The sequence below is a fragment of the Lytechinus pictus genome, chromosome 5, assembly GCF_037042905.1.
Source record: "Lytechinus pictus isolate F3 Inbred chromosome 5, Lp3.0, whole genome shotgun sequence".
In the NCBI taxonomy this organism is placed as follows: domain Eukaryota; kingdom Metazoa; phylum Echinodermata; class Echinoidea; order Temnopleuroida; family Toxopneustidae; genus Lytechinus; species Lytechinus pictus.
In genome coordinates this window covers 37,905,086-38,049,264 of record NC_087249.1, presented here as the reverse complement: position 1 = coordinate 38,049,264, position 144,179 = coordinate 37,905,086, and the positions used below count along the sequence as shown (strand labels likewise).

At 36.2% G+C, this 144,179-nt stretch overlaps 2 protein-coding genes across 2 annotated transcripts; both read left to right on the top strand.

The window, feature by feature from the left end:
- The first annotated feature begins 26,325 nt into the window (after positions 1-26,325).
- LOC129283949 (uncharacterized) lies at positions 26,326-48,178 on the top strand. Its single transcript, XM_064100328.1, has 5 exons — positions 26,326-26,561; positions 27,162-27,251; positions 29,188-29,286; positions 35,765-35,821; positions 45,706-48,178. Exons 1-5 carry the CDS (start codon positions 26,457-26,459, stop codon positions 45,778-45,780), a joined length of 426 nt encoding a protein of 141 aa, XP_063956398.1. The 5' UTR covers positions 26,326-26,456; the 3' UTR covers positions 45,781-48,178.
- Positions 48,179-56,894: 8,716 nt separating this feature from the next.
- On the top strand, positions 56,895-95,464 carry LOC135154187 (phosphatidylinositol 3-kinase regulatory subunit beta-like). The gene is made up of 4 exons (XM_064099497.1): positions 56,895-57,056; positions 59,655-59,873; positions 90,286-90,543; positions 91,361-95,464. The coding sequence occupies exons 1-4, from the start codon at positions 56,895-56,897 to the stop codon at positions 91,505-91,507; spliced, it is 786 nt and encodes a 261-aa protein (XP_063955567.1). The 3' UTR covers positions 91,508-95,464.
- Positions 95,465-144,179: the final 48,715 nt, after the last annotated feature.

Here is a 144,179-nt window from a genome sequence, read left to right as displayed (position 1 = left end):
ATATATTTAGAATAGAAATAGAATGTTTTAGAAATGAGGGGGGGGGTCGGGTGTCCGGACACTTTATATTTTGGAAGCCTTCTTTTTTTTCTTTAGATTAAACTAAAAATATGAATTCAATAGTTGTAATCATCTTTTATTTTGTTCTCTATAATATTTTTAAAATCATAATTATTTTTTGTACTAAAAATTGTAAAACTTTGCTTGTAAATTTTTCCAAATGACTTTGTAACTTAAAATGATTCGTCCTCACACAGAACTGGGTATACTTCTTTGTGGTCCCAAACATGTTATTTTTAAGTTCTTTATTATGTAGAATAACAATTTTTTGTACTTTGTTCTCCTTTTTGCTGGTTTGTAAATTATATTTCTTCGCTCCGCGGCCCCTGCTATTTTCCAAAAACGATCCAGAGACAAGAGCTGAGCGAGCACGGAGCTCCCTTCATTCATTACACTCACTTACTTACACGAATAGGAGTACGATATGTGGGGCACCGGAGGGTACTCCACGATGCGATAATCGCCAGAGAAATGCCCCGCAGATTCGTCGTTATATTATCAAGACCATTGTGAACACGCAAATGATTTTTGCATAAAAATAAAGCTCAAAGTATGCTTTTTCACCTTATTATAATTTCTAAAACATGTACGAGCAGGAAAAGATTTAACTACGTAAGAAAGACCGACATACCTAAAATGACCAATCTCCAACTTCCTCCGTTTGTAATTTTGTTGAGTCAAATCAGATTGTGACGTATTTGGTATGTATGCAAAGGGGATCATCTCAGAAGTTCAACCATACATAAAAGACGTACATCAGGAATCCGTACGAAGAGATATGGATGTTAGAAGAACAGCAAGTCGTGTTTCAATTTTGAAAAAAAAACTGAGCTCGGAGAGAAGTTATGTGGGAGAACGTCGTTTACGGCGGTGCCTCGCAGGGTCCTTCAAAAAGTCTCTGACCTCAGATTTTACGAGGGGGCTTATCGCATTATGTAAGCGGGCTCTAACTTTCGCCTGGCGGCTCGCCGATTGATGTTAGATATCGTTCCTTCGCCCGAAGGAAGCGATTACAAAGGATTAACAGAGGAGTTGGAAGATGGTTCTCCTTCTCTTAATAGCTCCATGATATGATTGTAGGACATATTTTTGTTTCTCCCTGGAATTGTGATGTTGAGCTTAGCGAGGTGATTATGGATCCCTCGGAACCCTAGATATAGTTCTATGAATTCATCCTCCAGATAGGAAGTTTTTGTCTATGGAGGAACCAATAGGTCTAGAATAGCAGGTGGGTGAATCTGACTTATGGGAGAAGTCAATTTGAATTCAACTTATCACATTGATAGTGTAATTTGTTGACCTTTGCGGCACTGCTGACAGTTGACTTTTTGTTGGGTTCATTTTCAAAGTACACTGTGATCTGACAGGATTCTCTTGATCTTTGATATAAATGGGTACTCCAGACTGAAAACTGTATGATTTGAAGATATTAGAAAAAACAGAACAAAAACAAAACACTGAAAATTTGATCAAAATCGGACAACGAATAACAAAGTTATCACATTTTAAAGATTTGCATTATTTCAGTGAAACAGTTCTGTGCATGTCTTCATGAATACTCAATGAGCAAACAAAATAATTACACCTCAAAACATAATGCAACAACTAGCGTCTAACACAGCTTGCATGCTGATTTGAATTACGAAGACTATACTGGTAATCGTCAAATTACATATTCTGTTGTTGCTCTCGTGTATAAAATGTATAATGCTTGCATAATCATGAAACATCACTATTTGAGATCTTGGTCGTAGGTCAATTACACTGACCGATTACGTGTGAATTTCCTTCATATTTAGAATTAAGAAAAAATCATGACAATAATCAGAATATTGAATTATCGAATTTTAGAAATTGAGTTATCGTTCAACTTGATAACTGTACTAAGATTTTGCTTGCATAAACAAGCAAAATCATGGACCCTGAGATAGGCGAAAACAGAGCTAAACCTAATAAGGAAAATTCTCTGAAATTCCTATCCGACCCCATTAAGGCGATCGAGCAGACAAAGAAATTGGCTCCAAGGTCAACCTACGTTTTTATTAACCACTTCCGTAATTTGAACGGAAATTAATTGTTTAACCTGCTAAAATATAGTTTTATAAATCTCTGTGATTTAAGAATTCTTGGGGGAAAAATATGCTACTGCCCTGTATGGTGTGATGACCGCGAATGAAAGCTAACCCGAAATCTCCTTCCACCTAACATAGCAACAATAACATGTTGCGTAATCACATACAATCCAACATTCCCCCTCAAATGAGATAGCAATTCTCTTTCTATACAATGCTAAGAGAATTTCACATTCTTGGGAGTGTAGTTCGAGATTTTGTCTCTTAACTGTATCCTTTGATTAAAAATAAGAATGGAAGTTTTTAGGGGATTTGAATTTCCGCCATCTTCTTTCTGCTCTACGACGCTCACGCCGGGCAGAGGACACATTCTCATTGTACCACTGAGGATGACGACTTCACTTGAACTGGGGCATATTGATCAAGTGCATTCTCCACTGCTGAATTAAATAAAGGAAGTAACAATCTTGTCAACACCAGTACAGTCATCAAGAGATAGCCTACACCCTCATTAAGAAATATCTCAAGATCCTCCGAAAAACTCTCATGATTAATAGTATCCTTGTACTTTCTGAAAGTGAGAGTTTGACATGATGCTTGTGGCTTTGGTATGGTAAGACGAAGGAAGATAATAAAGTGATCAGATTCACGGTTGCATACCTTAATATCATCAGGGGAGCGTTTCTTCAAAGTTGTCAGCACTCACAAGTTGGCTTTCTCCGACAGTTACCATAGTAACAGTCAGAGGCAAGTGCCTCACAGCCTATCACAGTTTTCGAGTGAGCATGTGAAAGGTCTGATGATTCTTAAGACGAATTGCAATCATCATAAGAATTACTAAGACAAGTGCTACCCTTTTAGATATATTTTTCTGACAAATCAATTTGACTAAGGGCCTTTTCACACGTGAATCTTGAATCATTGTAATGATGATTGCAATTTGTCTTTAAACACGTAGCCGTTTGTCAGGACTTCTTTGTTAAATCAGTTGACTAAATAATACATCTTCGACTTGTCCGCCCGAAATGAAAACAGTCCCACAAGTTCCTACCATCATCACTCTCTACTCATGAATATTTATGATCTTTGCGGGCGCAGGGGTTTGTCTTGGCATGATGTCAGAATAATTATTGTTAACTTTTGAACGCTTCTCCTGGCAGAGCTATCTAGACGATGGTCAGGAACGTGAAAGAGAGGATATCCCAATCAGTGGGGATAGCGTGCTGGCGGAGAATGAAGAAAGAGGAGACCATGGTAAGGCCTGCAGAGTATAAACTACTGCGCTGACTGACCTACTTTTTTTTAAGCCTCCATGCTCAGTGATTTCGATTATTGTCTGTACCATTGCGTCATGGGACTTGCCTGGTGGACTGGAAGAGACAACCTGCTTTTTGGGGCACCTTGAGAGATTCTCATGAAGCAGAACCGTCATTGGAGAAGACAAACCCCGATTACGAACCATGGAAAAACCTCAATCACCCCAGGCCAGTTATTTAAGTATCTAAACATGTGTTTCTTGACCTCGATGGGTCTAAAAAAACACTTAACCGCAATTACATATGAAGCGCGCCGATTCAAGCAAACTCGCTCGCCATCGCATGCAGTCATTGTTATTTCTCTTTAATACTTTCCTTATTTCGGGGCCGATTTTCCTTTGTTTTAAACTGAAAACAGAATATCGTTGGATTTCAAAATAGAATATGCCTATGAAAACTTGATTAATTATCAAATAAAATAATTTAATTCCGAAAGGTCTACTACAGGCAGAGCTGCTCTTACGTAATATCAGCTGTTGTTTACCTCTGCTTGCCTGATAAGAGGGATTATCAGTGATACAGGGTTGATAGCGCTTGGAAATGAAATATTATGGATCCTCTCTCTTTCTGTCTCTCTCCCTATTTCCTATACGTTTCTGTGTTTCCTCTTACTTTTCCTTCTTTACTTATACATTTGTTTCTTTAAATGTTATTCTTTCTTTCTTCTTTCCTTCCTCGGCTTCTTTCTTTCATTCTTTCTTCCTTCCTTCCTTCGGCTTCTATCTTTCTTTAATGCTTTCTCTTTTAAGTTTTTCCTTTTCTTTATTTTTTTAATTTTTATTGCATACGCAGCTTGACGATTCAATCAAACTCTGTGCATGCAATCATTTTTATTCTCTGTAACAGTTTCTTTTTTTCATGGCCGATTTTCTTCGTTTGAAATTGAAAACATATTAACAATGAATTTCAAAATACAATATGCCTTCGATCACTTGATTAAATATCAAATACAACAATTTAATTCCGAAAGGCTTACTACAGGCAGAGCTGCTCTTATATAATATCACAGCTGTTGTTTATGGTGTAACCCGGGCTTGCGCCTGCGGAGGAGAAGCATTACATAAGAGGGATTATCATGCAATTCAGGGTTGATAGCGCTTGGGAATGAAATATCTTGGTTCCTCCAATGAGGATTTTGTTATCAGGGTATAGGACCATAGCAAAACCATTAGCTGGTGCGGCGAATTCTGCAACAAGGGTTTGACATAACATGTAGTTTTCCCATCAACAACAACACAACGTTAAATCGTGATCAACATGTATGGTAACAGCGACATGTATAGATCACGGCATGACATAAGAAATTCCTGTGCTTTCACCTACGACTGCTCACTCCACAGTATCCCCCTGACCTCGGGACTCTACTGGGCTAGACATGTCATGAGAAGTGCTAGTTAGGCCTACATGGTGTATCATGGCATGTATAAGAAAGTGGTTCTTGAAACAAATCGAGTATATATTAAGGGAGAAAAAACTTACTGAATTAATAGTTACACTGTACGTATATATATCATTACAATCCATCGAATCGATATTGCATCTAAGAGCCTGTTCAGACCGGCAGAGATAGCGCGATCTAGCGCGCGCTAGATCGCGCTATCTCTGCGGTGTGGAAGGTACAACGTCGTTTCGGTCCGCCCAACAGCGAGCCACGGCAAGCCAAAACGGCGTGCCACTGGAGCACCTCTTGGGGGTGGTCCACGAGAGATAGCGCGGTCTAGCGCGCGCTAGATCGCGCTATCTCTGCCGGTGTGAACCCGAGCTACGATAGCACGCCGGAAGTCATCGTTCTACAACGCCATGAAATAAACCTAGGCCGGCTAGCATAATAGGCACAGCGATATCGAGCTCTCAACAAACTAGTACGGGTTCGTAATAGCGCGCGAAATCTTTGACCGCTCTGACCTCATGACGTCACGCGTCATGGCAACAGGACCTCTCAAAAAAGGGGGTGCTACGATAGACCGCGCTATCTCACTGCGGTGTGAATCCGGCGAATGCCAATGGGCGGACCGTGGATCGCGCTACGATAGCGCGATCCACGGTCCGCCCACGGTCCCCCCTTGCGGTGTGAACAGCCTCTAACATGGAATATTGGTGCATTGCTGGCAATTAAATCTGTGGGTCATATTCACCTCTCTAGCTAAACCATTTTGCATGCGTTGATATCTGCCCAGCAAAATCTGTCTCAAAATCCATCTGGATTTTTTTTCTATTGCTGGCTCCTCCAAACACAAACGTCAAGATATGTCGTTCACTATGTGAAAGACATATGCCCCATGGGCATTATATTTTACTTTCCCCCGAAATGGGGGATTAGATTTCAAATTATTTCTACATTGTTAGGAAATTTTACCTGGAGGTGGTGATGATTATCAGATTATATTTATTTTCAAAACCTGAATCCATTTTAGATTTTTGTTTTGATGAAAATCTTGTTTTAATGGGGAAAATCAATTTATTTTTGGGCATAGCTTCCCTGTGCAATAATATAAGAATCTATCTAGAGGGGCTGATCGACTGTTGCTTCCACATTACAGAGGCACTCTCAAGCTCCACGACGACTATCATGTGAGTGATGTGACAAAATCGTCTCAAATCGGAGATGTCTTTGTTACCATAGTAGCAACTAGAATTTTGCACATGAACTGCAGATTTAATGTCCCCTGTTGTGGTTGCAAAAGTCAAAGTTTTTACCTGTCATACAAATTGCGTTGCAGGACATTTTTTACGACGGGGCTAAAAGCCTCTTCCAAAATCAACTACATGTAGCATATTAGAAGTATGTTTTGGTCGTCAAGAGAAAAGTGTCTATTGCGTGATCAGTGTACTATTTCATTGTACTGCATTGCTTCATGGGCTGTTTGTTTTTCATGTCATAGTTGGAATGTCTTTGGTCACATGCTGCTCTTTGAACCAATCACTATACAGGATTTAGTATATATAAAAGGATCAAGTAAATTCTGACAAGTTAACATGACCAAATCATGATCTAATATTATGGAATCTAGACTGAAACCAAACAACATACATGTAAAAATTGCCGACACAGATAAGCTTACACAAGCACGTGTACTGCTATCACTTGAAAAAAAATATTGGTCAACCTGATTGATATGACAGAATGCCATGCTTGTGTTACTTTATGATTATTCTGCAAATACTAATTTTCTTCCAGAATTGTTTTACTTTGAAATACTGTCCTACAATTATCCTATGTATCAAGCAAATGACTCAGTCAAGAAGTAAACTTGTCGATGTATGGTGGAAATCATGGCTTGTATGTTTAACTAGATTTATCCAATCTTAATAGTTTGGATTATGCCTTTTCATAAAACTTTACTTCCAAGTTCTTGTGAACCCAGAAATCCATTGCCAATTGAAGAGGAAAAAACTTAATCTTCACTGACCTGTGGAATAATTAGCCTTTTTCCAATAGAAGGCTTAAAAATGGTAGAGAAATAGTATTAAATACAAGGTCATTATACATGTCTGCAGCTAATATACACATGTACAAACTGTTAAGTAGTGGTCTTGAATAGACTACAGTTCACTATGCATGAGTATGACTATTCTGTGATATACAATGTTGGCCTATATTTATACCGTAGTACCATTATGAGATATGAAACTAAAGATAAAGTGTGGTTTCAATCTATGAGAAGCTTGTTAATCTGAATTAATTGATGGATTTGCCAAACTGTCAATTGAATCACTTGTTTGTCATAGCATTGTGATCCATCTTTTCATTTCTTTAAAATGAAGCTTTAAAATATCCCAATTAATTTTTTATTGGGGTGGACTTGCTCTTTTAAAGGACAAGTCCACCCCAACAAAAACTTGATTTGAATAAAAAGATAAAAATTCAACAAGCATAACACTGAAAATTTCATCAAAATCGGATGTAAAATAAGAAAGTTATGACATTTTAAAGTTTCGCTTCATTTCACAAAACAGTTATATGCACATCTCGGTCGGTATGCAAATGAGGGAACTGATGACATCACTCACTCACTATTTCTTTTGTATTTTATTATATGAAATATGAAATATTTTGATTTTCTCATCATTGTCATGTGAAATGAAGTTTCATTCCTCCCTGAACACGTGGAATTCCATTATTTTAATATTTTGTGCTTCAGGCAGGGAGGTCCTAATCATCAAATTCGTAAAAATTGAATATTGTATAATTCAAACAATAAAAAACAAAAGAAATAGTGAGTGAATGACATCACTGACTCTCTCATTTGGATGTAACTGGCTCGTTCATATAACTATTTTGTTAAAAATAAGCGAAACTTTGAAATGTCATAACTTTCTTATTTTACATCTGATTTTGATGAAATTTTCAGCATTGTGCTTGTCTGATTTTTCTCTATTGATTCAAATCAACATTTTTCAGAGGTGGACTTGACCTTTAATAATAACAATTTAAAAGAATTGAAATGTAGACCGATTGATAATAAATTCAGCTGGAAAAATTCATTGCTTTTACTAACACACATTTCATGAACATGCATGAGTTAATAGATTGATACAACTCATACACAGATTCTTTTAATTTGACTGGTTGAAAGCCATTCAATATTTGATCCATTTTGTACTGCATGCAAATTTTATTTTCTATTGCACAGCGACCATGGATTTTTGTCTCGCCTGCATACAATGTAGCAGAACGAGACTATATGCGCCGCTTTTCCGACGACGGCGGTGTCATCAAGCAAGTTAGGTTTTTTAAATGTCATCATAACTAAACGTATATGGACCTAGTTCTTTAAACTTGGACATAAAGGTAATCACATGTTACTGAACATGTATCCTGCCTGAGTTTCAGGTTACATGACCAGCAAAGGTCATTTAGGGTCAATGAACTTTGACCATGTTGGGGGAATCAATATCGAAATCTTAACTAAGAATAAGTTTTTGAAATGTTGTCATTACTTAAAAATTATTTGGACTTTAATGAAACTTAGAGGTAAGGGTAATAGTATATCACTGAAGATCCTGCCCGAGTTTCAGGCCACAAGACCAAGGTCAAAGGTTACTAAGGGTCAATGAACTTTTGCCATGTCGTGTGTATTTGTTGAATTGCCATAACTTTTAAAGTTTATGGATCTAGTTCATGAAACTTGGCCATAAGAGCAATCAAGTATCAGTTAACATCCTGTGCGAGTTTCAAGTTACATGACCCAGGTCAAAGGTCTTGTAGGGTCAATGAACTTTGGCCATATCGGGGGTACTTTGTTAATTTCCGTCATACAGGGTGTATTAACTTTGAAAGTATATGGATCTAGTTTATGTAACTTAGATTTAAGAGTAATCAAGTATCACTGAATATTTTGCGTGAGTTTCAGGTCACATGACCAAGTTCAAATGTCATTTAGAGTCAATGAACTTTGGCCTTAACGGGAGTATACATGTATGTTTCATTGCCATCATAACTTGTTTATTGATCTAGTTTATGAAACGTGGACATAAGGGTAATCATATATCACTGATTGTTTTGCATGAGACTTAAGTGTTATGATCAAGGTCAAAGGTCATTTATGGTCAATGATCATAGTATTTTATTATCATATGAATGGTGTTTTTTGTGAATTATTATTCAAGAGTTGTTTTCAAAGTCAGCACTGCTGCTATAGAATCACTTATTATGCAGGCTAGACTGTCAGAGGCGTTTCACTTGTATTTTTATTTCTAATTGTTCTCCTTCCCTTTTTCATTCACTTTTCTTCCTCTTCTTTCTTATCCTCCTCTCCCTCCTTTTCGTCTTCTTATTTTCTTTTTTTTTATGCCGCCAAAAGAGGGCGGGGCTTTCGCAACCCGGATCCGCTTGTGTAGTGTATAAAACTCAGGGTGCGACATAAGCGATTGCCCGGGGCAAGTAAAAGTTAGAGTCTGGCAAGTGTTTTGAAGCAAAGACAAAAACTGATTGCCCGAATCGGGCAAGCAAAATTCTCCTATGGAAATTATGTTTTAGAAAGATTCCCCATATTTCACCATCAAAATATAGAAAAGAAAAAGAGACAAAAAAAGCAATATCATTAATTTCTTCTTTCAAAAAAGTTTATAAGACATGATTCGAATTGCAAAATTTGCGCCATTTTCTGCAATAAACACACAGCTCAGAGACGTACACACACACACACACAACCTGCACACACACAGAATCAATGGCAGTCTAGCATACCTTCTTCTTCTGTATCCTTCCTCCGCTGTATCGGAGATCCGCAGTTTAATACTGCATTAATATTAGCGTTACATATTTTGACGTGAGAGTAAGGTAGACCGAGAGAGGTGAATCTTATGCAAGAAATTTAAGACAAGTAGGTTGAGGTCGTTTTTGGAGGAGTCTGCTAATTCGACGTCAGGAAGAAACAGGACGGAAGCGGTAAATTGTTGAGGTTCTTGATCATTGAAATGCACAGAAAAATACTGCAGTTCCTCGTCTTCTTTTATTAAGTTTAGAAGTGTTTTCCTATGTGTGCTAAACGCTGGGCATTCTCCAACAAAATGTACAACACTTTCCAGTTCGGAGTGGCAGAACTTGCAGGACTTTGTGGTACTTTGATTCAGAGAGAATATAACCTTCTATTCGTTTTGTATGTACTGCAGGATAATTGAGCTCTGATGGACATTTGGATGGAGATTTGCTTTGGGTAATAATTCTTTTTATCACGTTGGGTCATGCCTGACCATAGACTTAGAGAAGATTTTTTAGCAATTGCAATTTCAAGGGCAGCATAGTGTTGTTTATAAATTTTTCCCAGTGCTAGCTTCTTCCATACTTTATATGGAATGTGATCTCTGAGGATGTTAGTGAGACTTGGAAGCTCATAACTATTGAGGATTTTTATCCAGCGTCTTACCAAGGGTGTATTGTATGCTATACCATTCAACAGGATTCTTCTCTCGGTGCGCTCGTCTGAAAGGCTTGCATATTGCCCAAGTAAGAGAAGAATTTCATAGTCGATTCGCTTATCCATTGGGAGGATATCGAGCAATAAATAAACAATTTCGTCCGCCGCACTCCTTGGCAAACCAAGCACTCTTTTAAAAAGAAATGTTTGAGCCTTGTTCAGACGGGACAGCATGTAGTTGGTAAGTTGAATAATCTGAATCCCATATAGCATTCTTGGTATGCAGAACATTTTCCAAAGATGAGTACATATTGGTGGCAGCAGGCGTAGAGTTCCTTGCTTGGTTCCAGTGAGAGAGAAGAAGGTGTTATATCCCTTTGAAATGATGTTATTGGTATGGTCAATATTACAATTGCTTTTTACTATGCCAAGGTGTGGGTGCTCTCTGCTTTCCTTGATCGTCAATCCTCCCATTTTCCACTCGACTGAACTTACATTGGTTGATGCTTTTTTGTTTATTACTACTACGGTACTTTTTTGTGGATTAATTTTATATCTCCAAGCAGAGGAATAAGAGAAGGTGAGGTCCAGCATTGATTGGAGTTCTCGGGGGGCATGTACCGATTAGAGCAACATCATCTGCTAGTACTATCACTCCCATGTAGCAACCATTAATAGAGCATCCAAGACAAGCGTTCCTTAGTGATTTGATCAGGCCATCGATGAAGACTGTATATAAGGTGGGAGAGAGCACACTCCCCTGTTTTACACCTTGGAGGATTTGAAAAGGAGAGCTGACTTTTCCTTCCCACATGACTCTACTGGTACTACCGTTGTAGAACTCTTCCAGTGTAGATAACAGGGATTCATGGAGGCCTAGGTTTTGAAGCTTAGAAAATAGGCCTTTATGCCAAACGATGTCAAATGCTTTCTGTGCGTCGAGAAGAGCAAGGTATGTTGTACATTTCTTGGCAGAGTTCAGTTGGATTATTAATTCCAGTGAAGATGCAGTAAGGAGGCAAGATTTGCCTTTCTGGAATCCAAATTGTAACTGGTCTGGTACATCATTTATTGCGAGTGGAATTTCTAGTTGAGATTTGATGAGCATTTCCAAAACTTTACCAATTGTTGAAGAAACTGTTATGCCTCGGTAGTTAGAAGGATCTTTTACATCTTTTCCCTTTCCTTTGTGAACTGGGACTATAAGGCCGGACTTCAAAGGTTCAGGAATATACTTTAGGGATATACATCGATTGAAGAGGGCGAGAAGTAATTTCCGAGCTATTGGGCCAAGATATATAAGATGCTCAGGAGATATATTATCAGGTCCTGCAGCTTTTTGTTTCTTGAGAGAGTTAATAGCTTCATCTAGATCTTTTGAAGTAGAGGGTTGAAGTGGTTGATTCAAATTGTCCTGGAACGGGCGAGTGGGAATAGCTTCATCCAATTCAGGCGGAGAAGAGGCACTCATATAATCCGGTTGAGCAAGATCTGAGAAATGTGAGTTGAAGCCATCTAAAACTGCCTCTCCTTCATATGTTGTACCCCTATAAGACAGTGTATCAGTGGACCGAGATCCTTTAGTGCTTTTGACAAGCCTATAGAAGAGTTTATCATTGCTACCTTTAGCATCCTCAATTTCTGAAAGGAGATTATTGTGATACATCCGCCGTGCTTGCCTGATGCTACTTCTAAATAGACGTTTTGTATATACATGCTTGATCCAGAGAGGGTCCTTGCCTTTTGGTTTTCCGCTGGCCCTCCAGAGACGCCAATAATATTGAGATTGTTTATAACATGCCTCTACCTTTTTGGTCCACTCTCTTTTCCCTTTCCTTTTTCTTTTCTGACGGCCCTTCGAGTGTGGTAGAGTTAGTGATACCTTCAACATTTCTTCGCTAAGTTGATCAAGCATCAAGTCGATTTGAGTCGGATCCAAGCACATTGCAGGAAGATTATAGAAAAGGTTCTTTGATATTTGTTCCATAGGAAGAGTATAGAGAAGGTGCAGCTGGTCAGCACTGCACTGATGCCAAGATATCTTAGGACGAAGTATAGACTTTCCAGATCCTTCAGCTTTGCGATCAGGTATATCATGATCTACTTGGTAATTGGCTAAAAGTGGTAGTGAAAATGTCACTTTAACCGGTGTGTGGTCAGAGGTGTTTAAAGGATCATCATGCTGAATAAGAAGGTCAGAGAAGCAGTTTTCGAGTTTTGCAGGAATTATGAAATCATCAATGTATGATTGTCGTAAACCATCATCTGATTGGAAGGTGTATAGCTCCTTTTTATTTTGGAGAGATGATAAGTTAATCATGTTCTCACTAATCAGAAATTCCTTCAGAATACGCTTTGTAGGTTTCTTACACGATGCATTTGTTAGATCAGCATTCAGATCTCCACCAAGTATAATCAGGGCCTCTTTATGGGTTGCTTCGACGTGGGATATGGTAGAGAGCATATGATGATACTCAGAAATACTATTGGCATCAACATCACACGGAAAGTATCCATTGCAGATAATTAAATGCGAGTTTGATGGCTCATGGAGTAGATCTGTAATGACTAATCTTTGCGATTGAGATTCTATCTTTGTTGCTTCCCAGTCCACGCAACCGATGCTTGTAGTTAAGTTTCTACGGAGTAATACGGTGCTGCACGAACGAAGTTTTCTCTGGAATGAATCTCCCACAGAACTGTCAAAATTCACATTTCTTACCAATGAAAATTCTTGTAATGTCCATATTTCCTAAAAATTGGGGCAGCTCTGTCATTTGTAAGCAGTAAAAGGAGAAATTTTCACTTCTGTTATGCTTCAAAAGATCAGGTTTCGAATGATCGTCTGTATTGCACACACTGAAATACATTGTTTGACAGTCCCACATATGCATTTGTGTGTATGTTGATAAACGTGGTTTCTTTCGTAACAATTTTTTTTTAGCCAAGGAAATTTATACATTTTCTTTTTTATTTATGACTGGATAGTTTGAGCTTTCTTCTTCTCTATTTTCTTTCTTTCTGCCTATCTTTCCTTCTTTTCTTTTCATTTACTTCTTTTGAATCTCTTTTTATTTCTTTAAATTTCCTTCCTTCTTTTGTTCATTTTTTCTGTTACTATACTATAGCTGTCTTTCTTTTTGTCATTCTTTTCTTTCTATCTTTTTTTTCTATCTTTTTTCTTTCATCGTTCCATCCAACCTTTGTTTACCTCTTTCTTTAATCCTTCTTTCTTTTTCCCCTTCCTTTCATTCTTTCTTATTGTCTTCCTTCCGTCCATCCATTCTTTAGCTTGTCTTCCTGTCTTTTTTTCTTCCTTACTTTCTTCATCACTTTCATTCTTTCTTTATTTCTTTCCTTCATTCCTTCCTTTCTTTTTGTCTTTCATTCTTTCTTTCTCCTTCCTTTCTTTCCTTCAGATTTTCTTTATTTCTGTCTTTCGTTCTTTTGATCTTTCTTTTTTCCATCCACCCTTTCTTTTCTTCCTTAGTTTTTCTTTCTGCCTTCCTTCATCTCTTTCCTTCCTTCATTTCTTTCTTTCTTTTTTTCCTCCCTTCCATCTATCATACCTTTTCTTTCTTCCTTCTTTCCTTTCTCTCGTTTTCTTTCTTTTCCTTCCTTCCATCAATCCTTTACCTTTTCTATTTCTCTTTTCTTTCTTCCTTTCTCTTCTTTTTAACTTTTTTCTTTTTTATTTGTTCCTTTCTTTCTCTTCCCCTAAGTTTTTTTTGCTTTCTTTTTTCTTTCCATCCTTTTTTCCCTTCTTTCTTCCTTTCTTTCTTTCCATCTTTCTCTTCCCCGCAGCAATTCTCTCTCTCTCTCTTTCTTTATTTTTTCTTTCTTCCTTCCTTTATTTCTTCGTCCTTTCTGTCTTTCTTCTTATTTTTTCTTTCATTCTCTCCACCTCTCTTAATTTCTTTTTTTTTTCTCTGGTTATTTTCAGTGATTTCCCCCTTTTTTATTGTGTGTCCTAGTCCCCTCCAAAATATATGGAAAATATATGAGATTAGGAAATAAATTAAAGAGCATATTGACCATATATTTTGTCATGATGTTCAAGATAAAATTCATTAAAAAAAAAAAGAAATACAACTACAAGGTACATCAGTAGTCATGTTGAAAAATGCATTTTTAAAGCCGTCAATGGTATGGTATGTACCATAAGGCTATAACTTGTTTTGAAGCAATAAAACTTTGTTTTGAAGGATTTTTTCGGGCAAGTGAAATCTATATTCAGGCAAGTATTTTCCAACTATTTGAAAATTTACTTGCCCGACTGGGCAAGTGCTTCAAAAAAGTTATGTAGCACCCTGAAACTTTCCTTGATAGCTTGCATAAACATGTGATATAGCCTTATAGGCCTAAAACATTACCAAACAGGCTGCTCCTAGTTTTTATGTACTGGTATATACATGTAGCTTATGGTGTGTTTATGCTTCCATTGCGAAGACAGAATCAGTGTTTTCGAATGTTTCAGAACGCAGATTGCAAACTTGGTTCTTGTGCTGTTTAGGCTTAAATTTTCAGAGGGGAAATCGCAATCTGCGCCTGGCTTCGCATCATAATTTTCTTTGAGCAGGAAAGCGAGGTTGGCGGCCCTTTTTTGAGAAGTTTTTGTTTTCCGAGTGTTGTTATAAGTCGACTGTTATTTTAACTTCGAACAATTTCTGATCTTTTAATGATCGCATGGAGCTAATTGACATAGCCATAGAATTTCTACCATGGTGAGGATAATAATAAGACAATATAAAGTATAGGCTGTATGTATACATAAGAAAATAATAAGACATAATTTTTTTTATGCTACTGCAGGGTTTCTGGCTCAGCGATGTCTCCTCATCATGCATGTAACTAATGTTCCTTTTTCCCCCTCAACATTCATTGTGATAGTGATTTATTATTCACACGTGCAAATATAAATTGGTCACGATTAATACCAGGGAGTTGAGAGGTAATTCCGTGGAGGTAACTCCTCGTAATAGAATCATGCAACTGCATTTGCAAGTGGATTTTCACATCACCGGAAGCATGTACCAAATGATGTCATTTAAATACATTTACTATCTTGGTCCTGTTTATACTTCCCCAGAAACACTGATTCTAGTCAAACAATGTTTAGAAAGGCACCTTTTTGTCTCACCTGCATAGCAGAGTGAGACTACAGGCGCCGCTTTTGCAGACGGCATCAACATCAAATCTTAACCGAAGGTTAAGTTTTTGAAATGACAGTATAACTTTGAAAGGATATGGACCTAGTTCATGAAACTTGAACATAAGGTTAGTCATGTATTACTGAACATTCTGCTTGAGTTTCAGGTCACATGACCAAGGTCAAAGGTCATTTAGGGTCAATGAACATTGACCAAGTTGGGGGTATTTGTTGAATTACCATCATAACTTTGAAAGTTTATGGATTTATGGATCTTATTCAGATAACTAGGACATAAGAGTAATCAAGTATCACTGAACATCCTGTGTTTCAGGTCACATGACCAAGGTCAAAGATCATTTAAGATCAATGAACTTGGCCAAGTTGGGGTTATTTGTTGAATTACCATCATAACTTCTAAAGTTCATGGATCTGATTCATAAAACTTGGACATAAGAGTAACCAAGTATCACTGAACAACCTGTGCAAGTTTCAGGTCACACGACCAAGGTCAAATGCCATTTAAGGTCAATGAACTTTGGCCATGTTGGAGTATTTGTTGAATTACCATAATCAGTCCAGAATAGAAGAGGCATAACCTTGTTTTTGAAACCCTATGGTTTCTTGTCAATTCGAGGGTGCTGATTACGAATCTGAACGATGTCACTCGTGTAACCTTGAGCATTTTCCGGAAATTGGCGAAATCCAATATGGCCGCCAAAATATGCAAATTACCCATGAAAATCATAAAATTGCCCGCACATTGGCTATTAGATGCATGAAATTGTGTGGCAGGAGTGAAATATTCCCTGAAAAAATAGTTTTTGACAAAATATTAATTTTCTGGATATTCAAAATGGACGCCATAGTCCCCTGTATCCTCATTATGTATAATAAGAATAGGGAAAACTAATTTTCACAAAAATGAGCATTAAGCTGCAAGAAATTGTGATCTATGATCGAAGTACTGTATGCAAATCATCATTTTTAACGAGATATATCATTTATTATGTCATGTATGGGAACATAGCTTTATTTTGATATTTGAAATAGCCGCCACTGGCCCAAACAGTATTATTTACAATGACAATGGAGGCCAAAAAATTCACAAGAGTGAGCACTAAAATGCATATTATTACGATAAACGAATGGAATACTGACTGAAAACATAATTGTTAACAAAATGTATTATTTAATATGCCATGTATGTGATAAATGTTGTATTTTGATATTCAAAATGGCTGTCAAAGACCCTAACAGTATTATGTACAATGAGAAAGATGACAAAAGAAATCATTTCATGCTTTTTATAGCCAACGTGAGGGCAATTTTTTGATTTTTATGGGTAATTTGCATATTTTGGCGGCCATATTGGATTTTGCCAATTTGCAAAAAATGCTCAAAGTTACACGAGTGGCATCATTCAGATTCGTAATCAGCACCCTCGAACTGACAAGAAACCAAAAATTTATTTGAAAAAACATGGTTTTGTCAATTTTCTATGGGGCCTATCCTGGACTACATGTAAATAACTCTGTAAGTGTATTGGTCAAGTTCATAAAACTTGGACATAAGAGCAGGGACGTGAGAGGGGAGTATCACCGAACATCCTGTGCGAGTTTCAGGTCACATGACTGTCACATGACCAAGGGTAAAGGTCAATGAACTTTGGCCATATTGGGGGTATTTGTTGAATTACCGTCATAACTTTGAAAGTTTATGGATCTGATTCATAAAACTTGGACATGAAAGTAATCAAGTATCACTGAACATCCTGTGCGAGTTTCAGGTTAGGTCAAAGCTCGTTTAAGCTCAATGAACTTTGGCCATGTTGGGGGTATTTGTTGAATTACCATCAAGTGTATTGGTCTAGTTCATAAAACTTGGATATAAGAGTAATCAAGTATCACTGAACATCCTATGCAAGTTTGAAGGTCACATGACCAAGGTCAAAGGTCAATGAACTTTGCCCATGTTTGGGGGAATTGTTGAATAACCATCATAACTCCGAGAGTGTATGGATCTATTTCATAAAAATTGGACATATAAAGAGTAATCAAGTATCACTGAACATCTCATGCGAGTTTCAGGTCACATGACCAAAGTCAAAGGTCATTTAAGGTCAATGAACTTTGGCCATTTTGGAGGTAATTATTAGATTGCTGTCATAACTTTAAAAAAATTATCTAGTTTATAAAATGTTGATATAGGGGTAATTAAGAATCACTGACAAGTCTTAGGTCGCATGATCAAGGTCAAATGTCATTCATTGTCAATGAACATAGTATTGTATCATTATATGAGTTGTGTTTTTTGTGAATAATTATGTTATAGTAGTTTTCAAAGTTAGCCCTGATTGGATGCAACCATGTTTTTGACTAATCACGTAGGAAAACGCTGATTCTGGCCTGAAAAGTGGAAGCATAAACACGCCTTAGTCTTGTTATATTTAACCAAGGTTGATGCAACAAGACCATTATAGTTTAATGAGTTGATAAACACACTCTTCCATAGTTTATCCCTTTTAGTATCACTTTCTCCTTGAACTTGAGGTAGTCATAATTTAATTATTAATGTTATGACATTTTCTTCTATCCTTGAATTTTTTTACCTCTGTCCCCTCAGCACAAGTAGGTCTATACTCTATAGGTCTGTTGATTAATGGATATTTTTTATCAATTGATTAATTAATTGATGCTGATCAATAAAACCAAGCAATACATTGATTCATTACATTTTCTATAAATTGATGATATCATACTTATACATTTGGAGGGGGGGGGGGTGGAGGAAAGGGATGTCCTCTGTGAGATATTGAGCACTTTTAGAAATGTACGTCCACATAGTGGACTGGTACGAGATGACGTCATTTTTTGGCGTTCCATATGCCTCAGGTCCTCACACACGTCCACTATCAGAATCGAGAACCTCGCCACATCTATTTTGCGGTCCTCCTAAATCATGGTGGACGTGTACGTGAGTGACGTCATTTTGACCGTTCAAGCCGAGCATGAAGATCAATCTTTCCCTTTTAAAACACAGTTTACAGTGACTTTTCACAAAATTAATGTAAGTTGTACGATGCATTATGTTTATCATATTTGGAATTGCTATCTGACCTGTAAAATTTATATTGATATATATCCTAACTCGAGTAAAAAGGAATCAAAGCAAGTGAAAAGGCACGTGTGCACAAGTTGCACTTTCGCATCACCCGACCGGGTCGCCAGGCGATGGTACGCCAGATCTTCCGGGACGGGCAGCGTTTTATGACCCGCTGGTTATCAAGCTTTTTCACGTGGACGTACGTACACGTATAAGTCGAGTGAAATCTAAAGTATTCGCAATTGTAGTGAACAACGGCAGACGACGACGTTGACTCAAACGATCAGAGGACTGCTACGTCGTTCACGTTCACTGCTCCTAAAAGTCTCTATTGGCATCTATTGCTAACAGGGCTACTTATCTGGAGACCCACATTTGAATTGAAAATCCCTATATGAATGTTGGTAGGAATAAAAAGGGAAGCATTGAGTACAAAGTCTCATTATTTTTCATGATTGAAACTTCACCTTCAGGAAAGGTTGCAAGTATTCTTGTCAGAAGTTTAGTGATATCATGTTTTCATCACATTTTTATGCATCACATGATGGATGAGAGTATGATGTTACATAGTTCATGTACTGTAGGAGGATATCATATAGCAACAACACGCTCAAACCCTGGGTAGAATGATGTTAGTAGAATCCCCATTTTATTAGGCATATTCAGACCGACTTGATCATCAGAATACCTGTCAAATTTTAAGAACATTTCAGGCTTGAAAATGCTTAATAATTATTTTTCCGCATTCACACCAACTAGGAGTGGATCCTTTCATTCTCAACAGGCCCAGTGGACGGGTGCAATTAACTCGGCCAAAATGCCCGATATGTTTTGAATTTTTAACCGTCAAAGCACGTGGAGACAGAGTTCATTTTCCCTGAAAAATTCTCTTGCTTATTTCCTCAATTTTTAAGGACTTATCCAAAATGATGATTATATCATTTTATCCTGAAAAATGATATCAACAATCAAATAGTTTTAATCTCTTGATTACTTTCATTTTTGTTGTCTCCAAAACTTACTCTCGAACTTTTTCCAGACATATCTATACCCCGCATTGAATATTCATGAGATTCGTTGTGCATATTCATTAGATATGTACGGATTTGCATGCCAAGTTTTCGCTGTGCTGAAGACTTCTTTTTTGAAAAATCACTGTTTGAAAATGGGGATGTGACACAAAATAACAAGGAGTTTTTGATACCAGCGAACACATGTCCAGCGTGCACCATGAGGCGGGCCCTATTACACATAACATTGGAATTGATTGTATCGCTAATCATACATAATAACCGGTGCAATCAGCTATGGGACTCAGCCCTGCAATCAATCACTAGCCTTTTTGTCACGGTACATCCGGGTCCAAGTGTTTACATGCATTCGAACTGTACTAACCGAGCAGAGGAAAGTACAAGGTAGGCATAGAAATTTCCCATTTTCTCTATTCTGTCTGTCTTACTTTTTCGACATTTGATGATCATGATCAAATGAAGCTACATTTCACTGGTCAACTTGCTTGTGATGCAAAACCAAATTCTTGTCAATTTGTCTGATACATGAATAGGGATTTCGCTTTCGCACGCTACGGCATGGCAGCTTCACTGCACTGTACTAGCAATGCCAGTGAATGCTTGACCGTCTTCAAAACAAACAAAAAAGTGAGTATACTGGACTGAAGTTTGGTGATGACGTCATAGTTTTCAGTGGGCTGACTCGGCGTGAAAACAATTTTCTCGGGTTGAAAATCGCAAGGAGTTGGATTATTTCCAGTCATATCTGTACCCCGTGATTACAAGAACTGATTTTTCACACAAAGTTACCTTAATAGTTACTGTATGACATATCTCAGTTTCGTTCATGCTGAAGGCCTAAAAATTTGAAATTTAAGCGATTTTTTTTTTTACTACATATTGGAGTATTTTTGACATATTTTTCGTATTGTTACTCCACAAACGACAAAACTAATGAAATAAACAGTCGAAGTAATCATTCTTCTTTCCCAAAATATAAACATCACTCAGATACATGGTCATTTACAAAAGTCATGGCAGTTTTACTGCGACACTTTCTCAGCGGTTTTGAGGAAACCAAAGTCAACTCAAAACAAAATCAGCTGATAATTGCACCTCTTCATGCCGAAGGCCTAAAAATTTGAAATTTAAGCGAATTTTTTTACTACATATTGGAGTATTTTTGACATATTTTTCGTATTGTTACTCCACAAACGACAAAACTAACGAAATAAACAGTCGAAGTAATCATTCTTCTTTCCCAAAATATAAACATCACTCAGATACATGGTCATTTACAAAAGTCATGGCAGTTTTACTGCGACACTTTCTCAGCGGTTTCAGGAAACCAAAGTCAACTCGAAACAAAATCAGCTGATAATTGCACCTCTTCACTATGCCTGTCAAAGTTAGACACATTCTTTGGATGGTCTGATTATCGGGAGAGGCTTGTGATTCACATAATCACTAGCTCAGCAGCCCAATGCGCTCATGCCCAACTAATGAGTAAGTACTTGTAATTTGCTTTCATGCTGCAAGGGATACCTGCGACCATGGAATAATCCCTTAAAAAGTTCTGGTAATTTTGACCAGTACCTATTGGGTACTCTGTTTCGGGAATATTGCATTTAATTTGCTTTCACACTGCCAAAAATATCTGGACTTTTCTGATTGAGGTAAATCAGGGCAAATTCCTGAATAGAAAATATGTGGTATTCTTGAACTTAGAGGTGGTTTGAATACTCCCTATTAAGACCCCAGCATGTTCAGGATGCAAGCATCCACGCTGAATATCACTAATCCTCCCTACTTCCTGTTTCAAAATTCTCCTAACTTCAATGAGAGGATGCAATTAATAACATGTAAAACATTTTGTGTTTCTCAGTACAATGTATACAGCCAAGCCAAACATGTTTATAATACTATTTGATAAATTTTGCTCTAGCTTTAAATTTGTATATTGCATCCTCCAACAATAGATATAGCAACATTATTTTTGTATGCTTGAATCAGACACCAGTACGAACTCCAATGATTAATGTTTATAATTGGACAATGATTTGAATAATTTTTAATCATATGTATGAGAGGAAATGAAAAGTGATGTATCTTTGCTTTGTCATAGTCACTTATTTGTCAAAGACCTTTGGAATAGTTGATGTGCTGTGATGGATATGATATCATGAAGTTTCTTGTTATTAGGCCTATACCATTAGAATATAGATTTCAAAAGAATGTAAAGTTAGTCATATAAGTTATTGTTATTTTGTTACCCTTGTACAGTATTGTCAGTTTCACTATAATAGATGTGATTTCGCCTGATTTTTTTGAGAAATTGAAAATTATACATTTTTGGGAAGGTTATTGTATAAGGAATCAGAATAAATGGTTTTTCATCTGCACCGATACCTATGGCCGCCAAAAACAGGGTTTTCGACAATATCTCGGCTTCTAAGTAACCTAAAACCATGACTCTGGCACCTAAACCACCATTTATGGGGTCAAGGAATCTGTTACCATTAAAATAATCAAATTTTATAAAAAAAATCATTTTGTTTATATTTGTATGTATTTTGATATTTTTTGTCTTTTCCTATGTATTTCCAGACTCAAACACACATTAAAGTCCAAATTAAGTGTTGCAAATTAAGCGACCTGAACACACTTTTCAGTAAGGGAAATGTTAAACCAATGGGTCAAACATGCTTTTCATAATCATTTATCACGTGTTTCAGGTCACATGAGAAAGTTTAAAGGTCACTTAGGGTCAATGAACTTTGACCATGTTTGGATATCAACTTGAAATCTTAACCAATGTTAAGTACATGGAAAGGTCACCTTAACTTAGAGAGGATTAAGGGTAATAAAGACAGTATCAATGATTATGTCGCATCAGTTCGAGGTCACATGATCAAGGTCAAAGGTCACTTAGCGTTAACGCAATTTCACCATGTTGTTTCACTAATTACCAAAATGCAGGGTTAATATTTAACTTTCATATAATGGTAATCAAGTAGGCCATCAGGAAATCGATGAATGGATTTTGGGTTACTAGGCAAAGGTCAAAGATCAATGGGGGTCAACTCAATTAAAATATTCAAAAAAGGGTTAGGATTTTATTTCTTTTTTTAGACCAATTTTTGAAATTATCAGTCAGGATAAACATGCATATAACGGTTATAAGATATCAGAAATGAGATGAGAATAGATGAGAATAATTTCATGTTACTGGTACAAGGTCAAAGGTCATATCAGATCAATTAACTTGGATAAGTATTAAAATTTTGTTAATAGCCTGAAAAATACTTAACAATAAATGAAACCTGTTTGCATTAACCAATATATTGGATATCACAAATGATATGAATTGGAAAGAATGTTGTAAGTGTAAGGTCAAAGGTAATTTGAAGTCAATAAACTTTGTTATCAAATAAATTGGGTTTTTTTCTTTTCTTAAAAGAAAATAAATATTCATCTTACAAGTTGGGTAGTTCTTTTCAAAGTCATTGCTGCTGCTACATGTTTATTGGATTGTGTAGTGCAGGCGATCTGTCAGAATTTAACTTAGTTTAAATTGACAATTTATTGTCACCAAACGACCATTGATCTCCTCTAAGTAGCCTAAGTGGCCAGAAAAGCCAGTCGATTTGGTGACATGCCTACTTGATAACTATTGTATATGTGATATTCAGGAAATATGTCCTTGTACTTACAGAGATTTGATGACCATCAAAAACTAATCCTTGGTTAAGATTGAAATGCTGATACCACAACATGATATGGACCCGTAATGAATTATCTATCACTGATCTACTTCCATGAGTTTCAGGCTGTCACATGATCAAGGCCAAAGATCATTTAGTGTTAATGAACTTTGACCATGTTCGTGGTATCAACATTAAAGTCTTAACCAATGTGAGGTTTTAAAGTGTCAACATAATTTTGAAAGTGGAAGGACATATTTCATGAAAAAAAGTTATCAAGTAAATTGATGAATGAAATTTCAGGTCAGTAGGAGGTTTTTTTTATTTTGGGGAATATTGTTTTCAACTTAAACAAAGTGGAATGCTTCTGGAAGCATCACCTGCACTAAATAATTCAATATAGCACCAGTGCTGACTTAAAAAAACAAATACCATTCATGTAAAGATGAATGATTTTCAAAAAGAGAAAAGGAACTTCATCTTACATCCAAAGTTCATTGACCTCAAGTGACCTTTTACCTTGACTGAAAAATTTCTGTTCATTTGATAAAATTTGTGATCCAAAAAAGAACTTATAAAAGTTTCATTGACTGTGATGAAGTATTTAAAGATTATGAGCAAAAAAAGCATTCTTATCCAAATTAGTAGATCTGAAGTGACTCTTGACCTTGACCCAGTAACCTGAAATCATAGTAATTGAATTACAGATACCTGTTAATCATTATATACATGTACATCTTTAACTCGATTCTGATTAATAATTTCAAACTTGTTGAAAATCTACAATTTAATCTAATCTCTTTTTAATTTCTTCAATTTTGACCCCCTATTTACCACTGACATTCACATGGAGAACTGAAAATCATTTATCAATTTGCTAATACTTGATGAACATTATATGGAAGTTTTATGGAAAAGGGACTTGCAAAAACTAGGCCTAGCTGTTTGGATAGAGAAATCACAACATGGCCAAAGTGCATTAACCCTACATGACCCTTGACCTTGATCATGTGACTTGAAACTCATGCAAGATGATCTATGATACTTTATTACCAATATCCTCTCTAGGTTATTATGACCTTTAAAAAATGTAACCTTGTTTAAGATTTACCTAAACATGGTCTTTAGTGACCCTTAGTGACCTTTGACCTTGATCACGTAACCTGAAACACATGATAAATGATTAGAAAAAGCATGTATGACACACTGGTTTAACATCTCCCTTATTGACAGGTATGTTCAGGTTGCATAAATACTTAATTTGGACTTAAATATGAGTTTGAGTCTGGAAATAGGTAGAAAAAGACACAAAATATCATGAAAATGATTTTATTTCTTGAATAAAGTTGATTATTTTGATAATGTTCAATAGATTCCTTGACCTCAGAAATGGTGGTTTAGGTGTCAAAATCATGATTCTATGTTAATACTTGGAAGCTTAGATATTGTCGAATACCCTGGTTTTGGCGGCCATTTTGAAAAATCCAAGATGGCAGCCATATAGGTCACGGTGCAAATGGAAACATTGTTATTCTGAATCCTCATATAACAACCTTTCCAAAAATGTATAGATTTCAATTTCTCCAAAAAAATCTGGCGGAAGCCCAAATTTGAACATAGTGAACCTGACTAGTATGGTTGGAACTACCCCTTATCGACCACCTAATTTTCTAAGCATCTTATTTGCGAAAATATTTATCAGTTTTACTTAGTTTTCGTCTCATTTGTGCAGAAAATTGAGCAGATTAGATTCCCATGTTTCGATCGGCGACTCCGATTCAATTTGCGTATATATCGGCGAACAACGAATACAACGATTTTACATTTGCTCATTTGCACCCTTCTTTTGAAACCGACCACCCGCGATACACTAAGTTTACGGCCGATTCTTGTCGCGGTGGCGAAATATTTTGACTCTTCCAAATCACTTCCATTATGTCAACATGCTAAATGATTGTCTCACTACTTCCACTGCGAGCTCCGGCACATGATTCGACGATTGACGAGGGATATTTGTTCTAAAGCCGTTTCCTATCGTATTTCTTGGTACATGAACAACTGTTTTTCGGCGGGGTTCGGGTCTAGTAAAAACAATTTTGATAAATTCTACAAAATTTTTACCTTTTTCTCTCGTGAAATCGATTCTTACCGTTCCTATGGACACTGCACCTACTCTCCCGCGTGTATCGTTTGTTATACGAAATAATTTTAATGCGCGCAAGGTGGTCGATTTCAAAAGAGGTGGTCGATATGTGGTGGACTCACTATACTCAGAGTATGATTAAACATTAGGACGATTGCTGAATTTGGGGGGGGGGTGCTATTTCTTTCATTACATTACTATCATTACATTTCTTTCACTTCATTTCATTATTCTACTGTATGTAGGAATGTTCTGGAATATTGTTTGTGGCCCCCCTTAAGTTAAAGCTATCCATTTCACAAATTTTTTTTGGTTGATTTCAGCTACAATGATGCTGAAATTGCTCTTAGCCCTCATCTATTTTCTATGCTGTACTGGGTTATTAATTTGTTTATCAAATTGAAGAGGAATTTTTTAAATAATTTACATTAATATAATGGGTTGGGGCATGGTTTGATTTATACTTGTTTCATTTCATTATTGAGAGCTCTTTTTGCGCTATTTGTTAAAGTGCACTGCCTCACTTTACGATCATGCATTACGCTTCACCAGTGAAGAATAAAGTTTACTCTGTCATAATACGTTCTCTTTGCTGATGACTGTGAAGCAAATAACAGAGCTCTGCGGAATTCATACTTTTCTTTTCAGACGTACAAGAGATTCCATGTATTATACATTGTCATTGATTGTTTCACAACTTCAGGTCAGGCTCCATAAATTTTACTGTCTGAAAACCTATACCTGTCAGTCAAATAACTGAAATTTGATATTTAGGTATACCCATACATGTATGACTATTTTCTATTGTTAATATCAACAATACATTATCAGCTGTATTGCAATATCTGCTGGAATCTTATCGCAACTGATCATGTCATATACTTATGATTTATTTATTGTCTCACCCACCAGAGGTGAAGGCGAGACTTAGGGATCCAAATGTCGCCCGTCCGTCACAAACCTTATGACACATAACTCCACAACCGTAAGTCGCTTTTCAACCAAACTTGGATGGTAGATGGACTTGGGGGACCTGCATGTTATGCTGCAGTCAGAGGTCACATGGTATGGTCAAAGGTCATTTTCAGGTCAACGTTAAAGTTTACATGCAAGACTCTCTTCTGACACCAAACTCTGCAACCGTAAGTCACTTTTCAACCAAACTTGGATGGTAGATGTACTTAGGCGACCTGCATGTTATGCTGCAGTTGGAGGTCACATGGTAAAGTGAAAGGTCATTTTCAGGTCAACATTAAAGTTTACGTGCAAGACTCTTATAACAAGTGTTATTCCATCCCAGTCATTTCACAATGAAGTTTTGATACAATTCTGTTGCATGCCCTCGCAAATCACGATATTTCTGGTTATTTTCAAAAGTGGGCGAGACACAAAACCGCTTTTGCCTTGTTAATTCATTACTTTGCATAATTATTAACCGAGTGATTTGTTTATTTATTGATATATTGATCATTCAGTAAAAGTGGTCCAGGGCAGCATTTCATCAACATGTTCATTACGTTGTCAGATCTGACAACTTTCCTTGATTTAGATTGACTGAGAAGCACTGTTACTATAGTAACTGTCTGTTAAAATTGGAAAACTGCTTTCATGAAATACTCCCCAGAAGATAAAAGTTCTTGTACATAAAGAATTATTTTGTGGGAAAAGTTAAATATAAGCCAGAGCATTGTCGGCCTATATTATCATTACATTCTACCTTTTTTTTTATACTTTATCTGCAGGGCTATGAGAAGAGATGGATGGTGTTGTTAGGAAATGAGATTCATATTTATACAACAAAAATTCCTCAGAGAGAACAAGGTTCTGCAAAGGTAATATTTCAAGCTCTAATCACTATGGTAGGTTTGGAGTACAAGATTACCCAATGTTATAGAAATGTGTTGAAGGAAGGCATTGGAATTTAATTGTGCAAGGAAAAAGTGTTTGGACCAGAGAGTCATGTCTGGCATTTCACAAGTCATGCATTATACCAACAGGCTCAAAGTATTAACATTTAAAGGTCCACCAAACAAAAAGTGGATCTGAATGAAGAGAGAAAAATCAACTGAGCTAAACACTAAAATTTCCATCAAAATCGGATGATAGATAAGAAAGTTATGACATTTAAAATTTCGCTTAATTTCACCAAACAGTTAAATGCACATTCTTGTCGCTATGCAAATAAGGTGACCGATGACATCGCCCACTATTTTTTTTTGTATTTTACTAGAAATGTGAGATATTTAAAATTTCTCATTATATTGTGAAACAAAGCTTGATTCCTTCCTGAACATGAGGAATTGCCATTGTCTTAACATTTTGTGGTTCAATCAAGAGGGTCCTTATATTCAAATACGTATTAAAATTGTATAACTCATACCTTAAAAAAACAGGAAATATTTTAGTGAGTGACATAAATGATGATTCTCTCATTTGCCACAATTTTATTATTTTAGGTGCAATTCTTATGAAACTTTTAGTGTTATGCTTGTTTGGGTTTTCTTTGTTGATTCATATAATCTTTTTTTCTCAGGTGGACGTGACCTTTACAGCAGCTCATGTTCCTTAATCATGATCTGACCTATTTACTTGACCCAACTGGGAATTGAGAGCAACATTTATCCCTCTCACTCTCAAATAATTTGCATGAGAAAAATAATAAACCTGCATAAGAATTGCATTCATAATTTCTAAACTTGTCTCAGGGGATGTGTGCATCACCTGTTTTTGAATGTCATCATAACTTAGAAAGTATATGGACCTAGTTCATGAAACTTGGACATAAAGGTGATCAAGTATTACTGAGCATTCTATCTGAATTTCAGGTCATATGAACAAGGTCATATGACCAAGGTTAAAGGTCATTTAGGGTCAATGAACTTTGGTCACATTGGGGTATTTGTTGATTTTCGATTATAACTTTGAGAGTTTATAGATCTAGTTCACTAGAGTGAACGTGAACACTAGAGTAATCAAGTATCAGTGAAAATCCTGCAGGAGTTTCAGGTCACATGACCAAGTTCAAAGATCATTTAAGATCAATGAATTTTGACCAAATTGGTTGGATTTTGTTAATTGTCATAATTTTATGGAGAGAGTTCATGAAATATGGACATACATGTAAGGGTAATCAATTATCACTGATCATCTTGCACAAGTATTAGGTCACATGATCAAGGTCAAATGTCATTTAGGGTTAATAAACATAGTATTTTATTATCATATGATTGGTGTTTTTTATGAATAATTATTCTATCATAACTTTCAAAGTCAGCACTGTTGCTATATTGAATCGCGTAATGCAGGTCATTGGATTTTTTCAGCCATATTTAGAGTTCAATTTGGCATCTAGTATCCTTTCTAGGTCTAATTTTTTCTTATTTTTATACAAAAATAGCCCTTTGATCACTTGCTTAAAAAATGTAGTACTGGTAATTGGAGATTAGAAACCTACAAAGATTATATCCTTGAATTTTCAGCCATTCCATGGTTTAGAATGGGTTTTAAAATAAACAAGAAAAAAACATCCAGATATTTTTATTTTGAATGGGCTCGATGTGAAATGGGTAAATTTATCCAATAAATCGCTTTATATTCTTAACATCATATCCGTTTTATGGAACATGCATTGATATAATCTAGTAATGAAGTAAGATAGTGACGTATGCTTTTGAGGGATTTACCAAAGACTAGAGATATTGCCTTTATCATGTTTTTATTTCTTTACAATTTGATAAGAGCTGAATTGTTTTGTCTGTTTATTTTCAGCCCATTCAACATTACCCTCTTCATCCAAGCATTTCAATTACTGTGGATAATGATTTCAAGATGCATATTAAATGTGAACTTTGGACCATCAGAGCACAGGTAATGTTTACTCATTCATAACTTTAAATGGTAGCCTTATTTAATCACCTTTTGATCGTCAAATTGGGACTGTTAGTGTTCTTCCATCATTGATCAACTTAATAAAAAATTATATATCTAAAATTAATAGAGATTGATTAGGGAATGTATCTAATAAGTGGATATGACGTTGCCAATTGAAATGAAAATTGTGATATTAATGACTCAATATAGTATACAAATATATTATGTCTTTCAAGGATGTAGCAAAAACTACGGGTAATGCAGAGATATAAAGTAGTAACTTTTTTCCCGGGGGCAACTTTATATTAATTTAGGTATAGTAAATTTGATAGAAAGTGGCCCTATGGGAAAAAAGTTACTCTTTTATCTCTCTTCATTTCCCATTTGCTGGATCCAAGAAAGGCATGGTGCATATGTTTTATATCCCTTCTATATGTTTGAACTGTAGATCTAGCTAGATCAAGTTAATCTACAAATGTAGATATAATCTGAACCAATTTAATTTAGGTCTAGCTAACATTAGATGGCCAATAGCTATACCTAGGTCCTATAGTCCAGTCAATATAGGGTTTGACCCACCACTAATTGCAACACGAGATATTCCACTGCAATGCTTTCAAGGAAGGTCCCCTAAACAATAGACTAAAAGTTCCAAGAAATCCAAGCAGTGGAAATTTATGAAATTTGCATATTATGCAAATTAGCCATAAAAAGTTAGAAAAATAAGGAAAATAGCCCAAAGATTACAAATTAAGTGTCCACAACAATTTAATTTGAGCGAAAATTCATGATAAATAACTGTATTCAATGTTTTTTTGTCAAAAAAGCAAAAAAAATCTACCTCATTTGCATAATATGCAAATAAGCATCCTTATATGGAAAATGTCAAGGTATTGTGATTTTTCTCTCATTAACTGCTTGAAAATTTCATTAATGTTACAATTTACATGCTGCTATCAATAAGGACGTTGAATACATTTGTATTCAGCTTAGTTTTTATAGTGTAATACCCCTTTCATAAACCCAATAAAACACAATTATGCGGCTAATAGCAGCATAATTTGGTCGTAAAATCAGAGGAGGACAAGAGTTATCCGCATTATTCTGATGCTGCTATTATCCGCATAATAGCGGCATCGGGACAAGATTTTGAGTTTATGAACGTATTTCCAAATAATGCGGATAATTGCCATGGTGCAGTCACAAGGTCACCCTTTTCCAACACAACCGCATTGGAGGGGGCGTGTCCAGTTGTCATGACGATTATCCGCCTTTTTCAGGACGGGCGCTCGTAAAAATAATTTATGGAGTTTGTGAACGCAATTTTTATTGAATTATCCGCATTACTCTTAGGCGGCTAATTATGTTTTATTGGGTTTATGAAAGGGGTATTATTTGCATATTATGCAAATAAAAGTATCTAGCATGTTATGAATATTCAAGAAAACACCATGGTGATACTTCCCTCAAATATTGCAAGTAGATTATCTATTGAAATTGGAATATGGCAATACCTTACAGGAAGGTTTCCTTAACACCATATTAAAAGTCCTTGAATATACAAGCATATAGGAAAATCACAAAATTTGCATTTTATGCAAATTAGCCATAATAAATTACAAATAAGGAAAATAATCCAAATATTGGAAATCAAGTGCAGAAAACAATACGAATTGAACTGAAGCCCATGATAAGTTTCACAAATTTATTTTCTAAATAAAAAATCGTAAATAAGTCTGCCTCATTTGCATATACATGTATATGAGCATCTTTGTATGGAAAGAAAATCCAGAAATTTTGATTTTTCTCACAAAAACAGTTATGAAAACATTTCAGTCTAGATCAATATGATGTGATCACTAAGAATTGCAAATACATTAGTAATCGGCTTAATATCTGAAGTGTAATTTACATATTATGCAAATAAGCATCCGACATGTTATAGATATTCAAGGAAACACATACGTGATACTTTCCTCGAAAAGTCCATGTAGATTATTTGTATTAACCATGATGACTTTCCTACACTTCTTGCTTGGTTGATATTGACATTTGTCACGAGCAGTTACCCCCACTCATATTGTCCATTCTACATGGATCCCACTGCTTGAATGCTTCATTATTTCCATCCAAATCTTGCTCTCTTCTTGACTTTGTAGAGACTTTGCGTTTCTTGCGAGTATAGTCCTCGCTAGCAGGCTCCTGGATTGCACAAGATGTCACACCCGTACAAATAAAAGCCCATTAGCTTCGAATATTTGGTCCTTGTAGCACACCACTTAGCTTATAAACTTGGGGGTCCTTGTATTTAAAGCGCTTAACAATAAATCTCCACCCTACATATCACAGCTCTTCTCTCAGCATAGACCAACACGCAGTCTCAGATCAGCAGATCAAGCAGATCTCAGCCACACAACCTGGGATGACAGAGCCTTCAACATCTCTGGGCCAAAGCTGTGGAATAGCATTCCCCAATTTATCAGGGGAGCAGACGGAGGCCCAATCAACTTTTGATTCTTACCTGAAGACCTTTTTGTTCCCCACTCCAACATTATCCCAAGAATAACTAAATTGTAGCATTACTATGACAGTACTTGAACTGAATGACGATCCTAAGCACTGTTTGAAGACCATGAAGACATTGAAATTTGTGAGATATTTCCTATTTTTGAGCGAGCGCCATGAGCGCCCAGCTGAGGTGGATACCGGCGCTTTTTAAGAACCCATCATCATCATCATCATCACTTGTCTTGGTGTGAATATGAGTACTTGCTTGGATCACAAGATCTCTGGGCATGCTTATTAAGAGTAACAATGGGCATTTGCCTATACAATCGACATGAAAACCATTCATAAATTCATGATGAAGGCTTAAATTGCATTATAGGCATCTTTCTCAGATACAGGAATCGTGATGACGTTCTTGCTGAATCCAGTTGCTGCTTCATGCATCATGATGAAGCATCCAATGTCTGTTCTTTCCTCTTTGATAAATCTCCTATGGCAACCATCTCCAAATATTAAAGCTATAGTTTCTAAGTAAGTCGTATGCAAATAATAATATTAATTTCCTGATATTTATGGTAAACAGAAATTCCTCAGTGAGACAATGAACAAACCAGATGGAGGACGAAGCCGGATTATTGCCTTTCCAACAAGAGGACACAACATAATGGAACACCCTTAACATCACCATCAAATACCATCCAACATGGATTAGGCAGTGTGTACCACTTCCAGGATTTATTTGCCACAATGTGTTATTCATGTGTATACTGTGAGGTTATCCAGAGGAATAAACCTTTTAGTAATTATGGTACGACTAAGGATGTTCTTCTGGAGGAATGCTGACTTTAATAGTGTCATGCAGATGTACTTTGGACAATCATACAACTCTCTGTACTGAATCCGACAAGTCGATCATGGGAGACTGAATGCCAATCAAGAGGACTTTAACAAGAACACACCGTTAACCAGGTCTTCTTCCGACACAAGTTGCCTCAATGAGACAATTGACATAAGTTGTGTCGGAAGATGTCAATAGTTTTAGAGAAAGGCTAGGAGGGCTTGCACATTTTAGAGCTCCAAAAGCATCAGTAAGGTAAAGCTCAGAATCGCTACAATGCATTAAAGAGGACCATAAGAGGGTTTGTAGACAAGCCTATAATACATAATTTGTTGACCGGATTGACAATGATCCAGGCTGTAACAATTATCATGTTGGGAGCCCTTAATATCAATAGCTATGACTACATTGGAATAGCATTATTAAAGGAAGGCAAATATTTTTAGTCTTAGTATTCACCACTGATCATAATGATGATGACGCTGATCTACAAGTTCTGGGACCCAGTCCTGGCCCAGATGGCGAGATAACATATTGTTTAGTCAAGCAGGTGTAGCCAGACTACTGAAAAATTGTTCAAGAAAAAAAAACCTGCATGAAGCTACTAGGCCAGACGGAATCTCTGCAACACTACTTAATGAGACTACTCATCAGATCTTACCTGCCATAAGTGTGCTTTTCCTGGCCTCCCTTTATCATGTTTATACGGTGAAATTTCAAGAAAGTCTAAGTCGTTCCCATCCATATAAGAAAGGGTTGTCAACTCTCACAAACTACACACCAATTCAAATACTGTGCTTTGTTCTTGCCCATCCCATCATCTTGTCAGACTAACAATGCGGCTTAGGAAGTGAAGAACACATATCCAGTACTTTTCCTTGAATATAAATCATATTAGGATTTGAATGCTTAGTGATAGCAGCATATTAATTTGAAAAACTGAAATGTTTTCACTGCAGTCAATGTGATAAAAATCTAAATTTCTTGACATTTTCCATATAAGGATACTTATTTGCATAATATGTAAATGAGGCGGATTTGCTAGCTTTTTAAATAAAGACATTGAACTTATTTATTCATCACGAACTTTTGTTCAAAATTACTTGCTGTGGACATTTAATGTGTAATCTTTGGATTAATTTCCTCATTTTCTATTTTCTTAAATGGCTAATTTGCATAATATGCAAATTAATTTTCAGATATTGGGATGAATTATCATGCTTAGTAATATAGTAGCATATTAATGTCAACATTAATGAAATGTTTTTAAGCAGTCTATATGAGAAAAATTACAATATCTTGACATTTTTTCCATTTAAGGATGCTTATTTGCATAATATGCAAATGAGGTAGAAATTTTTGCACTTTTGATTAAAAACATTGAATTCAGTTATTTATCATTAATTTCCATTGAAAGTAAATTGTTTTGGACATTTGATTTGTAATCTTTGGATTATTTCCCTTCTTTTTCTATTTTTTCATGGCTAATTTGCATAATATGCAAATTTCATAAATTTCCACTGCTTGGATTGATTTTTTGGGACTTATGTTGTTAAGGGGAGCTTCTTGGAAAGCATTTCAGTGGAATATCTCGTGTTGCAATTAGTGGTGGGTTACCCCCCTATTCTGGCTAGATTGACTGGACTACTAGGTCCTAGTTCCTAAGTTTAATGCTAACCAGTGCCAGTTCTTGAGATGTAGTGCGCAGGATTATTGGCTGGATCTTGACTCACCTTGTTTTTCTTCTTGACAAGTATCCTGTTTGAAGATGCTAAATATTATGATAAAGCGATCAAAACTCAATAATCCAAACAGATGGCCGCCATTTGATTAGAATTGTATCTCCTGCATGATAATTCATAAATGAGAACTAATTTCACATTGGCTTATTAGTTCTCGGTACTGCCGCGCTAGAAATTAAGTCCGACTTTCAAATTGTGCAGTGCATGCAGCGCTAATATGCTGCACTGGGCGTGGCCCGGTTGCGCCAGCTGCATGCATGCACTCACTACCACAGACCGTTATGCTACACCGGCTGCACCGCGCCCGCGCACAGGTGAGTACATCACACAGAGCTCTGTGCTGGCGCGACCGGGAATTTGATGGACAGGGAAAATAACTATATCATGGCAATGGTCACTTTTTTTACGCTCTCAGCTTTTGTAGTGGAAACTACTTTTAAGATGTGCTGTAATAGTCCAATGCAACAAACTTAAATTAAGGGATATAATTAGCAATGTAAGGGATATAATTAGCAATATAAAATTCGAATGAATATCTTCCATGACATTCTTTCTAATGATAGCAATTTCAGTAATTTTTATATTATGTTGGGAGTCGGGCCGGGACTCGGAACCCAGTGAGTTGGGGGATTCCCCACCCGGCCAAGCCGGTCCTGGTTGAGAGCTAAAACAGCAAAGATCGGAAGCTGTTATGTCTTGGAAAAAATACCAAAGAAACAGCAAGATAATGTAACCATTTAACTCCATGCATGAACTGAGCACATATTTATTCCCAAATAATTTAATTCAATTGATCCTTAACATGAATTTCAGCCCCATCGAGCATCGGAAACAGCCTTATTTTTGCTTCGATTTCAACGTCTTTGTTCGAATTCTTAGATTACGCCAAACGAACGTAGCGGGCAGCAACACTGTTTGTTGACTCCGTGTTTGTATGTAATCGCTTATTTCAGCACATATCAAAAAGAATATACGGTGGACTGAGACCCTAAATCTGAGAATTTAACAATAAAATCAAGATCAAAGCCGAAATAAAGCTGTTTCTGATGCTCAATGTGGATGAAAATCAGGTTAAGATCGATATTTGGGAATTGATGTACACTCTGAAGTTTCAATAGTCTTTTGGATATGACCTCTAATTATATGAACATATATATGGGATTTTAATGCTTTCTATTTTTGTAGATTTTTTTTCTCGTCATTAAAGTGAGAATTGATTATTATCTATCAAGTGTGTTTTAATGATACATAAATAACTCATTAGGGCTATAATTGCACTCATCTATGATTTGCCCAATATATGTCCTAACTCGTAGATTATCTCTGGTATCCCATTCTGAGCCATCTGATACAATAAGACTACTTTAATTTCTATGTTTATTTGCAGGCTACATCTAATGAAGAGAGGGAGAACTGGCGGATACGAATTCTTACAATTGCAAGGGTAAGTATATGATTTGTTTGTAATAGAAAAGGACACAGTGTAGGAAAAAGAGCATGGATTAGAGATCTTTGGATGCTAATAAAAAAATGAAGAGAAAATTCTAATTAAAACTAGATTATAATTCATCAGGAGGACGAATTAGGTGGTCTGTCATTATTTTTCAGAGTGTAGTAAGGCCGTTAACATATTTTGGCGCAAAAAGAAAAAATTGAATTTTGTTTTATTGCTGAAATGGAAAAACATGTCATGAACTTTCTTTTGGTACCATCCTCAACCTAAATGTGACGTCTTTATGACATAATGAGCAAAAACATTCCCTCGTGCTTTAACACATAGACGCGTCCTTTCTGTTGGAACAAGATGCTTCTTCGTTCAAAGTGCGTATGCCCATAGACCGATTTATGCTAGCGGCCTTTCTGCAGTCTCTGGATCAGCGAATTGTGTATTTTTCTTCCCGGAAAAAGGGTGTAAGGTATTCCTTCTTAAGATTAGAAAGCATTTAGAGTGTTTTAAATAAAAAAAATATCAATGAAGAAAACATCTTGCTTTGTCAGAAGTATGAGAATTAGGACAGAAAATAATGCACTAGCTGCTAAAAGCACAAAAATAAGGTCAAAACATAATTTGCGTTTTCTCGAAAATGTATGTTTCGCGCACATGCGCGTTAACAGCCTTTGTGCGGGAAGGCGACGATATTGTCATTATTGGCAGATTTAAATCACGTTGATTTACATGTAAATCATGATTTATATCGCGATTTAAATTACTATGATTTAAAGAAAAATTTGATTTAAATCACTTCCATTGAAATTTGTACAAATGATTGATGATTTTTTTAATTGTGGCAGTTTTATTTTTTGCTCAAAATAGAAAGATTTTATCAACTTTATATCATCAAAACATTTCTTTATTACATGATTTTCAGTCCTTGGCTTGAAAATCAAGAATGTTTCTCTTTGGAGAATGTGAGTCTCTGGGTCAATGGAATTCTTCCAAAGAAACTGATCCACATTTCATGTGTGAAAGTAGTAGGCTAGTAGCTGTACCATGGTGGTTCTTCAATTAGACCAAACCAGTTTGTAGGAGCTAAATACCCCATACGAGAGGATGCAGAAAACAGCATCTTCATCATGACTTACATATTCTATATAAATTCTATATTGACTGGATTTGATTATGAAATAGAATAGAAGTTAATGATAATTTTAGTTGTGAAATGTATGATTTTAGTGTCCAATGATGATGGGCGCTTTTGTCACAGTGCGCCAAATTGACGCCTGTTGCCATGGTTAAGTATGCTATTTTATTCATGAGTTCACTAATGGAAGTGGACTCGTGAATAAAACTATATCTCAAGATCAGGTCGGTCAATTCCTTGATTTTTATGTCGTGTATGAATGTCATTAAGGACATGTCCTACAAAGCTGAACTCATGATCATGATGTCGTCATCTAGGCGTCATGATGTTTCTGCTCTCCAATTACTTCGCTTTTACCTTGAAAACAATCTGTAGTCATCAATGGCAAGCTGTCACCTGTGACCAACCTTAGCTGTAGGGTTCCTCAGGGGTCTGTCCTTGGTCCCTTGCTCTTTACACTGTACATCACCCCTCTTGGCTCTATGGCTCTGTAATACAGCAACATAATCTTAGTGTATACTTCTATGCTGATGACACCCAGCTTTACCACACTTTTGATCCAAAAAGTGAAGATGCAGAAGATCGTGCAGCTGCTGTTGGTGCTGCTATTGAGGAGATTCAATGTTGGATGAAAGTCAACTTCCTGAAGCTTAATGATAAGAATACAGAATATCTTCTTCATATATATGGCTAATATCATGACCACATCTCCAGTCCTAATAGGTAAAGAAGCTATATATCTAGTATGCAAGGCTAGACATCTTGGCATAGTCTTTGATAAAACAATGAGCATGGAGAAACACACATCGCATTTCTATCAGTCTGCATATTACCAGCTCCGCAGGATTACTGAGATCAGACATTGTCATACCCGTGGTGCTGCCGAAGATATCATCCATGCCCTAATAACGGCTAGACTTGACTTCCTAAATTGTCTCCTTGTTTTACCTTCATCAGCCATCAAACGGCTCCAGGCTGTCTAGAATCCTGCAGCCCGCCTTCTTATGGGCATTAGGAAGCACTTCTCTCCAATGCTTCACAAGCTTTACTGGCTGCCAGAACAATGCAGAGTGAAGTATAAGATCCTGCTACTTAGTTATAACATGGTTATAATAGGGGTGGGCAAATCAAACTTTTTTGGGGAAATTCAATAGGAGGAGGAAACAAGTTAAAAATAGTAGTGAAGTATTGATGAAAATTCTTCAAAGAATAAGAGAGTTCTGAATTGTTGAAGTTTTCATTGTGTGACATCATATGCTTCCCCTTATAAATATCATGTAGAAATTACATAAACTCCAATTTTTTTTAATGGAAGATGATGCATACAGATATTTTTCTTATAGGAGGGGGTTTGAAATGATGGGTCTAATGATATATCGTTTGCACAAATAAAATCCCTTTCAAAGTTTTGAGAGAATAGTATTTTGAGAAATCGATAAAATCACTTTCAAAGTTTTGAGAGAATAGTTTTTTGAGAAATTGATTTCACATAAAGGAGCTGCTTGTATTTGATGTCACGAAGATTCATTACTCTGTTATTCATTGACAGATTTTCATCAAAACTTCACCAATATTTTCTCTATTTCTTCTCCTCTCAATAAAGCCAACCTATTATCAGAGTGAAAATTCGCTTGAATGTTTGAGGCCTGCAGGTAATAGAATGCTTACTTGATTAGTTAAAACAAATTATTTTAGAATTGAATAAGCCTGAGTCATATCGATTATTTTGAAAACCGGTGTTCGACAGTTTTAATTCGATCGAACATCGATGCATCGAATTTTGAAGGCGGGGAAATCGAGTCATTTTTTGTTTGCTCCGGCCGTCGCGTCGATGCGCTATGCACGCACCGCATGCACTGACGGTATGCGCTGGCCGGGTGAGCGTTGCACAAGCAGATGACGGAGCAAATTTCGTTTGAATTTTCCATCATTACAAAACACAAAAAAGGCCGGGTACCAACGCAGAATTCTTCCCAAAATATCTACAACAATGATATTTGCAGATGACAACATATAAGTTTAAAATGAAACAATATTAAAGACATGAATCACGCAGAGTCGATCCGAATGATTTTCGGTCAACTAGCACTCGCAGTCCAGACTCGCACACACCAGCCCCAGCCCCGGGCCCGTACACTCACTCTCCCGAAACGACAGGCGTGCTTGCCAGCGCCAGCAAACAAGGGCGACCAGCGGAGAGCGCTGTAACTTGCCTGAGATTGTGTAGTTGGCGGGGTAGTTGGATCCAAAATGAGCTCCAAATAAATTGATGGGAATAAATACGTAATTTTCTCTGGATGGTCATTTGAATTGGTATTCAATGCTGATATAACGATTGTGAGGAAATATTGTGGAATATGAGTTATGACGATGTTCGAGAATTAATCCTGATAATCCATTCTTTATTTTAGAGTCAGACACAAGAGCATGCGATCGAAAAAAATACAAATGTCTTGGATCGAGCTCTAAATTCATATAAATTATTATTGAATGTTAAATAATTATGATTTAATAAGATTTTATGGCCATACTAAAAATAATGACGATGTCAGCAAAGTATGTTATGTTCATATGGAAGAATTAATAGTATTATACTGGCATTATCTTTATTTTTATCCCATCTCTGGACGACGACTCCGAGCTCCGAGAAATGGAGCACAATGCGCATGCGCGTTCGATGACGTATGACATATTTTCCATTCATGAAATCAGAGCGCTAGCCCAAAGTTGGGCACAAACTAGCTTCAAATTGATGGGAAAAAATGTCAAACGCAATTTCTTTTATTTTGTCATGTAAAATGTTATTATATGGGGATATTACGATCTTGAAAAGAGTTTCTGCATGTTGACAATGTTCGAGAATCAATCCTGACGTGATAATTATTTTTTTTAGACAACTGCACTCACTCAAGTCGATCATCATGTGATGTCCGTCATTGAAAATTGATACGAAATACAAACGTTTCACATCAAGCTCTAAATTCATATTGATGATTATCATATAATGCGAATTATTGTTAATTATTACGTTTAAATCGTGTTCTATGGTCATGATATTAATATTGTTCATGAAAGCAAGATTTATTTTACGTTGATCGCGCCAATTTTCCGGCCATTTTCTGGTTTGATTAAAGCACAGTACTGCGCATGCACGATCGATGGCGATGACTTCCATTCATGAATTCATCGTGCATAAATTATCTCGGCACGAGCAGACGAGTAAGACTCGAAGTTTGATCGAAATAAACTTCAAATTAATGGTGAATAGGCATCATAATTACACAATCGGTTTCATTTTGGGGGCAATATAAATCAAGTAAGTAGTAGTCAAGTTGGACATTACTGTTATTTTGATTTTTGATGATTGATTGTGAACCAAACGAATCGGCCGGCCGACGTATTTTTTTTTTTTTTCGATGCACCGATTTTGCAAAATCTGCACCGGCGCTCGATGACATCGATCGAACACAGATTTTAAAATCGATTCGACTCAGGCTTAGAATTCAAAGGGTTTATCAATGTGTCAAATGTTTTGTCAGGACAAACTGGTTTAACCCTATCCAGGCGGGGGGGGGGGGGGGGGGGGGGGGGGGGGCCTCATCGGGTTGGGCATTATTTTCGCCTTATTTCGCATTATTTTTTTGACCGCGCCGCTCGCTGACTTTTTACTTTTAAGTCTTGCGCAAATTTTTAGACCAGTTTTGCCTCACCCGGGTACATAGTACCGAAATTATGCAACATTATGTAAGTGCATGTCAGACCTAAAATTGCTAAAAAATGTCATTTCGTGTACAAAGTCAATGCAAAGTGTATTTTCAACCAAATATCATAAATGTATGATTATTTTTAGTTTTTCTGGTCTAAATGTATTCATTTTATGCTGCTTATGATCTCAGAAGAGTCCCAAAAAAATTTCATTGAAAAAACAATGAAAAACAAAACGTTAAATAAACAGAGAAATACATAAGAAATTGCAAAAAACAATATAATACATAAGAAATTGATCTGAATTTGCAATTTTTTTCATGAACACTTGCTGAGAACACCATTAAGAGTTTTTATACCAAAAATTAGAACATTTGGAGCTTTATTTAGGGAGATAGAGGGAAAAGTATGATTTCGCATACTAATTACGCATAAATTAGCATAATCACTTACTGACAATTTGCATGAAATAAATTACTATACAATTTTGTAGATTATGTCCCAGACTACCTGCGTGCTGATTTTCGGCGCGATCGCACGGTCACCGGCCGAGATCTTAAGGGGGGGGGGGCCTGGGAGGCCCCACCCCCCCTGGCCATATGAACTCCCAAAATACCCCGGCCTAGAAAGGGTTAAATATTAGTGATAGATGTCATAGAGCCATTGTTCTCTCTGAAGCGACAATATCTTATATTTGACACCGCATTCGCATTTGCAGTACGTGTCGCTTTCTTTTACGTATGCGTTTATTGCAGTTCTTGAAAACGACGTAAACCACATGGATCAATGGCATTGGGTCATTAAAAACGTCCATTTCTTGAAAATAAGAAAAATTCAGTCCAGATAAAGGGCACGTTGCACATGCGAGCGGATAACTGAACGTGATGCATCAAAAGACTATCTCTTTGGTGAACTGGGTAAAAAAAAACCTTAAAGGACATGCAGTCACGTTATTTTACCACATTCCTATTGAGGCTCGGACACTTTGAGGGGGTTACCTTACGGTATTATTATATAGATGTGTGAATGATATGGCTCCCTTGTAATAAAATAAGTTGAGCAATGAATATCTAATGCATCAAATCAGTTGTCAGTTCAAGTTTTTTTAGTTCTTGGAGGAAAACCATTTGAATCAACCTAATTTCATGTTTAAAAAAAATACAAAAGAACAAGTGGGGATATTATGTCATCAGTTTGCTCATTATTCATGAAGACATGCATAGAAATGTTACATTGAATCCGGGGGGGGGGGGGGCACTTACATTGACGAGTGGATACCATGCACGACCCCAAGAACATGTAAAAAAGTAAAAAGGATAGTAATAATGGTGTCTAAAACACTAAAATAATGAAAAAGGGGTATCTAATTTCGCTAGGAAAGCTACGTGTTTAGGGTCAAATTTGCGAGGGTTAAAAAATTAAGACTAATTTGTTTTATAAAGGATGTACTTTTTGCCCCAAGAGTCAACACTATGTATTTAGAGTACGATTTGCACGAGGTGTGGGAGGTGGGGCTGTACTAAACATGACATAACAATTGAAATATCGCTGTACTTGTTTAGGGGTTCAATTCAGGGAATACTTACCAATAGTATCGTTTTGTTTTCAATGCTTGTTAAGGGTAGGGTTTCACACGCCAATACTTGTTAAGGGGTGCATTTTCAGAATATGGAAAATATGTGTTTAGGGTGCTTTTCGAGACCCCATGGTCGTGCATGGTATCCACTCGTCAATGGAAGTGGCCCCTCCGGGCATTGAAATAATGAAAATATTTTAAATGCCAACTTTGTTACAGTCAGTCCGCAAGCCCCTGTGTTAATGAGCAAATGAGCAAGATTTATCCAAGTCCTCTCGTGGCTGAATTCATGTCCCTGCAAAATCTCGTGAATTGTGAGACTTTCTTTCTCAAAGAATTTAACCACTTTTTCCTTGAGTAATATTGATTTTTTTTTGTACCATGGGCAAGAGTAAATTTTACTCTTTTATATTGGTCATTTCTTTTGAATGAAATATTTTGATAAATAAGTGAATTTTTTACCTGAAAAGATGCATCAAACAGAATTTTCTTCCTCTGTTTTCACTGGCAAATTGTGCAACATTTTGTGTTTTAGGCACCAACATTATTTATATCATCAGAAAGCTCAAACTCTATACTTTCTTACAATGTCACTCTCGATATGTGGCATCTTTTAGATGGGTCAGCAGCCAGCTTTTTCCATCAAGATGCAAGACGAGATTTCTGAAATTTCTGAGTTACATAAAATCCAGAGTTCTGATTGGCTGAATACTGTTTTCAAAACAAACAGGCGCGGGTAATTTGAAGAGATTACCACATGGTGAGTGTGACCTTGCAGAGGCCCAGTGTGGGGAACATTGGAATTTGCGTGGGTGTGTGGTCATATGACCAATCAGAGCGCAGTATTCTTGTTTTTGAGCTGCAAAATGTACTTGGCCTATGAAAAGCTGGCTGCTGACCCATCTAAAATACATCTTCTTATAAAAATTATATCATATTAAAGCTTAGATCTTCAGCTTTATCATGATTTAAAAATCATTTGTGCCCAACAGAAATGGCTTATCATATTCACTCGCGTTCGTAATCACTCGCGTCGCGTTGGTAATCACACGCGATTTTTTTTTCATTTCGGTGCGATTTTTTTTCTAACGGTGTCTTCAATGGGACAAACACGCTGGGAAAATAAAATGAAATTGAAATTCGAGTTTCGTTTTAAGCCGGCAAGTGCCTTAAATAAGATGTACTCGACTACTGTTTTAACATAACAAACAAGCAAATCAGCCATGTGGCTCAACTCACTTAGAATAGATCCGGACTTCTACTGTGTCTTATACGAGGACTCCGAGTCGGAACTTGCCATATCTGCCACATCGATATTACATCGTATCATTCCCATATGCGGACATGCCTGCATGCAATGGCCCCAAGGCGGCCGGACACGGCCGCATCGGTAGCATGGAGCAAGCTAACGTGAATCGAGCAGAGTTAGATCCCACGTTACATATGAGGCGCCGATTGTACCAATATTATATAGAAAAATTATTTGTTACATAATCATTATTCATTAAATAATAACTATTATTTATATATAATTTACATTCTATTTGTAAATAATTGCTATTATATAAAATAACATTTCTAATTATTTATATATAATGATTATTTATAAATAATGGGATATTCAAACAAAAATGTTATTTATAAATAATGAAACACGATGAATTTTCATTATTTATAAATAATGGGAAACTCAACAAATTATTTAGAAATAAAGAAATGTGCACTGGCATTGTTAATAGGTAATTATCATTTATAAATAATAGAAAACTCGACAAACTTATTTATAAATAATAAAAAAACGAATTGCAATTATTCATTAATAATGAAGTATGCAGTGTCATTATTTATAAATAATGAAACACAAAAATTATTATTTATAGATAATGAAAAACAAATAATCATTATTTATAAATAATGGAATGTCGAACTATTATTATTTACAAGTAATGAAGTATTACTTGGAATTATATATAAATAATTAGAAATGTTATTTTATATAATAGTAATTATTTACAAATAGAATGTAAATTATATATAAATAATTATATAATATTGACTGGTCTTGAGGGGAACATCAAATATATTGCCAGCAAAAGAATCATATTGGCCCGAGTCTTTAGACGAGGGCAATATGGGTCTTTTAAGGGCAATATATTTGATGTTCCCCGAAAGAAGGGCAGTCAATATTTTTATTATCATCCATATCATATTATCAGCGTTGTCTTTATTATGACGTAGATCGTTGGTGCGCGGAACATTATGAAGCGTATCACTTCATTCGCATCCTCAAAGGCCCGGATGTGAGACCAGGGAAAATACAAAGGTATATTTTGCGTCGTCTCTGCATGCAAAGTCAATACGCGCATTGAGACCGAGGAAAATACAAACAATATACCTATCTCTTCCTGATAATAATAAAATACAGGGAAATACGGTTTTGTAAATGACCAGCTCAGATGTCTGATACGGATGATAATAGTTATTATTTAATGAATAATGATTATATAACAAATAATTGTTCTATATAATATTGGTACAATCGGCGCCTCATATATAACGTGGGATCTAACTCAGCTCGACTCACGTTAGCTTGCTCCATGCTACCGATGCACGTCGTGTCCGACCGCGGCCGGGTCCGGCCGCCTTGGGGCCATTGCATGCAGGCATGTCCGCATATGGGAATGATACGATGTAATATCGATGTGGCAGATATGGCAAGTTCCGACTCGGAGTCCTCGTATAAGACACAGTAGAAGTCCGGATCTATTCTAAGTTAGTTGAGCCACATGGCTGATTTGCTTGTTTGTTATGTTAAAACAGTAGTCGAGTACATTTCATTTTAAGGCACTTAATTGCTGGCTTAAAACGAAACTCGAATTTCAATTTCATTTTATTTTCCCTGCATGTCTGTCCCATTGAAGACACCGTTTTAAAAAAATCGCACCGAAATAAAAACTAATCGCCAAAAATTCAAAACGCGAGTGATTACGAACCCGCACGATTATAAACTGCCACAGAAATTAAGTGTGAAAACAACGACTTTTGTTGCATGAAAAAAATATTTTGTTTCATGTTTTAGATCAATTTTTTTTCCTATATTACATTCTTTTAAAAATCCAAACACATGACCTGAAAGAAAAATTCTTCTTCTTTACAAAGATACCAAAAACATGAAATTTGGTCAATATTTAGAGCAGCAATGGCCGAATAAAAAGAGGTGTTTTGGTTCGCACCAAGCTCATTAACTATGCAAAAACCCTCTAGTCATGAATATCACTTGGATAAAAGAAGCTACTTTTTCAGGGCTTGCGGACTGACTGGTTATATGTTGTCCGATTTTGATCAAATTTTCAGTGTTAGGCCTACCTTTCTCTGATTTTTTCATTATCTGTTTCAACTCATATTTTCAGCCTGGAGTAGTGACAAACTATGTATCTTTCATGTTTCACCATGTATCTTTCGCAGGCAATTGTTGGTCCTGAAAGGGACCATCCAAACTCAACGTTTCGACAAGTGTTTTTTTTTTCTTCAAGAGTCTGAGACTGGGGTATGTGCTGCAAATAGGCCTAGCTGCAAACCACTGCAAGTGGACCGAGATGGGTTAGAGCATAGAGCTATTACAGAAGGAGGTCTGACTCTCTCGAACGCTTTGCCCCATGCGCGGCACAGCTAATCCCCTCACAGCAGGGTGGTCCATCATGGCACTTTCACACTTACAGGCGCAGACCGCTCCTAAATCAGCCCTAAATCAGATGGGGAAAGTTGATCGAATGCAATTTAAAACGCTGATATTCAGACCCAATAGATGATATTAACATGAATAAATTTTACAGATCATAATCAACGAAATATCGTAAAAGAAGATCTATCTCTTCAAATGCATCAATTCTAATATTTTTCTGAAACAGTCTGGAGCTGAGGCATGTACGGTGTGAATCAGCTGAACGCGTGAGCTTGGAGCTCTGGCATGTACTCACCTTCAACTTATACATGGGGCACCGGAGGATACTGGACAATGCAGCAATCGCTTTAGAAATGCCCCGTAGATTCGTCGTTATATTTTCAAGGCGCACACAATCGAACAAATGATCTTAGCATTGAAATCAAGTTTGAATTATGCTTTTTCCCGTCATTGTAATTTCTAAGACAGGAGCGTACAGGTAAAGGTTCTAATAAAGCAAGAAAGATAGACATACATAAATGACTAACATCCAATTTCTAACATCTAATTTTGTTCGTACTGTGGCTGGGTTGAATCAGATTGTAACATATTTGGTATGTACTCAAAGGGGATCATCTCAGAATTTTAACCATACATCAAAGACGTATATCAGGAATCCGTACGAAGAGATATGGATGTTGGAAGAACAGCAAGTCGTGTTTCGATTTTGAAAAAAAACAGAGCTCGAAGGGAAGTTATGTGGAAGAACGTTGTTTACGGCGGTGCCTCGCAGGGACCTTCAAAAAATCACTGACCTCAGATTTTACGACCGGGCTTATCGCGTTACGTAAGCGGGCTCTTACTTTCGCCTGGCGGCTCGTCGATTGATGTTAGATATCGTTCCTTCGCCAGAAGGAAGCGATAACAAAGGATTAACAGAGGAATTGGAAGAAAGGTCTCCTGTGTTTTATAGCTCCATGGTTAGAGGTTGGGTTTGCTTAATACACAGATGGATAGGTGGTCCGGGGGTCCTGGCCGCCCGTCTTAGTCCAGCCTGAGACTATGCCTATTGAAGTGGTCTCGGGTAGGTTCGTTTTAAAGGAGGCCTGTGGTCAGATGTGTTTAGAACATTCTGTTTTCTTTCCTACCTGAGGCAGGTCCCAGGGGAGGGGGGGGGGGGTCTAAGAAAACCCTCTGTACTAGGGGAAAGCAAGCAAGGAGCTCTTTGAAACAACACTTATCATTGATCTGTCCATGGACCATCTCTTTCAAGGATTCAATTATTTGTAGAATACAGTTAAAGAACCTTGAGCCATGGTACATGTTTACCTAAGAGCGTTATCCAACACCAGCCAGACTTTGTATACATTTGTACTGTATGGGAATCACTGGATCCCCCTAGTATGCTATGCAGACTCTGAAAGGCTTGTGAGGTGAGATCTCAGCGTGCGAAGCAAACCAGCCATGTCAAACTTTTATATTTCGGGAAATAGATTTCTTTGATTTTGGGAAAATTCCTCAAACAGATATCATGCATGAAATGTATAAAAAGAAAAAGACAAAAGAAAGAAAGCATAAGATTTGGTTAGTTTGGACCTGGCTGATAAGTCTCTGTACAGTACATGGGATATGGTTCAAATGCCATTGTTCCAAGGTTTTATTTTGTATAGCTTTACATTTATTAAGTCAAGCTAGATCCATCCATTGCAAAGACTGGGTAGGAAATTACTTTGATTATCTAGGGGCTATTCTCATTGGAGTGATCGCTGAATTTTTTGGGGGCTATTTCTTGTTTGAAGGGCTAGACTCGTTTTGCGCAACAAGCAATTATGTGGTATCATTCTGCTGGATGTGGAATAATGATTTTGTTAATGTTCTGTAATATTGTTTTGCGACAGATCTTGGGATGATGAAAATTAAGTGGTTGCCTGAAAGCAATCTATCTAGAGAATTTTAGGGGCCTTCTGGCGGAATTTCAGGAGTCATTTGGGAAATATTAGGGGTGATTTGGGCTGTGTGAAATCGCCTCTCACCCTACACTGCATTGCGGAGGCAACACTAAATTCATATTTCATGTATAGAACACATCTTGTATTGACATGCATAACAATAGTCTGCACTGCTGATATTTATAAAAGCAGTGAAGTGTGATAACGAATAAAAGAAGAGGCATGCATATTGTCTAGCACTGATATGAATGCAATATGGCAATAAAAGAAAATATGGGCAAAACTCCATATTGTGTTACTGTAATTTTATGTAAATGTTTATTACATATGGTTGGCACATGATCAACTTGTTCAGTACTGTAAGAAACTGTAAAGCAAATTTTTGGCTGTGAAAAGTGACCTTAATACTAGATTTAGATATAATGCTTAAAGATTTGAATTGAAGTCTTCAGATTTGAAAGTTCATCCTTATGATTTAAAATAAACTCAATGGCTGGTTATCAAATCCTTGAAATTTATAGTACAAGTAATGAGTGAAGTCTATTCAGCAAATGAATGTCAGAGTCTTAAAAATATTGTTCTCAACAAATTTCAGAAGTGTACTGATGAAATAAGATACGTTGTACGTTTTTGTGAAAGAACTTATGTAATTTCTTGATGGATCTTTGATTGGGGCTCAGTGAAAGAAGTGAATACATAAAATATTGTTGATTATGTTTTTAAAAACCCTACATTGTACAGTTCAATGTAAATAGTAACCACTTGATATCATCAGCAAAATTCAGCTACAAATCACTTAGTAGAAGTCGAGGCTTCATATTTTTCCATTCATCTTTTTGTCAAAGAGGCGCTCAATTATAGGTCAAATAAAGCCAAAATTATTTTACCCGTAATTGCATATTTTTTATGAGGCCGTCATCAATTTCAAGCTTAACCGCTCATGATGGCGGTCTCCTGTGTTCATTAAGTATTATTGTATCCCCAAAACGGAGTTCGGAGGATACTATAGATTTGGCCTCGTTGTGCCACCGCAGAGATTTCCTTGTGAGCGCTCTATCTACCAGCTGCATTTCTTCTCCGATCATCTTCAAATTTGGCATGAAGGTCTATTATGGTAAAGGAAAGCTGCCTTTTGATTTTGGCGGGGCGGAGACATTGTTGCTATGGTAACAAGAGTTTTTCTGGAAATAGCAGATATTTCCTTGTGAGTGCTCTACTGGCTGTGTTTCTTCTCTGATCATCTTCAAATTTGTCATGTCATTTTGGAGTGGGTGGAGACATGGTTGCCATATATTTGGTAAAACCTGTAACTTTTGTTTTTTTCCAGTTTGTCATAACATTTGGCACACAGAAGAATATTAGAAGATAAAGTGAAGATGCCTATCATTTGGTGTGGGGGGGGGGGGGGTCTTTATTGCCATGGTAACAATCCAAGTAAGTGTTACCATTAATATGACAATCCAATGTATCATGCGCTATCAAGTCAAGAACCAAATATTGTAATAAAAAAGGATATATAGCCACCATACATGACTTGAAAATGAAACTAAGTAGGACTTTTGTTTGAATCATTACCTGATTAATTTTATAATCAATATCAAACATTGCATATAGGAAAGTTTAAGTGGCAGGAAGGGGGGAATTATAGCTATTATAGAATTGATAAGTGGTTCTGAAACCAAATCATAAAGGAACATTAAAGGAATCATTACACTCTAGAATTCAGGGAATTGAAATAATAATTAAAGGAGAATGAAACTCTTGGAGCAAGTTAGCTTTTGTGAAAGCAGAAAAATCAAAGAATAAGATCAACAAAAGTTTGAGTAAAATAGGACTAGCAATAGAAGAGTTATGAGTATTTGAATGTCGAGATCACTAATGCTATGGAGATCCTCCCATTGGCAATGCGACCAAGATCTATGATGTCACAGATGAACAACTCTCCCCTTTTGGACACTGAAAATATACCCCAAAACATCTCTTTTTGCTCATTCTAATCATATGACAAACGATTCATCAATGATATAATGTTGTGAAACCTCTGTACTTGTCCTCTCATAAAGAGAACACCTCACCTTGTGATAGACTCTATAAAAGTGAGAATATAAGTGAAATAAGTACTAAAGCAATGAGGGAGTTGTACGTGTGTGACATCACAGATCTTGGTCGCATTGCCAATTGGAGGATCTACATGGCATTAGTGATCTTGACATTCAAATGCTCATAACTTTCTTATTATTCATTCAATCTTCCTCAAACTTTCAACAATACGTTTCTTTCTTCAGCTGGTTTCAAGGTTTTCATTCTCCTTTAATATTAAGCTGTTATTTTGACGAGTAGAAGTTATTTTTCATACTTTTTAAATGTTTAAAATTTGAATTAAAAATATAGATCTGTGATTTAAAATGAATAAATAGCATTTAAATCTAAATTCAGAGTTGACTGGCCAGAGGAGCTGTTCTAAATTTAGGTTTCAATTTAGAGTTAAGTTCGTGAATGAGTTAAATTGAATTTAAATTCCCCAGAATTTGCAATTTTAAGACATTTTTATTTTTTTTGGGGGGCTATCCATCTTACCCAAGTTAGATTAATAAAAATAAAAATTCTTGTTTTACAGTGCTATGGAAGTGGAGTATTTTGCAAACATAAACAACCTCCTAATTCTAGATTTCATGTTACAGTACAATAAAAATGATATGATTAGTGACATACAAATTCAGGGCTTAAATTTTGATATTTTGAGGGCAACATAACTTTTCTACTGGGCAGTTTCTATGTCATAAAGGAGAAGCATCTTAAAGGACATAAGGCTAATGAAAGGGGAATTGAGATCAGTATGTAGGGCATCTATGGCTATATGGCCTTAGATTAATTTAAAACATGTAAATATTTCACTTTTCCCAGGTATTTTAGAATCTGTTTTTTCATATAGACAATGACATTGTTTGCTTATTTGTAATTTTTGCAACCTACATGTATATCATTCCCTGTGGCCTTGGGACCATTGCATACAAGTTACTATTATGAAATATCTTTCATTTTAACGAAGTATTAAAACTGAGATATTGACAATATACCATTAAGATAAACCATGAAGACTGGACTTGTAATTATTCTGATATTGTTATCATTGTATGGTTAAGTAGGTTTGTTAGTGTCATTTCATCAGTTTGGAACCAGTAAGTTTTAAATATGTGAAATGGTTCTGTATCATCGAATGTATCACTATGTTCAATACGGTTATTTGATAGAAGAACAAGAAGTGCTTTGGGCAGTGCCAAACTTGACAGTTACAAGTTTTCATGCATATGTCATCTGCGATATACAATAGAAACCATAGCGTAAGATGTATTCTAATTAAACAAATGCGCATAATTTCATGTCCTTTCTGGAATTGGAACCTGCAACCTTGGCATCCTTGATGCAATGATTATCATGCCACACTGAAGAGTTGTTCAGTAGGTTACAAATTTCTTGATATCAGGGTTATACAAAGGTTTGCAAAATACCAATCGCTAAATACCAATGACCAATCAAGATCATCGTGGCATGCGCACTTTGTTTAAAATACTGACTGGTAACCAATAACTGCGGTTCTCTCATATTTGCAATTCATCGCAAACCTTTGCGTTACGGAGTCCAGTATGTCCTGTGTCAATGAATATATATTCAATTGGTGCAGGCTCTGAAAGTATTCAGCAGTATTTCTACTTCATTTTTGTCTCGCCCACCAGAGGTGAAGGCGAGACTTAGGGATCCAAATGTCGTCCGTCCGTCACAAACCTAATGACACATAACTCCACAACCGTAAGTCCCTTTTCAACCAAACTTGGATGGTAGATGGACTTGGGAGACCTGCATGTTATGCTGCAGTCAGAGGTCACATGGTAAGGTCAAAGGTCATTTTCAGGTCAACGTTAAAGTTTACATGCAGGTCAACGTTAAAGTTTACATGCAAGACTCTCTTATGACACCTAACTCCGCAACCGTAAGCCACTTTTCAACCAAACTTGGATGGTAGATGGACTTGGGGGACCTGCATCTTATGCTGCAGTCGGAGGTCACATGGTAAGGTCAAAGGGCATTTTCAGATCAACGTTAAAGTTTACATGCAAGACTCTCTCATGACACCTAACTCTGCAACCGTAAGATTTAATGTACCTGCTAACCACTACGATTTTGGTGTAATTATTACAATTTTTTGTTTTAAATTACGCCTTACGATTTTATGTCACAAAATTACGATTTTCTGATATTCTGATTATTAAAAATAAAATATCTACGACGACTGGACTTCAAGTCTAATAGCGCATCCGAATCGTAATTCCAACGTTTTTTAGCGAGTGTAATACGAGCGGGGGGATTGCGTGCGTATGGGGAATTGTACTGTGTGTATGTTCGTGTGGGTAGACATGACTACATGCGACGCAATACTTGCGATGTGTGTTTCGCGTGCAAATTTACCGTACAAACTTACGTGGATTACTACATATGGGACTGTTATGTGAAAACGTGCGAGTGATTGCTGTATGCGCTCAGTTTAGCACATATATTTTGCAGTGGAGCAGCAATGATTTTATTGATTTGCCCATGATTTAGATCGCTACCAGTACACCTGAAACGGCAAAATTAGAAAATCTACCAAGAAATCTACCCAGAAATATCGGGCTTAATACTCTGGTTTCCTGTATTGACAAGCTCCAAACTGGGAGTTCACTATGCATTTTGCAAATGCTGTTCCAGCGATTTCTGCATCAGTTACTTCATGGTAGATTCGGACATGAGTGTAATTAATGCAGAGGTTTTGATGACCGAATTCATTGTTAACATAGTTTGCCACTCAGTGTTGCTGACCACTGTAACAAACTGTTTCGGAAAATGTTTCCCGATTCGGCCATCGCAAAAAAGTATGGATGTGGGCGCACGAAGACAGGCTGCATCACCAATACCCTTGGTAAAGATTCCTGGAAAAAAATTGTCGATGTCATCAAGGTATCGCCATTCAGTTTGGCAACGGATGGGTCTACGGACTATGACGATGTCAAGTTGTACCCAATATGTGTGCGGTATTTTGACCCGGATGAGGGTCGTACCTTGTCAGTTCTTCTCTCGTTGAAGGAGTGTAATAAGACATCTACAGGGGAGAACATATTCAAGCTTCTTGAGGCAGAACTACAGGAACTGGAAATTCCGTTTGAAAATCTGGTATCCTTCTCTGCGGACAATGCGTCGGTAATGTTGGGCAAGTTCAAAGGTGTAGCAGCGTTTCTCCTCAAGCGTGCTCCATCTATGTACATTTCTGGTGAGTCTTTGTGAATACTGTACTAGATAAAGTAGTGTAGGTCTAGATCTTTAATGTTATGTAGAGCAAAACTGAACATACAAAAAAACATAAATGAGATATATATGAAAGAAATGCTTGTGCTGATCATTAACATATTCGTGTGTGTGTATGTGTGTGGTGTTCATTTCCACAGCTTAGTTTCAGGGCATTCCAGAAGAAAACCTGTTTCCAACAAATAAAATATAAGATAAATACAAAATTGAAATGAAGATAAAGAAATGAAACAAATAGTCTTTGTTATAATTTTGAATATGCAGTCAAAATATAGTAGTCTCCGCTTGTCTTATTACTGGAATGGTTGGTTAATTATCTTGCAGCTACAGTGTAGATCTGGTATACTATGAAAAGGCCTAAGTGATGGAAAAAGAGATTTGATATTTTTTTTCCAATTTAAAAATATTTAAATATGTTCTCATATGTTTTCTCTTTGCATTCTTGTAGGCTGCTCCTGTCATCTGATGCATCTTGCGGCTGAGAAAGCAGCAAAACGGCTACCTGTGAGAGTAGAGGACTTGCTCATCGATATTTATTATCATCTGGAAAAGAGCAGCAAGAGGAAGCAAGAATTCAAATCCGTCCAAGACAAGAAAAATCTTCCCCAGCACAAGATCATCAAGCATGTGTCCACACGTTGGCTTTCACTCAGACAGTGCATCACTAGACTCCTGGAGCAGTGGGATGCGATTCTCCCTTTCTTTGAAGGAGAGAGAGAAAAGACAAGTGGGACAAAACGACAGAGAGTCACACAAGAAGAGGAACAAGAAAGAAAGAAACAAAAAACCAAGTTGGTAGGATCATCGCCAAGTTTGGCTACCTCTACCAAGCAAGGCACATCGGTGACCCCTGCTGTAAAACCTGGCAGTTCACATGGTCCTACTAGATCAACACTCCAAGAAACAAGTTTTGCAAAATCTAGTACATGTTACAAGATTCCCAAGAAGACATTGCTTGTTGCTTCTAGTTCAACTTGCAACCAAAGCACCACCAAGTCTGGAACATCAAATGTACATGGTAAATCAACATCATCCAGTTCTCCAAGCACCAGCACAATGAAGGGAACTTCTAGCTCAACTAGCAACCAGTGTGCTACAAAGATTAGTACTTTGAGTGGTCCTGCTAAATCAACAACTTTGAAGTCTGCTACAAGCACCAGTAAGGATACTTCAGGTCTTTCTACAGCATTAAACCCGTTCTTTTGAAAGTCATCTTCCACAAGACCAACTGCAAAATCAGCTGAAAAAGAGCCTCGAAAATCTGCTTCAAAACGATCTTCCGCTGCAACACATGAACCTGCAGGTGGGGCTAAAGTTACAATAGTTGAATCAAAACCTGAGCGTGTAGTGTGAAGATGATGACCGACCCTAACACAAAACTATTTTGTCTCTTTTTGAACAATACCATTGCTTTGTTCGATGACAGTAACCTTATCCTTCAGAAAGATGAACCATGTATTCATGTAATGCATAATGTTATGTGCGACCAACTGAAGTCACTGCTTGTTCGATTTGTGAAACCAGAAGTTGAGTTCACAGATGAAAGCAATCAGAAAAGTGATGAAGAGTTATTTGTTGGCCAAGCAGTACGCAAATACATCAGAGAGTATGGAGAGCAGTGTAACTTGAAACAATTCTACGACAGTGTACGCAGCTACTTTTCTTTAGCATGCAGCTATATGAGAAAGTCCTATCCATTTGAAGAAGAATTTCTTCAAAATGCTGATGTTTTGGATGTCTCCAAATGCACACAAGTGAAGCTCAACAATTGGCTGTTCTTTGGAAACAAGTACCCCCAGTTTGTACCAGAAGAAGGAAAGGGACCAGCTGGAAGATGAGCTCTGTTGTTTCCAGGCGGATGAACTCACTGATGAAATCCTGAAACCAGACTTGAGATTCGACTCACAATGGCATGAAATTTCTAGGCTGAGGTCTCCTGCCACTGGAAATGTGTTGTATCCAACACTGGTGAAAGTAGCAAAGGTGCTTCTTGCTATGTACCATAGCAATGCCGATTATGAACAAATTTTCAGTATCGTAAACAAGAACAAGACAGAATTCAGATCAAGCCTTTCAACTAAAACATTGGATAGCATCTTGAAAAGAAGAATGGACCTGCAATCGAGGAACAAGCTATGCCATTCTACTGTGCACTCCAAGGAGCTACTCAAAAAAGCGAAAAAGTCAACGTCCTCATGTCTTAGGGCGTGAGGCCTGATGGGTAGTGTAGCTGAAGCATCTCTATAAAGGACAATTGGTCATTTCTTTGAGGTTCCAATCATTCTTTAATTATTTCAAATGATCCATATGCTCCGTAAAAACTGTATACAAATGAAACAAATCAAACGAATAATAAATCAACCGTTCACGAATATGCATGTACAGAAAACAATGACCTTAAGAAATATGCATCTTACATTGTCTAATTATAACCCTTTGTCTTAACCTCAACTTTACATATTTCCATTGTAATACCATGCTTTCATTGTTATGTGCTTTCATGCATTACATTATGCACATATACTTCATAATCTATCAGAAACCATAATTTCATATCTGTATTCTTCATAATATAACTTATCTCATATATCTTATCCTTCATCATTCAACTAAAGTCAAGATTTCTGACCATTTGCATTCTTTGTAACTCAAATCTGTTCATAATAATAACATGTCTTAAACCTGTATAGCTCTTCATTTCTAACTATGGTATCAATATAAATGAATCAGTCTTACACTGTATCAAACTTGCATTAACCTTCTCAATTTCTCCATGTCATGCACTTAATTTACTCTTTAGGGCCGTCTGCACCATCCCGAGTTTTCAAATTAGCGCGCTATTTCTGATCCGGCAAATTATCCTGATCTGAAAAATCTCGAGATTGTTTGCAGTGCAGACGCAATTATCGTGCTAGTTCGCAGGATTAATCTCGAGATTGCAATCCCAAGTCAACTCGGGTTTATTTGCAAAATAGCGCGCTATTTTACGAATTATCCCGCTAATTCGCAGGTGCAGACGCACTCGAGATTGGACTCGGGGTAATTTATTCATGACGTCAGTCCATAATGCAATTCGCGTTCCACTTCCGCCTTGGTCAAAACATAAACACATCGCGATCGTACCGAACACATGCACACGCGAATAGACCTTATCGCAAATAGCGTTCTACTTCTTCTTCTGGAAACAGTACAGTCCACCGTACGTTCATCGTTTCCCCAATCACAAATCAACTATGGTGTCCCACCAGTGAATGGATTTTGGGAGAGACCAGACCGATGGGGGGAGACGCTCATTATCGACGATGGTCATAGTCAATAAAAACACTGACAGCAGTGTCGTCTTATTTATTTATTTATTAATTTGTCGCAACCATGACAGTTGGATTATTGACAATGCAAAGTAGTACAATTAAATACACAATTACATATGAAATAAATATTTAAAAACTGGTGAGAAATATGTAACAATATACTACTGTACATTAATACCAAAACAAACAGGGAAATAACCAGCATAAAAAGGAAAACGGAATATGAAGAATAAGCAGGGAATGAAACAAGAATATCTATTCAAAGTTGAAAAAATAATGACATGAAACAGCTAGGGGGGGGGGGCAAAAAACCTGAACCGCATTTTTTATTAATGGTCAAGTCAAACCAGATCATTCAGAATAAATTAGGATAGTTAATAGGTAATTCGGATGGGAATGAGGAAGAGATGGGAAGAAAGGAATAAGGAATATGAGAAAGAAAAAAGAAAGGAGAAGAAAAAGAAGAAAAGGAAGAAGATGAATATGGAGAAGCAGAAGAAGAAAAAGAAGAGGAGAAAAAAGGAAGTTGAAAAAAAGGAAGTAGAAAGAGGAGGGGGAGTATGAAAAAGGGTAGCCTAAGGGGTCAAAAAGGAGAAGGAAGGAGGAAAGAAAGAAAGAAAAGAAGGAGAGAGAGAGAAGAGGAGGAAAAGGGGAAGGGAGCATAAAGAATGAACCTGGAAGATATTACACATTGTATCACTTTCAAGTATACAGACTTAACATGATAGCAAATCCGGGAATACGCAATATTTAAATATAAAAATGTATGTAAAACTATAACATCAAGAGACTGCTCGATCCTTTCAACTGGGTAATAAACAAACTCATTGTCTAATGCGCTAGAGACTATTCTTGTTATTGAAGGTTGTACAGACACCAGGGGATAAAACTCTGTTTGTACCTCTTTGTTTTACATGTTGGCAAGGGAAATTGTTTTCTGTTCCTAAAATCATACTTATACTCTTTCTTTGATGGAAGGAGGTTATTTAATATATGATCTGACTTTTGCAATTGGAGGAATTGCTTTTCACACATGATTTTCCTGCGGTCGGATAACAATTCTAAGTTTAATTCTTTGAGTGCCTCGATCAGTATACGATAATTGTGGGTTGATTATACGCATTGCTCGTTTTTGTACAGATTCCAGTAATTGTGATTGTTCGTTTGTTAACCCCCCTTCGCAAAATGTGAGCAAATAGCATTTCTTTCCTCATCTCTCTCTGTCGTTGCCTCCTTCTCCGCCATGACATTAAAACCATCATGTTTAACGAAGAATACATCACTTCTTCACTCGCTGAGCGCGGCTGAGCTGAGAGGATTGTTGCATAACACCGGTCGAATTCGGCGAAAGTGCTAGTGAAAGGAGTACATTGATTGCATATCGCGGGAAGTTATTCAAAAGCGCGCGCCGTTGAAACTCCAAGATCCGAAAGTGCGCATGCTCGGAATATCCGGCCTGTTGCCTCGCTCGAGCAGGAATCGCCCTTCTTGCGATGGTGGAGACGGGGTTTCTTGAATCTCGAGATTAATCGCGAAGAGGGCCGATCGGGCTAAAAACTCGGGATGGTGCAGCACCGCCTATAATAGTACATCAACCTAACAGTGGCAAACTTTTGTTTACATTCTTTCATTTATGTGCATTTCGTTCGCATGCCGTAATCTACATTACATAATAACAATTGGAATTTGCGAATCAACATTGCGTTGGCCGCCGAAATGTAATGTACATCGGCCTAATGTAATGTACACACATTGAGTTATCTATCATGGTTCTGTGCTTATTGAATGCACTTATACATAGATAATCTTATCATTGAACTTTAATTATCCTTAATTATCACTACATTAGATCGTGACATACCTCCTTTCTGCCTTCTTATGTGTATATTTTCATAATACACGTCGATGTCTCCAAAATAGACAGATTTCATCAACTAAGTCAACTGGAATTCGAAAATGGTGCCATTTCCTGATAGCAAAATTAGTAGCCTGAAGATGGCGCTATATAACTAAATTTCAACCAATCCAAATAATCGTTAAAAAAGGTCAATCACTGAAACAGGTAGACTTTGTGCGATCAGTAAAGGTGAGGTGGAAAATCTGAGAGCGTAAGTGTAATTATGTATGAATTCATTTTTCTCCTCAAGGGTCTATTTCAGTAGAGGAATTTTTTAGCTTTTAGTCCTTGTTTTGGTTGTTTTTTGTTGGGGAGGGGTTGCATAAGTGTTGAAAAATGAGTTTAAAGTGGAGGAAAAGGGCATTCCTCCATGTTGGAAGTACCAAGAGCTCCCTACGGTGGGAGGGGGATACCCCCCTCCCACACCCATCCCACTTGGTCGCTTCGCTCCCTCATAGTCCACGTAAAAAAGGATTACTATTTTTAGTCTTCAAAGGTTGGCAGGTATGGTAAGTCAACGTTAAAGTTTACATGCAAGACTCTCTTATGACACCTTACTCCGCAACTGTAAGTCACTTTTCAACCAAACTTAGATGGTAGATGGACTTGGGGTACCTGCATGTTATGCTGCAGTCGGAGGTCACATGATAAGGTCAAAGGTCATTTTCAGGTCAACGTTAAAGTTTACATGCAAGACTCTTACGACACCTAACTACTCAACCATTAGTCACTTTTCAACCAAACTTGGATGGTAGATGGACTTGGGGGACCTGTATGTGATGCTGCAGTCGGAGGTCACATGGTTAGGTCAAAGGTCATTTTCAGGTCAATGTTAAAGTTTACATGCAAGACTCTCTTATGACACCTAACTCCGCAACCGTAAGTCACTTTTCAACAAAACTTTGATGGTAGATGTATTTAGGCGACCTGCATGGTATGCTGCAGTTGGAGGTCACATGGTAAGGTTAAAGGTCATTTTCAGGTCAACATTAAATTTTACGTGCAAGGCTCTTATGACAAGTGTTATTCCATCCCAGTCATTTCTCAATGAAGTTTCGATACAATTCTGTTGCATGCCCTCGCAAATCACAATATTTCTGGTTATTTTCATAAGTGGGCGAGACACAAAATCGCTTTTGCCTTGTTAGTTCAAATGTTATATTAGTTTTATATATCAAAATCTAGTTTTCACTTTGTACTGTTGGTTTTGGTTCAGTTGCAGTTTGACCCTTTTTTTTTCTATTTAAATTTGTTTATAGGGAGAGAGTCCTGATCAGGGTAGGTTATTGCCAGGTCAACAGGAATTGCTTGCTGACATCCTTCAGAAAGAATCAGTGCGCAAGATGAACCATGGTAAACCAGTAGGAACCAGGAGAGGTAGTCTTCCAGGATTGCACTTCTCGGGTCAGGCTACACCAGGAAGAAGACGAGGCAATTCATTTACTGATGGCCAACACCAGTATACAGATAACGCATATGTAAGTAAACAACACCAAAAAAAATAAAGGTGTTAAAATGACACCAGTTATGGTTTTGAGAGGACCACACCCTCAGGTGTATGATAAAACTACACCAAATAGAAACAAAAATGTGTAACTGCACCTTCTTCTTCTCCTTCTTCTTCAACTTCTTCTCCTTCTTCTTCTTCTTTTTCTTCTTCTTCTCCTCTTCCTCTAACTCCTCCTCTTTCTGTTTCTCCTTTCCGTTCCTTTTTTGTCTCGCCTGTTATAGTAGAGCGAGACTATGTGCCGCTTTTCCAAACGGCGGCGGCGTCAACATTGATATATTAAAAGAAGATTAAGTTTTTGAATTACATCATAACTTTAAATAGACCTATTTCATGAAAGTTGGACATAAGGGTAATCAAGTATTAGACACCATTCTCACAACCTTCCTAAAACTAGTTTAGTGGAAACTAGTTTAACGTGTAGTGAGAAGAGTCAAAGCGGTCTTCGAAGCAATCTTCAAACCTGTTCAGAAAACCACCTCGCGATGTAGTTTTCAAGATCGTTTTGCCTCAAGCTGGTTTTATCGTGAGGACAATCATTCTTTGGGAAGCAATCTTCGCACATTTTGAGCACGCTACTCCACATGACAGGTGTAGAATTATTACGCTGCGGTTTCGAATTTTGCGCGAAACGTGTTGCCCCACTGAGAGCGTTTCCATAGCAACAAGATTGCTTTACATGAAGTGATTTTGAAAACCACTTTCGTGTAATCAAGTGGGAACGCTAGCAAAGCAATCTTCCAAACTGGTTTCCTGAATTGGTTTCCAGTAAACTTGTTTTAGAAAGCGTAATGAGAACAGCCTCTTAATGGACATCCTGCCTGATTTTCAGATCACATGACCAGGGTCAATGAAATTAGACCATGTTGGGGAATCAACATCGAAATCTTAAAGGTATGCTCCAGGCTGGAGATATTTATATTTCCATAAATAGAGTAAAATGCTGAAAATTTGATCAAAATCGGATAACACATAACGAAGTTATTGAATTTTAAAGATTTGCATTATTCTGGTGAAACAGTTCTAGGCATGTCTTCATGAATATTTATTAGGTGGGCTGCTGATGTCATATCCCCATTTTTGTTTGTATTTTATTATTTGAAATTGGGTTTATTTATAGTTTTTCTACCAAGAATCAAAACAGTGGGATTGACAACTGATTTATGTGCAATAGTTATTTATTGCTGCATCTTATTTCATCATATTGGAGACACATCATTTACACATGTGTGAAAAAATGAAACAATTATGATTTCATATGATAACATAAGAAAAGGAAAGTGGGAATGTGATATCATCAGCCCACCTAATGAATATTCATGACGACGTGCTTCTGTTTTCACAAAATATTGCTAAACTTTAAAATTCAATTACTTTGTTATTTGTTATCCAATTTTAATGAAATTTCTAGCATTTTGGTCTCCGAATTTTACTCTATTTATTTAGATATAAATATTCTCGGCACGGAGTATCCCTTTAACCTAAGGTTTTGTTTATACGGACCTGGTTCATGAAAATTGGACATAAGGTTAATCAAGTATTACTGAACATCCTGCCTTAGTTTCAAGTCACATGACCAAGGTCAAAGGTCATTTAGGGTCAATGAACTTTGGCTATTTTGGCGATATTTGTAGCATTACCATGGTAACTTTTAAAGTTTATGGATCTAGTTCATTAAACTCGAGCAGCATTTTCAGTAATACTTGATTGACCTTATGTCCAAGTTTCATGAACTAGGTCCATATAGTTATGATGACATTTTTAAGACTTTGATGTTGATTCCCCCAACATGGTCTAAGTTCATTTACCCTAAATGAACTATGACCTTGGTCATGTGACCTGAAACTCAGGCAGGATGTATGTTATGGCCATGTTTCATGTACTAGGTCCATATACTTTCTAAGTTATTCTTAGAAAGTATTTGACAGTTTTTTGACAAGAAAAACAAAATATATTCCAGTAACTAAAGGTGATCATCAAGTACGACCAGAGTGTTAGAAAAACCAAGACTTAACATGACTTGAATTCACATCCTGTATAATACAGATTTAAAATAGTAATGTGTCGTACGGACGCAGAAAAAGTGGCTTTTTTAGAAACCTCAAGTTTGTACTCTGTGAGTTGGACAGATAATTTTCATAGAAACTGAACTCAAATTGATATTCAATTACCCATTGAGAACAAACACATCTATGAAAGAAAGCAAAATAATCATTCATGAATAAATAAAGCAAATTGCAATTTTCGAGAACATTGTGGCGTACGGGACACTCAAAATGTGTCGTACGGGACATCTCTAAATTGAAGCCAAACTTTCTTACTTAATGTCTCTTTGACTTCTTCAATCACTTTATTTGGCTGATGATAATGATAATCCTATCAAACTAAAGACATTCATTATGTTAGAAACCGCTATTGGCTGAATATTTATGTCAATTATCATAAACAAAATAATGTGTCGTACGGGACACTTGTGTGTCGTACAGGACACTTCTGTGTCGTACGGGACACTTGTGTGTCGTACGGGACACTTGAGTGTTGTACAGGCACTTGCGTGTTGTACTCGGCAGCCTGAATAAAACAATAAACTTTTATTAATCAGAAGGGGAGCATTGCCCCTAAATTCTTCCTTTTTAATGAAAAGTCTTTTAATAAGTAGTCATTCAGGACAATATAATTAAGTAACCTCAATATATACAATCGGGAGCAATATGTTATCATTTTTTTTTCATGATGGGAAATGTACAAGGGTTCACAGCATTTTTACGAGCTGAAAAATTTGAGGTTTTGTGTGAAGTTATATTCAGTGAATTAATTGATGATTTCCAATACACTATTTAAACAATGAATGAATGCAACTGTTTGTGTAAATTATGGGGCTAAAATGTTATAATTTTTCATATAAAATGTATATATACATGACAACTGTCACTTGTAATTCCACAAAATATTTTTTTCTAAAGAAATGCGGTTCTACTTTTTCAAACCTTTCTGCATTTCATGAAACCATATGGTTTGTCTTATTTTCCAGATTTTTTTGTGAACAACATGGTTTGTCTTATTTTCCAGATTTTTTTTACAACTTGAAAAAAGTAAGGAGTTTCAATATTGTGTATAAAAAAGTAAGTGATCATCAAGGGAAGTCCAAATAGATGATTGATATGTAATTTTTTTACATCTTATAATAATTCCACATTAGCATGCAAGAGGAAGTCATCTTCCAGGCTAGGGTGAATCAATTATAAAGGTTTTCTTTTCATGCTCAATGACAAAGAAATTAACCTGCTCTGACCAAAAAAATCACCAGTTTAGCTGGAGGGATTCACAAAAGAATACGCCTACATGAAATCAATTAAAATGGTTAGAATCACCTATTTCATGTTCTATGGAGATAAAAAAGTACTTTTTCAGTACACTTTATGTCAAATCAATTACTTGAATTAAAATAGGTCTACTATTTATAGTTTCTGAATCCAAATCATGTAATTAAATGCATTATGTATTGTGTGTCGTACGGAACAACAATTAATAGGACAATTATTGAAAAATGAAGGACAGTAATTAGATCGTTATGGGATAAATCGATCACCCATGGGTCAAAGATAGAGAAACTGATTTTGTGAAATTGCATCATCAAAAAAAAAATTGTAGGAAAAACTTTTGCACTTTCATGTGTCGTACGGGACATTGCCAAAAATAGGTTCGGAAAAATCAGGGCTGCCCCTATTATGGATCATGAAAATGTTGTAGATATTATTTGGAACATTCAATGATACATTATTCCATTGACCTGCAATAATTTCAGTCTTCTCGTGCTTTGCCAATAATTGTTTCAGGCAGTGTTTGTACTTGACTATTTAATCAGCAAAATTATTGAAAATTGAAAATTCCATTGTTCCCCCTAAAAAAACTATATCTGACTTCACTTTTGGTTAAAATTCATTATTTTCATAAAATGTAGGTATCATAGTAAAATATTACACTACTTATGACTTATTGAAAGCATGTTGAAATTTAGGATATTTTTGAAGTTCTAGTGTGGAATCGCCCCTGTGCGAATTTCAGGTCACATGACCAAGGTCAAAGGTCAAAGATCTTTGGCCATGTGGGGGGGGGGTATCTGTTGAATTACCATCATAACTTTGAAAGTTTATGGATCTGATTCATGAAATTTAGACATAAGTGTAATCAAGTATCTTTGAACATTTCGTCTGAGTTTTCACGTCACATGACCAAAGTCAAATGTCATTTAAGGTCATTGAACTTTGGCCATTTTAGTGGTATCCTGGAAGATTGCTGTCATAACTTTCAAAGCCTATAGATACAGTGTATAAAATCTGGATACAGGGGTAATCAAGTTTCACTGACAAGTTTTAGGTCACATGATCAAGGTCAAATGTCAATGAACGTAGTATTGTATCATTATATGAATGGTGTTTTTTGTGAATAATTATTTTATAGTAGTTTTCAATGTCAGCACTGCTGCTATATTGAATCGTGTGATGCAGGTGACATTGCTGGCAAAAGTTTAAGTGTTAAACTAGACAGTGTTTTTAGAAGGTTTATTTACCCTGCTGTCATTCCAATGGAATTAAGTTTGTTTCATTCTCTTTCAGCTCCATTGAATATTTAAAACCCAAAAGTAATAAGCCAGTTCGTAGTTCCATTCTGCGCATGATCAGAGGAAGGCCATTGGTACTAAAGTGACATGGTGGTTTAAAATTTAATGAGATAAGCAAAAACTTTGGTGTCTTGATTATTCATATATTCTTTTGAATTGTGTTTTTTATTTGCATCCACAAAGAACAAAAATGCGTCTACGAACGACTGGTATTTCACCAATTTTGCCAAGTATATTGTACAGCATTCAAAGTCGAAATGCAATAAATACCTTCATGGAGTGTTCATTGGTGTGCTATTCTAGTCACCTGGTATAATTCAATTTCTTCATCCTGCTATGTAAGGCATGCATTTGTTATATCTTGCTTTCAAATCTGCCTATCATAATGAAAGAAATAAAAGGTCATTTGACCAAAATTGTCCATGATGTAAAGTTCTACTAACTGGTCTATTACTGACTATTGAGCAGTCTAGACAATATGTAAGGGTGACAGGTGATATTGCCCTCATGACAGCCCAGATCTCCCCTCAGATTCCCAAATTGCTTGCTTTGGGGTGACCACATATTCTTGTTGCCCCAAAACCTGCCACAAAGAAATCTTAAGAATATCTAGAAATTAAGTATTCTACCCTCTCTTTAACATGGTAAAAAGTCGTCATTAGAATGATGTATTTGCAATGCAGTGCTTTGATTGACGAGTCACAAAAGACACATACCGCCTTCGCTCGGGAATTTGAATTCAAATCACAGTTTTCGAGTGAGCATTTGAAAAGGTCCGATGATTCTAAAGACGAATTGCAATCATTACAATGATGATTCAAGATTCATGTGTGAAAAGGCCCTACATACAGCAGAATAATATAAATATATTATTTATATTGAAACAGAAATATTTCTTTTTTTACACTGAATGTCCTTTTGCACAAATAATCAGCCTTCAAAGTGAAACAAATAGCTCCAAATATTTTGTGATTGCTTTAACGTCAAAAAGCCCCTAGAATTATTTCTACCCTGGAAATGACAGGTGATTGATACTACATCATGTACCTTCTGTCATGATGTATAGTATCATGTCTGAATCCAAATCCTGGAAGTGTAAGAGACAGGAAAATCAAACCATGAAACATGAATTCTTGTTCAAATATGAAGGAGATGAAGCAGTCTGACTGCTTGGAAATATAAAGAACCAGTATTACAGGCCAGTATTCATAAAATAAATATGGCTTTTAAAGGGGGAAAGTCACCCTGATAAAAATGGATATTAAAAGCAGAAAAATTAAAGAAAAATGTTGGTTAAGGTATGATCAAAATCAATCAAAGAATTACAGAGTTATGAATGTTTAAAATTTTGATTTTGTGATGTCACAAATGAGCAGCTCCAATCTAGTCAGTTCCTGAAATGCAATTTTCTCAAAAATTTGAAAGTGATTTTCATTTGTGCAGTGGATATACATGTATCATCGCACACATCATTTCATTTCTCCTATAAGAAAAATATTCATATTCATCATGTTCCACATAAATTGGAATTTATTGACTTTGTATTAGAAATATATGGGAAAGCTACTCGCATGTGATGTAAGAAATTAAAAACTTTTAAAATTCATATCTCTTAATCTTTGATGGAAATTTTCACCAATGTTTTTATTTAATTTTTCTGCTTTAATGGATTTAACTTATCATCAGGGTGAAAATACCCTTTAAGTTTTAATACTTTTTATTTTTAAGGGAGATCCCCATGCATTGGGTGGTACTCATTTGCATTCATATTTGGGGAACCAATGAACGAACAGATAGATATACTTAACCAATGAATAAATGACAGTGAATGAATAAATCAAAGTATGAGTGAATTGATGAATAAATGAATGAATTAATTTACTATCAATAACTGGGATATACTCATTTGATTTGCTTGTTCATTACGATGAACCAGCACGCCGAATATACAGTACACAATTTTCCTGCGCGCGCTACATCTCCCTATGAACGCACTATCCCAAGATCATCGCGCAATTTGGCGTCCATTTCCTCTTTTACTTTCGCCTGCCGCCATGATCAGACGTTAGCTAAGTACACTCCCACTTTACTATAAAAGTGTCCCTTGTTTACATATTTATCTATGTATTTACAGCCTATTTCAATCCTTTGCCTTTCGGCTTTAGATTGATTTCATTTATATCATAGTGCATGGAGCATTCGTGTTATTATTCACGTTTTTCTTTAAATAAACTTGTGAGTTCCGAACCGTCAGTTTCGTTTTCTCACAGACGGGTTGCTTCTGCTTCCCTTACCCGTAGCTCCGTGCACTCTTCCTGCGTTTCGCAGGCATTGATACGACGCCAAATCCTTTTTAATTCTTTATTATTCTTGACTTGCACCTTTGCCTCGTCTTGAATTGAATTGATTTTATTTCCTCCCCACAGCTTAGGCTATGGGACAGATAGGAGCGTCGTCCTTGTTTGTTCTCAAACTTGTTTTCGACTTGTTCCTTTGTGAGTCGGTTGATTGTCTCAATCAATCTTTTGTTTTTGTTTGATTAATTGATTGATTGATTCATTAATGAATTAATTAATTGTTAATTAACCAATTGGTTAATTGTTTAATTATTAATTAATTTTAATAATTATTTTTGTATTGAAATTTTTTTTTTTAGACTTATTGTCTTTAAACAATGTTTCTCTTAAATTTTTTGGGAAGCCCCCCTGTTATCTATTAGCGTCCTTTAAAAAAGTTTTCGCTAATGAGTTTTCGGCTTTCCAGTTTAAGGGAAGTAAGTTTTTACTTCTTCCTTTCAGATCAGCTCCTTTACTTATTTCTTTTGACCCTTGTAAAAAAAAAAAAACGTTTTTTTTCTTTTTTTTTTCTTAGCTGATCCTGCTCTTCGTCCTTGGACTTAGACGTTTCTGTTTTTAATTAATTAACGTCATGTATACGTGTAATTGATTTAAAAAAAAAAAAAAAAAAAAAAAAAAAAGGGGTTTTTTCTCACTTCAGCTTCTTAACTTTGTTTGATCTCATGTTTAAGAAGTTGGTCCTGTTCTTCCGAAGTTATTAATTTTATTATTAATATTTCTGATAAGGATCTTGCTTTGTCACCTTTCTTGTCCACCCCTCTCTGTTTTCGACCCTCCTTTTGTTCTTTCAGCTAAGAACTTACCAGGTAGATGAGCTCTTTTGACTCATCTCCTGATGACTCCAAACCTGCCGCTGGGAGAGAACCAGACATGGTATTATATGTCGTGATGCGTGCCGCGTTTTGCTCCGACACGCCCGTTTGAGCTGCTTTGACCAGACTGTTCTATCCTACATAGACATTAGGTCCGTGGCAATTTCTTATTAACATGATGGCACTCAGTCGCTTTTCTCGACACATTGACTGCCTTACGAGTGGTTTACTTCAACCTTACTCTCTGTCGTTCCATTTCCTTATCGGACCGCTGGAAACGTCCTGCCACAGCTCTCTATCAGAATTCTGCAGATGTTCTGCCCTCACGCATTTGAGACAGATATCGAATTCTGGGCGCCTTCTCCCACGCGGGGGCTTCTGAGATATCTCGCATTCCTTACGTTTGCATGGTTGCGGCTTGGCTTAAATTATTAAGCCGGTGACTTGACCGTGGCTTTTATTAGCCCCGCTGTCGCCTTTTCAGATTGATTGATTGATCACTTACTGAACCGTACAAGTTTCAGTCTTCCGATCATGATTCTTGTCGAAATTTTCAACAAAATCGGATCGTTTTTTGATCATCGGCAATTATCATCCCTCCGGTTACGGATGATTAATACCTTCAATCCGAATCTTACAACCTCTTAAGTTCTTCTCAAACGTTGAGCTTGTATGGCTTAGTCCGTCATGGCACCTGTCGGTCGTTCTTGACGCTTGACTAACTCCCTCTTGGATTGGTATTCAGGGTATCTTTTGTCTGTCTATCAGTCGAGATCCCTCCTGTATCTGTTTATATATAACCATTTACAGTATTAAGCTTTGCATACTAATGCATCGCTCCCGGACCGTTGCCGGGATTGGCTTAGATTAGGTGTGACTTCTAACCCTCGTCTTTGTTTGCCATTCTTCAGACAATTCCCAACTCTGTGAAGTTGGTTGTTTTGTCGCGCAAGCTGTTTGCGGCAGCTTCTCGAGACATCTTTCACGCTGGATTGTTGAAACGATCAAGTCAGTTGGTGATGATGTTCTCCTTCTGACACTAGGCCGAGGGCCCATGATACTATAGTATCTTTCTTCTTGGGCTCTTTCTATGGAATCGTCGTATACAACATCTTGAGGACCGCCTTTTTGGCGCTCTTCTAATTCCTTGTTCTTAAGGACCTTTCTTCACATGAGGCCTTATTTGCCTCCTCTGTCCTTAAGGCAGCGGCCTTTCGTGTCTTCATCTCCCTATTTTTGTATGCACTTTCTTAGTCTAGACATGCCTCCCTTCACGTTGAATCCGTGTTGGTCTAGCAAATCAAATGAGTATATCCCAGTTATTGATATTAAATTATAAAAATACTTACGTTTATTTTCTTATTTACGAGATAACTGGATATACTCATTTGAACCCTCCCACCTACCCCTCGCCTTGCGTGGCAACATGTCTTGCGTGCAGGCTCATGAGAGGAAATGGACGCCAAATTGCGCGATGATCTTGGGATAGTGCGTTCATAGGGAGATGTAGCGCGCGCGCAGGAAAATTGTGTACTGTATATTCGGCGTGCTGGTTCATCGTAATGAACAAGCAAATCAAATGAGTATATCCAGTTATCTCGTAAATAAGAAAATAAACGTAAGTATTTTCATAATTTGTAAAGGAAGGATTAATGGATAACACAGCTCATTCATTCTTCTTAACTACCGGTATGTTTTTTTTTAAAGATTTCTACTCTTATGAATGAAACCATGGTCATTAATTTGAGTCAATATCACATTCTAGATCCAAAAGGGGCCAGATTTTGGCAAGTTTAGCAACAAGGCAAAGTAATCAAGTGATTCATTGTAAGTCTTAATAAAATGTTGCATTCAATAGCTTGGTTTTGATATTGATAGATGATTCAGAAATGGAAATGGAGGTACTGTCATTATTAATGAATTATTCTGTTATCACTGCCAAGACAAGATCAGGAATTCTTTGAAATCCTCATTAAGACACTGGATCAATCTAATTGCTTATTAATCAGAGATTTGTCATAATTGTGGTCAATGTGATGTCTTTTCTGAATCTATTCAGTCATCATAAGGGTGGTGATATACATACACAGAATGTGGACTGAAGCCGGCGTCGGAGGCGGCTTGACTTATGTATAAACACACCCCATTTTTTAAAAGCTGGACTGACGCCGGTTTGGACTGGGTCCACCTCTGGATATGGTTTGAAGCCGATGTGATGACTCCGGCTTCAGTCCTGCAATTGGTATGTGTAACACATGCCCAAGTGGACTCAGGCCAGGTTGACAAGTAACAAAAATGTCAACAATTATTTAAAAAATACAAGCATATCTATAAATAATTATAATATGCTGATTTGTATAGCGCAGAAAGTATGTGCATATATTCTTCTGCTCTGTAATTAAGAGCTTATGAAATGCTTTCCTTCAGCAAGAAACTGATCCACAGTGTGCTGCACTCGCACTCAACCCAGGTGAGGTAAATGGGTACCGGTAGGAAGTAATTCCTTAAAAAGCTGTGTGCGCTATGAACGCCTAGCTTAGCCGGGTAATATAGGAGTGCCTTGAGCACCTAACAAGGTGGATATGTGCGCAATATAAATACCCTATATTATTATTATTATTATTAAAAAACAAAGTTCGAAAAGGGAAAAAAATGTATGGGAATTAATGGAAAAGATAGGTGTTTAGTCTAAGTTTGAACGTTTCTACTGATGGAGAGGATCTAATTACACTTATATATACATGTAAATAGCACACTCAAGCAGCAAAAAAAGAAAAGAAATAAAAACATTAGTATTTGAGGTACGTTAAGAGGTTAACATTTCCCTGAATAACTTTTTAAATCTAGAAATAGTGGAGCTGTTTTCACTGTCATTTGTAAGTTTTTCCATATTAGGGAAATTCATTTTAAAGGAATTAGAAACAACAGAAGTTCGAACTTGAGGGAGGCGAATGAGATCACTCTGGCGGGTATTGTAAGCATGAATTGATGAAATAGGGACAAAAGGTAGGAGGTAAAATTTTTGGAGCTTGTACATGAAAACAAGGGAATTCATTGATGTTAAGTCTTTTGGTGGTAAAATTTTTAATGGGGTACATATAAATAGCGGTTTAGAATGACTATAAAATACAGCATTACACATAATTCAGATTGCTTTCTTAAATTGTAAAAGGCATAACTTATCTAGGTGAGTTTTAAAAGTGTGACCCCAGACAATATTACAATAGTGTAAGTGTGGAAGAACAGTACTTATAAAGTAGTCAAAATAGTCTGAGGTATAAAAAGTCTATGTTTGCAAAGAACCCAGAAAGGTCTTTATACTTTTGTACAAATTAAGTTGAGATGGGGTTTCCAAGAAAGATATTCATTTAAACAGACACTTAAAAATTAGATACAATCAACTTGAGAGATAATATTTCCACCAATAATAAAGGCAGACTTGCGTCTAAAGCGGTCATGGGTGCACAGGTTCGAGCCACGGGGTGAACACAAGTGTTTTTTTTTATCTGTTTTTTTTTTTACAATCTCACACGTTATCCTTTATGACAATTCCAATGTATAAAAGTTAAAATATTGCAAATTAAAAAAAGATCATAGTTACTTTTTTTCATATTACAGTATCTTTCTATTAACTGTTTATCTATCTAGCAATCTAGCCATCTATCTATCTTTCAAACTTTATATGTATTTGTCCATTTATCTATCTTGATGTTTGTTATTTTGTTTTTGATTTATTTATTTACTTATTTATTCATTCATCCATCCATCCACCCACCCATCCATCCATCCATCTATCTATCTATCCATCCATCCACCCGTCCATCCATCCACCCACCCATCTATCTATCAATCTGTCTGTTTGTGGAACTATATATGTATAACATATCATGTCTATCTATCTGTATCTTGATGTTTGTCTGTTATTCTATTTATTGATTTATTTGTTAATTTATTTATCTGTCTGTCTATCTACCTACCTACGTACCTGCCTGCCTGCCCGCCCGCCAGCCAGCCCCCTACCTGCCCGCCTGCCAGCCCCCTACCTACTCGCCCCCCTACCTACCCGCCCCTACCTACCCACCCACCAGACCGACCGATTCCTACTTGTCGTTTTGCTTGAGAAATATGCTTTCTGGTCAATGCGATATTACCTTCTTCTGCCATCAAGGTGATATCTTCTACTGCCAGCACTTATCAGCTCCATTCTCCAGGGATATGCCACCCTGGATTAATCTGTGCTGATCTGTTTCTAGTAGATAATCTATAAAAAAAAAAATCATACCCTATTTTATTATTTACAAGATGATATTATGTATCTGTCTGTCTCCATCACTTCCATCATCCCCTCTCCTTGAATATATGTCATACATGTACATTATGTTAAAACAATCATTAATTAGCTTTAGGACAAATCAACACAGATGTACTTACTACTTACTTTTGAATTTCTAACAGTGAAATTTGAAGAGTCAGACCATTTAGTTGTAAACAGTAATTGACGTTTGACTTTCCTATATTTCACATTTGATTTGGCAACTAACTTGTCAATTAACTTGTTAAAGTCTAAATAGAGCTAAAATTGTTGTTTCAGTGGTAAATGCATGTCAAAAGGATGGGATAATGATTGCAGGGGTTAGTGTATGTGTGTGTGGGTGCACCTGTGAGTATGTGTGTGTTTGTTTGTATGTGTATCGTAAATAAGCATACTGACATCTTGCATTGTAGCATTTATTTTATACTGCTGACTGGGGACATTACCAAATTCAGGATTTTATGTTCACATGCAATTATGTGTGTGTATTTGAGTCATTATGTCACGTCCTGGCAAAACATTTTAAATTTCTATCTATCAGGGCCACTTTTTTATTATTTATTTGGCAGTGCAATGTTCTTTATATTGTTCCTTGTTCATGATTTAATAAAAACAACAAAATATAAAATGCATTTACACAACAAGTAGTGCTCAAAGTAATTTTTGTTTACAAGCCGCACAGGCACTGTGCATTCACAATAAGTTATGTTAAAGGTAATAAAATAGAGCAATTGCATTTATTGGAAATAGGTGGTTTCAAACCACCTCGATCACAAGAATCCCTGTTAAATTACGAGAACTTTTTCATGCTAAAAAATACCAGATAATTATTCTCGCATTCAGACCGCCCCGAAACACACTCTTCGGAGAAATTTCTCGAAGTTATGAGCATGCGCAGTACTGTCTGGTAGCAGACGGAGTAGCGCGCGCTTTTCAACAGCGGTACGTATCGCGATCGTGGGACGGCCGGCCGGGGCGGGAGATCCGCCTGCGGCCAGCCTAGCTCTAGCACGTACTAACTATACTCGATCATATGCGCAAATCATTTGTTCCCTTGATCATCATCTGCAATTGCACTAGATTTCTCTCCACATTGAAATTAAGGCCTTGGTGGCCTCCTCACTCCAGTGCGATGTCATCTGGTATGAAAATGTAGAACACCGGTAAATATCACCCTTAATTCGTAAAACTAATTTTTTGAAGAAGAAGAATCAACCGCCGAGTCAAAGTCGAACCCCGAGTCATGTCGCATGAAAAGTGTACGTATGTTTGTCAGAAGCTTATTCAAACTCCCCTTTACTAGCCAGTGGAAGAGCCTACTTGGTTGAGTAACTCCTTAATTTGTTTATGAATAGACCAAACCTGACTGCTAGAGTAGGCAACCCCTCACTGTGTTTGATAGCTATTGTGTGTGTGCACTGCATAGGGCAATGCAAGCAAATGTTCAGCAGACTGCAGATAAGCAAGCATAGGGTGCAGCAGCACCTTTCAGCAGCTCCTTGGCTGGGAAAGCCAGCACTTTGGTGCCACGCCTTTGATATTTGGAGTGGCATGTAAGCCAGCAGTGGTTGGTTCACTGGTTGGAATTCAAGGTCCAGACTGTAAGTTGATGTTTTATTTTACCATATAATTATGGAAGGCTTTGATAACATTTAGAAACTGTTATGTTAATTTGTATTACAATTGAACATGACGAAGGATAATTATGCTATTTAAAGACTAAGATATAAGACATACATGTAAAGATATCGGATATTATATTTATGTCATACACTTTATGATACATGTTATGCTTTACACACGTCATGAAATTATTGTTTTAGGAAGTGACTTAACTGTCCAATAATTTTAACTTGAAAGCTATTTTGTCCTTTATCAAGACAATTAGTCTATTTACTACAAATGTTAAACACTTGTCAACTAAGGAGAGTGGAGATTTTTATATGACGCTTTGTTAGGATTAATGTTTCACTTGTTCAGAGTTAGGACACTGCTATTAGGTACTCGAAAGCAAGTATAGAAAGTTCAGTGACCTGCTTGAATGTACTCTGCATTTACTTTATTATAAGCCATTTGAATAACAGAAATGATATGGACTGTAGGCTGTTAATCCTTGCGTATTCTCTTCCAGACGGCCGTTTTTCTCCATGGTTTATCCACGTCTTTTGACGTTCCTTGTCTCCATGTATCGCCAAAGTTCTCCTCGTTTAGCTACGTCCTACGTCTTGTGACGTTCACGGCCTCTTCGACGTCTTACGACGTTCTACGATTGCTACGTTATCCACGGGAAAGTCCCGAGATCTAGGTTATCCGGTTTCTTCTAGTTTGGCAAGTTCATCGCATTCGCGAGTTCATCCTCATATCGTCTTCCGTTCGGCACTGCTCATCCATTTGCGTCTGACACCGGGTGATGAGTGAAGACTTGAGAAACTGAACTTTCCCCATAATATAAAGTCGGTATATGTATAGTATATACATTGTTTTCATAAACACACACAGAGTTTATGCTCTTTCCTTTGAATAGGAATAGCAGGTCACAATACTTAGTTTATTTACATTATACTAATTTGAATTGAGACAGATTGTTCCAAAACTTATTGATACTGGTTTATTGAACTTTATGTTTTGACAGCTTGTGAGCCTCGATAATGGCAATATTGATATATATAATAAATTCATTTTGATTGAAAGGTACAATTTTATCTTATAGTTTAATTCTTGGGTGGTCAAACAACCTGTTTAGACTAATAAGTCAAGTTCACATCAAACACAATGTGACAATTTGGGGGCTTCTCCTACAAATGAAAGAAGCTCAGGCCCTGACAGACCTAATTCCTTGCCAATCTCAAACCACTTAGTACTCATGTTTAAAGGTTTAAACTACCACTACCTAAGTCAAAAAACTATTGAGTAACTATATACTATATCAACTATTTCTTATAGGGGTGTTTGATAACTTGTGTGGCACAATTTTCATACATATTCAATTTTGCAACTCACCGACAATCCAAAATAAACCTTTACTCGCACTTGACCTTGCTGCGCATGCTCGTCGCTAGCAGGAGTGTTGGTGCACTGGATGGTCCTTGGCCCACTGACACAAAGAACTTGAAGGATTTCGGCTAAATTCTGAAAATTGAACAGAAAATTTTTCATAAGTACATATCACAAATTTTGCGAGGGGTCATGTCATTGACCAATTAAATCTTATGTTTGTTGATCAATAAAACAAACAGAAAATCCTAGATTATCTTCATCAGTACATTATACAAATCTAACAATCAAATCCTATACCAATTAATTCAACCAACAGGGTATGTTATGGCCTAAACAACTCGGACAAGCCCCCAAATTGTCACATTGTGTTTGATGTGAACTTGACTTATTAGTCTAAACAGGTTGTTTGACCACCCAAGAATTAAACTATAAGATAAAATTGTACCTTTCAATCAAAATGAATTTATTATATATATCAATATTGCCATTATCGAGGCTCACAAGCTGTCAAAACATAAAGTTCAATAAACCAGTATCAATAAGTTTTGGAACAATCTGTCTCAATTCAAATTAGTATAATGTAAATAAACTAAGTATTGTGACCTGCTATTCCTATTCAAAGGAAAGAGCATAAACTCTGTGTGAGTTTATGAAAACAATGTATATACTATACATATACCGACTTTATATTATGGGGAAAGTTCAGTTTCTCAAGTCTTCACTCATCACCCGGTGTCAGACGCAAATGGATGAGCAGTGCCGAACGGAAGACGATATGAGGATGAACTCGCGAATGCGATGAACTTGCCAAACTAGAAGAAACCGGATAACCTAGATCTCGGGACTTTCCCGTGGATATCGTAGCAATCGTAGAACGTCGTAAGACGTCGAAGAGGCCGTGAACGTCACAAGACGTAGGACGTAGCTAAACGAGGAGAACTTTGGCGATACATGGAGACACGGAACGTCAAAAGACGTGGATAAACCATGGAGAAAAACGGCCGTCTGGAAGAGAATACGCAAGGATTAACAGCCTACAGTCCATATCATTTCTGTTATTTAAATGTTTTATAATAAAGTAAATGCAGAGTACATTCAAGCAGGTCACTGAACTTTCTATACTTGCTTTCGAGTGCCTAATAGCAGTGTCCTAACTCTGAACAAGTTAAACATTAATTCTAATAAAGCGTCATATAAAAATCTCCACTCTCCTTAGTTAACAAGTGTTTAACATTTGTAGTAAATAGACTAATTGTCTTGATAAATGACAACATAGCTTTCAAGTTTAAGATATTGGACAGTTAAGTCACTTCCTAAAACAATCATTTCATGACGTGTGTAAGGCATAAAATGTATCATAAATTTCCTAGTAAAGTGTACAACATATATAATATCCGATATCTTTACATGTATGTCTTATATCTTAGTCTTCAATGAGCATAATTATCCTTCGTTATTTTCAATTGTAATACAAGTTAACATCACAGTTTCTAAATATTATCAAACCCCTCCATAATTATATGGTAAAATAAAACATCAACTTACAGTCTGGACCTTGAATTCCAACCAGTGAACCAACCACTGCTGGCTTACATGCCACTCCAAATATCAAAGGCGTGGCACCAAAGTGCTGGCTTTCCCAGCCAAGGAGCTGCTGAAAGGTGCTGCTGCACCCTATGCTTGCTTATCTGCAGTCTGCTGAGCATTTGCTTGCATTGCCCTATGCAGTGCACACACACAATAGCCATCAAACACAGTGAGGGGTTGCCTACTCTAGCAGTTAGGTTTGGTCTATTCATAAACAAATTAAGGAGTTACTCAACCAAATAGGCTCTTCCACTGGCTAGTAAAGGGGAGTTTGAATAAGCTTCTGACAATTACCCCCTATTTGAAATAGTTGATATAGTATATAGTTACTCAATAGTTTTTTGACTTAGGTAGTGGTAGTTTAAACCTTTAAACATGAGTACTAAGTGGTTTGAGATTGGCAAGGAATTAGGTCTGTCAGGGCCTGAGCTTCTTTCATTTGTAGGAGAAAGGGAACAATTAGAGCGAGAGGAACGTAGGGCTAATAGAGAAGTTAGGAAAGAGGAAGAAAAAATTCTGGAGATGAAACTTGAATTGGCTCGTGTTCAAAGCCAGAGTAGGTCTGATAGTGATAATGGTAATGGAAACGGTCGTAGTTTGGTACCAACCCCGAAACTCCCTCATTTTGTTGAAGGAAAAGATAATATGGACGCATATCTCAAAAGGTTTGAGAAGTATGCGGAAGTTCAGTCATGGCCAAGAAGTAGTTGGGCCATTAGTTTAAGTGCACTCTTGCAGGGTAAGGCACTCGATGTGTATTCAAGACTTCCAGCAGATAAAGCTGAAGATTATGATGCCCTCAAGGAAGCATTGTTGTTAAGGTTTGAACTTACTTGTGACGATTTTCGTCAAAAGTTCAGGTATTCCAATCCACAGTCTGGGGAGACCCCCACTCAATTTGTTGTTAGGTTAGAACATTATTTGAGTCGTTGGATTGATCTGTCAGGTACGCAACGTACATTCGATGGTGTAGTAGAAATGTTGCTCAAGCAACAACTGGTTGAGAGAGGTGGAACCTCTCTAGGTCTTTTTCTGAAGGAAAGGAAACCTAAGAATATTTCAGAGATGACTAGTCTAGCAGACACGTATGTAGAGGCCCATAGTGGTCACTTTGGAATTACCAGGAAAAATAAGAACGATAACAAGGGAAAGCCACAAGGTAGTAGGTACCCTCAGTCAGACAGTGAAGCTAAAACAAGTCCGGGGAACTTAAGAAATTCACTTCCTGAACGGAAAAGAATTGGTCCGTGTTTCATCTGTAACAAGATGGGGCATTTAGCAGCTAAATGTAACACTAAATTACAAGGTGCAAGTCTAATTTGTAGTACTGATCATTCAAAAAGTAGTAGCCAAAATCAGAAAAGAGAATCAACTCAGTATGGAACAAATAGTAAAGTGTCAGTTTATAGTAGGTCAGATTCTTGTGCAACTTGTTCGCTTGTTAGTCCAGATATGGAAGGAAGTGAGACACTTGGACTTTTGTTAATGTCTTTAGTTAGTGAGAAAGATAAGTCAGAGATAGTTAATAGAGATACCTTACAAAAATCACCGACGATGTGTGCTGCATGTCAGCGTCGTTGGCGTGGTAAGTTGACTGTTGTTGAAGGTAGGATTGGATCACACAAGGTTGATGTTCTTTATGATTCAGGATGTTCCGGTGTTGCGGTTAAGAAAAGTCTTGTGAGGTCAGATCAATTTACTGGTAAATATAGACAATGTGTTTTGATAGATCAGACTCTGCGTAGGTTTCCTACTGCTAATGTTCATATTAGCTCACCTTTGTTTGTAGGTACAGTAGAAGCACTGTGTATAGAGACACCAGTTTTTGATGTTATAATAGGGGACATTGAAGGTGTCCGTTCCGTGAGTAATCCCCATCCAGATTGGAAAATGGTAGTTCAGGGTGACGATATTACTCAAGGTCATGTAAGGAATGTAGATTCCAATGGTAACTCTAATTCTGAGGATGAGATAGTTGAAGTTCATGATGATGATATTACTCAAGGTCATGTTAGGAATGTAGATTCCAATGGTAACTCTAATTCTGAGGATGAGATAGTTGAAGTTAATTGTGATGATGGTACTAATGTAGGCCTAGCTGTGCAGACAAGGTCTCAGAGTCGAGAAGCTCGACGCCCCCAGCGGCCCTTAAAAGTTCCATCTCAAATCCCAGATGTTTCTCCTGAAGAAATTAGAAGAGAAACTGCAAAGGATCCTAGTTTGAAGAGAGCGAGAGAACTCGCTCAAGTTAGTTTGTCAGATGATGATAGGAAGAACACTTATTTCGTAGTAGATGATGGACTGTTGTACAGAATGTTTCAACCTAAGAATGAGAGAGGTAATTCTGTGAAACAATTGGTAGTCCCTCAGGTCTTTAGGAAAGTTGTGTTGTCACTTGCTCATGAAGGAATAATGAGTGGGCATCAAGGCATAGGCAAAACCACTGAGAAGATTTTAACTTGTTTCTTCTGGCCCGGCATTCATGCCGATGTTACTCGTTTCTGTCGCTCTTGTGACATTTGTCAGCGGACAGTACCAAAGGGAGGAGTTCCCAAAGTGCCACTTGGCAAAATGCCCGTAATAGATATTCCATTTCTCAGAGTGGCTATTGATATAGTAGGCCCTATCCATCCAATGACTACAAAGAAGAACAGGTATATCCTGACCATTGTTGATTATGCGTCTCGCTATCCAGAGGCAGTCGCATTGCCAAATATCGAAACAACCACTGTAGCTGAGGCTATGGTTGAAGTGTTTTGTAGGGTAGGAGTTCCTCAGGAAATCCTTACCGATCGTGGTAGTCAGTTCACGTCTGACATGATGAAGGAGGTGAGTAGGTTGTTGTCAATAAAACAATTGACCACAACACCCTACCACCCCTCTTGTAATGGTTTGGTTGAGCGTTTCAACCAGACCCTAAAGCAAATCTTGAAAAGAGTTTGTGCGGATCGACCCAATGATTGGGACAGGTACATAGGACCAGTGTTGTTTGCATATAGATCAGCCCCTCAGGCATCCCTTAGGTATTCCCCTTTCGAATTGATCTATGGTAGGCAGGTTAGAGGTCCCCTAGAAATACTCAAGGACTTATGGAGTGATGAAACTCATGATCCCGAGTTGAAGACTACTTATCAATATGTAGTCGATCTTAAAGAGAGATTGAAGAGTACTCTAGAAGCTGCTCATGATGAGCTTCGTAAGGCAACGTCTAGAAGTGAAAGGCACTACAATGTTAGGAGTAGGCAGCGTAAATTTGACCCTGGAGATAAGGTACTTATCCTCCTCCCCACTGATCATAATAAGTTGCTCCTCCAGTGGAAAGGTCCATTTAAGGTTGTACACAAACTTGGCGATAATGATTATCGTCTTGATGTTAATGGAAACCACAAGACATTCCATGCAAACCTTTTGAGGAGATATATTGATAGGTTTGACAAAACAAAGGCAAATTCAGATAGTAGTAGTAGTAATAATCCAGATCCCAATGTTACTGTTGCTGGGTTGTTGGATGTGATTGCCCAGGCCACGATCGTCGACCATGAAGAGAAAGACGACGAGGACAATCCATCTCCAACATCAAACCCAATTACTATACAAGTTCAAAGATTGGAAGCGAAAGAGACTGTTGAAGATGTAAAGTTAGGACCTGACTTAGAAACTAGTCAGCAGCGTCAGTTGAAGAGGATGCTTGGTAGTTATAGAGATGTAATGACTGATTTACCTGGTGAGACTCGGTTAGGTGAACACTCGATTCGGCTAACGTCTGACGACCCCGTCCGACAGAAGCCATATCCAGTTCCTCATGCCCTCCGTGGCGTAATTGATAATGAAGTTGAGAAGATGATTGAGATGGATGTAATAGAAAAGTCTAATTCTCCATATTCATCCCCAAATGTTATTGTCAAGAAGTCAGATGGGAGTAATCGCTTTTGCATAGACTTTAGGCGGTTGAACCGCGTGACTGTTTTTGATGCTGAGCCCCTTCCAAATACACAAGAAATATTTTCTAGTTTGTCAGGGTCCCGCTTCTTTTCGAAGCTAGACGACATCTTGATCCACACCCCTACATGGGAAGAGCATCTTGTTATTCTACAAGAATTGCTGAGAAGACTGCGAGCAGCAGGACTGACTGCTCGGCCCAGTAAATGTCAACTGGGTTGTCAACAAGTAGAGTTTAATGTAATTTAATATTTTACTAGCTAAAGTGAGCTAGTGTTTTTTTCATTATCTTGATCTAAAGTTTTGTGTTGAAGAAAAAAGATTGTCTAACACCATGAAGAGATATTAAGTAAGTAAAGAGATTTTTTTGTTTTGGTTAGGAATAGAAATATCCGCATAATAAATCAAGCGTAATTAACTTACTCGATAATTTATCTTTATAAAAAAAAATGAAAACAAATTTGTTACCAATACCATTAACATAAATTTAGTAGGTATTGAAGTGTAATGTTCAGTTATAGTAAGTAAGTATACATAATATACATAATATATGAACATACATGTCTGATAAATACAAGTTTCTTGAACACTGTGACAAATATTAACTATAGTTACTAAGACATATGCATCTGTGTTTTAATGGGAATAGATATATATATATATACACACACATGCATTTTTGATGATTTTCTTTGAAGAAGAAAGAAAAAAAAAACTCGATCCCAGAAAAGGAGTCGTGCTTAATTTGATTACTGACGATATTGAAACAAAGACAGGAAGTTAATGTTATAGTTGAAATAAGCTCTTATATTTTGGTTTTGCAAAATGTGATACATTTTTTTCAAATAGGGGGTAATTGTCAGAAGCTTATTCAAACTCCCCTTTACTAGCCAGTGGAAGAGCCTATTTGGTTGAGTAACTCCTTAATTTGTTTATGAATAGACCAAACCTAACTGCTAGAGTAGGCAACCCCTCACTGTGTTTGATGGCTATTGTGTGTGTGCACTGCATAGGGCAATGCAAGCAAATGCTCAGCAGACTGCAGATAAGCAAGCATAGGGTGCAGCAGCACCTTTCAGCAGCTCCTTGGCTGGGAAAGCCAGCACTTTGGTGCCACGCCTTTGATATTTGGAGTGGCATGTAAGCCAGCAGTGGTTGGTTCACTGGTTGGAATTCAAGGTCCAGACTGTAAGTTGATGTTTTATTTTACCATATAATTATGGAGGGGTTTGATAATATTTAGAAACTGTGATGTTAACTTGTATTACAATTGAAAATAACGAAGGATAATTATGCTCATTGAAGACTAAGATATAAGACATACATGTAAAGATATCGGATATTATATATGTTGTACACTTTACTAGGAAATTTATGATACATTTTATGCCTTACACACGTCATGAAATGATTGTTTTAGGAAGTGACTTAACTGTCCAATATCTTAAACTTGAAAGCTATGTTGTCATTTATCAAGACAATTAGTCTATTTACTACAAATGTTAAACACTTGTTAACTAAGGAGAGTGGAGATTTTTATATGACGCTTTATTAGAATTAATGTTTAACTTGTTCAGAGTTAGGACACTGCTATTAGGCACTCGAAAGCAAGTATAGAAAGTTCAGTGACCTGCTTGAATGTACTCTGCATTTACTTTATTATAAAACATTTAAATAACAGAAATGATATGGACTGTAGGCTGTTAATCCTTGCGTATTCTCTTCCAGACGGCCGTTTTTCTCCATGGTTTATCCACGTCTTTTGACGTTCCGTGTCTCCATGTATCGCCAAAGTTCTCCTCGTTTAGCTACGTCCTACGTCTTGTGACGTTCACGGCCTCTTCGACGTCTTACGACGTTCTACGATTGCTACGATATCCACGGGAAAGTCCCGAGATCTAGGTTATCCGGTTTCTTCTAGTTTGGCAAGTTCATCGCATTCGCGAGTTCATCCTCATATCGTCTTCCGTTCGGCACTGCTCATCCATTTGCGTCTGACACCGGGTGATGAGTGAAGACTTGAGAAACTGAACTTTCCCCATAATATAAAGTCGGTATATGTATAGTATATACATTGTTTTCATAAACTCACACAGAGTTTATGCTCTTTCCTTTGAATAGGAATAGCAGGTCACAATACTTAGTTTATTTACATTATACTAATTTGAATTGAGACAGATTGTTCCAAAACTTATTGATACTGGTTTATTGAACTTTATGTTTTGACAGCTTGTGAGCCTCGATAATGGCAATATTGATATATATAATAAATTCATTTTGATTGAAAGGTACAATTTTATCTTATAGTTTAATTCTTGGGTGGTCAAACAACCTGTTTAGACTAATAAGTCAAGTTCACATCAAACACAATGTGACAATTTGGTGGCCTCCTCACTCCAGTGCGATGTCATCTGGTATGAAAATGTAGAACACCGGTAAATATCACCCTTAATTCGTAAAACTAATTTTTTGAAGAAGAAGAATCAACCGCCGAGTCAAAGTCGAACCCCGAGTCATGTCGCATGAAAAGTGTACGTATGTTTATCGCTGCATGCACTGGCGCTGGCCGGCTTGCTTGCTCGGTAGGCCTCGCATTAGCCTCGCATATCCATGCATATCGAAGAGCACGCTATGCACTGGAAATTCACTTATCGCGGTGATCGATGGGATACAAGTTCTCGTACTTTGCTTTCACATTACCAAAATACCTGGAACGGACGAACTTCGAGGTGGTATGAAACCACCTAATGTATCTAAAACAGAAGACCAACATTAAAACAAAGAATGTTTGCAAATAATCTGGAAAAAATAGGAAAAAATAAAAGTGAAACATATCAAAACGTGTATAAACTTCTGTTCACATTTGTTTTGTCACGTCCTGCCTCTTCAAATACAGTTATTTCCATATTTCACAGAAGTAATGAACAAAAAGTTAAAAGTACATATTCCAGCGTTTTACCAATGCAGTAACTGCAAACATATTAGAATTGCAATGATAGACTAATATTTTTCTAGTAGATACAGGCATAAGATGGGAAGGACATGACAGATGTGGCAGGACGTGACACGTGTGAACAGAAAAATTAGATCTACATTGTAGTACTGTGAATGCATTCAACAATATTTCTCATAAAGTTACACCTGACTGTGTAGACGTATGAATTATGCTTATCATGAAAAATAACAGACGGATCCATTGTTGAGCATTATCACTACAGGTTCCGAGCAAAAATGGCAGGACGTGACAAAATTGTGAACAGGAAACTGTGAACAAAGATTAAGTCCTGCACAGCTTCGTCAATGTTAATCATTGGACAATGATTTTCGGTACATAAAATCCCAATGTTCTACGTAATATTTTTGCATGGTTAATGAAACATTTCAATTTCATTTTTTTCTAAAAGGTCAGGGACTTGATAATACTCAAATGTGAACAGAAAATGTCGCATCCTGCCACTAAATTTCATTGGCCTAAAATTCATATTTTAGAGATTCCTGTTTATATGAAATATGTATGATACTCAAGGACAACTCATACTTTCAATAAAAAGAACCAACTGAAACTGATCGACTTAAAGGTGTTAATTTGGCTGCATTAAACATTAAATTCCATTTTTGAGGTTGACACCATAAGTGACCACTTTGGTCATGTTTGAATATTTTTCCACCTAAAGGAAACAGAGAATGAATCCAGTTAAGCTAGTGGAGGTACATGTATGTAACAACAGTCAGTCTGCAGCCCGTCCGAAAGTGCTCTATTTTATTCAGCGGTATGCATAGCCGTCCGTGGTTATGCATAGGTAATAAGCTGTGGAGACAAACTTTCCGATCAGTGTTTTTTGCTCTTAGAATTGTTTATTCCTCACATAATTGGTCTAATTTTATAGATAAAACTTTGAAATTTCTGATCAGTTAAATAAAATGCACTTTTAACGTATTTTGAAGACCGATATTTAGCTTAGAATTTTTTTTTTTTCAAGAAATATATGTGAATAAACAGCGTATTTTTGCATAGAAATCACACTTGTGTCAAATTGATATTATAACCAATATAAAGCGTAGACATTCCTCTTTATGACTGAAAAAGAATTATGAAATTTCATGATGTAGCAAAGTCAGGAACCACAAAAAAACACAGCAATGTCCATCGCAAAATGATTGGAATTGCAGTAGAATTGCCAACGCGTTCTGATTGGTCAACAGCGGCGCACAGACTTACAACATTATATATACCATTAAAAACCAGGAAGTAGTATGAAAGCGATCTATGGCGAATTGCGACAGCGCAACGTTTTTACGTGTTCAGGAACCCTGGTTCGAACCTACTGATTTTTTTTTTGGGGGGGGGGGGTGGTGGGGATATTTTTTGTTTTTTCTTTAAGTCATATTCCTTCCCTGTTCCTACCCTCTCCTTTTACTTTCATGTGAATTTCTATTTAGGCCTGTATTTATCTTACTTCTTAATTACTGCTTTTGATTTTCAAGTTCTCGATTACATTTACATGTATTTGGGCAGGGGTGGGAAGGGAAGTGAGTTAAATCAAGTGCACATCAACAAAAAATTATTTGAATAGAGTAATTTCCCTTTTTTAACACAAAGCAGTTATTTACACAAAACAATGGTATGCAAATTAGAGTTGATTATGTCACATCACATTCCTTTTTAATTTTTTGTTGCATTTTATTATATAAATTTTAGCAAATTTGATATAAAAACTCTTCATCGAATCACAATAGTTTACATTCATGCAAACTACAAATGTTATTGGAGGAATTAAAATCCCTCTCAAAAATGATTTGTCAAAGAAAATAATGAGAAATTTAAAATAAAATATACATGTCATGTACATGTATCAAACATCAAAATACAAAAGAAATTATGGTGTGTGTGACATAATCTGTTCTGTAATTTGCACATTGACCAAGATGAGCATATAATTTTATAAAATTAGGCAAATTTCGCAATGTCAAGATAGTAATTTTTTGAATTTTGAATCATAGTTTTTATGAAATTTTCTGAAATACTTTATTTTTCTTTAAATTCAAATGAATTTTTGGTGGGGTGGACTTCTCCTTTACTTTTTACATGGAATGTAGGGAATGCACATTAATATTTATCCACGAACAAAATTGTCTAAACATACATGTATGCAAATCAGTAATTGGACACATGTTCACTTTCCTTTCATCCAGGCCACTCCCTCACATCCACCAGGTTTACAGTCTTATAACAAAAATGATGAATTAATTATAAAACCATCACACCATAGCTCCATGATCACACAACATTCACACAGTGCTTCACAATAGATATTTCACTTCTGTTCACACATGGAATAATTACTGTGGAAAACAAAAACAAGGCGTAACCACATTTGAATACCATTCATAAGGACGAATTATATATTATACCGTTCGAGAAAAAAATTGTGAACATACATGACACTTAACTGTCAGCACGTTAGATAATATATAACAGAGTTGCTAACAAAATATAATTATAGGGCATTGCAAGAAACTTATGTTCAATTGCAAATCAACTACGTGTTTATGTTTAATCAAAGGACTTACCCTTGATTTTGGGATGTGTGGTTGGGTAGAAAGTTTCTTTCAATTCACTATTAGTAACGTTATTAATGTTCTTTGGTTTTAAATTGTGTATTCTTATTTTTGTCAAGCTGTATTCCTGTCCAAGTCAGTTTTCTTAGTCCTCCCCAAAACTGTGCTCTAACTTTTTTTTTCCAACATTGATAAAGATCAATTTTCTGTTGTATCATTATCAGTCCAAAATTTGCAAACACTCTAGGAAAGCAAAGAGTGATAGAAGAAAAATGGCTTTGTCCAAATCACAGTTATAGTACATGATGGAATCTCCCAGAATGAAGTAGCGAGCAGAGACCAGAGTCAGCAAGTGTGCAGATCTGTGTGTAGAAGAGACCAAAAAAACATAGAAATAGTCTAATATACTAAATACATGTAATTATTCAAAGTATGAATTATGTTAAGTCAAGAGAGACTGTCTGCGACAGCCACAATTTTTTTATTTGAACAAAATGGTTTGTAAATACTACTGAGTACGGTAGTACCAGACTTTTCAGTTTGACTTTAAACTGTTTATAGTCTAGAGTAGACTGTCTGAGCTAATCATAATTTCATTCTTAACCGCAGCCTGGGGCAAAAATCATTATTCATGGGACTCGACTTCGACTAATTAAGTTATCTTTCCACATAAATCAAGAAAAATCTCAATCTATAAAAACTTGATGGAATTCGGAAACCTGATAATCATTAAATAAAACGTTAGAAAAAATCTACTTATTGAACTTCATTTATATTAAGTCATAATTACAAACAAAAAACCCAGGTCCACCATCCACACATTAATAATGCAAGCCATCTGTCATCATTACAGAAATTTCAACGTATGGGACCAAAGGCGAAATTCTACCAACCCTTGACGAAAGTAATTTTTGCATTATTTCGCGCCTTCGTAGAGTGGACGAGAAGGTTACTTCCGGTTAAAACGCAAATTTCTTTATTTTTAGGGTATCATTCTCTCTAAAATTAAAATATAAGGTGAGTTTGTGTCAGTTTGGTTCTTCTTTCTATAAAATCCCGATTGAAACAATTTGGTTGTGTAGCAAAGTCAGGAACCAAAAGTAATTTCCGACTACAAAATCGCAGTTAAAATATTACTAAAATAAGCTTCAATTAATGAGGTAAAAATGGTAGGTTGAAAATGTCAAAATATGGAAAATTATTTATCAAAATGTAGATAAATGTCTTGAGAATAACTTACCACAATTCGTTTCGACGTAAACTGATTATCGCACGAGCTGCGGTCTGACTGACTAACAACAATAATAGTTATTCTCCAACTCATTTATTTTTTTGACATGAGGCCTCTAAATTGAAAAAGTAAAAGGTGGACCCTATCCATGAACAGGACAGTATAATTAAGTAATTTTGCCGCCCCCGCTCAGAAAATGCAACTTATTTGTGTTAGACAAAATGGCTATTGAACGAATTGGCTATTAGACTAAATGGTTATTGGACTATTGGGGAATTGGATGATATGGTTATTAGAAATTTGGTTGTTAGACCATGGACCATGGAGGGGATTCAACGAATCCCCTCCTTTGGGCCTAAGACGGTCTCGCTAATCCTTTTATAAACAGAACGCTGGCAGCTAACGCCCATCAAGCCGATCGTAAAACAAGCCGTCACTGAAGGACAGCAGAAATCAATATTGTGGTGCTCCTACACATTGCGATGTTGTTCGTTCACTTTCAAAAGCAGTACACACAGCAGCATTTATATATGCACAGTCATGCAGTGTTAGCAACTGTATTGAGAATACGCCCTCACGGCTCCAACTCGGAACTTTGGTGATGTTGATTGGTGAAAGGGAACTTACAGAGATATAACAAAGAAAAGACAATCTGTAGAAACTGAATTTTTTGTGATAATCATTCATTGTGCTTTCACATCTCAGAGAAAAATTACAAAAAAAAATATGACAATAGTTATGACAATTTTCCAGAATACTGCCCCAGAATATTTGATATGTTTGTGCTTCTGCTAACTATTAATTCAAATCTTAATCTAATCTAGTAGTTCAGTTTCAAATCTTTTTCATTATCTTTATAGTTATTAAATGCTATTTATTATATACATGTAGTCCATTCACTAACTTACAGATGGGGACGGGGGGGGGGGGGGGACATGTGCTCCCAAATTTGTCCCAAGGAAAAGGGAGAAAAAAGAAAAGGGAAGAAAGGGTGGGGGATATAATATCAGTTTGTGAATATCATTTCAAAATCTGACACAAAATTAGATTTTTGTATGAAAGAGGTCAAAATTTGTGCTCACCAGCTCGCACCATTCTAGAAATTTAGCCCATATGCCATGCCTGGACTTCATTATCATATTGGAATTGCATGTCTATTGGATTCTTATTAACCGTGATTTATCCACATACAAGCAAACGGAACAAACAACAATTATTTTATTCCAATGAGATGTGTCTTAAAGTGAAAGGTTAAGGAAGGGGGAGATATGAATGAAAGATATCAATTGGAAGATAACTGAGATTTGAATAGTATTATTCATCATGGGTTTTACTTTGTTCAAGTTCATTGTATCGTCCTGTAAATCATTAGTTGTCACATATGGTCTTTGGATATAATGATAACAGATGGTTTGAATGGGCATTTCCAACCATCAATATGATTCTGTTGTTATAACCGTGGAAATTAAACAATTATTGATTTTGCATGATGGACTTGATTGCATGGAGATAAATTCTATTTGTGATAATGATTCTTTATATGATAACTCCTATTAAAATTTGGTTTGGTGAGAGTAGTAATAGTGCTTGTTCTATGTAATGAATACATGGAGGCTGTTTCACAAAGCCTTCTTCAGATTCTCAACCAATTCAGCTCCTCATCAGCTGAAGATAAAGTATGATCTTTGTAGATTGAGATTCATGTTCTTAACAACTCAGACTTCAGAGTTTATTATTTGCAGACATTTGGTCTAGGTTATAGGATATTCAGCTACACCAAGTTTATATCTAACTCAGATATCTCACTTCGTGCAAAGAACACACAAGTCATTTGTAACATAATACATCATCAGGGCCTTGTTTCATAAAGCTACTGGAGCCTTGTGATTTGATTAATGGTAGATTTGTTTTAGAAATTGTGCTCCTTTGAATGTTTTATCAGAAATATGGCACAATATAAATGCTTTGGTTCTTCATGATCATCATCATTATTTGTTATTAATATATAACAAGGGATGGTCCAGGCTGAAAATATATATCTAAAAAAATAGAGTAAAATTTCACAGAGCAAAATGCTGAAAATTTCGTCCAAATTGGATAACAAATAACAAAGTAATTGAATTTTAAAGTTTATCAATATTTTGTGAAAAAAGTTACATGCACATCGTCATGAATATTTATTAGATGGGCTAATGATGTCACATCCCCACTTTCCTTTTTTTAATGTTATTACATGAAATCATAAATGTTTCATTTTTTCATACATGTGTAAATGATGTGTCTCCATTATGATGAAATAAGTTGCGGCAATAAATAACTAATGCACTTAATCAGTTGTCAATCCAATTGTTTTAGTTCTTGGTAGAAATTTTTTGAATAAACCTTATTTCAATGAACAAAATAGAAAAGAACAAGTGGGGACATGACATCATCAGCCCACCTAATAAATATTCATAAAGACATGCCTAGAACTGTTTCACCGGAATAATGCAAATCTATAAAATTTGATATCTTCGTTATTTTGTTATCCGATTATTGAAATAGAAATATCTCCAGCCTGGACCATCTCTTTAATGAAGCAGGGCCCAGGTTGGAAGAATGATGGCAGGAAAGGAGACTGCCACTCCCAGGCCTTATAGCACATGATTTTCAGCAATGTCTGTTATGACACACACTGATTCTCACCCATGGTTTTATTGAGGAATGTAAACCTCCCTTCTGTATCCCCCACCCCCGCCCCCCCCCCTCTTCGTCCAGGTTTTCCTCAGGACAGGGTCTATTAAAACTTGAATGAAGAGACCTTGTTCTGATGTATTAAATGAATGCAAAATACTGTAGGATTATGGTGGCTCGCATGCTAAGCATATCATCATTATAAAATGACTAGTTTTTATATAAATCATTTAAAATTTAGCCTTGGTATATTTGGTAAAGGTATTGATATATTTGTCTTTTTTCAATTTCACAGTACAAGTTTTTACCAGATGATATAGCCTTTAGTCAGGTGCTTCCACCAGTATGGTTCCTAGGGAAGATCTCAAGATCCAAAGCAGAAGAGATCCTCCACCAGTCAACATCCAATGGTGATCTTCTCTTGAGAGAGAGTGAGGCTCACCCAGGGCAGTATACACTCTCAGTAAGACAGGATACTGATAATAAGAGCCTCATCAGACACTATATGTTCAAGAAAAACCCTTTTGGGTTCATCCTACTGATTGAGGATAAGGTGAGTGGAGGGAGGTGTTTTAGGACAAGTAATGTTGGTGATGGTAGTGGTGGTTATGATGATGAGGATCGTGGTTATGATTTTGGTGATGATGATGGCAGTGGTGATGGTGATGATGGCAGTGGTGGTGATGAGATGATGATGAGGATTGTGGTTGTGATGATGATGGTAATAATGGGGATGTCGCTGATGATGTTAGTGATGATGGTGATCGTGGTTATGATGATGATGATGGTGATGATGATGAGGATCATGGTAATGATGATGATGGTGATGATGATGATTATGATGGTGATGATGATGATGATGGTGATGATAAGGACCGTGGTAATGATGATGATGGCAGTGGTGGTGATGAGATGATGATGAGGATTGTGGTTGTGATGATGATGGTAATAATGGGGATGTCGCTGATGATGTTAGTGATGATGGTGATGGTAAAGATGAGGATGATGATGATGGCAGTACGAGTGATGACGATGAGGATTGTGGTTGTGATGATGATGATGAGGATCGTGGTTGTGATGATGATGGTGATGATGGTAATGATGATGATGATGATGATAATGGTGATGATAGTGATGATGATGGTGATGTGAGGGACAATGATGATAATGATGATGATGGTGGTAATGATGAGGGGGATGACAGTGATGATGTGAGTGATGATGATGATGATAATGGTGATGATAGTGATGATGATGAAGAGTAATAAGAGGAAGAAGGAGATGGAGGAGGGTAGGGACAAGAATAATGAAAATCGTATGGGATTTTGACTTTGCAACTGAGCTTCCCCTTTCTCTCTTTCTTGCTGCAGCCTCCAGTGCTAGGTTCAATGTATGAGCTGATGTGGTTTTTTATCCAAGAGAGTGGAGGACATTTATTACCCATACAAAAGAATCCTAATCTACCATCTACAATTTATGACTTCAGTGTACCGACTCCACAATGTAAGTACAATTAGGATGCACATTATACCTACACTCAACAATGATAATGACAAAAATAAAATAATTAACATTAATTTGTATAGCACAGCTTTTACATGAATATATTCAGCTGCTCTAGTTCAGAGCTCTCTTTACTTAATTCTATGTGTACACAGATTTGTCTTTATTAAAGAGATATGTTTTCAATTTCAATATGAAGATGAAGTGAGTGATGGTGAATTTTTTATGTCAATTGGCAGGCTATTCCAAAGTTTAGGGGCAGCAAGTGCAAATGCGCGATCGCCGAAAGTGACTTTTGTTTTGTGAAAGGGATCTGGAACAATAATTCATCTATGGAACTTCGCAGACGAGTCGACTATGTGATTGGGTTTTAAGTTAATAGACAAAATGAAAATATATTTCTTATTGGTAAGGGCAGAGAATTTGACAGTGCAGTTGCGGAAACTGCAAAAGCCTGGTGAGCTTCAGTTTGTAAATTAGCAGGTTGTAATGATGATTGAATTAATGAGTCAACTCTTCAAAATAGTGGACTCATGAATAAAATAGTCTGCTGAACCATGGAGCTACTAACACAGATGGAGATCCAGCTTCCAATTCCTCTATTAATAGTTTGTTATCGCTTCCTTCAGGCGAAAGAATGATATCTAACATCAATCGGCGAGCCGCCAGGCGAAAATAAGAGCCCGCTTACATAAGGCGATAAGCCCTCTTGTAAAACCTGAGGTCAGAGATTCTTTGAAGGTCCCTTCGATGCACCGCCGTAAATGACGTTCTCCCACACAACTTCCTCTCGAAGCTTTAGTTTTTTAATCAGGACACGACTTACTGTCCTTCCAACATCCATATCTCTTCGTACGGATTCCTGATGTACGATTTTGATGTATGGTTGAACTTCTGAGATGATCCCCTTTGCATACATACCAAATACATTACAATTTGATTCAACCCAGCCACAGTACGTACAGAAAAGTTGGACATTAGTCATTTATGTATGTCTGTTTTCTTGCTTTATTTAAACCTTTTCCTGTACGCTCCTGTCTTAGAAATTAGAGGCGGAAAAGCATACTTTAAAGGAGAATGAAACTCTTGGAGCAAGTTAGCTTTTGTGAAAGCAGACAAATCAAAGAATAAGATCAACAAAAGTTTGAGTAAAATAGGACTAGCAATAGAAGAGTTATGAGCATTTGAATGTCGAGATCACAAATGCTATGGAGATCCTCCCATTGGCAATGCGACCAAGATCTATGATGTCACAGATGAACAACTCTCCCCTTTTGGACAATGAAAATATACCCCAAAACATCTCTTTTTGCTCATTCTAATCATATGACAAACGATTCATCAATGACATAATGTTGTGAAACCTCTTTACTTGTCCTCTCATAAAGAGAACACCTCACCTTGTGATAGACTCTATAAAAGTGAGAATATAAGTGAAATAAGTACTAAAGTAATGAGGGAGTTGTACGTGTGTGACATCCATAGAGATGTATACTAATAACGCTAGAGGGCGTACTTCGTCAAATCGCTGTGATTACGCGGAGACCGGCAGCCATTACTCGATAGGTCTTCGCAGCCTGCCATGCGCGTACAGTACCTATGGGGCATGTACTGTGATAGCACAGAAACGGAACAAAATGATGACATATGAGCGCGAAAGCAAATGGAAAAGTTAAATAGTTACAGTTTAAATTAACAAAAAATCTAACGAAACTGAGAACAAAAATGCCCATATATATATATGGGAATATCAATATAGCGCATAATATACAGGCCAATTAATGATACATCCCCAATTGTTTTTGCTTTGGTCATAACATTTCGATACACTAATATGACTGTTATTTTCTAAAGATTTGGAAGGGATGAATATTAAAAATAACATGTAGGCCTGGGCATATTGTTCTAGGGAGTCCTTAATTAACAAATTTATAACATGTTCAAGTTGTCCTCAGAAATTTAGTCAAGAAAGTTAACTTTGCCTATACAGGCCATATCACATTGTCTAATGCATATGAGACACTGGCCGGATCTAAGTGAGAGGGGGGCAGAGCCGGCTCGTGACCCCCCCCCCCCAATTTCGAGAGGCACAGTTAAAATTTGTAATGTTAAATGCCGTTAAAACACACTAGTGTACCCCCCTTTGAATTATCCACCCCCGTCCCCCCCTTTTGGAAAATCCTGGATCCGCGCCTGATCTGAGACACAATGTACTGATAGAAAATACAATTGCATTATTTTCAAGTAGTTTCATAATAACCATGATGCTGATAATTTATTTCTTCATTTTTTAGAATAATTGTTATAATTTATTTTCCATATATACATGTATAGATCTACACATAGAAATCATATGGGCATAACTCCTTTTCCCCCATGGATTTAATTGTCGATGTAATCGTCATCACAATAACTCGTGAGTCATAAAATGACTTTTTATTGATAATATTTGAAAATGATTTACACATTGGTCCAGTTAATTGATGAATCTATAAGTTTATGATTTATATTTCCAATGTTGGCAACCATCCGATCATATACTTTCTTACTTGCAAATCAATGTAGAAAAGTTTGTTGACAGCAAAATTTGCATATCGAATGCGCGCATGCATGCAGTCGTACAATAAAATATTTTGCAATGTATACAGGAGGCCTAATATTAAGGGTAATTGTGTTTACAGTATTGCCTTGTAAACATGATAAACAAATTACGATGCGTGTTTAATGCAACATAAAAGATTTTCACTCTGATTTTCTGGAAAATCTAGACTTAATTCACCCCGGCTGAAACTACCATGCTGATCGACAAACCGGTTGAGATATTGTGTTTGTGATCCTATGATTGAACCAATATTATGTGAACAATCAAGGATCGAATAATAAGAAGAGGAAGAAGGAGGAGGAGAAGGAGAGGAGAATAAACAGAGCGGGAGGGGGATATAATATTTTTTTTAATTATACTACGAAGTACATTATTACTGCATCTGAGTGTATAAAACAAATTGATAACAATATCCTGAAAGAGATACATGCACACTTAAACTTATCATAAAAACTTTTGTAAAATTGTGAGTACGAAAACCAAACATATTAAACAATAATCATAGGCCTATTGTAAAACTGACAAATCCTTGGAATAAGATATTACAAATTGTCGGCTGTTGAGTGATCATCCTAATTTAACCTCAAATATAATACCTGTCTTGAAATTGTGTTAATCAAATGAATGTGACTGTGTTGCTTGAATATTATTTAACTTAATCATGTTAATGACAAAGATTGCCTAACACTGGCACCGGCCTCTCGGCTCTGTGTATAAACAGATATAAACACACGTTTTACAGATTCTGTTTTTCCCCCTTTTTTGGTCATTTTAAAAGTATATACTGAATTTGATTTTTTCATTTTTTTAAAAATGATACGAATTCCATGGATGAACAAAATTATTATGTCAGTTTATTACGGGGCTGCGGAATGATTTTGAAAGTGGTGGTCGGGGGGATGCATAAAATCACAATCAAATTTTATTATGTACTGTTCATTTTCACTTCAGGGAGGGGTCCGGTCGCGCCCCCTGTACTTGAATACTTTTATTTTGATTGTGAATTTGCTTGGATGCGTATGTCACGTCACCCCACCCCCTAAAAAGCGAATAAAATAAACCGATTCTAACTCAAAGAGAAGGGTATTAAAAGCAAAAATTTTTGAACAATGAAAAGTCATTCTAGATATTTTTTAAATCAATATCTCATTTTCGGTGCCGTATAGGCCTGCAGATTTTTATCATATTCCTATGAGAAAAAAAATTAATAAAACCACTGAAGACCCAATATAGTTTCACCATTGATGGTGTAACGGGAGGCTCACCAAGAAAAATTAATGAGATGCCCTGAATTGCTAATAAAACTAAAATAGCTCATATATAGTTAGTATAAGATAAAAACACTAACTTACACAAATTATTGTACATTAAAAAAAAACTATTACTAGAATATATTTCATACAAATTAAGGCAAGTTACATAATAGTAGGCCATGTACGCTCAATTTTATAGGCCTACTGATTTCTTTTTTTTTACGACGGATAAGAATGTTCATCTGTAAAATTGTTATAGGGCCTATCCGATTTATGTAACTTTGTATTATGTTTGAATGGAAATGAAATTTTAAAAAATGAATTGAAGTGAAGTAAATTGAAATTACAAAATTATATCCGACATAAATTGGTCAATGAGAACATGGAATCATGTGGATGAAGGAATTGACAAAGGACGATGACAGTTAAAGCCAAAGGTAGGGAAATCCATAGAAGATGGGCTGATTAACTGTCTTTTGAATTAAATGTCAAAATTTACTATCAATGTTTTATTTTATTTATTTATGTGTTATCAATATGTTGTCTATTATTATAATAGGCCTATAAACGGACAGGGGGGACAGGTATTCGTAGATGCAAATTATTTGAGAACTTCATCCCGAGAATTCAGGTAAAAAGACAAATCAATAACTGATCCCCATGTAATCACACTAATAGTTTATTGAGATGCAATTTGTCATTCATATCTTCAATTGTATATGAGGTTGGATTCTTTTCTTCAAGATAAAAGCCGGAGACAGCACCCTTTTTCACAGCGTTACATGTACGAGATATGTATACATCCGGGTACTTTTGCAAATCGAGACCTATCGAGCAATGGCCGACCACGCTCCGCGCAATCACAGACGTTAAGTACGCGCGCCTATGGCGACTCCGCACTCTAGCGTAATTAGTATACATCTCTATGGTGACATCACAGATCTTGGTCGCATTGCCAATGGGAGGATCTACATGGCATTAGTGATCTCAATATTCAAATGCTCATAACTTTCTTATTATTCTTTCAATCTTCCTCAAACTTTCAACAATATGTTTTTTTGATTTTTCGCTTTGATATGGATTCAGCTGGTTTCAAGGGTTTCATTCTCTTTTAAACTCGAATACGATGCTAAGATTATTTGTTTGGTCTTGTTCACCTTGAAAATATAACGACAAAACTACGGGGCATTTCTACGGCGATTGCTGCATCGTCGAGTATTCTCTGTTGCCCCACGTACTTCTATTTGTGTAAGTTGAAGGTGAGTGTGTTGCGGGAGCTCCAAGCTCATTCACACAGTACAGGCCTCAGCTCTGGACCGTTTCGGAAAAATATTAGGATTGATGCATTTGGAAGAGATAGATCTAGTCCTAACTTTTATGATATTTCGTTGATTATGATCTGTAAATTTTCTTTCTATTAATATTACCCATTGGGTTCGAATATCAGCCTTTTAAATTGCATTCGATCAACTTTCCCTATCTGATTTAGGGCTGATTTACGAGCGGTCTGCGCCTGTAAGTGTGAAAGTGCAGTGATGGACCACCCTGCTGTGAGGGGATTAGTGGTGCGCGCATGGGGCAAAGCGTTCGAGAGAGCCAGATCTCCTTCTGTATAAGCTCCATGGCTTAACCGTGGCAACAGGCATCAATTTGGTGCAGTGTGACAAAAGTGTGCATCAGTATTGGATATTTTCAATGTGCACAGTAAATTAAGCGTAATTTGTACCGAAAATCTGCATTAACCATGGGTTCAACCAATGGTTTTGAAAACCCCTTTGTGAATTTTGGCCAATAACTGCATGAATGTCGACTCCATCAATGATGATAACAAGCATTCCTAGGAACTGATAAAAATCATGGATGTCAAGTGTAGAACTTCAGTCTTGTATGCATTGACAAGCAACTTGCTTCTGGTAGACCATACCATTGGGCTGTGAAAATTATAGCCAATTTCTCAAATGGTCGGGTTTTGCGATTGCCCAATTCAATGTGATAACTCCATGTGATGTCACAAGCCTACCATAGTATAGTGCAGTATACAAATATACCATGACATTATTTCATCAGATGCTTCTTTAAAAGATGTGACTTGCTTCAAAATCAATTTAAAATAAATGAAAATGACTATATTGAAAGGAATATACTTCTCTATAAAAAGAATGGCAATCAAACTGTTACTCAATTCATATAGACAAAATTATTTTTCTAAAAGATGATATTGTACTGCTCAACTCTAACCTACATTTAACACCCTATAAAATACTCCCTGCACCCTACACTCTATGACTTAAGCATGCCAAATCCAACGTTTAAATCCACTCTATACCTCCACTTCAAGACCGAGACTGGAGCTAAAAGTGAAATTGACATACAACAATGTAAATTTCATGCATATTCACCGTATGACATCTGAGTATTTTGCTTAAGAAGAAGTCATATTAATGGTTTTTGTCTCACCTGCAAAGCAGAGTGAGACGATAGGCGCCGTTTTTCCGGCGGCGACGGCGTCAACATTAAATCTTAACCGAAGATTAAGTTTTGGAAATGATAGCATAACTTAAAAAGTATATGGACCTAGTTCATGAAAATTGGACATAGTTAATCAAGTATTACTGAACATCCTGCCTTAGTTTCAAGTCACATGATCAAGGTCAAAGGTCATTTAGGGTCAATGAACATTGGCCGAGTTGGGGGTATCTGTTGAATTATCATCATAATTTTAAAAGTTTTTTTATCTGATTCATGAAACTTTGACATAAGAGTAATCAAGTATCACTGAACATCCTGTGCGAATTTCAGGTCACATGACCAAGGTCAACGGTCAATGAACTTTGGCCATGTTGGGGGTATCTGTTGAATTACCATCATAACTTTGAAAGTTTATGGATCTAATTTATGAAACTTGGGCATAAGAGTAATCAGGGGAGCATTTCATGAAAGGACTTGTCGGAAGTTTTATCCGACAAGTCCTGTTTTATCCGACAGTTACCATAGTTACATTGCTTCTAAGCCAATCAAAATCAAGGAAAGTTGTCAGATCTGACAACTTGTCGGACGAAAATGTTGATGAAACACTCCCCAGGTATCACTGAACATCTTGTGCGAGTTTCAGGTCACATGGTCAAGGTCAAAGGTCATGTAAGGTTAATGAACTTTGGCCAAGTTTTGGGTATTTGTTGAATTACCATCATAACTTAAACGTTTATTGGTCTAGTTCATAAAACCGTTCATAAAACCGGGACATAAGGGTAATCAAGTATCACTTAACATTCTGTGCGAATTTCAGGTCACCTGACCAAGGTCAAAGGTCAATGAACTTTGGCCATGTTGGGGGGTATCTGTTGAATTACCATCATAACTTTAAAAGTTCATGGATATGATTCATGAAACTTGGACATAAAAGTAATCAAGTATCACTGAACGTCCTTTGCAAGTCTCAGGTCACATGATCAAGGTCAAAGGTCATGTAAGGTCAATGAACTTTGGCCAAGTTTGGGGTATTTGTTGAATTACCATCATAACTTTAACGTTTTGTTGGTCTAGTTCATAAAACCGGGAAATAAGGCTAATCAAGTATCGCTTAACGTTCTGTGTGAATTTCAGGTCACATGACCAAGGTCAAAGGTCAATGAACATTGGCCATGTTGGGGTATCTGTTGAATTACCATCATAACTTTAAAAGTTTATGGATCTGATTCATGAAACTTGGACATAAGAGTAATCAAGTATCACTGAACGTCCTGTGCGAGTTTCGGGTCACATGATCAAGGTCAAAGGTTATTTAAGGTCAATGAACTTTTACCATTTTGGGGGGTATTTGTTGTATTACCATCATAACTCTGTAAGTGTATTGGTCTAATTTCATAAAACTTTGACATAAGACTAGTCAAGTATCACTGAACATCTTGTGCGAGTTTCAGGTCACATGACTAAAGTGAAAGGTCAATGAACTTTTGCCATTTTGGAGGTAATTATTAGATTGCTATCATAACTTTCAAAGTTTATATATATATAGTTTATAAAATGTGGATATAGGGGTAATCATGTATCACTGACAAGTCTTAGTTCGCATGATCAAGGTCAAATTTCATTTATTAGTCAGGTTCATTATGTTAATATTTTAGCTTTTGCTGGATTTTGGGGAGAAATTGAAAACTATATAGGTTTGGAAAGGTTATTGTATGAGCTATCAGCAAAACAATGTTTTCATTTGCACCGACCCCTATATTGCCGCCATCTTGTTTTCTTTCTCAATATCTCGGCCTCTAAATAACCTAGAATCCTAATTTTTGCACCTAAACCACCATTTATGAGGACAAGGAATATAGTGGTATACAAATAATTAACTTTTGTTGAGAAAAAATATGATTTTAATTGTATTTTCTGTCTTTTTTATCAAATTACCAGACTCAAAACTTACATTAAATGTCAAATTATGTTTTGCAAATTATTTCACTTTTCAGTAAGGTTAATGTTACACCAGGATGTCTTATACGTTTTCATGAACCGTTTAGAGTGTTTTCCATTCATATGATCAAGTTCAAAGGTCAGTTGGGGCCAATGGCCTATGACCATGTCGGGGTATTACATTTTAGCTAGGTTGGTATTTTTAATGTCATCTTAACTTCAAAAGTATATAGTTCTATTTTATGAAACTTGGACATAAAATATCAAGCATTGTTGATCAGCTTGTATGAAACTGGTTTCATGACCAAGGTCAAAGGTCATTTAGGATCAGTGAAATTTTACCATGTTGGGGGCATCAACATTAAAATCTTATAATCAAGGTAAAATTTGTAAGATGTCATTATAGGTTTAAAAGAAATAGAAATAAACGGACATATGTGACTCGTCACACCGAAATGAGAGACAACTCTGAATTTTTCAAATCCGATTTTTGTAGCGATTATTGTTCTCCGTTTCTTTACCTTTAATTTGATATATCACTCGACCCTTAAGAGTAAATAATAGTGGAGATATTAGCCTTAGAATGCAAGAAGAATTGGGCTTTTGAAAATAAAAAATCAAGAGAAAAAGCCTTCGAAGTTTGACTTCCGTTTTGAATCCGCTCCATGAAAAAACCGAAATGTCCTAGCAACCGCTTGCCAAAAAAGGAGAAACGATTGACCAATGAGGAGGCTGCATTGGGAACAATAATGAACTTGCAGGTCACGCGCGACTGCAAGACGAAACAAAGTTAATGTTCTCGTTCGATATGTCAATCCACTGATCTTTTACAGATCAGTGTAATAGCTCCATAGTTATACTGGGTTTTTTATCTTCGTAAAAGAAATAATTGTCATGATCTCCCTTATTAATGAAATAAAAGGCAGGGAGAAAAGGTCGGCCCTAAAACCAGTGAGGAGGGTGTATTCCAATGATTTTCATTGTATCATCATCTTGTTTAATAATAATAACAATTTTATATACCGCAAATTCGCAAATTGCCTCTAAGTGGTTGTTTGAATGTTGATCGCGTTTACTCTCACATGTAATCTATCAAGCGAGTCATTATGACCTGAACTTTAACTGCATGTTCTAATAAAAAAACTATCCGTTGTAAAATGGTAAGATAGGCCTTCAAAATATTTCAATTTGCACCTTACCTTTACACAGTAAAAAATAATTATACAACGCTGTTTACTATATGAACCTTACAATAACTTTTTTAACAGTTTAAACAAGTGTTTAAATCTTAAACAACAAAGTTTAATTTTCAATATCTAATCTTCAAAAAATGAAACATTATTGTTTAAACGGTTAAACAAATACTGTAAGGTTCATATAGTAAACAGCGTTGTATAAAATTTTAAACAGCGTTTTTACTGTGTACGAAAGGCTTGTGTGATCATGTTTTATGAATGCTTATGTTAGATTGAGGCAGTGAGAACAAAAAACGTGAATAATTTGCTCAATATTGTCGATTATCGATCGTCTTTTTTTTTTTGGGGGGGGGGTATAATTATTTACAGCATTGGAATGATTCAAAATTAGTATGAAAAAAAACCCAAAGATATATTAATGAAAAAAAAGAATCTTCAACATGTCCATGTTATGTTTAATGAAATTAATCCTTTGAATACTTTGCGTCTCTGCATGACTTTTATTTCGCGATTATAGCCAGGCTGATACTCTAAATCCGGTATCAATCTATCGCTAACGACCCCGCCTGGTACTATTATCACCAAAAAATAACCCTTTAGAAGTTGTATCCCGTTTGTTAACTATTGTCAAGAAGCCCCCCTTTTGAATTTCAGAATACGCATTGAAATCGATTCTTTTGATCTTTCTTTTGAAGCTGAATCATTGAACCGATCGATCGATCGATTGAGCGAGCGGCCGGTTGGCCGCCGCCAGCTGTACACGAGTTTAAATGAATAGCCAATCAACAATGGCGTACGTTGCTAGGGGCGGAGCTTAGTATGAAGCGAAATTTGATCAAGTCGAACGTTCCAAATATCAGAAATTTTCGGGTTGAACGAAAAAAACACTCGCAGAAAAACTGCTTTTTTATCACATTCCCGTCATCAATTTTACTCATCTTTTTCCCCGAGTAATTATGAAACATGGAAGAATCAGAAAATGAAAAAAAAAAATCTTCAAAATTTTGACTTTTTTATTTGTTTGTCGAATTCCGAGGAATTTTGATTTGCGACTTGTCTCTCATTTCGGTATGATCAATCACATACTAGTATATCATGAAACATTGAAATAAGGATATTGAAGTATCATTGACCAACAATTTCAATTGAATTAACATGAGAATTGATATACTAAAAATTTGTTTTGAAAACATTCCCTATGTTCATTAAGAAAACAAAATGCAATGACTTTAACTTGAAGTCTTGTATGACTATGATTTTATTAAAATCTGGATTCATTACTGAATTTCTGCCTTAATTTGGCAAAAATTGACTAATAGCAAATAACTCCTGCTTACTCAAGTGTAGACATATATCACAATGAAGACACTCTTTATGGGATATGATTATACGCATTCATGATTATTGTTCTTTAAAATCAAATCAGCAATTTTAGAGGTATATATATAGAGCTTGTGTTGTCTCAGCAGGTGTATTGATATCATAATATATGATAATGATTATACTAACTTATTACAATGTTTCTAAGGCTTTAGCATGGCTACCCTGATCGGACGCTCGAGCATTCAGGGAAACAAGACCTTTGACCTTGACTGAGAAACTTGTTCTTCATTCCATATACATGTAAATAACAATATTAATTTTCAATTTATTTTATTACATATTTTGAAATGATAACAAAATATAAATTCTTGACCAAGATAATTGATCTAACATGACCTTTGACCTTGGCTCTTGCATTACCCCACCCCCAATACTCATCTAATTTCCGATATCTGTTAATTATTACAACAAAGTTTAACATAATTCAAACTTATGATATTGACATTATGTTGAAAAATTTTAATCTTATATTTTGGTTAAGCTCTTGTCAGTGGATATCAGTTTATTGACTCACAAATGATCTTTGACCTTTTGCAGGCCTAGAGACTAGAAATTTTATTCATCAGTTTGTTGGTACTAAATAGCAATTATCGCAATGGGACTTATTCAATTTTATCTTGAAACATAAACATGATTCGATGTTGATGTCACAAAGCGGTCATAGTCCACTGTCCTTAAATCACTTTTGACATTGATCATCTGACCTGAAACTCAGAACAGATGATAAGTGATACTTGATTGTAATCTTTCCAAGCTTGAAAATGAATTATGTTCAATACTTTCAAAGTTTTTACATAAACCTATCCTTGGTTAAGTTTTAAGTGTTAATACCACAGCATTGGTTAAAGTTCATTAACAATAAATAACCTTTAACCTTGATCATGTGATTTGAAACAACAAATTACTGATCAATGATACCTGATTACTAATATTTCCAGGTTTTATACACCACGTAGGTGATCAAAATTGCAAAGTTATGCTGATATTTCAAAAGCTTAACCTTGGATAGGATTTTTCATTGTTGATACCACAAGGTGGTCAAAGTTCATTGACCTTATTGACCTTTGACCGCGATCTTGCTATAGCAGGCACCCATACAGGGATGATTAGTGATACCTGAATTTCTTGATGTCCAGATTTCATGATAGAGGTTTGTATACTTTTAAAGCTACATGTATGATACATTTAACTAGGGACGTGAGATGTCCCTGATTTTAACATACTCAACCTTTTAAGATTTCAATATAATTACCAAAGCATGGTCAAAGTTCATTGACCTACATGACATTTGACCTTGATCATGTTACCTGAATTCTATGCAAGATGATCATTGTTAATGTCCAAGTTTCATGACTTAAGTCCCTATACATTTAAAGAGGTATTTTACGTTTAAAAAAACTCAACCTCCAATTAATTCAGATGTCAATGCAATTACCACAGCAATACAGCATGGAAAAAGTTTATCAAGCCTCTGACCTTGATTAGAATACCTGAAACCCATGCAAAATGGTAAGTGATACTGTACATGATTATTTTTGTCTCGCCCAGTGGAGGTGAAGGCGAGACTTAGGGATCCAAATGTCGTCCGTCGTCTGTCGTACGTCCATCGGCCGTCCGTTACAAACCTTATGAAACATAACTCGGCATCCGTAAGTCACTTTTCAACCAAACTTGGATGGTAGATCGACTAGGGGGACCTGCATGTTATGCTGCACTCGAAGGTCACATGGTAAGGTCAAAGGTCATTTTCAGGTCAACGTTAGAGTTTACATGCAAGACTCTCTTATGACACCTAACTCCGCAACCGTAAGTCACTTTTCAACCAAACTTGAGTGGTAGATGGACTTGGGGGACCTGCATGTTATGCTGCAGTCGGAGGTCACATGGTAAGGTCAAAGGTCATTTTCAGGTCAATGTTAAAGTTTACATGCAAGACTCTCTTATGACACCTAACTCCGCAACCTCCATCCCAGTCATTTCACAATGAACTTTCGATACCATTCTGTTGCGTGCCCTCCTAAATCACGATATTTCTGGTTATTTTCATAAGTGGGCGAGACACAAAATTGCTTATGCCTTGTTATATAAAGTTTCATAAAATAAATCTGAAATCCAATACCTTTGTTATGCATTTTAAAAATGTAACTTTGGTTAAGATTTCAAATTGATACCACACCATGGTCAAAGCTCATTGACCCTAACTGACCATTTGACCTTGATCATGTGAACAGAAACACATGTTAATGATTAATGAAAACATTTACGACACCCTGAAGTAACATTTCCATGACTGAAAGGTAAAATTCTAGTCGAATCATTTCCAACACATACTTTAAATTTTAACGTTATTTTGAGTCCGGTAATTCTCAGAAAAGACATAAATTAAAATCATATTCTTTCTCAACAAAAGTTGATTATTTCGATACCACAAGATTCTTTGACCTCATAAATGGTGGTTTAAGTGCAAAAATTATGATTCTAGGTTATTTAGAAACAGAGATATTGCTGAAAACCTCTTTCATGGTGGCCATTTTGAAAAATCCAAGATGGCGGCCATATAGGGGTCGGTGCAAATGAAAACGTTGTTATTTTGATTTATTATACAATAACGTTTCCAAAAATTTATAGTTTTAAATTTCTCCCCAAAAATCTGGCAAAATTACATAGTGAAACTGACTTTATTGTCAATGAACATAGTATATATCATTATATGAATGGTGTTTTTTGTGAATAATTATTTCATAGTAGTTTTCAAAGTCAGCACTGCTTGCTACATGTATATTGAATCGTGTGATGCAGATGAGACTGACAGAGGCGCTCCACTTGATGACAATAAGCATAATCTAGCTTCTTAATGGCCTGAATTATGTGACGTCACATTGTATCAGGAGGGTTGTGATTCTATGGCTAGAAAAGACGGATTCTTTTTTTTTTCCATATTTATTTAGATTTTCTTCAATTTGCAGAGAAAACTGGCCCTGACAATTATTCATTGCTCAAATAGATGAAAACCTGCAACTCTTGACTAAGTTTTTTGTGATTTCTTTGTTTTGCTCTTATTTGGCCTAATTGCTATGTCAGGAACAGTTGTTACACATAATCTGAATAGAGCTAGAATTGGAAAGTTACACCAAATAAGCGAGAAATAAAACATGACAAAATGTAGTCTAAAGCTGTAGCTTTCATCAGTCAAGCTTGCAGGAAATAAATTTTTTTTGATATCTCTTTGGATAGAACAAAAATAAAATGCGTAATCTGAAAAGCAGAAAAATCACCCAGTTTTTCTGAGTATAAACCTGTGGAATCACAGTGCTTGCATTAAAAAAAGCATGACATCACAGTCTTGAACCTGGTGAAGAACACAAGAAAGCCTATTTATTCTTAAGCAATATACATGTACTTCACTGGTAAGTTGTGAAAATGCATAAAGCTTGGATTTTTTGTTGGATTGGTAATCGATTTGTCAGCTCTACTTTTTGTCTGGTCTGGGTCTTTAACACCACACAGGCTTCTCCCTACATCCTACAAATATCAAAATCCTGGCAAGAGGTGTCTCAATTTATTTATTGATGGATGGATTGATTGATTGATTCATTTGTTTGTTCATTTATTAATTTATTCATGTTCACAGTGTTGCAATATGAATGCAATGTTTGCGTTGACAAAGATAATATGTAAAAGTATATAAAATGTTAAAAGTTCATGATGAATGTACAACCTAAACCTACAGCTTGATTGGATCAATTCAATTTGCACGTATTTCATTCTCGGTTAGAAATATACATAATACAAAATATACACAATGATTAACAAGCAAAAGTAAAAATGAAAATGAAATTGGGAACTGCAAAAAAAGCCAAGAGGCGTTGTACATGTGCAGTTCCCAATACATTGATTATGTTGAATACATAGTAAAGAAAGGACATGATAAAATATGCATGATATAAACAAAGTATATGAACAGAGACAAATTTACAATAAAGAAATGACTCTACATACTTCAAATAAAGAAACTGCTTCAATCTTTTTTAAAGAATTAACTGACTTACATGTACATACAATTATATCTTTAGGGGGAAGTTCCAAATTACAGGGAAATGGTGTCGTACAGATTTCATTACATTATTAGTTTTAACATATCTTTAAAACAGCTATTGTTATGATGAATATGGTGATTGAGAATAAACATTTCATGGACATTGAGAGGTAATTTATTCTGAAACACCTTTAAACTTAATTTGTATCACTTCAAACTAACAAACAAACAAACAAAGAACAAAAGAAAGAATACAATGAGAACTAAAAAGGGGACAGTCATAGTAAATTTAACTATGTTCAATTCTTAATTCTCCAGTTATGAAGTAATGGGGAAAATATGTAAAATAACTTATATCTTATGTCGTTTCTTTTTTAGTCTTGAGCTTATTATTTTTTATAGATAAAGATCCAGCGAATGGAGAGACATCAAGGCAGAGCACTAAAGGCGGGATGCGCAAGTCACACAGTGTAGATGATCCCGTGACTCATCATGTGACTACCCCAGATCAACAACTGGAAAGTGATTACTTGGTCCCAGATAATATCAGTCAAAGAGGTAGGTTCATGCATTTGCTTCTTTTTATGAATATGCATGCGACACATTGAGGTATGATTAATATTCACAATTATTATTAGGAGTGGGCTATAAATGGGTGTTTTTGTTTTAATGTGGCAACAGTTTTTGTCTCACCTGCATAGCAGAGTGGACTATACATGTATAGGCGGTGGCGTCAACATCAAATCTTAACTGAAGGTTAAGTTTTTGAAATGACAGCATAACTTAGAAGGGCCATTAGAGTAATCAAGTATCACTAAACATCCTGTGCAAGTTTCAGGTCACATGACCAAGGTCAAAGGTCATTTAAGGTCAATGAACTTTGGCCTTTTGGAGAGTATTTGTTGAATTACCATCATAACTTTGAAAGTTTATGGATCTGATTCATAAAACTTGGACATGCGTCTCTAATACCCTTATCAACTCAAGTTCAATTGAATTGCTGTTATTGAAAAAAATTGTTTTCAAGAGAAATTATGAGCTTGAAGAATTTGAACTAATTCCTCTAAGCTAAAACGTTTTATAAAAATTGAGAACAGAAGAGGTATAAAATGCCTACCTTGGTCACATCAGATTTTATTTAAATTTTGTTAACTCGAGTTAACTCAAGTAGCAAAACAAAGTAGAAGATGGCTATATGCAAGAAGGAAATAGGCCTTATTTCTTCCCGCGAATGGTGTTGAAGCTCTGAATATTAGAAATTTCTCTGAAACTTTAACCTGTTATAATTTTGACATTTCTTAGACTATAACTCGACTAAGAAGAAAAACAATTTCAAAATGTGAAAGGGATGATGCAAGCTAGAAAAGGGACTTACTTTCCTTTCCCATGCTCGCAAAGCACAGAAACCTTTGTGATTTATTTTGGAAGAAAAAAAATTGTGTAATTTCACTCATATTAAGCCCTTCCTTTTGTTTGATTAAGAAACTTCAGTGATATTGAAAATTTAAAATCAATGGCACAAAACAAAACAGGAGATTGATGTGCAGCGATATAGAATAAAGTTTCATATCGTACATACTTTTCCATATACCACGGCACAAATTTAATGCCCCACCGCCCCTTGAGCAGATATACTTTGCCAATAATTACTTGCTGAAAAGCTAAAGAAATATCATTTGGGGAGTCGGGAAATGATGGTAATGTTTACCCGCTCCGAACGGAAGAGCTGACATTTTGTGTCAATGCAATTTAATCTACACCCATGTATGATTTATAATTTTTGGCAAGAATATACGATTCCCACTGCCCGGAAGGGGAAAGCGGAGTAGAAAAAAGGTATGGGCAACGTTCTCGCTACCACGCGTCACGGTTGGCGGGCGCCGCCAACCCTGAAAATTTTCAGGGCAAATCCGCCAACCGTGAACTTCCCCGACAACCGTGGCCGACAACTGTAAAGCAGGCCTAGATCTACACAAAAACTGGTAATGTTTACCCGCTCCGAACGGAAGAGCTGACATTTTGTGTCAATGCAATTTAATCTACACCCATGTATGATTTATAATTTTTGGCAAGAATATACGATTCCCACTGCCCGGAAGGGGAAAGCGGAGTAGAAAAAAGGTATGGGCAACGTTCTCGCTACCACGCGTCACGGTTGGCGGGCGCCGCCAACCCTGAAAATTTTCAGGGCAAATCCGCCAACCGTGAACTTCCCCGACAACCGTGGCCGACAACTGTAAAGCAGGCCTAGATCTACACAAAAACTGAATAATATATTTTAAAAATAATCTGCTTTTCAGATCCTAAAATAAACTTGTCGATTATTTCGTCCACGATTTCTTCCCGGGATTTCTTTGACTCACTCACTACTACTAGTGCGCTATACGATACGACCTCGACTCGAGGCCCAATCTCTTTTGTGGGAAGCGCGAAGATGTTTACTTAGCATTTGCGTATCGCATTGCTCACATTATTTACGTCTTTAAAATGGTAGTAAATACGCTCAAAAACAAGTGAGGGGAGAGGGGTATCGTGGGTTACTGGCTTGGGCAATGTAATTTAGATTATTACGAATTTCAGTTGATATTGTCACTTATTATGTCAAAAATAAAGTGTGTCAAAATTACTATCAAAATTCGATCGAAATATAGTTTTATCTCGTCCCAGGCCCCAGCCTTTATAGCTACATCTACATGAATTCATTGAATGCATTTCTGATGACACTGCCGTAGAGCGAATTGAGAAAACTATTCAAAGATCACATTAATAATGACAAAGCCAATGGAATGGATTGATATAATGTCCAACTCATTTACTTACATCAAAATGATTTATTCACATTTAAATTCCGATTTTGCGCCGTTATTTCCAAAGTCTTGATCTCTACATCGATCTTTTGAAACTGTTGATTAATTTCGCGACGGCGTGTCTACCAAGTTTTGTGCCACTGCACTTGCGCTCGCAACGCACGGTCACATTCATAATACAAATCGCACATGGCATCAAAATCCTTGATCCGGGGATCCGATAGTCTTCCAAAATTAGATGGGATCCAAAACTAATTTAATTTGATTTTTTTCATATATTTATTCAATCTGTTATAATTTTCATAATTAATAATATTTATTAATATTATTCACATTTTTTATCATTACGACTCATTTTTGAATGTGAGTTATACGTACAGTGTATTTTCATTTGTATTGTTCTTTATTACTCTTTGCCTGCCAATTAAATAATGAGCGCACCTGTCACGGGCCTGAGAAACGTTTTTAGTCATCACAGTGAATGCTTTATGAATTTGTTGTACAATTGCTTAACTACGATTTAAAATAAAATATCATTTGAAATTAATTTGTGTAAAGGGAATATAGAGAATAATGGGGGGTGGCCGTGGGCAATGTAGATGAAAATGATGGGATGTTTGTGACTTTGTGGGGAGGGATTGTTCGTAGCGAATGAAATTGATATTCATTTATGGATGTGTCTACAGTGATTGTGGCTTCATAATCTTTATGGCGATTGGAAAATCCATCTTGGGTCGGGAGGGGTACGTGATTCAATAGATTTCGATAGAAGTACACATTCAACAAAGTGGAATTGGCAATTCATTCACAAATATTCGTTTCAAGTACGAATTATTGAAGTTGATATGTGTGAACGTTTTTAGAGGATATCGGATATGTATATCGTTTTTTCGCGCCCACAATGAGTTGCTAGTATAATTTGAATATCGTTGGATGAATTTTTCAAGTTCACTTATGTCTTTATGTTTTATATCGGAATTGTGCTTTTAATATATGAGTTATATCTTGACAACGTCGTTAGCCTAATTATACTGCGAGTGGATGATATTTATGAAATGAGTTGGAATGTGAACAAGACGCCCCAAAGCCGATGGCACGTGATCTAATTAGTATTCACTTTCTGGGTTGAGCCAATCATTGTGCTTGAAAACGGGTTTCCCCGAATTCCCGCCCTTGGAATGTGTCCCACATGTGTGACCTGTTAACCTGTTGTTTGAGTGTGAATCAGCTGATTTCGTGACCTCAAAAACTCTTCATGGTGTTTACGCTGGATGGGGGCTATAAAATTAAGAAGATCTTTCTCTTTTATTCATTTTTAATAAACTGTTCGTGATTTTCAAACTACACCTATAGTGATATTGTGATGCAATTTATTGAATCACGTACCTCGATCATCCCACTCATGGTGGAAGAAAATATTTTTTAAATTCACCAAAAGATACATGTAAAGAAAGATTATTCGGCCGGCATCATCGGTAGACGTATAGACACGTCTATAAAAATGTATTCGCTTCGAATATTGACTTCTTCACCAATCCCACACACACAATCTCAACATCCCCTTGTCATTGTCCACGCCACGACCCCTCCCCTATCGCTGTCTCCCTTCGACCATCCTACAACCCCACCCCTCTCCTCTCCTTCACACACGCTGTATTTGTAGGCCTACATATAATGTATTATGTAAAAATAGAAATCTTATTTCCTGTCAATTAACCTATACTTTCAAAACATTTTAAATCGCAGTTAAGAACAACAAATTTGTAATATTAGAGTATTATGAATGACTAAAAATATTTCTCACGCTCGTGATGAAGCACAGCACATTCATTATTTTATAGGTGAGTAACGAACAATACAAATGAACAAAGCAATAATTGACAGTGATAAAAGAATCTCGATTGGAAATTATTAGTATAAACATCATCAACAGAAGTCTTATGAGAGTTATAGTTTCAGTGAGTTTCGAATAAACCAAACAAAAAACCATGCAAATTATATAAGTTGGGGACCCCGTCTCATGAATACCGATGCCCATTACAGGTATTTGGAAGCCTCGGAAGAAAACTTCCGAGGCTTCCAAATAATACCTCGGTCACATTTGCTCTACAGCGAGTCGAAAACAGCCGTTTTATTAATTTTTATTCAAACCACCTATATTCAGCTGGTACAAAAAATGTTAAAACGGCTGTTTTCGACTCGCCGTACGGCCGCCTTAGACATGTGACCGAGGTATAAAGTCGGAACAATCTTTGGATTTCGTAAGGACGTGACGCAGCGCAAGCTCAAAGGGCTACGCATGCGGTCCGTAGATGAAGTCGGGCATTGTCATGAGAAACAACACGCATTCACAAAATTAATCGCACTTTCTAAGGATGTAGCGATATCGATCTGAACATTGGAAAGTATGGAGTTAATTTATCGATGTAAATAATCTATAACTGTAAGTATAAAATGAGATTAACTTCAATTTTTAAGTTGCCTTTCTGCTTCAATTGCAATTCGCGCAAGCGTTACGGCTGTGTGGCCGGAGAAGCATTAAATAGACATAAAATGTGGTGCATTTAGCAGCAATCTAAGCTCGTCGATATTGATATTTTCGATAGCTACCGCGCGCGGGAGGGGGGACACCCCCCTCCCGAACCCTCCCCCCGTGCGTGCTTCGCACGCACCGAGGAAGCACGCACGGGGGCCGCTGCGCGGCTTGCGTCGCTTCGCGCCGCCAAGCGTCAGAGTAAACCTGGCGAGAACGTTGGGTATGGGAAACAAAAGGGAATGGCGATTTTGATATTTTCCTCATGCAGGGCACGGAAGCAAAATTTTTTATGAAGAGAGAAGATCAACGTTTCGATTAGATTTTTATTCTTTTGACAAAAAAAGGAGGGAAAAACAACAAAGCTATACCTTTCTTCCCATTTCTCCTTAATTTGCTTTTTTCCTTTTTCTCCTTTTCCTCTTCTATTTCTTTCTTTTTGGGGGCGTTTTTTTTTTGGGGGGGCGACCGCCCCCTGGCTATGCGCCTGTTCAAAGTCAGCACTGCTGCTAGATTGAATTACGTAATGCAGGTGAGACTGCCAGAGGCGCTCCACTTGTTTGTGTTCCTTTTACCTCATCTCAATATGAAATGACCATATTTTTTGTCTCGGGTGCGAAAAAAAGAGTGCCTGGCCAAAATCCAAAATGGCTGCCAACCCCCCCCCCAAAAAAAAAAAATCAAATTTTAGAGCCCTTTATAGCAAAAAGAGTAAGTTTCCTTCTCTTGTGGTTCTTGGATATTTAATTTGACAATACCTGTTGATTGATTTTATTCCTCTAAATTGGGGTTTTAGTAGAGCGGATAAGCCGAACAATTGTGCAAATTATGACTAAAGCATGAAACTTTCACAAGTATTAGTATATGCTGTAAGATTTATTTTAAAGATGGGAGGTAAATTTTTAAATGCCATTTTCGGCCGTTGCCATGGCAACGGATTAATTTCTCCAAAATAACATACATTCCCATGTAAATGGTAAATAAACATGATGTAGATGGCCAAAATGATAATATTCAGGCTCCCAATTGAATACATATGAAATTTAGAAATATTCAAGATCACCAAGATAGTTCCAATTGGTCCGTTACCATGGCAACGGCTTGTTTTTCCTCAGAAAAAAAAAAATTTTGATTAAAAAACCGTTGTAGAATATGATTTATTTTTAATTTCCCCTAATTCGACAATGTTAAAAAAATATATTTTGGTTGCTAAATGTGTAAATTACATCTCAAGCCATTGCCATGGCAACCAAATAACATCTAATTTACAAAAAATAACACGGTTGACAAGACAATGGACAGGTGGAATATACAATTTGAATTGACTTAATCTGTATGCTTAAGTTTTGATCCCCTCATTTGAACAAAAAATACAGAAAGTGTTCTGCAGGAGTTCTTTATAAAGATAAAAAATTATGTTGCCTTGGTAATGCTTGAATTAAATTAAAAAAGAAACAATTTTGCACAAGGCCTGTTGCCATGGCAACAGCTTATTTCCCTCTAGAAAGGTAAAAATATTGATAAAAATGTAGAATACATGTATGATCATCATTCCATTTTCCCTAATTTTAAGGTACTAATCGAGATATGTTTGTGACTAAATTTATAAATATAACATCTTAAGCCATTGCCATGGCAACCAGATAACATCTAATTTAAAAAAACCAACATGGATGACAAGGTTATTGACGGGTGGAAATACAATGAAAATTAACTTAATGTACATGCCTAAGGTTTGACCTACTCAATTAATTTAGGGGAAAATAATACAGTGAGTGTTCTGCATGAACTAATTAGAATGATAAACATTGATGTTGCCTTGGTAATACTTGAATTCAATGATAAATATCAATGTTCCAAATGGCCTGTTGCCATAGCAACGGATCATTTATCCAAGAAAAGTACCAGGTTTTATTTAAAAAAGGACTGTATAATCTGATTTTTCTTTCATTTCCTCTAGTTTTAGGGTACGAATGGATATGTTTGCTGTTAACATGCAAATAATATCTAAAGCCATTGTCATGGCAACCAAATAACATCTAATTAGAAAAAAAATAACATGGTTGACATATTAATGGACAGGTGGAAAATGCAATTTGTAACAATTAACTCAAGGTTTGACCCAGTCATTTCATTTTGAACAAAGATTACGGTGTTTCACATAAGTTCATTAGAATGATGAAATTTGAGGTTGCCTTGGTAATGCTTGGATTTAATGATAAATATCAATGCTGCCATGTGACAAACAATTCATCAATGATATAATGTTGTGAAACCTCTGTACTTGTCCTCTCATAAAGAGAACACCTCACCTTGTGATAGATTCTATAAAAGTGAGAATATAAGTGAAATAAGTACTAAAGCAATGAGGGAGTTGTACATGTGTGACATCACAGATCTTGGTCGCATTGCCAATGGGAGGATCTACATGGCATTAGTGATCTCAATATTCAAATGCTCATAACTTTCTTATTATTCATTCAATCTTCCTCAAACTTTCAACAATGTGTTTCTTTGATTTTTATCTTTGATTTTTATCTTTGATATGGATTCAGCTGGTTTCAAGGGTTTCATCAAAATTGGATGTAAAATAAGAAAGTTATGACATTTTGAAGTTTCGCTTAATTTCATATACCAGTTATATGCACATCCTGGCTGGTATGCAAATGAGGACACTATGACGTCATCCACTCACTATTTCTTTTGTATTTTATTATATGAAATATTCTAATTCTCTCCTTATTGTCAAGTGATACAACGATTAATTCCTCACTGAACATGTGGAATTAGCATTGTTTAATACTATATGGTTCAGTCACGTTGGTCCTTATTGTCAAATCTAAAAAAAATGAAATGTTGTATAATTCAAACAATAAAAACCAAAAGAAATAGTGAGTGATGGACATCATTGACTGACTCACCTAGTTGTGCATATCACTGTTTTGTGAAAAATAAGCGACACTTTAAAATATCATAACTTTCTTATTTTATATCCGATTTTGATGAAATTTTCAGCACTATGCTAGTTTGATTTTTCTTTATTTATTCAATTCATAATTTTCCTGGGGTGGACTTGACCTTTCAGTTAATTTTATTGTACTTTCCGCCTGTCCATTATCTTGTCAGCCATGTTATTTTTTGGTAAAATTAAATGTTATTTCATTGCCATGGCAATGCCCTAAGATATTATTTATACATTTAACAACAAACATGTACGTGTATGTTTGGCACCCTAAACTTTTGGCTAAAAAAAGGCTATAAAAATTTGTTAATTTAAGAAAAATCACCTTTGAACTCTACAAGCAATGACTTAAAAGTACTAATTTTAGGAAAACAAATTGCCTGCCCCCCAAAACGTACTAATAGACACCAAAATCAGAGGAAACGACCACCGAATAGAAAAGTTGTGGCCAAAACTGTGATTTTGGGGGATTTTGGCCTGGCACAGTTTTTTCTCGGACCAGAGCCAAAAATGTTGAGATACATTACAAGGAATAAAAAAAATTATTTCCATAACAAAATGACAAAAAAGTTATTTTTGACCCATGTATAGCCCACTCCTATAATTTTTTATCCTTGTTCATCCATTGAATTGGATTACAGTCCGACCTCTCTTATCCAGATCTCTCTATTATCCGGACGCACACTTGCCGAGATTTTTTTTTTCAATTCAATCTAGTACATGTACGTGAGGAAATGAGATTTCAATCTAAATTCAATCCTATACGCAAACTCACTTTGATTACATATAGTTTCCAGTATAGTCTACATACAACAACATTATTTTTCATGAAAATATCTCACCCAAATCACAGAAAAGAACTTAGGCAGGATAATTTTCTAGTAAATCAGGGCGCAGCGGAAGCATTTCATCACGTTCTCTTTTTGTTTCCCAAGAAAAACAACACATGTTTTGCTAGCTAACACTAGCCTCAACAGGGGGGGTGAAACTCCGCTTCTGCATCCGGTCAGAATTGGGGAAAATTTTGGAGGGTCAAAAGTGCACACTGCTCCCATTTTTCATGTACAAGCCTATGGACACCGCCTCTGTTTTGGTACACCAGCGAAATGGAGGCGTGGTCATGGAACGTCCTTCGCGCATAGCGTAAAATATGTAAAATAGCATTTTGTCACTAATTAGCATAATGCGCGACCTGATTGAATATCGTTGCTGTCTGTGATGATAATACATCATGTCACTCATTCATTCTTTTTTTCTCCTAAGAGTAATCTATTTTTATTGATCAATTTATTCTTGCCTGTCACGATTATTACTGCATCTTTGATTTATTTTAGCAGCAAGTGGCCAGGATCTTTGCTAAGGCAATCACTGGAAACTTTATGGGAGGGATTTTAATTGAGCTTGATTGGCCCTCTTTTCATACCATTTTCATTCTACTAATTACATTCACTATTTATATTACAGAAGAGGTTCCCAAAGAAAATGTTGCCATAATAATTTTTCCCTTAAATCGTGTAAGTGTTCCTCGGTTGACAATAATGGTTGAATGTAATTACGATGACATCTATTTATGTTTCTGAAGCCCTTATTAATTTTTTTTCTATTTTTTTATTTTTATTGCAGAAAACGAAATGAACCTTTATTTCATAATTTGAACAAAAATAAGAAAAAATCAAATTATTTTACATAGCTATTGTACAGTCTCCAATATAGGTCCTATTATGAATAGCAGTCGGGAGCACTTAATTTTGAATGGCGACTTCTATGTCATTATCATATATAGATAACCATATGACCCAAGTACAATATTTTAGGGGGATTCTCAAAATTATCTAGGCAAGAGAGCAAAGCGATCGTAGGCTATAGGATATTTCTTTTTTATTTTCAACTGGAAATGAATCTGGTGTAATTTTTATTTGGAAAGAAAAAAAATACATTTTATGTACAGGTTTCGAAATTTTGTAGACTTAATTCCCCCTCCCCGTATATACCCATCATGAACAGTAAGGTCTTATAATTGCTTCTTCCGAAACAAACTGAACTTTCACTAACGGCCCCCCATCTCCTGCCCCTTCTCTCTCTCAGAAACTGACCCACACAACGAAAGGCAAACAATTCTCCTGTCATTCCCACTCTTTTTTTTTATTATTATAGATTTTATTGCTTCAAAATCAAATCACAATATACATAAATAATAGCAGCAATATAATAAATCATATACATAAGTAAAAAAAGTGTTACAATTCAGCAAAAATATCTTGATACTTGTTTAATGAATTCCATTCATCAAAGTGAACTGAAAGTTTGCCTTGTTTTACTGCGATTGCTCGCTCTACTTTTTCTAAAAAAATAATTTCATTTTCAAAGTGTTTGAAGATTAAAATTTTCTCATTGTATTTTTGTTTATAAATAAAGAATTTTGCATAAAATATAATGGTATTGATAAGACTATTTTTAATTTTGACTCCAAAACAAATATCCAAAACTGAAAAAGGCAAAGTAAGAATGTTTAAACTGACTAACCATTTGTACACTTCATTCCAAAATAATTCAACAACTGGACAACAAAAAAATAGGTGCATAAGATCTTGAGTTTCGTATTTACAAAAATTACATCTAGGTGAACTTTTTACCCCAATGCGAAACAAAAAATAATTGGTTGCTATATGTCTGTGAATAAACTTAAATTGAAATGAACGTATCTTGGTATCCAAGGTCGCCCTATATAATATTTTTAAATGGTCTTGCCACTGAATTAGTGTTTTTAAACTTAGATTAAGGTCACTTTCCCATTTATCTAAGTGATTGGTATTTTCCAAATTTAAACAAACATTATTAACAAATATAGAATAACAATATTTTGTTGGTTTCTTTTGTGATAAAAATAAAGAAAGTTTCCTGTCTTGAGAAGAATATGCGGGGTTGCGTCGAGTAAACATTTTTGACCAGGTTGACTTTATAGAATCAACAATAGCGTAATAACGCATGAATTGATTTCTATGTAAATTAAAAATTAGCTGCATTTCTTCAAACGATCGAAAACATCCATTTATATTAAGACAATCCCCAATCGACTTAATTCCTTTATCAAACCAGTGTTTGAAAAATATCAATTTACCATCTATTTTTACTAATGAATTATTCCAAATGGGTTGAGATAAAATCTCCTTAAATTTGACCGGGTTGTAATATTTATAGGAAGACCAGGATATCAATACATCGTGCCAAAATTGGCTGACATGAAAAAATGTTACATCATTAGCAAAGAAATTACCGTAAAAAATGTATTCACCTCCGTGTGAATTTACTTGATGAAGAAAAAACGGTTTCCACATACCCTTATTCTGATTATCTAATATCCTTTTGACCCAAGAAATTTTGAGCGCATTACAAAAACTTTTTATATGTGTCATTTTTAAACCACCATTTTCATATTCATTATACATTATATTTCTTTTAATTCGATCTCTCTTTCCACTCCATAAAAATTCAAAGAATATTTTTTGAAGGTTATCAAAAAAGCTTTGAGGTGGATCAGGTAAGTTACTGAATAGATAAACCAATTTTGGAAGTACCAGGGATTTCAGTATAGTAATCTTACCTAAAAGTGTCAAATTGAGAAAATTCCAAATTTTTAAAAGTTTATGGATTTCTTTCAATTTAATATCAAAATTTATTGAGAAAATACTTGATAAATCACGTATAGGAACTTTTATTCCAAGGTAATCAATAGTTTCATCAACCCATTCTACATTTAACAGTCTACATAATGTACCTTTGAAATTACCTAGCCTTACAATTTTACTCTTGTTAACGTTTATTTTAAGTCCTGAAATATTAGAATACTTTGTTAAAATATCAAAACAATTTAAAAGGTTACATTCATTGGCATCAAGATAAATTAATGCGTCATCAGCATACTGACTTACGCGTATTTCATGTCCATTAAGATGAATTCCCCGAATTTGTTTACTCTGTCTCAACATAAGACCTAATATCTCCGCCCCAATTAAAAAAAGATATGGGCTAAGGGGGCAGCCCTGCCTTACCCCTCTTTGGAGATTAAACACTTTAGATGAAAAACCATTATTTATATATACAACTCTCGATGTTTGTATACATAAGTTTAACAAAAGATCTAAATGTGCAACCAAGACCAAATTTGTTCAAACAAATGTCTATAAAATTCCATTCAACCGTGTCAAAGGCCTTCTCAAAATCTATTGAGAAGACAATACCATTAGTTTCTATTTTTTTACATAAATATATTGAGTCTAAGAGTAAACGAATATTCTCACCGATGTATCTATTCTTTAAAAATCCAGTTTGGTCCCAATGGATAATAGATGGTAGAACTTTTTGAAGTCTTGAAGCAATAATTTTAGCCAAAATTTTATAATCGGTATTTAAGAGTGAGATTGGATGCCAATTTTTTAAATAAAGATTATCCTTGTCCTTTTTTGGTAAAAGGGTTATTATTCCTCTTTTCATAGATGGGCATAGTTCACCTAACGTATAACAAGTATTAAATACTTTGCAAATGAGTTCTTTTATATCTTCCCAAAACATCTTATAAAAATTAACAGGTAGACCATCGGTACCAGGTGTTTTGTCACAAGCCATTGACATGATTGCATCGTAACATTCTTTTTCTTAAATACAACCTTCACATAACCCGACTAAATCTTGCCCAACTGTAGGTATATCCAGATTATTGAGTACATATTTTATATCGTTATCTTCTATATTATTTGAACCGTATAATGTTTCATGGAAATTCTTTTCTTCTGATAATATATCTTTGGGTTTGGTAATAATCATTTCACCTTTCTTCAGCTTCTGCATATGTTTTTTATCAAAATTTATTTTTTGTAAATTTAAAAAATAACGGGAATTTTTTTCTCCCTCCGATATCCACGTGGCTCTAGTGCGAACCATTATTCCCCTTACACGTTCCTCATGCATACGATGTAACTCTGTTTCTTTACATAATAGCTGTTCCTTTATAAAAGAGTCATCAGGATTATCCGCCAAAGCATCTTGAATGTTTTCAATCTCTTTTAGTATACAGTCATATTTGGTTTTTATGTTTTTTTATGATTGGAAGATATAACAATACATTTTTTTTTAATTCCATATTTCAAATATTCCCAAAGCTTATGAGCTTCCATATCTTTGTTTTCCTCAATAACAAAATTTATAGTTTTTTTCAGATCTGATTTATAAAAAGGGTTTGATAATAGAGAAGTATTCATCTTCCAAAAACCTGGGCCCCTTTTTGGAACCCAACGTTTGACGGACAAGCTGATAGCTGAATGGTCACTTCTGTAACCATACTGTATGTCAGCACAATCTACAAAGGCTTTCAGCGTACTAGAGATAAGAAAATAATCAATTCTACTTTGAGCAGACATAGAACGCCATGTAAATTGAAATTTGCAAGGGTTCATATGGCGCCATATATCTATCAAGTCCATGTCTTCTTTTATTAATCCCATTAGAGTAAAACAATGGGGGTGATGTTGGGTATGGTTAGGGTAACGATCCATGTTGGGGTCTTGAACGGTATTCATGTCTCCACCTATAATAAAAGGTTCCTCACCAAACTGTTGCATCATGGAATGTAAGTTTTCAAACATTGCTATCTCATCTTTGTTTCGGACCATATATATTAATCACGGTAAATTTTGAGTTACCATACGATACATTTAAAAGCAAAGTACGACCAGATTCATCTCTGTGTACTGCGTGTACAGTAATACATAAAGTAGGTTTCAACAAAATGCATACCCCTGCACTATTGGATTTTCCATGAGAGAAGAAAACTTTATATCCCCATTCATTGGACCAAATTTTTTCACATTCAACCGTGCTATGGGTTTCTTGAAGAAAAAACATTTCGAATTCAGTATTTCTTAGCCAGTCAAACACACATCGACGTTTTAGGTTATCACCAAGGCCTCTTACATTCAAAGAATATAATTTCACTTTAAGAGCTTCACCCATAATGCCTGCTGAATATCACTGGTAAATTAAAAGAGAAGCTTATACACAACTTAAAACTACTTATACACCAAAATATCATTTTCAGACAATGCAGACTTATGCAAATTGTCTGAAAGGGGCAAATCATACTCACATCTCACCTCAGTGATAATGTGATAAACAACAGTTTATTTTACTCGAAAGCTACTACTTTCACTGTTACAATGAGCATAGATTTTGGTAGAGTTATGATATTAATAAAAAAATCGTAAACGATAACCATCTCCATGGATCAGAACTGTTTAAGTTTACTTCGTATCCGATTGATCGCGCCTGGTTTTCAGAGGACCTGATGCATCTTTTCCTCCTTCTTTGTACTTAATCACCCTTGGCACTGACCATGGGATAAATGCAAAGTATCCCTTCTCTCTCATTTCTTTTACTATTTTCATAAGACGGCGGTGTTGCTATCTGGTATCCTTGTGGACGTCGTCTGAAATGAAGATACGCTTTCCATTGATTTCAAGATTCTTCTGCTGTGAAGCTGTTTTCAGCATGAGCTCACGGTCTCGGTAGCGAAGAAACTTTACGTGAATAGGCCTCGGTCTCATGTCGGTGTGGGCGGTAGGTGGGCGTGTCCGTGACGTCATCGGAGTACGATGTGCTCGTTCAATTTCCATTGCTTGCGGGATCCCCATCTTGTCACGGATCAGCGAGTGGATCAGACCCGTGCAGTCAACGTTGTCTCCTTCCGCACCCTCGGGAACATTATGCAATACTACATTGTTTCTTTTGTTCCTGTTCACTAAGTCAGTAATTTGCAGCTTCATTTTTGAAATGTCGGAAGCTCCGGCTTTCGAATCTAGCCTACTTTTGATTTCTTCAATTTCCATTTCCATATGGCTCAAAGCGGCGTCTAAATCTGTATTATGACTTTCTAAATCAGAAACCTTCGCTTCTACTCTATCCACTCTTTCACAAAGTTTGTCCATTTTTTCTGACAGTTTATCCAACACCGGCATTTTAAGCCAAATATCCTTCAACATTTCACTTTCATTCGGCATTCTAAGCATAGGCTTACTGTGGGGCGCAGTCGAATTCATACTGGATTCAAAAGTAGTGTATACACAGAAACAAATCGACTTACTTTCAGAGTTTCGGGTGCAGATAAATTAGTCAAACGGCGTCGTGCTGGAAGTCCACATTGAAAGCTACCAAAATATCAAATTATCAGGTCCATGGGGAAAGGTAAATGTTTAAAAAAAAAACCAAAATCTGGAGCAATAATTTTACTCTCCCCTTGCAAATGAAAGTCAAGAGCGCCCTCTCGTCATTCCCACTCTTATCATTATTTCTCTTGAAGAATATTTTAATTAATGCTGTTTGCTCTCATGATGTCACAGTAGCATCATCACATTTCAGTACAGAGTGCAACATCTTGTGCCATTTGTGCATAACAAATTTCGGTAGCAATATATCATCACAAATTGGTAATTAATAAATGAAAATGATCAAGATCAGATAATTTAATTCAAAATTAAAATGTTTATTAAGGAATCCATTTTCTAAAACATTGAAAATAACAAAACAATAATAATTATAGTCTACCAAGCATGAAATTATATATTTTTTTAAATATAGGATTAAGTACATTTTTCTACACTTAAATCATAATATACAATGTTTATTAAAATTTCATTCAAAAGATGTCGATGAGCCTAGTAGTTAATATGAGGGATGCATCCAGGATTTCATAAGAGCATAAAAATCTGTGATATTCTGTCTATTTTTTCGACAAAAGTTTGTCACTAAAAAAAATGGTAAATTCCTTTCAAATTTGCTGACAAGAAATAGTCTACTGATGTGAGAGCACTCCTCATAAAAAAGGGGGGCCGGCACAATTCCAGAATCTCCCTTAAGAGTGCCTTTCCCAATCAATACATTAGTGAATCATTAACAAAATTTGATATTGTCTACTGTCACTGTGGTTAGAATTCAATCTATTTTTTTAAATATAGTCTATTTATATATTTTTGCAGAGGTAACCCATTTCAAAACTTTTTAAAAAGTAAGATAACAATAAATGCAACTTAATATCCCTACATAATTATTCAAGCATTATGAAGACTTGCAATTATGGTAACTTTGTCCAAGCCCGTTGCAGCTACCATAAAAACCTTGATTTCTTGCTCAGCCCTGTTGCCATGGTAATTGTCATAATGACAAGATTACACTAGTAATAACTTGTTTTTGAAATGAGGTCAAGGAGTGATACTAACATTATTTCTTAATCCTCTGATCACCTTTATTAAAATTTATCTATGCATGATTTTTATTTCAAAATATAAATATTTGTCTTATATACAATAGGCCTTTAAACTGTAAATTATATTTAATTTCATGAAAACTACTTTTTATGTTTGTCATTTTGCCTCCGACAAAGATTCTGCTAGGATCGAAAGCTTAGGCCCCTTTTGACTTTCTAATTTACTCCATTGGCTCTCTTTTATTAGATAAGCAGTTTTCAGTAGCTTTTGTTTGCCATTCATGAAAACTACTAAGAACTAGTAGAAGTATAAAATATCAATAAAAGGTGATACATTGCCCATTTGAAAAATATTTCTTACTTGTATTTTTTGTGAAATTTGTACATAAACTTGAATACTTTAATGTCATTGCCTGTTGATGAACCTTAACTTGTACTGCACTCTTTCCTACAGATTTGTACAGTAGTTTAAAGAACATTCAATGCTTTGTTAATATTTATTTATTCGAATTAATTCATTTTTTAATATGTTTTGCAATGAACTACTTTTTGTTAACTTGGCCTTCATATTTCTTCCGTCTTGGCACTTGTTGTGATACCGGTACTTAAACAGCTTTGGAAGTGGGAAACCTGCACATTGTGGTAAAAAATAGAGAAAAGTACAAAATGAGCTGCTGATGTAAATTATTCTTACTCATCTAGTCCAGTTTATTAAGAAGATTTAAACTCCATTTAATACTCTTCAGTGTTAAAACAAGTTTAGCACATGCAGTCACTTTTGTCCTACATCCAGATAAATTCATAGATCAATATAACTATTTACAGTATGTTTTGATAATAAAGAGTGCAAATTGATTCAAATATTTATCAGATGATAACTGTTAATATATAATCATGTTTTTTTATGTACATGTACATAGACAGAAGGTAGGGATAATTAGTATGCATTGGTGAAAATGGAAATACTGGTGAATCTGAATTCAAACAAATATTAACTCTCAATGGAGCTTTAATTTTACATGATATCTTATCATAATTCAGGTCAATTGGCCATAGCCCCCCCCCCCCCTTCCCCAAAAGGGAGAATGTTTATTTATTTAGACTATTTGGTGTTTTTTTTGGGGGGGGGGTGATCTTGGATACAGCCTGTATATTATTAAAACAACAAGCATACTGTACCTTGCTATTTTTCAATTCAGATATCCTGTTCCTCATTAGATTGTAACTGACACTTGCTGATCTGCATGGTTCTCAATTTTGTACTTCTGACTGGGTGTGAACTGCTAAGAACTTGGTCCCATTGGATCTGCAATAAAAAAAAATTTACAGTTGAGAGTTTTAGAGGAGATAAATAAAATTACTCTTCTTAAACAATATTCTAAAAATTTCCAGCCCATATCCTTGGCCTATGAATATTCCAAACATGAAAAAAAAATTATCTGGACCAAAAACTTCATTCTCTCTCTATCATAAAGTTTCACAGAGAGGCATACCAGGTACCCGACTGTTTATTAAAGTAAAATGATTCCAACCACATATTGCTCCAGCTGTATGGCTGAATCAGGACCTGGTCTATGCTAGTCCTGTACATGTATATAACTAAAAAATCACATCACATTTGAATGAAATAAACACTAAGAAAGGTTTCAGAATACCACCCCAGGCCAGGCAGGCCCATTGCTTCCTGTTCAAATAGAGACTTGATTTACAATGTAGGTCTAGGCCAAGCCCCTCAAGCCATTCCATTCAAATCTAGTAACAAGGCTAAATCAACTTGGATTTCAACACCGATTACTCTGCAGTAAAAAGTTCCTGAATAAAAGAAACTGCTGAGAAGTATACTTATTCATATGAAGATGAAATAGCGGGGACGGACTAGACCTAAACTTCAACTTTCAAGCTTGAAGTTTGGGCCTAGTCCGTCCCCGCTATTTTCATGCCCCATGTCCATGACTACATCAACAATCTAGCCGGCAAGCACCGGTGATATCAAAGGCCAGATCCCGCTCTGAACATATCCCTACATTGACCTAGTACATTTGAATACGGTAGGCCTAAAATCGACAGTTACAGGAGATCGGAAACAAGTCCACATCTACCCCTGATAATTGACAATAAAACTGAAATACATGTTTACTTTGGACCTACATGAAGCATTTCGATGAAGGCCTAGTCTACGACAAACTATTAAGTTACGCCTATTTTTTGAAAAACTCAATGACAGATTTATTTGAAATGGAAGTCAGGTAAAAAGAAATGGGAATGTACCGTAATTGAACTGGAGGTTTACATGGTAACCGGTACAGGCTGAGCCCCGAACTTAACCCTGGCCGGCAAACGCATTACAATTGCAAGTGAGATCAAAACATGAAAATGAACTTAACTTACTTTTATTCCTATGGAATGTCATTAGATTAATATTGATGTTCCCTCCAATATTTTCTGCTCCAATGAAGTTCACTCAGAAATCATTATTTCGAACATCAATTCTATAAACAGATGGTTAGTCTAGCTATTTCGTTTCAGAAACTTGAAATTCGCAATATCCAAAAGAATGAACACTTCGCACAGATCTCGCGGGGAATTGTGGGAAGGAAAAAATATGTTTAATTCATAATATATGAATAAAACATTAGTGTTTTAGCCAATCATAGAAGTGTATTTTGCGTAATTTGACGTCATTTTCATGAATAAAACATTGACCCTCCAAAATCATCCTTCAAATTGTCCACCGGCAGCCATGTTGGCTATGTACAAAACTTATGGCAAATAAAAACGCGCGGAAAGAGTTCCCTCTCGATCTCTAGCTCCCTTCGGGAGCTTACGTATGTATACGTAAGATCGTATCTCTGTGGGCCTCAATTTGGACAGCGCCATCTATCATGTTTGAGCCTACAGTCAGTATAACAATGGCTGACATTGCGAAGCTGCGATACCTGCCGCGATGATCTAATTGTAAAACTTTGTTTCATCGAGTCATTCTCTTTCTTTTGAGGTATGCTCGATGTATACCTCAACCATTTTAGCAGGTAAATTATCCAACAGTTTTGGCCATCGATCGATATCATTTCCATAAAAATACCTCCTATAATTTGCACTGACACTGCAGTGAACACTGCCTGTACACGCGCCCACCTCAATAGATAACATGTAGCTACCACCGTTGGGCACGTATGTTCACGGCCTCAACTCAGCGGAGCCCGCCATTGAAAGGCCTTCTCGCCTAACAATATTGTTAGCGACGTTTGTTAGCATCACTTTGCTCACTCTCTTAAATGTCTGCGCCATTAAAATCCTAAAAACAATGGAATCGTTGAATTTTAGTGAGGCTATGAATGTTTATCATTTACGATGACTATCAGTGTACCAACAGATACCAAATTTACAAGCAAGTGTGGGCAAGACTTCGAATTATCAGTCATTTCGATGCAATCCCAAAATTGATGAAAATATAACAGAAATTTGATATAGCATTGTAAAATCCATATTTTCAAATCCCCTTAAATTTTAACTATTTTCAAAAGTATCTTAGTACATTTTCTAGAATTTGTCATAACTGATAATGTTGGTGAATTTTTTATTCCTGTTTTTTTAAGGAAATGGCAGGCATTTGAAATCAGGTAAATTTTTGTTATATTTTAAAAAGAAAATTGTTAGATTCGAACAACTTAATAATAGTTCTCCAAAAGAAGGGTTATATTCTATTTTTTGTGTGTAAATGATACATGACGATAAATTTTACGAGTATATCAATGCATGTTGGATAACCTTTTCCACGATGATTTTCGTAATTGAGAGAAAAATCAAGTTCATTCCTAGCACGCGAGCCGCAGAGTGATAAATTTTAGCGTGCGCATGCGGGCTGATCGCCATGTCTGCGGGGACGGATATCTAGTCCCATACTGGTGTAAGGTGGTATTTTCCACATACCTTTTCCCCTTGTAATGACCACTTCGCACTTTAGTGCTTAATTTTGAAATTAATGGTTTAACGATATTGGAAAATGCTCGGAATATACCTGACACATAAGTGATTTCATTTTCGAGAATTATTATTTCTTTCATGAATTACCAAAAGGCAAATTTAGGTCAAGATTGCATATATATGTAACATACTCGCATTGACTGTATACATAGTGCATATCTGTTACAATTATATATCTATATGTGTGTCTATAATTATATAAATTGTCCTGATGTAAATATATGTTATAGAATCATATTGGATGCAAAAATCATGATGGGTGTCATGGTCTGAGATTTCTTTGTGTATAACAAACAAAATACTTCATGATTCCAATTTTATTTGAACATGTCATTGTATGCAATGGCAATTTCAATCAATCAGTTTAAAATTTTCTTTTGTTTAGTCAGCGTTTATTCTTCAATGTGCAGAATTGGTTTGCAAGCGGAAGTTACACCAAAGACCTCATTCCTGGCACTTTGACTAAAGATGGATATGAAACTTTATTAATCACGCTAATCCATTTTTAAAAACAATATTTATTTACTGCAGCCAATGAGTTCCTGACACAATTTATTTCTTTGACTATAAACTACACTATGAATGTCCCCGGAACGGTCTTAAGATAAGAAAGAAAAACCCTTTTTCGCAAATGAATATAGTTTACTACGTGTAGCTGTAAAATTACCCTGTCTTCCTTTCCTCTTAATTTAATATTTTAGTATTTCATTTACATAACCTAAATGAAGGAGGATTCGGAACGATTATTGTATGATGATTATGGGCAGGGGCGTCGATCCATTTTTCAGATTGGGGGCGAAATCATGAATCAACGTTCCAAAGGCGCTCGATCACACAAAACAAACAAACTCACCCACACACACACACACCCACCCACGCATATATATATATATATATATGCCTATATCATTAGACAATCTTACACCAACCATATTCGTGCCTATATATATATATATATATATATATATGACTCATGACAAAGAGACACATAATTATCTCACCAACAAATTAATGCGAGCGCAAAGCGCGAGCTGAAATCTTCTACTATACTGACCTGAAAACAGGAAAAAGGTATTTCCTGTTTAGGACTGTTTGTAGTAACTCATGAGGAGGATACATATCTCACTACTACACAAATAATGTGAGTGCGAGCTGAAATTTCTTTATATTCAGACCTGAATGCTTGATATTCTAAGCATTTTTTGGTACCAATGATTAAGATGGGTATCTAAAAGAACAATAGATGCGAGCGCGAAGCGCGAGCTGAAATTTTAGATATTTCGATCTGAAAAAAATTGACAGTTTAATGGACGTTTTTAATAAAGAACAAGATATATATCCAACAAAAGATTATTGCAAATCGAAGCGGGAGTTCTTTTGAGGTTTAGAACTGAAAACGGGACATTCAATTCACCTATTTAATCATGAAAAGTATTGGTTCTTGCTACAGAAATGATGCGAGCGCGAAGCGCGAGCTGAAATTTTTATATTCCAATCTGAAAAGCGGACATTTTGAGCACGATTTTAAATAAAATACGAGTTGTGTATCTCAATCTCGCTTGCTGATTTCTGTGTAACATTACAATCTTATTTTTTTTTGCACATGCGGAATTATGGGGGGGGGGGGGCAAAACGATATGTTTGCCCCCCCCAATATTTTCATTGGTGGGGTGATCGCCCCTCTGCCCCCCAGGATCGCCGCCTCTGATTATGGGTGTGAAAAGACCCCTCCCCAAAAAATGATAATAATGAATAAGAATAAATAAATAAATGAAATTAAATTAAATGAAAATAAAAGTCAGTAATCTTTAACAGGATAGTTCGTAAGCTTATTTCCAGCGGGGTCCTCAACACGTATAGAATTATAACTATAAAAGGTAAAATCTGTTTACGCCATAAAAATCAATAGGAATTACTATTAAAAATAAATAAGATCTTGAGATGGTATATACAAGAAATATATAAAAAAGAGAAAGAAGAAGAAAGTTGAAGGTATAATGTTGTCTCAAACGGAAAGGGAGAAGGGGGTGTTCCTTTCTCCCTCTCTTTCCAATAAACCTAGTGAGTTATGAATATATCTCTCAATATTAATTCTATAACAAACTACCGGTACTTAAAATCCCCATTTCATGACAGTTTATCAAAAATTTCGGCTTGCGATTTGCGCTCGCATTGATTGTTGAAAATATATTAACTCGTGCATCATAATTACAAAAGTGCTTTAAATGTCCAGTTTTCAAGCCATAATATTAACAGATTTCCCACTCTCATTAGGCTTATTAGATTAAAAAATAAGATATTAATTTGATAATCACTATGTCCTTTTTTCAGAATGGAATATCGACAAGTTCTATTTCGCACTTAGGAAGAGAAATAGGAAGATAGTCATCATTTTCATTTGATGACATAATGTTCTTAGGATGTCCCGGTCCTATGTCAAAACTCAAGGGAATAATATTGAAACATATCAGCTTTTTTAAAACTGTGATCCATATCCACCTCACAATTTTCCTACAAAGTGCTTGAAATACAGAGCTTAAATTGTCCCTCTTTCAGATCGGAATATCAAATATTTTAAGCTCGCGCTTCGCGTTCGCTTTATTGATTTTCATGATTAAAAAAAAGGTATTTAGAATGCCCAGATTCTAGATCGTGCATGTTTATTCAGATAAGCAGCTTGTTCTCTATTTAAATCATCCAATATATCAAACATTTTCCTATTATCATTTTCATGATTTACAAAAATTAACAGAGTGTCCCATTTTTAGGTGTAAATTTCAATTTTTGTGCGCACGTGCTTCGCGCTCGCATCAATTGTTTAGTTGTATACTTATCCTTATCACGATTACAAAAAGTGCTTAGAATTTCCATACTTCGTCTAGAAATGTCAAAATTTTCAGCTCACGCTTTTCGCTCGCATTATTTGATTGTTGAAAAATGTAAGGTCTTCATGGCTAACTGCAAGCAGCCGTTAACAGATCCCTTTTTGATCAGATCAAAACATATATTAAAATTTTCTGTTCGTGCTTCGCGCTCGCAGTTATTATTTAGTTGGTGGATACACATCTGGTTTAGGATCACAAACATTGCCCAGAATATTTAAATTTTAGGACAAAATACTTGAAAAAAAAATCTCGCTCTTTGCACTCGCACTATTTAAATAAGGCGTATGAGATTATTATATATTTATGTTGATTTATAAGAATAAAGCTTAGAAATGACTATTATAAGACTACCCCTTCAAAGATCCAAACAAAAATCAACTTCGAGCGGCCGACCGGGAAAATGTGGCTGAAAAAAATTCGACTCCCTCCCCCCTATTGGCAAAGGCTGGATCCGCCCCTGTCTACTGATAGCTCTTGATGGGGGGGGGGGGGGGGTGGGTTACCCTTAAATATTATTGTTGAATTTTCAGCTCAATATATTGCTTTGACCCCCACCCCCTTCACACACGTTTTATATATCCCCGTCTAATAACAGCTCTTGATGGAGGGGGGGGGGCACCAATTTTTTTTAAATTTCAGCTCAAAATATTGCTCTCACCCCCCCCCCCCCCCGATCAGATGAATTACGCCACTTGACGTACGTGATTTCAATCGTATATAGCCCCAAGATCCACTGACTATTTATCTAGCTTACACATTTAAAAAAACTGGAGAGTTGTCAAACTCAACACAAATATACAATAAAATAATAACCAAATGACGTACTATAGAAAGAAAGTGTTCAAAAAATTGAGAACTTAGTAAAATAAAGAGAATAAAAAATTGAAATTTTTTACCCCCGTCTCCCACACTCGATCTATTACGTATTAGACAATGATATGAAATTAGGCTGATTTGCCTTTATTTGCGCACGATATTCTTAACTAAAGTCATGATATGACCATTGACATATGGGTTATAAATTTTCATAGTTTGATCACACCATATCCACTTTAAATTCCTGGAAATTCCAGCAACAATACATGTTGTCATGGGTATGACACATTTTCTTTATTGAAAAGTATCACGACACCAACGTTGAAACTGTGCAAAGGCCTTCAATGGCGAACTCCGCTGGGTTGATACATAGCCTATGGGTGATGAACATACGTGTGGGGTGCTGAGGCAGCAACTGCGTGTATTTGATATTGGGTCTCCCAGATCCGGATAAATCCCTTATCCAGATTGGTGCTGGTCCCAACGTGTCCGGATAAGAGAGGTCGGACTGTATATTGATTTAATTAAATGTATCTTTTATGTCCATTGAATCTATGAAATAAGTCGAAAAGGAGTTATCACTATTCATTTTGATTAGGACTGGTAAATGCATTGTGAATTATTAAATATCCTTTAGGAGATTTTTAATCTGAATCTCTTGGTATCATTTCTGTGTGGCCTTTGTATGTTCATGATTCCATAAACAGGGAACAATGTTGAAATTAGTGCAATTTTTAAAATGTTCTTACTCTTAGTAGGGTTCCCAAAAGGTCGGCTGATCCCCTTGGCCATTTTGCTATGGGCAAATGAAAAGCTAAGTGCGCAAGTGCGTAAATAGTGCGCTCGCCACCCATCGTCTGTTCTCGATGGCAAAAACAACCATTGAAATGCTTTTTCCTCAGCAAATTAGTTAATCTTAGTTACAAATATTATGCCCTGTGATTTCTATATTAAAATTTACTTATGTAGGATGAAGTGTCTTACCTTGGCTTCATGTGGTATCGAAAGTGACGTTTGGAGGTTAAATCCATGAGAAATCCACAGAGTATCGTCGCATGTATTCGCTATGGAGATAAATGCGTGCGATCGCATGCATTATTGCAAGCTCGAGATGGCGCTGTTGAACTGGTCCGGAAATTCATAAAAAGTAAACAAAAATCCTTTGAGTAGGCTCACAATAAAATCATAAAAAATATGCTTTATGGCTTAAATGGCAGATCACATGCCCACACATATCATACTGATTGTCGCGTAAGAATTCCTTTTTTCATGTAGAAAATATAGCAATAAATGTTTAAAAACTTGTGTTTTTCACATGGAATATTTTTGCAACATCTATAATAGAAGAAAAAATTGTTTTTTGAATGAATTCAAACTAAAAAGTTTATACCTGCTTGTACTTTTTCATACTACTCAAAAAACTAAATGGGCCGTCAATCAACGTTGGTTACCTCGGCAAGTAGGCGTGGTCTATCGTGAAGTTCGTTAGTGACGTGCCTTTCTCGCTAGACTTTACCCGGCCGCCGAATTTAATTCATTCTCCGTGCACGTGCAACTGCAACTTGTGCACTTATCATGCTTATCCCGTGCTTATCACTGCTGGTGTTTGCCGCATCGAGGACAGATGAAACAATTCTGATAGAGTTGCGCGTGTAGAATGAGTGAAACAGCGCGATCGTTTTATGATCGAATGAAATAGTGTGCCTGTCGAGATAAAATTCATCTGCCATGTTATTTTCTATGATGTTTTATACAACTGCAATTGATTTGTTATATTATTTTCTCTGATATTTCCTGTATATGTATGTATGAATTTTATTTGAAGTGAATGAATTATGCTGGTGTCCTTGTCATTGAGGACAGATGAAGATGAAACAATACTGATAGAGTTGTGCGTGTACAAGGAGTGAAACAGCGCGATTGTTTTCTGATCGAATGAAACAGTGTGCCTGTCGAGATAAAATTTATCTGTCATGTTATTTTCTATGATGTTTTATACAACTGCAATTAATTTTTTATATTATTTTCTGTGATATTTTCCTGTTTATGTATAATATGAATTTTATTTGAAGTGAATTAACAATATAAAGATTAATCCAAAACAAAGCAAATAAGTGTCGGCTTCATTGTATTCGTGATGAACAAAATTAATATAAGGTATCAAAAAATGATGCTTATTTTATATTTGAATGACTTTGAGTAAAGAAGTAATTATCTAAATTGGAATTGAAAAGGACGTTTAGTGTTTCTTGTTCAGTGCACATTTTTTTTTCTTTTCATTTCACATTCTCAGCCAGGATGTGAACCTCCACTATTTAATGAATACCATTATAAACAAAAAATTGAATAAATAAAGACTTGCAAAAATTTTAGTACTAGTGCAACGGTGATTTGTTGATTTTGTTGTTTCATTTACTGGGAGGTACAACAGGCAAATACCTAGTCTAGTTCTAGACGATTTTTATCGAATCTATTATCACCGATATACGTACTATCCCGTGCGTACGCACAGCCGAGTGTGCGCGCAAAACCGAGAACCTGTACTCCGAGGAAAAATCGTCTAGACCATTTGCTCAGCGGTGACGTCAGAGGTCAAAGGTTACTTGTCAATCTCGCCGCGCTGAACAACAGTGCAACGTTGTTTACGTTTTGCACATGTTATCAGCTGTGTACATGCATTGTGCACATGGGATTGATGTATTATATATCAGCTCAGCTCGGCCAGAGTCAGGGACCCGGGAAGGATTTCTTGCTACCTATTAAAGTTAGTGCTAGCGGTACATGATAGGCCAATATTTTTGTGAAGATGTTCGTGTTTTCTTTTTCTTGCATGGTATTTGCAAGGGAGTAAAAAAAATATATCATTGGAAGAAATTGAAAAGAAACGAATAGAGTAGGCCTATATACGGAAAGGCAATGGAGGCTGAATATTAAAAGACAAGAGAGAAGGGAGATTAGTCGAAAGATGAAAAGGGAATACTGCATGAAGGAGGGAAATGCAAGGAGTGGACATGCATATATAAAAATAAAAGAGGGGGATGAGGTCGAAGAGAAATTGAGAGGTAAAAGACTAAGAAAAATCGGAAGTGAGATATAAACTGGTGAAGAGGAAAAGGAGAAGAAAGTGAAAAAGAAAGAGAATTAGGTAACGAGTAGGGGAGAGAGAATTAAAAAAATAAAAGAGTGGGAAAGGGGGGAAGGGCTGGAAGATAAACATTTCTTACACCAATATCTTTGACGTTGTGCAGAATCCTGATAGGTGAAAACATTCAAAATAGAGATAGATGTAAAAAAAAACCATGTTGGTGTTGTTCTGTAAATATCCCTGTTCATTTTGTCATTGTAGCTTTGTAGGCCCTATATTCTCATGTAAACTGATTAATTGTAAACTTTTTTTGTTGAAATGCCGAATAAAATAATGATAAAGAAGAACAGAAAAGGATTGAAGAAGAAGAAAAAGAAGAAAGCGAAGGAGAAAAAAGAAGAGGAAGTAGAAGATAACAAAAAAGCAGAAGAAAGGGAAATAAAAATGAGACCTCAATTAAAGGACAAGTCCACCCCAACAAAAAGCTGATTTGAACAGAAAGAGAAAAATAAAACATGAATAACGTTGAAAACTTCATCACAATCGGATGTAAAATAAGAAAGTTATGACATTTTGAAGTTCCGCTTATTTTTCACAAAATAGTTATATGCTCAACTCAGTGATATGCAAATGAGAGTCGATGATGTCACTCACTCACTATTTCTTTTGTTATTTATTTTCTGAATTATACAATATTTCATTTTTTACGAATTTGACAATTAGGACCCCCTTGCTTGAACCACAAAATGTTAAAATAATGGAATTCCATGTGTTCAGGGAGGAATTAAACTTTGTTTCACATGACAGTGACGAGAAAATCAAAATATTTCATATAATAAAATACAAAAGAAATAGTGAGTGGGTGATGTCATCGGTTCCCTCATTTGCATACCGAACGGGGTGTGCATACAACTGTTTTGTGAAATTAAGCGAAACTTTAAAATGTCATAACTTTCTTATTTTACATCCGATTTTGATGAAGTTTTCAACGTTATTCATGTTTTATTTTTCTCTTTCTATTCAAATCAGCTTTTTGTTGGGGTGGACTTGTCCTTTAATGGAGGTCTCAGTTTTATTTCCCTTTCTTCTGCTTTTTTTGTCATCTTCTACTTCCTCTTCTTTTTTCTCTTCTTTCTTCTTCTTCTTTTTCTTCTTCTTCAATCCTTTTCTTCTTCTTCTTTATCATTATTTTATTTGGCATTTCAACAAAAAAAGTTTACAATTAATCAGTTTACATGAGAATATATAGGGCCTACAAAGCTACAATGACAAAATGAACATGTATGTTTACAGTACAAGTCCAAGTTGCCTGGGAAAGAAATTACTGGCGCATGCTTTCCTTCCCGACCTGGACTTATAAGGTAACATCCACAAGAATAAAATATATATATAAACTTTATATCAGACAATAAAAATCTTAAACAATAGTATTCTTAGGAGGAGAGGGGTCTGTTGCTACAAAATATATGAATAATAAATCAAAGTGTGTCCAATGACATTTTCAAAACGAGAATAAATATGATATAAACAACTGATCAACTGAAAAAGCAGATGCACATGTATTAAATACAGTTTTAGTGGGGATGGGCAGAATCCAAACCATAAATGCCCCACCCTAGCAAAAAAAAAAACACAAGAGATAAATTTACCGCCTGATGGACATTTTTGTTCCACAACAGTATTGTAAATAATTAATTCACTATATCATACATTAAAAATAGTGGTAGTATATTAATATTTTGGCTTCATAACTTTAATATAAATTTAATTTGATTAGATTTGATTTGATTTATTTATTTCTGTTTCATAATTGTACATAACATGATAAACATAACAAGGTCGAAAATACTACAAGACAAAATATAATATATATACATATATATATATCTAACATCATCATAGATTTAAGGAACACAATTCAGTAAATTAAGTTATTTCAAATGACAGGACAGAAGACAGGAGGGACAGAGGTGTGCAGTTTACTATAGACGCATACCGCATACATTCGTAATTCCGAAGCTTCATTATTCCGAAGGTTCGTAATTCCGAAGGTTCGTTAGTCCGAAAACGAAATGAGGTTCGTAATTCCGAAGGTTCGTTAATTCGAAAACGATGTGAGGTTCGTAATTCCGAAGGTTCGTTAATTCAAAAACGAAATGAGGTTCGTAATTCCGAAGGTTCGTCAGTCCGAAAACTAATGATTAACGAACCTTATTTCGTTTTCGGACTAACGAACCTTCGGAACAACGAACCTTATTTCGTTTTCGGAATGACGAACCTTCGGAACATCGAACCTTATTTCGTTTTCGGATTATCGAACCTTCGGAATAACAAACCTTCGGAATAACGCCACAAATGTTCGGATTAACGAACCCTTTTACGTTTTCGGATTAACGAACATCGAGGTATAGGCAATTTACGTGTTACGGAATTACGAACCGTCGGAATGACGAAGTGTAACCGACGCATACATTCGTAATTCCGAAGCTTCGTTATTCCGAAGTTTCGGTTATTCCGAAGGTTCGTATTTCCGAAGGTTCGTAATTCCGAAGGTTCGTTAATCCGAAAACGAAATAAGGTTCGTTAGTCCGAAAACGAAATGAGGTTCGTAATTCCGAAGGTTCGTTAATCCGAAAATGAAAGGTTCGTAATTCCGAAGGTTCGCTAGACCGAAAACGAAATGATTAACGAACCTTATTTCGTTTTCGGACTAAGGAACCTTCGGAACAACGAGCCTTGTCTCGTTTTCGGATTAACGAACCTTCGGAACAGCGAACCTTATTCCGTTTTCGGATTATCCAACCTTCGGAAAAACTAACCTTTGGAATAACGCCACAAATGTTCGGATTAACGAACCCTTTTACGTTGTCGGATTAACGAACATCGAGGTATAGGCAATTTACGTGATTCAGAATTACGAACCTTCGGAATAAAGAACCTTCGGAATTACGAAGTGTAACCCTAAGTAGAATGAAAGAAGATAGAAGGCGGGCAGCAGGAGCAGGTACAATTGGCTAATTGCAATTTTAAGAAGAAAAGAATATAAAAGAAATAATATACATGACTATATGTATATAATAAATTTATTTAATTTCAATCACTAAGAAAAAAAATAGATAAATAAAACGGTAAAAAAAACACATGCCTACCATCCCTTATACCAACCATTTTAATCACTAAAATAAAAATCATTAACCATTTTAATCACTAAAAATATAAATCTAAGAAAACAAAAATCTCCCTACCCTCCCCCTTTACCATTTTAATCACTAAATAAAAATAAATAAGAAAACAAATAAACAACCAAGAAGCCCTGCCTTGTCCTTTTATCATTCTAATCACAAAATGAAAAGTAAGATAAAAAGCAACAAAGAATAAAGCAATGCTATTATTGAATTCAATCTCTATAAGAATGAGATTTTGTAAAAAAATACGGAATTAACAAGCCATGTTTCTCCCCTTTTATCATTATTCACTAAGAATAAAAAATATAATAAATTAAAAGAGCCCCCCCCCTATCATTTCAATCACTATGAATAATTTATTCAATAAGAAATGAAATAAAAACAAACAACAATGAAGCCCCCTTTATAATTGGAATCAATAAGATCATAATTTAAATAAAAGCAAACAATTAATAAGCTCACCCATCCCTTTATTTAAATTAAAACAAAGAAGACCCCTCCATCGATCGTCGCACTTCATAAAAAATAACGCAATAGTATCGATAATGAGCGCGCGTGCGTTTTTTTGCCAGCTGTCCGGAAATTGAAAGGTACTGTCCGAATACTGAAAAAAGGGCGGAAGGGGTACGAAACGAGCGCTGTTACACTCGACTCCGACGTCGGCAGGCCATGAAATGAACATTGAAATCAATGCAAGAATATTCTTTAGCACTTGGCAAGCATGTACCAGATGTACTTTATAGATAAATAAAACGGTAAAAAAAACACATGCCTACCATCCCTTATACCAACCATTTTAATCACTAAAATAAAAATCATTAACCATTTTAATCACTAAAAATATAAATCTAAGAAAACAAAAATCTCCCTACCCTCCCCCTTTACCATTTTAATCACTAAATAAAAATAAATAAGAAAACAAATAAACAACCAAGAAGCCCTGCCTCGTCCTTTTATCATTCTAATCACAAAATGAAAAGTAAGATAAAAAGCAACAAAGAATAAAGCAATGCTATTATTGAATTCAATCTCTATAAGAATGAGATTTTGTAAAAAAATACGGAATTAACAAGCCATGTTTCTCCCCTTTTATCATTATTCACTAAGAATAAAAAATATAATAAATTAAAAGAGCCCCCCCCCCTATCATTTCAATCACTATGAATAATTTATTCAATAAGAAATGAAATAAAAACAAACAACAATGAAGCCCCCTTTATAATTGGAATCAATAAGATCATAATTTAAATAAAAGCAAACAATTAATAAGCTCACCCACCCCTTTATTTAAATTAAAACAAAGAAGACCCCTCCATCGATCGTCGCACTTCATAAAAAATAACGCAATAGTATTGATAATTAGCGCGCGTGCGTGTTTTTGCCAGCTGTCCGGAAATTGAAAGGTACTGTCCGAATACTGAAAAAAGGGCGGAAGGGGTACGAAACGAGCGCTGTTACACTCGACTCCGACGTCGGCAGGCCATGAAATGAACATTGAAATCAATGCAAGAATATTCTTTAGCACTTGGCAAGCATGGACCTGGGAAGCGGGGGTGCTGGGGGTGCTAAAGCACCCCAGAAATTTTCTTGGGGGTGCTGCGTATATTATTTTCCATAGGCAGCACCCCCACGAAATCAGGTTCCTCCCTGTATATTTTTAAATATGTTATAATGTACATAATTATCACATCCGACAATCGCAAATCGTTTACATAGTCTTTCACATATTCCAATAACACCCCCCCCCCCCTTCAGAATTTTCCGACACAGTACTTAAAATAATGTTAAAATTCACCCCTTTTTCAGATCGGAATATCAAATATTTTCTCCTCGCGCTTCGCGCTGGCATTATTGATTTTTATAATAAAAAAGTGTATTTAGAATGCCTAGATACTAGGTCTAACTCTAAACACGCGCACGCATGTTTATTCAGATACACGTACAGCTTGTTTTGGAGGTACTTCGGGCTGAAAATATGTATGTTAAATACATTTTTTCAAATTAAATACATTTTATGAAAATCTGATAACAAATAGTTAAGTTATTTAATTCTAAAGTTTAGCAATATTTTATGAAAATGGTGATATGCATGTCGTCATGGATATTTAATAGGGGGTTGACATGGGCGGAAATCTGTCCCCAAAGATAGGGGTACCGCGGCCTGTAAAATTTGACAAAAAAAAGGTTATCACCCTAAATGTAAGGTCATTTTAACCCTAACAAAATTTGACAAGCCTCCCCTCCCCACAAAAAAAGGGTTTTCACCCAAAATGTAAGGTCATTTAGTCCAAAATACATGTATTATTTCTATTGTGAAGTGATGCATTTTTCTCCATGAAAGACCAAAAGTAGTAGGGGGACAATTGATATTGTGTCCCCCTACTATTTTGCAAGGGGGACACGTCCCCCTGTCCCCTCTGGGATTTCCGCCCATGTGGGTTGAAGATGTCACATCCCCACTATCCTGTTTCTTGTGTTATTACATGGAATCAAAATTGTTTCATTTTTTTCATACCAGTGTGTGAATGATATGTCTCCCTTCTAATGAAATAAGATGCAGCAAAGAATATCTAATGGACTAAATCAGTTGTCAATTCAACTGTTTTTGGTTCTTGAAGTGAAAATAATGAACAAACCTAATTCTATATAATAAATTCAGTTTCTTGCGTGTTTACCATATCAGCTAGTGCATACAAAATGAGGTCTTGATCACTTATCTTCGTTTTTTTTTTTTCATACATGGTGTGATGGCGACGGGAAATGAACGTCATGCTATCAGAGATTCCATCATGCATACGTCTAAACAGTTATACCGACTTTGAAGATCGCAAGAAACTGAATTTGAAAACCGCGCGCTGTATACAGTACATACACAAAACCAACCAGGGAGTTGGAAGTCACCCTGATACAACAGCTCGGTACAGTACACACATGGAGCTATTTTAGCTCTATACACAAGTCTATGGCTTATGTTGTGCTGGCTTTGTGCGATCCGATTGATTCTGTATGCCATATACGATAGTCTAAGCTTATAAACCTATTGTAGGTATCAGGGGAAACATATACGATACGATTCCTTTCTGATGTTTTTGTGTGTTTAATTTGATTTCTTTTATCAATTATTTATAACAAAAAGTCCCTTCTTAGGTAATTGATATTCATTTTATCGGTAGATCACACCATATTTCTCAACCCAGTAATCTTCCCTGCTGTTTACAAAGACTAGTGGCTGAACGGGAGGCGTGTCCACTTTTAACGACTTTCCCTCAAAAATCTGAGGGAGTGACGTCACCGCTGAGCAAATGGTCTAGACGTTTTTTCCTCGGAGTACAGGTTCTCGGTTTTGCGCGCACACTCGGCTGGGCGTACGCACGGAATAGAACGTATATATCGGTGCAAATAGATTCGTTTAAAATCGTCTAGAACTAGACTAGCAAATACCCAGTGTAGATCCAAATTTTGCCAATAGGGGGATACAATTTTTCTCCCCGATCGGCGCCGTTAAAAGCCAATTTTTTTTTCTTTAACTATACAGCACTAATAACCTTTCTATTTAATTTTCGCACCGCCAGTAGGAGGGGGGCGCCACAGCCCTTAATTGGATCTGCCTATGGAATGGATGAGGAATAAGGAAAGGGGAGAAAGATAAAGGTGCCCCCTCCCGTAATATCAAATAGTGGATTTTGTCGTTCATACTCAAGTGAGGACTTATTAACGAAACATTAATTGTATGGAATTATTTTTTCCTAGCCAAATTTCACCTATTAGGAAGGGGGGGGGGGTCTACTATACTAGGTCTTGTTTATTTTTTGTATTGAATGCCCCCACTTTGGAAAATCCTGGATCAGCCCCTGTCAAGGTGTTGATGTAGATGAAAGTTAACTTGAATAGGGCTCCACATTAATGATTTTCAAAATTGAGCCATTTCCTATTTTCTCTGTTTAACACTGTGAGGTGAATAATTCAAATGCTTTCTTTCTCCCACCACCATCGCTACCATAGAAGGATCCAGGGGGCCCAGTCACCCCCCTCCCCCTCCCCCCCCCCCCGGGCGGATTAAAGACCAAAAAAGGGAGAAAAAAAGAAGAAAAAGAAGGAAAAGAGAGGGGAAAAGTAAGAGGGGAAAGGGAGGGAGAAAAGTGAATAAAATTAGGAAGGGGAGACTTTGATGATATACATTTCTTTTTTGGATATATTTATATACATATCACTTATAGTTACATATTTACACTTACCTTCTTCTCTGTTCTTTGTTTAATGCTTTATCATATATACTTATATGTCTTTTGCACATTACCAGTTGTTCCCCATTCTTATGCACCAGTTTATTATGCCTTTCTTTGTAACCTGTTTGACCCACCTCTCACTAATTATCTTGTTATTCATCTCTTCCTCATACCCTCTATCACTGTTTTGTTCCAGATCCTGTTTGATGTTGCCTGCCTCATTATCTTAATCCCTCTTGGCTTGAGGTCTTTTACTGGCCTTACTTACACTAACTTCCCTTTAGGGCCGTCTGCACCATCCCGAGTTTTCAAATTAGCGCGCTATTTCTGATCCGGCAAATTATCCCGATCTGAAAAATCTCGAGATAGTTGGCGGTGCAGACGCAATTATCGCGCTAGTTCGTAGGATTAATCTCGAGATTGCAATCCCAAGTCAACTCGGGTTTATTTGCAAAATAGCGCGCTATTTTACGAATTATCCCGCTAATTCGTCGGTGCAGACGCACTCGAGATTGGACTCGGGGTAATTTATTCATGACGTCAGTCGATAATGCAATTCGCGTTCCACTTCCGCCTTGGTCAAAACATAAACACGTGCGAAAGTCAACTTTATACATGCGAATAGCGTTCATAAGCAACGATGGTGTCCCACCAGTGAATGGATTTTGGGAGAGACCAGACCGAAGGGGGAGGCGCTCATCGACGATGGTCATATTCAATTATTCCTTCGCAAAATGTGAGCAAATAGCATTTCTTTCCTCCTTCTCTCCCTCTCTCTCTCTCTCTCTGTCGTTGCCTCCTACTCCGCCATCATATTTAACGAAGAATACATCACTTCTTCACTCGCTGAGCTGAGAGGATTGTTGCATAACACCGGTTGAATTCGGCGAAAGTGCTAGTGAAAGGAGTACATTGCTTGCATATCGCGGGAAGTTATTCAAAAGCGCGGGCCGTTGAAACTCCAAGATCCGAAAGTGCGCATGCTCGTAATATCGGGCTTGTTGCCTCGCTCGAGCAGGAATCGCTCTTCTTGCGATGGTGCAGACGGGGTTTCTTGAATCTCGAGATTAATCGCGAAGTGGGCCGATCGGGCTAGAATCTCGAGATTGAGCAAACTCAGGATGGTGCAGCACCGCCTTTTGTGTCTGCCTACTCCTTTTCTTTCATCCCCTTCACTAACCTGATTGGTCTTCTCTACTCACTTATGCCCCTTTTGTCTCCTTGTTTCTAGTGTTGCTGTAGCTTGTCTGTGGTCTATATTATGGTTGTTCCACTTTATATGTTTGTCATTTTGCATCCGACGAAGATTCTGCTAGGATCGAAAGCTTAGGCCCCTTTTTGACTCTCTTTGACTCTCTGATTAAAAAAACATGTAAAATTGAAATATTCGCTCGCGCTTCGCACTCGCATTGCTCATTTTCGATGAGTTATACATATCGCTCGATAGGCTGATATATGGAGCTTGAAATTTCAAGCTTTGTAGTCAAAATACAAAACATATACTGTACGGTCAGCTAGGACATTGAACTTTCATTATTCTGTTTGATTTACGAATCAATAAAAAGTGCTTTGTAAAATGTTCGTTTTATGATCTTAGTATCAACGTTTTTAGATCACGCTGTGTAGGTCCTATTCCATAAATTTCTCAAAATATAACTTTTCAGGTCTGATTGTCAAATCCTATCAGCTAGCATTGCGCGCACGTGCTTGAATTGGTGAGTTAATTAATTACATATAAATCAAAGTACTTAAAATTCCCTTTTCATGACAGTTTATTAAATCAAAAATTCACTCGCAATTGCCGTTCGCATTAATTTCTAAAAGTATGTTAATTAATGCATCCTATTCATAATTACAAAAGTGCTTAAAATGTCCAATTTTAAGGCTTTAATATCAACAAATTTAGCACTCTCATTAGGCTTATTAGATTAGTAAATAAGATAATAACATTTTCATTAATTCCTAATACCGTAATTAAATTGTCACTTTTTTCAGAATGGAAAATCTACATGTTTCTTTTTGCGCTTGGGAAGAGGAATCGGAAGACAGTCATTCATAATTATGATGAACAAATGTCTTTAGAATGTCCCGGTCCTAGGCCAGAATAACTTTAGCAACTCATGCTTTGCATTCGCCTCATTTACTATCAATAACTGGGATATACTCATTTGATTTGCTAGTTCATTACGATTAACTTGCACGCCGAATAAAAGTACACAGCATCTCCCTACGCACGCACTATCCCAAGATCATCACGCAAATAGGCGTCCATTTCCTCTTTTACTTTCGCCTGCCGCCGTGATCAGACGTATTGCTAAGTACACTCCCACTTTGCCCCTTTTAAAGTGTCAGTTGTTGACATATTTATCTATATTTTTACTACCTATTTCAATCCTTTGCCCTTCGGCTTCTGATTGATTTCATTTATATCTACTCTGCGTGGAGCTTTCGTGTTATTTATTCACATTTTCTTTAATTAAATTGTGTGAGTTCCGAACCGTTAGTTTCGTTTTGCTCACAGACGGGTTGCTCTGCTTCCCTTTCCTATAGCTCCACGCTCTACTTCGTGCCGCGGGCATTAATGCGACGCTTCACCTTTCTTTATAATTCCTTATAATTCTTTTAATTCTTGACTTGCTCCTTCGCCTCGTCTTGAATTGAATTGATTTTAATTCCCTCTCCACAGCTTAGGCTATGCTGGACAGGTAGGAGCGTCGCCCTTTGTTTGTTCTCAAACTTGTTTTCAACTTGTTGTTGTTCTTGTTTTGAGTCGGTTGATTGTTCTCTTATATTTCAATCAATCTTTTGTTCTTAATTAATTGATTAATTGATCAATTGTTTAATTAACCATTTGGTTAATTGTTTAATTATTAATTAATTTTAATAATTATTTTGTATTGAATTTTTTTTTTGGACTTTTTGTCTTTAAAAAAAAAAAAAAAAAAAAAAAATCTCTTAAATTTTTGGGAAGCCCTCCTGTTCTTTTTTAGCGTCTTTGTTTTCGCTAATTAGTTTTCGGCTTCCAGTTTAAAGGAAGTAAGCCCTTACTTCTTTCTTTCAGATCAGCTTAGGGCG

Bases quoted from the DNA above. Each gene is read 5' to 3' on its own strand.
- LOC129283949 (XM_064100328.1), top strand. From the start codon at position 26,457: ATGTTATGCTGCAGTCAGAGGTCACATGGTATGGTCAAAGGTCATTTT. The intron at 26,562-27,161 runs GTAAGTCACTTT...CTTTATCTGCAG, and splicing joins TGACACCAAACTCTGCAACC to GGCTATGAGAAGAGATGGAT. The intron at 35,822-45,705 runs GTAAGTATATGA...TATCTTTCGCAG, and splicing joins GAATTCTTACAATTGCAAGG to GCAATTGTTGGTCCTGAAAG.
- LOC135154187 (XM_064099497.1), top strand. From the start codon at position 56,895: ATGAGGAAGAGATGGGAAGAAAGGAATAAGGAATATGAGAAAGAAAAA. The intron at 59,874-90,285 runs GTAAGTAAACAA...TCAATTTCACAG, and splicing joins AGTATACAGATAACGCATAT to TACAAGTTTTTACCAGATGA. The intron at 90,544-91,360 runs GTGAGTGGAGGG...TTCTTGCTGCAG, and splicing joins TCCTACTGATTGAGGATAAG to CCTCCAGTGCTAGGTTCAAT.